General features: G+C 41.3%; 2 protein-coding genes across 3 annotated transcripts; one reads left to right on the top strand and one right to left on the bottom strand.

Annotated features, from left to right (window-relative positions):
- Positions 1-1151: 1151 nt before the first annotated feature.
- On the top strand, positions 1152-101728 carry LOC139161970 (alpha-2-macroglobulin-like protein 1). Of its 2 annotated transcripts, XM_070741845.1 has the most exons (37): positions 1152-1290; positions 2356-2539; positions 3338-3376; positions 3831-3975; positions 4291-4343; positions 4883-4903; positions 9549-9720; positions 16451-16535; positions 20068-20191; positions 23933-24047; positions 29229-29338; positions 37120-37284; positions 42123-42350; positions 45770-45833; positions 49564-49709; positions 50926-51072; positions 51590-51769; positions 54684-54786; positions 65057-65186; positions 79018-79243; positions 79729-79855; positions 81852-81973; positions 82774-82825; positions 86033-86116; positions 86480-86656; positions 89907-89988; positions 90309-90465; positions 90602-90676; positions 91296-91458; positions 91933-92087; positions 92754-92969; positions 93846-93967; positions 95229-95319; positions 97184-97252; positions 97937-98039; positions 99453-99494; positions 101616-101728. In XM_070741845.1, exons 1-37 carry the CDS (start codon positions 1208-1210, stop codon positions 101639-101641), a joined length of 4383 nt encoding a protein of 1460 aa, XP_070597946.1. In that variant the 5' UTR covers positions 1152-1207; the 3' UTR covers positions 101642-101728. The 2 variants fall into 2 exon arrangements, with proteins under 2 accessions (XP_070597946.1, XP_070597945.1); XM_070741844.1 differs by lacking the exon at positions 4883-4903 and having other exon boundaries at positions 1179-1290; positions 9522-9720.
- Positions 67290-71077, bottom strand: LOC139161974 (uncharacterized). The gene has a single exon (XM_070741854.1). The coding sequence runs from the start codon at positions 69692-69694 to the stop codon at positions 67898-67900; it is 1797 nt and encodes a 598-aa protein (XP_070597955.1). The 5' UTR covers positions 69695-71077; the 3' UTR covers positions 67290-67897.
- Positions 101729-115305: the final 13577 nt, after the last annotated feature.

Raw genomic sequence — 115305 nt, 5'->3', positions numbered from 1 at the left:
CTAACATATGTGCACAACGATCTACACGTACTAACTGAATTTCAGTCAATTTTTTTTTAAAAGAGCAAATTTTTCTCTATTGGTGCATTTTGTGAGAAGGGTCAACTGTGGTTACTGTGTTGAATTTTCCTAGCCCTTGCTGTTTTCTTTTCATCCCAAGCCAAACATTATCTTGATAACACAGTAAACAGTATCTCTAGATACTTTGGACTAGTCTTTTGCAAGTGGTCATGCAGTCTAGGGCTAGTAGGAGATTATTGGTATTTACTCTCAGGAATAACATTCACAAACCTTTTTTTTTACCAGGGTGGAGAAACTATTCTGAAGTTCTCACTAGTCCAAATTTTGCATACAGACAAAAAGAACAGCTACTGCAACCTTGAACCTGCCCATTAATGAATAGTACCTGAACAGTGCTGTTTAGGTATTATGTGTGCAGTTTTACTAATAAATTGACATTGAAAAAACTCTTCTGCAAAGCTGGCAATGTGCTATTTTACAGATATGGCTGGACTGCAAATTTCACAATTCCTTGAACAGAATTAATGGAGTTAAGATTCAGCAGTTTCTGTTATTCATTCTTGATTCTTCCAATATTTGAGAGCATGTCCCAAAGAAGTGGGAGAGAACATATTCTATAAAGACAAGAAGCAATGGATGAAAACTAATCAAGGAGAGAAGCAAGGAAGGAGAAATTTCCTAACAATGAAAACAATCAGTGGAACTGCTTGCCTCCAGAGTTTGTGGGTGATTATTACTGGAGGTTTTAAAGAAGAGATTGGAAAGTCATTTGTCCAGAATATTGGGTCTCCTGCTTTGGCCATCGGTTTGGTCTAGAGATCTCCAAGGTCACTTCCAACTCTGTCATTCTGTATTTATTTGATGTCCTGTTCCTCATTCTGCTGAAATATACCTCAAGTTCATGCTTCATTACATTCCTTAACTGTAGTGACAAAGAGTTTGATAGCAGTCAGGCTGTCTCTCTCTGAGTAATATCTCATGTCAGGGAATGATGAGAGTTGATTTGTGGATGCATATTGCTTAACTACTTACAGAAGGAAAAAAGTAAATATGGGGATCGCTGACCTTGGAAAGTGAAGTTCATTCAGTTCAGAGTACATATGCTTTGGAACAGGGTCTCTAGAAGAGTATTTAAATATCTGCAACCAGACATCAGTATTGGAATTGGATTTAACTTCTGCTGCCTATGATAGAACAAGTCATGCGGACAGCCATCCTACTTTGGATTCTGGGTTTGCTGTCACAATCAGCTTTGGTCATTTCAGATCCGTAAGATTTCAATTTCTTTTTTGTTTTTCTTTGTTCAATTAATTTAATAGAGAAAGATGAGTGCAGATGCATTAATAAAAGCAAGAATTTTTAATATAAGTGAATGATTTTAGTTCAGAATTTTCAAGGAAGTTTTAAAGGCAGACTAAATAATGTCTAGGGCCACATTTGTTTGATTCTTTGTTTTATCTGATTTATTAATTTCAGCTTAATATTCATTTTCAGAATGTCCTTATCTGCTCCAAAGTTTTGTCTATAAAATAAAAACAGCATCTGAATCTTCTGCAAGACTTAAGGGAAGCACAATGGACCAAGTGGTCAGAAGTGTTTGAGATGGCTTGAGAAAGAAAACAATATTTATGGAGTGGAGACTGGAAATGCAAGCAGGGACTGAATTTGAATTACCTAATTTCTGCACACAAGGAAAGAGAGAGAAAGTGCAGGTTTAGATTACTCAAATTTGCCACTTTTTAAAAGTGTCAGATTATTTCTGAAAGAACAGTGCTGTTAAATTAAATTGGCCAAAATAGGAGAAGAAATACTAGGGGGTTTTGTAGGCATCTATGCAGCTGCACTTTCTAACAAGCAGGACCAGCTGATAAGTGTATCACTATGCCTGATAGTCAGATTTGTACTGAATGAAATTGAGTTTTTCCACTGACACTGCTCAAAAAATACAGGGAACACTCAAATAACACATCCTAGATCTGACTGAATGAAATATTCTCATTGAATACTTTGTTCTGTACAAATTTGAATGTGCACAACAGCCTGTGAAATTGATTGTCAATCAGTGTTCCTTCCTAAGTGGACAGTTTGTTTTCACAGAAGTTTGATTTAATTGAAGTCATATTGTGTTGTTTAAGTGTTTCCTTTATTTTTTTGAGCAGTATATTTTAATGAATACTAAGATAAAAGTTTTAGTCAAAGACTAAGAATAAGTGAGAAAATAAGGAGAAAAGGATACAGCCTAATTTAAGTTGGCTGTAAATGTTACATTCTTGAACTCACCAAGCCTGAAATACTTCCAGGGCAATGAGATAAACCCTCTCTCTTATCTTTCAGTCATTACCTGGTGGTTTTCCCCGCCTTAATTGATCATCCCAATGTGGAAAAGTTCTGCATATTATTATGCTCCCTCCAAGAGACTAACTATCTGCTGGTGACCTTAGAGTTGAAGAATCAGAATCACACCTTAGCAGAGAAGGATGTGGAAGCACCGGGAACCTTTGAATGTATCCATTTCCAGGCAAGTTGCTCCATAGGAAGCGTTCAACTTATTCACCAGAAAAATAAAAGTTTGGAAGGGCTTAGGCAGGGCTTTCATTGTAGTCCTGAAGAACTGGATTTGTTTTAACCATCACCTCCCTACTTCTTTTATTTTCATTTCTGCCAGTCACTTCTGATGGCATGGGGATATCTTCAGGGAGTAATTTTTTAAAAAAAGTTTTCAAAATTAAAATTCTATGGTGCTGTGGTTGAAACTCTACCTATTATTTGTATGTGTCACATTGTCACAGGCAGGACAGTATTTCAGAACTTTGGTAACTTTAAAATGTGTGGATTGCATTTAAATACAAAAAAGAACAGCCACTGCAACCTTGCAACCTTGAAGCTTCTCAGAATTCCCCATCCAGTGTGCATCTTAAAGTTGCCAGGTTTGAGAAATAAGGCTCTAGAAGAAGATACCAATCTAATAGCTCTCTGAAGGTGTTTGGGAAGCCTTCAACAAGAACATCCCTCTGCTTGTATCTTTTTGCAATTGGTATTGAGAGGTGGTACCTGAAGCTGAATTTGTGTTTGGGAGGTGTTTGGGAATTTGTGTCTGAGGTGTTTGGGAATCTGCTCGGTAGATTTTGAGCTTGTACATTTGATGTATAAGCTCCAAGTCTACCGAGTCTAGCTGGTACATCAACTTTGATACTGAGTAAACGTTATCTTAGGAAGTAGCATATATGCAACAAAGAGCCTATTTATTTCGGTGGCATGTAGGTACATGGGGTACATTTTAAAACCTTTGCTAAATTGTGTTTTTTCCCCCCTTCAGGCCCCAAGCTTTGTTTCCACAACCAAGACTGATTATGGTGTAAGTTTTGTCCCACCTAACAATCCTCTTTTTTCTAATGCAGTTATTCATGTCATTAGAAGGTTCTTTTTTAATTCCAGTAATCTCCAACTGGCATCTCTCAGGTTATGGAAGGATTAGCATGATTGAAGAACATGAAAAAGTCCAAAGGGGGGGGGGAGAAAAATGGCACAAAGATATTCAGGAGAAAGGCCATTTTGGGTGTGCCCATGTATGTATGCAGAGACACCCCAGGGGTATCAAATGGTGATCCTGTGACATCAAATGAGTGTATGAAAGCTTGTGCCTTGAGGATATAAAGTTGTCATTTTATTTTATTCTAATGGCAGTGTTAGATCCTAGAGGGCTTGTGAGTGCCACATCTGTAGTATGTGACCCAGCTGGGGGAGGCAGATAGAGAACTCAGCACTTTTCTGTTCTTAGCCATCTCATAAAGTTTCTCTGTCTGATGTAGGAAGAAACAATAGCCAAAGTGCACATTCTAATCCGAGAGGGCAGCTCTGTGACCTTTGAGGCCCAGAAGAAAGTGCTGCTGAAGAAAGCTTTCCCCAGAAATATTATACAACCCAGCAAGGACTTTTATAAGCCTGGAGAGACAGGTAAGCACAAATTCTTTACTAGAATCTGGAATAGCTTCTTCACCTCCTGGCACGGGTTTCTGGTGAAGAGAGTAAGCATTGCAGGATTGGGTGGTTAAAACTGCCCTGAGTTCAGATTCTCTGCTGATAGCACACAGTTACTAATCTACCCTCAACAAGATTTTCTTAATAAAAGATAAATTTGTGAAAAATCAGATTGTCACTAATATGAAGTGAAAAAAATTTAAAAGAGAGAAAAGGAATAATGTTTAAATAATAATACATCATGATGTTAATTCATGACGTATTAATATTCATGAGGGGTTTTTTTTACAGTCAAGTGGCGCATTTTGAGGCTTGATGATGAATTTAAGGTCATTGATAAAACAGTGAGTAGTATTTTCTGTTATATGTGACTGTTACTCATGAACAACTCTACTAAAACATAGGTATTAGGGAAGTTGAAAAAAATAACCAATGACCATTTCCCACACAACGGTCCCCACGGGCATATGATCAAATTTCAGATACTTGGCAATTTACCCATATTTAGATATTTGCAGTATCCTGAGGTCATATGATCCTCTTTTGCATCTTCTGACAATAACAGCAATGGGAAGCCAAATTCACTTAACAGCCATGTTACTAATTTAATAACTGCAGTGGTTAAATTAACTGTGGCAAAATTCACTTAACAACTGTCTCGCTTAGCCACAGAAATTCAGAGCTCAGTTGTGGTCACCTGTACCTCTACCTGTATTTCTGTGAATTTGTGCAGAAACCCTGAAAGTCATTAAACAATTTATTGAAGCTACTAAGCTCACCAATCTTTATTATAGCAGTTCTTTGATTGCCTCTAAAGATAATTGAATGACTCCAAGGTTTTTCTGTTTCTTTGAAACATTTCTTTCTCTCTCCTGTCTTACAGATTCCTCTGATACAACTGAAGGTAAAATTAGATCTCTTGTTGAAATTCTTACAATAACCTCAGAAAGCTACTTAATGCATTTATTATATAGATTTAATAGCAGAAATTGAACGTTTTCAGATTATAAATTACAATTCAGCAGTCTCAAAATAAATGTTTAAGGAAGGTTTGGTCCAAGTTTGGTGGACCTGTTTAAAAGCAAGAAACTACTGGCAAAAAATTAAAAAATATTTAGAACAAATTGTAAACCAAACTATCCTCTCAAAACCCGAACTATTTCTCTTAGGAATCATCAGACAGAAATTTAGAAAGGAAGATAGGCATTTAATTCTCCATATCATTACAGTGTCCAGAATTCTTTATGCTTAGTATTGGAAAAAAGACACGACCCCTACTACCCTAAACTTTACAATTAAATTATTTAATTGCACAGAGCTGACAGGAATGACCTATGAACTTCAAGATTGAGACTAATCAAAGCTACACACATCTTGGGAAACATGGTACAAATGGCTCAAACAAAACAAATACCTAAAAAAACCTAAAAAAGAAACAATCCAAAATAGACTCCTCACCTTCCAATATGAAATGAAAATAAACTACAGCCTCAAATAACAAAAAACAAACCAATAAGATATCAACACATAAGTCATCAATCATTTGTAATGTGTTGTATATTTATATATATGTATACAGTGTTCCCTTGACTTTCACAGGGGATGCTTTCCAAGACCGCCCGTAAAAGTCAAATTTCCGCAAAGTAGAGATGCAGAAGTAAATACACTATTTTTGCCTATGAACAGTATCACAAGCCTTCCCTTAACACTTTAAATCTCTAAATTACAATTTCCCATTCCCTTAACAACCATTTAGATTATTACTCACCATATTTATTTATTAAAGTTTATTTAAAAAATATTTATTAAAGGCGGATGAAAGTTTGGCAATGACATATGGTGTCATCGGGCAGGAAAAGCTGTGGTATAAAAAAACCCCCGTGAAGTATTTTTTAATTAATAATTTTTGAAAAACCATGGTATAGACTTTTCACGAATGTCGGACCTACGAAAGTCAAGGCAATACTGTATACGTTTTTGTCTTTTTTTGTTTTTAATGTATATATTTAATAAAGGTCATTTTAAAAAAGGAAGCTACTAGGAAATTTTGGTTAAAAGCCAAAGACAGTAATAGAGAACTACATTTCTAATATTCCATAATTTGTGTTATTAAATAATCAAAGTTTTATTACAGGCTTTGAGCAGTTTGGGAAAATATGAACAGAGAAATAAAAAACAATAACACTAAAATCTTAATGTGTTATGAATTAAAAGTATTTTATAAGTAAAAACCGTTAAAAGGGGCGGCGGCATACAAATCTAATACATAGTTATTATTATCATGATTATTATTAAATGCAATATTAGACAAAAATAAAAGAATAAAGAATGGAAAGAATTTTAAGAACCAGATAGAATAAAAAAGAAAAAAAATTCTTGGCATGGCTAGTCTAGTGAAGAGAAGGACCATGATAGCAGTGTTTCAATATTTGAGGGGCTGCCATAGAGAAGAAGGAGTCAAGCTATTTTCCAAGGCACCTGAAGGCCAGACAAGGAATAATGGATGAAAAGATTCAACCTAGGAATAAGGAGAAATTTTCTGACAATGAGAACAATCAAGCAATGGAACAGCTTGCCTTTGGAAATTGTGAGAGCTTCATCACTGGAGGTTTTCAGGAAGAGATTGGGCTGCCATTTGTCAGAAATTGTGTAGGATCTCCTGGTTGAGTGGTGTGTGTGTGTGTTTGACTAGATGACCTACAAGGTCCCTTCTAACTCTGTTAATCTATATCTAATCTAATAATCCATGCAATCCAAATGTTTCACAATTTTTATTAAATTACTTACCTGAATAGCAGGCATTTAGAAAGATCACTATTAATAAAATAAACTTTTGTTAAAAGTTTTACATAGTCTAATTCCATAAAAATAAGGAGAATATTAAAAAGTATAGAAAATACATGATATAATCATAAACTATACTTTATGTTAGTAAACCAGTTCTTAAATTGCCAAGAGTAAGGAAGCAAACAGAAGAGAAAAATGTAACAAATTTGTACTGTTTATCTTTCCTTAATTATTCTGTATCTCAACTAAATGGTCCCATATTTTAAATCCCAGTAAAGCAAATTTAGCAGCCACTATATTCTTTTGAATCTTCATCCAATAGGAGCTTTCAAACTTGGATTGAGCAATAGCTTATGTAAAAGTTCAGATGAAGACTTTGTAAGGATTCTGTAAGAGCCTGTTTTGTGTAGTAGTTAATGCAACAGGCTAGAAACTGGGGGGAGGGGAGGCACAATTTTTATGTGCAGGGAACCTTCCTAAATTTTCCTTTGAGAATTATTGATGGAAGAACATTAAGTTGGAACAATAAAAAGCTCTTTCAATATTTCAAAATCATTAGCTGATTAAATATTTTACCAATTTGAAGAATCCATTGTTTCTTCTGGAGTTTTGGAAAATTAATTGACCCCCTTTTCTTTGTGAAAGCCCGTCAAATACTGGAATAACGATCTCATCTTTCCCCTAGTTCTTTTCTCCAGGCTGGCCATACCCAATTCCTGCAAGTTTTCTTCATATTTTTTCTCTGCAGGTCCTTAATCATCTTAGTTGCTCTTCTTTGCACTTTTTCCAAAGTCTCAACACTTTTTTTATAATGTGAAGACCAAAATAGGATGAGTATTCCAGGTGTGGTTTTAGTAAAGATCTATAAAGAAGTACTAATACTTCACGTGATTTTGATTTTATATCTCTGCTTATACAACCAAGGATTGTGTTAACCTTTTTGACTGCTGCCAAATACAGTTGGCTCATGTTTAAGTAATCGTGCACTAGGACTCCAAGGTCCCTCCCACTGTTACTGTTTTTGAACCACATTTCATCTAATCTGTTCTTGTACCCTTGGTTTTTCTTCCCTAGGTGTAAAACCTTGCTTTTGTCCATATTACATTTTATGCTGTTGGACAGGGCCTCTTATTCAAATCTGTTAAGATCTTTTTGCATCCTATGCTTGATCTTGGATCCTGAGACGCTGGGTATTCCAGCCAACTTAGCGAATTTGATTAGTTCTCCTTCTTTTCCCTCAGCTAAATTATTTTTGAATATATTGAAGAGTACTAGACCTAAAATGGAACCGATTGTACTCCACTGCTTATTTAATGCAATCTGGAATTAAGGAGAAACTTCTTAACAATGAGGACAATTAACCAGTGGAACAACTTACCTTCAGATGTTCTAGGTACCCTAAAAACCTCACTGGAAGTTTTTAAGAAAAGACTGAACAGCCACCTATCTGAAATGGTATAGAGCAGTCTTGGTGAACTTTTTTGGCACGCAGGAGCACCAGAAATTGGAAGAGAAGCTCCCTGATGCATGTGTGCAAGAGTGTTGGAAACTGGAAGAACAGCTCCCTTGTACACATGGATGCACCAGGAAGCCAAGCTTCTGGTTTCTGGCATGCATACACATGCATGCACCAGAAACCAGAAGCTTAAGTTTCCCAGTGTGTGCATACGTGCCCGGGAACTACTCTTCCAGTTTCCAGCACTCCCATATGCACGCTCCTGTTTCAACTCTTGGTGCTGAAAAGCCACCACTGCCCTACTCCAAGTCCATGGAGAGGGGCGGCATACAAATCTAATAAATAATAATAATATTAATAATAATAATAATAATAACAACAACAACAATAACAATAATAATAACAATCATAACCATTATTATTATTATTATTATTATTATTATTATTATTATTATTATTCATTTATAGCTTACAATCTTTTACCATAGTTTCACTAGACCTTTGGTTTTTTATTAGAGCCCATTTTTTCTATGATCTTTCTTAGTCAAGCCTGGCCGCAACATTATTTGTACAGCCTAGAAATTCACAGTCATCTCTCTATTGTTCTGTATCTTCAAGTAATCATCTCAGTACTCACTTCTGACTACTAGCAGTCTGGACTTGTCGTTGCTTTAGATCAGTGATGATGAACCTTTTCGGCACAGAGTGCCCAAACTGGAATGCACATGTACATGCGCACATGCCAGAGCCCTGGAACCTCAGAGACCAGCTGGCCAGTGCACATGTGCACAATGACCACCTGGCCTTCTGGTTTCTGGAGCTCAGCTGGCCAGTGCACATGCATATGCAGGAAACAAAAAGAGCAGCTGGCGATGGCACGCATACCCACAGAGAGGGCTCTATGTGCCACCTCTAGCATGTGTGCCATAGATTTGCCATCACGGGAATAGGGTAAGACCATAAGAGTAAAAATTTAAGAGAATTAGTTAAGAATAAATACTAGCGTAATTTAAAATTTTCTGAAATGAACAATACTGAAACATCAAATTTCAATGTAATATCTTTTATAAGCTTTTTGTAAAATTTTCAGTAGCAAAAAGCACTTGTCTGTAGGAAGTCTATCCCCTCTCTACCTAAGTCTTTCATCATACCTGAACTGACACAACAAAAGTTCTTAGGAGTTTCTTGTGATTAAAGTCCTAAAGTCACATGTGTTTTTAATGCAAGCTTTCTATTTGACATAGCTTGTTTTGTGATCCTGAGCACCACAGCATAACAGATTTCTTTTTGGTCTTCTTTTGTGCAGGATCCTGATGAAAATCGAATTGCCCAGTGGGTGGATGTGAAGCCTCTTCATGGCATTGTGGATCTGTTTTTCACTCTAGCCTCTGAAGTAGCCTTGGGCAGATACACTATTGAAATGGAAGACAAAGAACTGAGTTCTACAGCTACTGAAGCATTTGCAGTGGATGAATATGGTGATATTTCAAAGCGAGATCATATTAGCTGTTGGAGTTGGGGAAACTTTAGAACATGATATATTAAATTACTATTCACTCATACATGCACTCTGTTTTCTGCCTCTCTGAGTAATTGTGTGAACATTTAAATACTTTATTTAATAAATGCAAAGCCTCCTTTTGCTTCCTAGGAAATACTGTTTTCTAATTGTTTAAAAAATTCATCCTCCTATATCAGAAAGTCAAGGTGGTATTTAAATAATAATTTTAGAAATATATATTTGAACCTATGTTCCATTGAACAAATCACTATACATACATATGTATGTTTATGCATGCGTAGTTTAATATGGTTGAAAAATGCTGGGAGTTGGGAAACTTAAATTATAGTCCCCTTATAAGGTATAAAAACTAGCTGGGTGATTTTGGAGCATTCAATCTTTGCTAGGTGTGTAAACTGGAAAGCTGAAAAACATCCCAGAAGAAGGTAACAGAAAAGTTTCTGAAAATATTTTGAAGAAAACTTTATAGACTTGGCCACATAAACTTCAGCAATCAAAATGGACTCAAATGGTTGAACAATATCTTTCTCTTTCTAAACCAATAATTCAGAATAGGCCTGGAAGGGACCTTGAGGGCTTCTAGTCCAACCCCCTGCTCAATGATATAGGAGACCCTCTACCATTTCAGACAAGTGACTGTCCAGTCTGTTCTTAGAAACCTCCAGTGATGAAGCACCTACAACTTTTGATGGCAAGCTGTTCCATCATTTAATTGTTCTCACTATTAGGCAATTTCTCTTAATTAAAGGTTGCTTCTCTCCTTGATTAGTTTTTATCCATTGTTTCTTGTCCTGTCCTCTGGTGAGTTGGAAAATTCCTCTTTGTAGCAACCTCTCAAATACTGGAACACTGCTATCATGTCCCTACTAGTCTTTTTCTCTAGACTAGTCAAACCCAAATCCTGTAAACATTCTTCATATGTTTTAATCTCCAAGACTTTAATCATCTTGGTTGCTCTTTTTCCAAAGTCCTATTTGTAATGTGATGACCACAACTGGATGAGTATTGTAGGTGTGATCTTACTAAGGATCTATAAAACAGTACTAATCATTCATGTGATTTTGATTCTATGCCCTTGTTAATGAAATTTAACATTATATTGGCTTCTCGGCCACTTCTGCACTGTGCTGGCTCACGTTTAAGTGATTGTCCATTAGGACTCCAAGATCCCTTTCACAGTTAATGTTTTTAGACAGGTTTTGTCTAATATGTTCTTGTATCATTGGTGTGGGGTTTTTTTGTTGTCTAAATGTGAAACCTTGCTTTTTTCCACATTACATTTTATTTTGTTGGATAGGGCCCATTGTTCAAATCTGTCAATCCAATCTTTTTGGATCCTGAGCTTGTATTCTAGCGGAACTCGACTCCAATTGCATAGCAGTATCGGCTGACAATGAGTCAGTCGAGGTGACTGGGGCTAAACGTCTTTGTCCATCTGTCTGGGAGGAGTTTGACTTGGTGACACCTGATGAAGTGGACAAGGCCATTGGAGCTGTGAGTTCTGCCACCTGCTTACTGGATCCGTGTCCCTCTTGGTTGGTTTCGGCCAGTCGAGAGGTGACACGGAGCTGGGTCCAGGAGATTGTCACCGCCTCCTTGGGGAGGGGGGTCCTTCCCAGCTCCTTATAAGGAGGCACTTGTGCACCCCCTCCTCAAGAAGCCTTCCCTGGACCCAGCCGTGCTTAATAACTACCGTCCAGTCTCCAACCTTCCCTTTATGGGGAAGGTTGTTGAGAAGGTGGTGGCACTCCAGCTACAGTGGTCCTTGGAAGAAGCCAATTATCTAGGGCCTCAGCAGTCGGGTTTCAGGCCCGGTTACAGCACGGAAATTGCTTTGGTCGCGTTGATGGATGATCTCTGGCGGGCCCGGGACAGGGGCTTGTCCTCTGTCCTGGTGCTTCTTGACCTCTCAGCGGCTTTCGATACCATCGACCATGGTATCCTTCTGCGTCGACTGGAGGGGTTGGGAGTGGGAGGCACTGTTCTCCAGTGGTTCTCCTCCTACCTCTCCGGTCGGTCGCAGTCGGTGTTAGTGGGGGGTCAGAGGTCAACCTCTAGGTTTCTCCCTTATGGGGTGCCTCAGAGGTCGGTCCTCTCCCCCCTGCTATTTAATATCTACATGAAACCTCTGGGTGAGATCATCCAAGGGCATGGGGTGAGGTATCATCAATATGCGGATGATACCCAGTTGTACATCTCCACCCCATGTCCAGTCAACGAAGCAGTGGAAGTGATGTGCCGGTGCCTGGAGGCTGTTGGGGTCTGAATGGGTGTCAACAAACTCAAACTCAATCCAGACAAGACGGAGTGGCTGTGGGTATTGCCTCCCAAGGACAATTCCATCTGTCCGTCCATTACCCTGGGGGGGAATTATTGACCCCCTCAGAGAGGGTGCGCAACTTGGGCATCCTCCTCGATCCACAGCAGACATTGGAACATCATCTTTCGGCTGTGGCGAGGAGGGCGTTTGCCCAGGTTCGCCTAGTGCACCAGTTGCGGCCCTAATTGGACAGGGAGTCATTGCTCACAATCACTCATGCCCTTATCACCTCGAGGTTCGACTACTGCAATGCTCTCTACATGGGGTTACCTTTGAAAAGTGTTCAGAAACTTCAGATCGTGCAGAATGCAGCCGTGAGAGCCATCGTGGGGCTTCCCAGATTCGCCCATGTATCTACAACACTCTGTGGCCTGCATTGGCTGCCGATCAGTTTCCGGTCAAAATTCAAAGTGTTGGTCATGACCTTTAAAGCCCTACATGGCATTGGACCAGAATACCTACGGAACCCCCTGCTACCGCACGAATCCCAGCGGCTGATAAGGTCCCACAGAGTTGGCCTTCTCCGGGTCCCGTCGACTAAAAAATGTCGTCTGGCGGGCCCCAGGGGAAGAGCCTTCTCTGTGGCGGCCCCAGCCCTCTGGAATCAACTCCCCCCGGAGATTAGAACTGCTCCTACCCTCCTTGTCTTCCGTAAACTACTTAAGACCCACTTATACCGCCAGGCATGGGGGATTTGAGACACCTTTCCCCCAGGCTTATTATAATTTATGTTTGGTATGTATGTGCTGTTTGGTTTTTAATTATGATAGGGTTTTTAGTTTTTTTTCTTAACATTAGATTTGTTTGTTGTGAGCCGCCCCGAGTCTTCGGAGAGGGGCGGCATACAAATCTAATAAATTATTATTATAAATTATTATGTTGGCCATTCCTTCCAGCTTAGTGTCATCTGCAAATTTGATGAGCTCCCCTTCAATTCCCTCATCTAAATCATTTATGAAAGTATTGAAGAGTACTGGACCTAAGATGGAACTGTGTGGTACCCCACTGCCTGCTTGCCTCCATGTAGAGATAATACCATTAAGGATGACTCATTGAGTACAGTTAAAAATTCATCTGATAGTGATACTACCAATCCCTCATTTTTCTAGTTTACCAAGAAGAAGGTTGTGATCTTCTTTGTTGATTGTCTTCCTGAAGTGGTATGTCCACAGCATTTCATTGGTCTAATAATTAAGTCACTTTGTGAAAGAATGAAATAAGATTGGTTTGGCATGATCTGTTTTAACAAACCCATGCGAGCTTTGAGTTATAACTTTATTTGTTTGTAGATGTTCACATATTTGTTTGATTATTATTATATCAGTGTCTTCCCAGGTATTGATGTTAGGCTGATTAGTCTGTAGTTTCCTGGGTCTGTTTGCCCCCCCCCCCTTTTTGAAGACGGGAACCACATCAACTCTTTTCCAATTCTCTTGTAGTTCCCCAGTGCTGTAGGATTTTCTAAAGATATGATGCAGTCATCCTGAGATAACATCTGCCAGATCCTATTAATCAAGATCAAACAAGTGTTTTCTTAACCAATTTTTTTGGTATATTTTAGTTTTTATTTCTAGTCAGCCTTTTATAGTTATGTTTTTGGTAGTTTGGACTACAATTTCCTTTTGTGTGAAGACTGATGCAAAGAATGAAATAAGAAGTTATGGCCTTCTTTCTGCTGCCTGTTATTTCTTTGCCGTCTTCTCTCTTTAGTGGATCTACTATTTCCTTCATTTTTCCTTGTTATTAATATGTTGAAAGAAACTTTTAAAACTATCTTTGACTTTTATTGCAGGTCTTTATTTATTACGAGCCTTTGCTTTCCTGACTTGGTCTTAGCATGTTCTGGCTATCTGCTGATAATCAGTTATTATGACTCTCTTTCCATTTTTTTGGACTTGTCCTTTTTGTCCTTCAGTCTGTCAGAGAGATCTTTGTGGAACTGTATTGGTTTATTCTTGTATTTCTTGTTTTTCTTAAATAGTTAAGTTTAATAGTTAAATAATAGATAGATATAAAGCATATTATGGTACTCTATGAAGTCCAGATTATTTACTTATTTTTTAAAAATGGTGTCCTGTACAGGTAGTCCTTCACTTACAACAGTTCATTTAGTGACTTCAGTACTTTCTTTCTAGGGCTGAAAGAGATTGGGTTTTATGGCCCAGTGAGAATTAAAATTAATTCTTCTGTTTCCTATTCTAGCACAAAATGCAAAATTGAAAAATGAAGATTCCACAGCTAAGAAAACATTCTTATTCTTCGCATATATGTCATAACTCAGATTTTCCTCGGGTACTCTTTAACTTTGTACAAGAGGGAAAATAAGATTTAAAACAAAATGGAGAAAAGTAGGCAAATCCCTTTGAAAAAAATATTTTTAGGAATTATTTCTTGGTATAATTGGTTGAATCATTACAAATACTCCAAATAAAAATTAATTAAAATTGAAAAGCTCTCTTTCTCCTTTCTTAGAAATATTCCAAAAGAGACAAATTTGAAATATTATATACAAGAGAAATTGCGAACCTATCGATAGATAGCTATCCAAAAACCATTAGGAACATTATAAACTAAAATGGCTAGAAATAATTTGAACTAAATTAAAGTAGCAATTTAGCGATCAACATCTTCGGATGGTATCATTACAATTGTATGGAGTTTAAATTTGACTATATAAGTTTCAAATATAAGCAAAATAAGAATGAAAATGTAAATTGTGTTAATCTTAACTTATATATGTTATCCCTATTTAGTGATAAATTACTATATATTAACTTGATATATTCATGAAAATCACTTTTTATAGTCACAGCATTAAGTTTTTACCTTTGTGATGTGTACCACCTACAGTTCACACTTTGGAAATGCTCATTTACTGTTTTGTTATGTCCTATGTGTTATGTTTGTTTTTTCTTTTTTATAATCAATAAAAAATAATTTAAAAAAATGAATTATTCATATTGAACAGTAGAGAATGATGTAACTTTTAAAACTATAACAGTTTAGTGTGTGTTTGTATTGTTTGTCTGTCTCTCTTTCTTAATAGATACCATATTTTTTGAGTATAAGACCCACCGGAGTATAAGACCCACCTTAGTTTTTGTGGAGGAAAATAAGGAAAAAATAATCTGCCTACTAGGCATTCATCTGGCTAGTCTAGTCTGGTCAGATTCAGCACATTACTTTGCTAGTTTTGAGGATGCCTGCTTACTTTTTTTATCCCCAGATGGGGATATCCCCAAAACCAGTTTTTAAAGCACTTCACTCCTCCATCTTTAGAGAGACTAACAATGAGAAAAACAGGCAAAGGGAAGATAGCTTCACTCGTTAGCACCTCCTTAGGGCTGAAAAAAGGCTTCTAAAATTCAGGAGGTAAAGCAGGAAGATACTTCACTCTTTAGCTCCTCCTTAGGGCTGAAAAAAAGCTTAGTAAAAGCTACATTCATAAGGTGCACCCAAATTTCAGCCTCTTTGGGTTGGGGGTAGCTGCATCTTATAATCTGAAAAATATAGGATTTTTGCCTTATTCTATAACAGACTCTTATCTAATCTATCATTCTTCATTTGTATTCTTGTAAAAATTATAGGAGTTGAAGTTCAAAGTACACCAGCATTCAAATGACTGGTTTGGCCATATTTTACAGTGGTTACAATTTTTATACTAGTGAATTATAGCATCACTGAACCACTGAATCACCTCTGTGGCAAAATAAAATTGATGCCAATTAATGACAATTAATGCCATGTATAATTTGCCTCTTGTCATCTTTATTAGGCAAGGCCTACTAATTGCTGAGATAGATTTGTCTTAAATATGTTTCATTGTATATGAAACATATATATATTTCTCTTGATCTTGCTCCTAAGGGAGAAACAGCTCTGGAGAGCAGATGGAGCCATTAAAAGAAAAGGAATTCCAAGGGCTATGTTCCTTGGTCTGCAAAGATCTTAAGGATAATTTAATTAAAATATGTTAACTTAAGAAGACCCTGGAGGATTTGTTTAGTTCCTTCTTCTGGTTTTATAGGCATCAAATATCTGTCTCTGTTGTTAAGAAGAAAATACACTTGAATGTGTCTAATTTATAAGGTATCATGTTGACATTTATATAATAGTAAATTCTATAGGTCAACGCTGCTGGATAGGAAATATTTTTGTTTTTCCATCTTGACTTCTAGGACTATTAGAAACAGAGATAACTTCATATTGTTGTGACATTATCTCCTTTTCCTAAGTTAAAAACCCTTAACTTTCATGATGGGATTTGTGTTAACTCCAGGCCAATTCATTTGTGGTTTTGCATGATGGATTCATCATTATTGAACTAAAATTTCCATTTTCTTCTCTGTTTTATTGGATGTTGCAGAACTGCCTAGGTTTGAAATTTTCTTCAAGTACCCATCAATGATTACCATTTTAGATGAAGTATTTCAGCTAAGTGTCTGTGGAAAGTAAGTAAAACCTTTAACTTCCTTCCCTCCTCCCTCCCTCCCTCCTTCCTTTCTTTCTTTCTTCATTCATTCATTCATTTATATTTCTAGAATGCCTTTCTCTAGCAGACTCAGGGCAGCTTACAAGATAAAATCTAATACAAAATACAAAATTTATGAAACCCAAGATAAAACCTAAGTCTAAAATCCTAAACAATAAAAAAACATTCAACCAAATTAATCCAATCACAATCATATTGTCAGCTAGAGCAGAATGTCAGTGCTCAATGGCCCGAGCCCTGCCGGCAAAGGTGTGTTTTTAAAACCTTTCAAAAGGCCAGGAAGGCGGGGGAAGTATGAATCTCTGAGGGGAGTTGATTCCAAAGAATCGGAACCGCCATAGAGAAGGCCCTTCTCCCAGGTCCCGCCAGACAACATTATCTTTAGGAGCAAGAATGTCTCCGGGTTACAGGAAATCTTTTGAAATATAACCTGAAGTAGGTAACATAAAATAGGCTGGGGAGTAGTTTTATCAACTTTATTTTATTTATTTATTTATTTTTGGATTGATTGATTGATTGATTTATATGCTGCTCACTCCAAAGCGGACTCAGAGCGACCAACAAATGCGATAAATACAATAATATTAAAATACAATCACAAATACATAATAAAAATCAATAATAATGATAAATAATACCCTTAAAAGAATCATACACGCAAAGCAGTCAATCTAATTCCAGGCCTGCCAGAAAAGCCAGGTCCTAATGGCTTTCTGGAAGATCGGTAGGGAGGAGAAGGCTCTTCCCCGAGGTCCCGCCAAACAACATTGTTTGCAGACGAGACCTGGAGAAAGTCGTCTCTGTGGGCTCTTACTGCCTGCAATGAGGTATGAGGGAGGAGGCGGTCCTGTAAATAGTCTGGCCCTGACTATTTATTGCTTCTTATTATCTTATCTTATTATCTTTAGCTACTAAATGCCAATCATAATTTTAAACCATTATAACCATGATTCAAAATATTTGCCTTCCTGTGCTGTAAATGTGCTCCCACATATGGTGATATCAACCTTTTAAACCATTTTATTGCATTTCTGTTACTCTCAATTCCCCCCATCTCCTCCCTTCGTCTCTCCCCCCCCAAAATAGGGTGTATTTAAATGTCCATGAAAGAGGCAATAAACATTCTCACTGTTTCTATCTTCCACCTACAGTTCTTCCAATTTTTAGAAAGCAGAAATTAAAAGAATGTATTTTATTGACATTTACACTAATTTGATGATAATGTTATATGTATGTTTCTTGCTCCTTAATTGAAGAAATGCCATGTAGCTTGTACTAATCAAATGTGGAAAATTCTCTTATTTTCATTAATTACTAAACTACCAAATGTTTTTTTGTTCCAGACTTTCTTCCATGTCAGATTTTTGTGGCATGACATTTACAAAGATGGCCCATTATTTTCAGACAGGCATTTTCTTCTATGTCTTTCAAACTTTTAAAATTAAAAACAAAATCTAAAAAACAATAACTTATTGGACCCAAATCAGCATGGCTTTACTGAAGGCAAATCGTGTCAGACTAATCTCATTGAGTTCTTTGACTATGTCACAAAGGTGTTGGATCAAGGTGGTGCCGTGGATATTGCCTATCTGGACTTCAGCAAAGCCTTTGATACGGTTCCACATAAAGAGCTGATAGATAAATTAGTGAAGATTGGACTTAATCCCTGGATAGTTCAGTGGATTTCAAGCTGGCTGAAGCGTAGACATCAGAGAGTTATTGTTAAACACCTCCCCCTTGCCCATGTTGTTCTGTTGGTTGATTGATTGACTGTGTGCCTGTTTTTTATATATACTGTTTTTTATGAGATTATTAATTTCAATTGGAACTGGATGGGTGGGCATTGGATTTGGTATTGTGTACTGTACTGTTTTTTATTATTGTTGTGAGCCGCCCCGAGTTTGCGGAGAGGGGCGGCATATAAATCCAATAAACCTAACCTAACCTAATGGCGAGTTTTCTGAGCAGAGTCAGGTTACAAGCGGTGTGCCACAAGGGTCTGTTCTGGGTCCTATTCTTTTTAATATGTTTGTGAGTGACATAGGGGAAGGTTTGGTAGGGAAGGTTTGCCTATTTGCCGATGACTCTAAAGTGTGCAATAGGGTAGATATTCCTGGAGGGGTCTGTAATATGGTAAATGATTTAGCGTTACTAGATAAATGGTCAAAGCAATGGAAACTGCAGTTTAATGTTTCCAAATGTAAAATAATGCACTTGGGGAAAAGGAATCCTCAATCTGAGTATTGCATTGGCAGTTCTGTGTTAGCAAAAACTTCAGAAGAGAAGGATTTAGGGGTAGTGATTTCTGACAGTCTCAAAATGGGTGAGCAGTGTGGTCGGGCGGTAGGAAAGGCAAGTAGGATGCTTGGCTGCATAGCTAGAGGTATAACAAGCAGGAAGAGGGAGATTGTGATCCCCTTATATAGAGCGCTGGTGAGACCACATTTGGAGTACTGTGTTCAGTTCTGGAGACCTCACCTACAAAAAGATATTGACAAAATTGAACGGGTCCAAAGACGGGCTACAAGAATGGTGGAAGGTCTTAAGCATAAAACGTATCAGGAAAGACTTAATGAACTCAATCTGTATAGTCTGGAAGACAGAAGGAAAAGGGGGGGACATGATCGAAACATTTAAATATGTTAAAGGGTTAAATAGGGTCCAGGAGGGAAGTGTTTTTAACAGGAAAGTGAACACAAGAACAAGGGGACACAATCTGAAGTTAGTTGGGGGAAAGATCAAAGGCAACATGAGAAAAAATTATTTTACTGAAAGAGTAGTAGATCCTTGGAACAAACTTCCAGCAGACGTGGTTGGTAAATCCACAGTAACTGAATTTAAACATGCCTGGGATAAACATATATCCATTGTAAGATAAAATACAGGAAATAGTATAAGGGCAGACTAGATGGACCATGAGGTCTTTTTCTGCCGTCAGTCTTCTATGTTTCTATGTTTCTAAAATGTGATTTGATCTGTCCATTAAAGGCTTCTTCACCAGTGGTGGGTTGCTACTGGTACCAGATTGCACTGTTTGTGTACAACTGCTCTATCATCACTGCTTTCTTTGAAAAAAAATTGGTATTTTTTGCTTCCTGCTCATGTGCAGAAGCAAAATTTTATGTCTGGAAGCCAAACATTGCTGAAATCTCTCGCACACTTCCCCTCGCGTGAGTGGAAGCAAAATCATGCTGGGGACCCATGCTCATGCGAGACTCCTCATGCTGTGCGCGCGGCGCACTGGTAGCAGCAGGTAAGAGCAATCCGTCCCTGTCCTTCGCTATATGAGTTTTCTTTTGGACCTTCAGAAAACCACAAGAATTAGTCTAGGCTTGAGTTTACTAGATCCATCAGGGTCAGTTGAGTTGATTTGAGGGAATGTTTACAATTTAACCCCTGATACATTCAGGATTTCTCCTGATGCAGCACAAAACCATTACTTAATACTTAATACTTAATATTGTTTCCATTCTCCCATTTGTTTCTCACAGGTACACATTTGGAAAACCTGTCCAAGGAAATGTGTCTATCACCTTGACAAGGAATCCATCAGAAGCTTTTGAAATAGTTACCAACATAACTTTGCCTGATATTGTAAAAGAATACGGAGAGTGGGTAAGGTTGTTTTTGCACGAAGGGAGGTTTGGATAAATTACTCCTTTTCTTCGGTTTACAGACTGATGGTCTCATGTATAATCCCAAAAGACAAAGACAGAGGGTGGAAAGGAAGAGAACTACTTAGAGAGGGCCAGTTACTGTAGGTCAGCATGGAGGTTTACTTAGTATGTTTTATAATCTTTGGGATTAGCGGATATTGAATAAGAAAGAAGAGGAAAGCTTGCTAATTTTAAGGCAAGATATTTATTAGAAAATCATTGTGTTGAGAAGGAGTCTTCTTCAGAGGCCTTCTTCTTCTTCAAAGTATGTATAGAATAGAATTCTTTTTTGGCCAAGTGTGATTGGACACAAAAGGAATTTTTCTTTGGTACATATGCTCTCAGTGTACATAAAAAGACAAGATACATTCGTCAAGAATCATAAGGTACAACACTTAATGGTTGCCATAGGGTACAAATAAGCAATCAGGAATCAATCAATATTAATATAAATAATAAAGATACAAGCAACAAGTTACAGTCATACAGTCATAAGTGGGTGGAGATGGGTGATAGGAATGATGAGAAGTAATAGTAATGCAGCCTTAGTTAATGGTGACATTAGTGAAGGAATTATTTGTTTAGTAGAGTGATGACATTCGGAGGGGGGGGGGGAACTGTTCTTGTGTCTAGTTATCCTGTCCAGTGCTCTATAGTGTCATTTTGAGGGTAGTAGTTGAAACAATTTATGTCCTGGATGTGAGGGGTCTGTAAATATTTTCATGGCCCTCTTTTTGACTCATGCAGTATACAGGTCCTCAATGAAAGGCAGGTTGGCAGCAATTGTTTTTGCTGCAGTTCTGATTATCCTCTGAAGTTTATGTAAGTCTTGTTGGGTTGCAGAACCAAACCAGACAGTTATAAAGGTGCAGATGACAGACTCAATGATTCCTCTGTAGAACTGTAGAACTCCTTGGGCAGTTTGAGCTTCCTGAATTGACGCAGAAAGAACATTCCTTGTTGTGCTTTTTTAATGACATTTTTTATGTTAAGTGACCATTTTAGGTCTTCATATATAATAGAACCTAGAAATTTGAAGGGCTCTACTGTTGATACTATATTGTTAGATTTATATGCTTCTTCTTCATTGGAAGTTAATACATCTATACAGACAAGAACATGAAAATGCAAATGTATGCATGAGTGAATTATATAAAAAGGAACTACCGTATTTTTCGCTCTATAAGACGCACCTGCTGATAAGACGCACCTAGATTTTAGAGGAGGAAAATAGAAGAAAAATATTTTGAGCCAAAAAGTAGGCTAAAATATTTATTACAATAACACTGCCCTAGGGGAATTGGGAAAATATACAAACAAGCAACATCTCACTTGGATCATTTTGATGTTAAATATAATTGACTTTGTACTAAAGCTCAGATACAAGGGTAAATAATAACTTGTATGACAATGCCAGGCAGCATCTTACATAAAGTAGCTAGCAGCTATCACTGTTAAAAGAGAATTTAATGAGTTTCAATCTCCTGCTCCAAGTCGCGGCGCGCTCTTCCACGGAGGTGGCGCTCGAAACCCACCACCGGCCCCGGAACGGAATGTCTCCCCTGCAGCCCCGGCTGTCCAGGAGGGCGCCCGGTCGGACGCAGTGCGGGCCCACGCACCGTGCGGCAGCGGGAGCGAGCGAGCAGGCGGGCGGTCAGGCGGGGGGGGGGTTGTCCTGCAGTCCCAGAGGCGCTCGCGGGGCAGAGCATCATCCCGGGCGAGCCGCTCCGCCCGAGCCACACGGCAGCTGCTCGCCGCGCAGGAGAGAGCCAGCGGGGCGAGCAGGCAGCAACCGCCGCTCCCGATGCGCTCCGGAGCCCCGCCGGCGAGGAGGGCGGCTGGCACGGGTCATCCTCCGCCCGCCGCCGCCTGGAGTGCTGGTGGGAACAAAGAGGGACCGGTGGGTGGGGGCGGGTGGGCAGGAGTGAACCGTGGCGCCAGCGACCCCACTCGCTCAGCGCCACAACGGGATCGGAGGGGCGACTTCTCCGGCGCGGGGCGGGGGGCGCTTCTACTCGGCCTGCTCCTGCCACTCCACGGGCGAGGAAGAGGTCGGCGGCGGCTGCTCTCCGGGGCGAAGGCCCCGCCGGCGAGGAGGGCGGCTGGCACGGGTCATCCTCCGCCCGCCGCCGCCTGGAGTGCTGGTGGGAAAAAAGAGGGACCGGTGGGTGGGGGCGGGTGGGCAGGAGTGAACCGTGGCGCCAGCGACCCCACTCGCTCAGCACTGCAACGGGCCGCGGGTGGGCGAGCTTCGCTCTTGCCACATCTGCCCGGAACGTCGGGCTCGGAGGGGCGACTTCTCCGGCGCGGGGCGGGGGCGCTTCTGCTCGGCCTGCTCCCACCACTCCGCGGGCGAGGAAGAGGTCGGCGGCGGCTGCTCTCCGGGGCGAAGGCGCTTTTTGAGCTTGCGCCTCCCCCCCCCTGCCTGCCTCTTCGCTCCATAAGACGCGGCTGATTTTTCATCCTACTTTGGGAGGAAAAAAACTGCGTCTTATGGAGCGAAAAATACGGTAATAGAATAAATTGAAACCTGAAAACCTGTGAATCATTTACTCTATCCCTTCTTGAAATAAGTAATGCTATGCAAAATACTGGAAAAGAGTGAAATGTGATGAACAAAAGAAATTTAAAACCAGAAGTAAGATAAAATAAAATGAAAATACAATGGTCTTCCTTCTCTGGACACAACTCTGAAGAACACGATAGAGCTACAAGTCCCATGTAGGACACGCATCTCGCAGCTCTCCCCAGTGTGAGCTGCCTCTCCTAGACGCTTGTCCAGAGCTGCTGCTGCCCTGGCTGGGTTTGGAAGCCAAAAGAGCTGGAGTTTGGGGGAAAGAAAGAAAGACTTCTGCTGCTTTCCTTCCATGCAGACAAAAAGTGGAAGCTTTCTTTCCCCCAACTCCTGCTCTTCGGCTTCCAGACCCAACCACGGCAGCATCCGCTCTGGATGAGCGTCTAGGATGGGCAACTCACAGGAGAGGATTCCCTCGATTCTGGTCCTTGCGGGGGATCAGACGCCTTTGCCTTCCATGCGGTGTCTCTGCTGCTGCTTGCTGGGGCTTCCCCGCATGCAAAAGAATTGGGAGGCTGGTGTGTGTGTGTATGTGGAGGCGCACCTGGAGGGCGGCAGCAGCTGCGGCAGGGAAGCAGAAAAGTTTGCTCAACTTTTGACAGAGGAGGTGAGGAGGAGAGCCAGGTGCTGTGAGAGGGCAGGAGGGTGAGTCAGTGCCTTCTCTGCTTTGCAACATCCCTCCACGCACGCCTACACACACACACACACACACGCACACACGCCCATGCGCATGGCAGTCTCCCAATTCCTTTGCATGGGGAGAAGCCCCAGCAGCAGCAGCAGAGGTACCGTGTGGAGAGTGAAGGGGTCCCCCATGAGGAGGGACATTGCAAAGCGGAGAAGGCACAGACTCTCCCTCCTGCCCTCTCACAGTGCCCGGCTCCCCTGTGTGTGTCAAAGATAGATCAGGTGCTGAAACATTTTTGTTCCCATTATGTTGCTGGATAATTTAATGTATACTAATGGTACAACAACAGCATTGTATTTCAAAGAATATCTAAGCAGTTCTGAGTAACTGGTGTGACACAAAGTAATCACGAAGTGACACAAAGTAATCAAACCCACGCAGTGTGATAGAGTTAGAGCTGTTCTAATCACTATTTCTCTTTTGTTTTTATAATTTAGACAGATAAAAATGGTTGTGCCACTTTTACTATTAATGGGATTGATATTAATCTGTTTGGAAAAGGCTACAAGAACTGGATAACAATATCTGCAACACTGAAGGAAGAAGGAACAGGTACAAGGAAATGCAATGTTTAAGATTCACTTTTGTTTGTTTCTGAGTTTTTAGCCATATTTCTCCAGGCAAATCACTCATGGGATATAACCAGGCAAGGGTTCCCAGTCGCTGCTGCTACCAGTGCGGTTGCGTGTGCAGCTCTGTGTGACCGATGGGTGAGCACACCCACCTGCATGAGATTTGGCTTCTGTGAATGCACAGAAGCCAAATCTCATGCAAGCACCCGCCCCCACCCACTGGTCACACAGAGCTGCACGTGGAGCTCCATTTTCCCTACCAGACTATAGAGTGGTCCGTAGTGGTAAGAACCCAATACTGGATATAACAAAAGGTGAAATACCACTATTTATTTATTTTAAAGATTTGTGTGGTTGTCCATCTTAAAACAACTGTTTGTGGCTTGCAAATGTGATAACCACTGTAACCACTGTCTTTCAAAGGTTTGAATTCTCCCCTTTAACAAACATCAGAATAATGTTTGGAAGGGATCTTGGAGGTCTTCTCAAGCAGGAGATCCTATATCAGTGATGGCGAACCTTTTTTCCTTGGGTGCCGACAGAGCATAGGCATGTCCTATCGCACATGTGTGAGTGCCGCCATCCATAATTCAATGCCTGGAGAGGGCAAAAACAGCCCTCTGGAGGCTGGAAATCACCTGTTTCCTAGCTTCTTGTGAGCCTAGTAGGCTCATGTTTTGCCCTCCTCATGCTCCAAAGGCTTCCCTGAAGCTGAGGGAGGGTAAAAATGCCCTCCCCCACCCCCTAGAGGCTCTCTGGAAGTCAAAAATGCCCTCCCAGAACCTCTGTGTGAGCCAAAACTCAGCTGGCCAGCACACACATGCACGTTGGAGCTGAGTTAGGGCAACAGCTCGCATACCAGCAGATATGGCTCAGCGTGCCACCTGTGGCACCCGTACCATAGGTTCGCCATTAGTGTCCTATATAATTTTACATAAATGACTCTTCTTAAAAGTCTCAAGTGATGGACATCCACAACTTCTGGAGGCAAGCATTCCACTAATTAATTGTTCTCACTGTTGGGAAATTTCTCCTTAATTCTAGTTCTTTGTTCTTGATTCTCTCCTTAATTAGTTTTCATCCATTACTTCTTGTCTTTTTGATGCTTTGGAAAATAGGGTAACTCCCTCTTCTTCATGGTAGCCCCTCAAATATTGGAACACTGCTATCATGTCAACCTTAGTCCTTCTTTTCTCTAAACTAGCTATACCCAATTCCTGCAACTATACTTCATTTGTTTTAGCCTCTGGCCCCTTAATAATCTTTGTTGCTCCTCTCTGCATTCTTTCCATTTAAAGTCTTAACATCTTTATACTGTGGTAACCAAAACTGGATGCAGAAGTGTGGTCTGCCCACTTATAAAGTGATATTAACATTTCAGGTGATCTTGAGTCTATCTCTCTGTTAATGCAGCTTAGGATTGCAATGGCTTTTTTGGCACCTGCCACACACTGCTGGCTCATATTTAAGTGTCTGTTCACTAGGACTGTAATACCCCTCTCACAGTTACTGCCATTTCATCTAATCCAGGGGTCCTCAAACTTTTTAAACAGGGGGTTGATTCACAGTTCCTCAACCCTTTCCCACCAGCCCAGAAGCCCTGACTGCTTTGCTGCCACAGCCCTTCCCCCGCCAGCCCGGGGGCATGTGGCTGTATCAACAGCCTTCAGTATCAGCCAGCCCTCCCCAGGGCTGCCGATAGGCCGGTACTACTGGTACTGGTGTCAGGGGCCCGGCCAAATTGAAAAATGGGGGGCCACCGGTTTTGGCCTGCCACCGTGTGCCAGCCCCTTGGTGCCCGCAGCAGTCATTGTGCCACACCGTTTGCTGTAGGCTGCGCAGGCCTGCACCAGTGCACCCCAAAACGCCCCCCTTGTACCCTTTTCCATGGGCGCACACGAAGCCATGGCCGTCCCCTGCCCCCCGCGCCTCTAGCCCCCTCGTGCCCCTGGCTACTCGCCGCTGCCCCCCGCCCGCCCACCTGCCCGCCCTATCCGCTTCTATTTCTCCTCCGCTGCAAGAGAGGCGGGGCAGGCGTTCTCACAGCGGGGGCCGGCGAAGGTGATTTTCAATGTCAGGCGTGTGGGCTGGCATGCGCTCTCCCCATTCCCCTGCCAGTCCGCCCGAAACATTCAAAGTAAGAAAAACCTTCACCGAACATTACTTTGAATGTTCCGGGCTGGCTGGCAGGGGAGTGGGGAGAGCGCGCGCCGGCCCGCGCGCCCGACATTGAAAATCACTTTCGACAGCCTCCGGAGGACGAGAGAGAGTGAGAGCAACAGAGCAAGATAGAGAGAAAGTGAGAAAGAGAGAGAGAGAGAAAGAGGGGGGAGAGAAAGAGATAGCAAGAGAGAGAACGAGAGAGAGAAAGAGTGAGAGAAAGAAAACGAGAGAAAGAGTGAGAGAGAGAAAGCAAGAGAGTGAGAAAGAAAACAAGAGAGGCAAAGTGAGAAAAAGAGAGAGAGCGCAAGAGGGGGAGAGATAGAGAAAGAGATATGAGAGAGGAAGAAAGAGAGCGAGACAGAGGAAGAAAGCAAGAGAGAGAAAGAGAGAGAGAAAGAAAGAAAGAGATGAGAGAGGAAGGAAGAGAGTGAGAGAGAGGAAGAAAGCAAGATAGAGAAACAGAGAAAGAAAGAGAGATGAGAGAGGAAGGAAGAGAGTGAGAGAGGAAGAAAGAGAGAGAGAGAGAAGAGTGGAAGGAAGAGAGAGAGAGAGAAATGATAGAAAAAAGGGGAGAAAAAAAAGAGAAATGAGAAAATGATTGAGGCAGAGAATGACAGGAAAGAGAGAGAAACAGAGAGAGAAGTGACTCTTGATTTAAAGCATATGGTAAAAGGACTTAAATAATAACAGAGAAAAAAAACCAGCCCTCACCTGTTTTTATTAATAGTTTTGCTGGTTGTTTTAGTTTTAATAGTAATGGATTTTGGTTTTTGTAAATTATTAATTTCTTTTAATAAAAAAGAAGGTATTTATTTATTTATTTATTTATTTATTTCTATGCCGCCCAGTCCCAAGTTTTTCCTTATTTCCAGATTGCATTTCTTCTTGGTGAGGTTTCGCCCATTGCTTCTTGTACTACCTTCAGGTGGCATGAAGAATAAATAAATGCCATCTGCTCTGTGGCAGCCCTTTAAGGATTGGGAAACTACTATTATATTCCCCCTCAGTTTTCTATTTGTTGAGCTAAACATTCTCGTTCTCTTAGCCCTTGTTCATAGGATTTCGCTTCAGGCCAGGGGTGTCAAACTCAATTTCATTGAGGGCCACATCAGGGCTGTGTTTGACCTCAGAGGGCTGGGGGAGGGCTTGCCCAGGGTGTGTGGCCATGGTGGCATGGCACGGGATTTGGGGGGCAGTAGTTTTAAAATGGCAGGGGGGGCAGACACTTAGGCTGTATGGGGCCCTAAAATTCCTGATGGCGGCCCTGGCCCTCCCCCATGCCCTTTGGTCTTACCTTCGGCAGCAGCGGTATGATGAGAAGTGCTGTTCAATTGTTGCAGAAGTGCGGCTGGAATGGATGCTTGCTTGAATATAAGGCTGATGGTGAGGGATGGGGCAAGGGGCAAGGCTGAATCCCACCATTACACGGGCTGGATATTTTGCATTGGCCATAGTTTGAAGATCCCTGATTTAGTCTGTTCCTGTACATTTGATTTTTTCTCATCATTGAATTTCACTTTGCTGGATAGGGCCCAGTGTTCAAGTCTGTCTAGATCCATTTGTATCCTGACCCCATCTTCTGGGATGTTGACTATTCCTGCCAATTTGGTGTCATCTGCAAATGTGAGGAGTTTCCCTTCTACTCCCTCATCTAAATAATTTATGAAGATATTGAAAAGTGTTGTGCCTTAGACACATACTTGGGGTATCCCACTACTTACATCCCTCCAAGTAAATGTACTTCTATTAAAGAGTAAACTTTGAGTGTTTTGCCAGCCATTTATGAATCCATCTGATGGTGATATATCTATCCCACATTGTTCTAGCTTACCAAGAAGTAGGTTATGGTCTATTTTGTCAGATTCCTTGCTGAAATCCATATACACTGCTCAAAAAAATAAAGGGAACACTTAAAGAATACAATATAACTCCAAGTAAATCAAACTTCTGTGAAATCAAACTGTCCACTTAGGAAGCAATACTGATTTACAATCAATTTCACATGTTGTCAGCACATTCAACTTTGTACAGAACAAAGTATTCAATGAGAATATTTCATTCATTTAAATCTAGGATGTGTTCTTTGAGTGTTCCTTTTATTTTTTGAGCAGTGCATATTATATGCACAGCATTTTGGTGGCTCACTAATTTTATCACTTTGTTGAAGAGTGAAATAAGATTTGTTTCATCTGTTTTTGACAATCAAAAATTAAAGAAAACCTAAACCTATTTGCCTTCCTGAAAGAGCACACACAAACACACACACAGATGCACACGTACGCACACTTCTGATTTTATGCAAGAAGCACCATTAGGATCAAAAATATACTGGGCTTTACTGTAGTTCCATTATTTTCTCTTATTTTGTCTGTAAGTGGAGGTTGTGACATGGACAATCAAGAGCCAAACTGGATGTGTACAATTGGAACTCAACACCATTTCCCCCTGCCAAAGCCTGTTGGATGGAGAACACTCCTCCAAAGGGTATTGATGTTTGGCTTGTGATTGAACTTTCCAAAATCCAAAGCCAACCTTAAAACGTTAAGGTGAAAACGCTGCGGCAGTGAATAGTAGTTCACTAAAATAATTGGACTGAATGTGAGTGGGAAAGTGGCATGCAAATATAGTTTTTCTTCCAGAAAGAAATGTCCCTAGTACTTACCATTTGAAGGAACCTCTACAGCTGTTTTTTCTTACTTAACTGTGATATATGTTGGTGGAAATGAACAAGAAAATAGAAGTATTAATAGGAAGATCAGAATTTCAGCTATACCCTTTATGAAAGGTTATGAGTAAGGCAATATAATTGCACAATAAAACTCCTCTTTAGAAGCCTCTCTATTAAGTATCTCTACTTCATCCATTTTCAGACTTTAACACCCATAGACATTTTCATTAGTTAGTTCTATTATTTTTTCATGCTCATTTTTATTTATTTCCAGAATGTAACTTTCCCATCATGTTTTCCTGACATGTTTCATATCTTGTCTCCATGTAGGACTGGAGGCTACAAATACAGACAGCATTTCTATTGGTACCAGTGAAGTGAATTTGGAATTTGAAGGACTCAATCCTTTCTATAAGCAAGGTTTCCCTTATTCTGGAAAGGTAATACCCAACTGAATCCACTTTTCCACTTTAATAAGGAATTATTAACATTGCAAATGGGCACATTTAGATTTAGATTTAATTGGATTTGTATGCCGCCCCTCTCCGAGGACTCGGGGTGGCTCACAGCATGTACAGAAAACAGGAAACAATAATAACAATCCAATTTTTCTAGAGAATTAATTTTAACTAATTTATAGGGTTTTTTTTTAAGGATGGATGATTGGAATGGGTGGTGTAATTTTTATATGAATGAGTGGGTTGGATGGGATGGGGATAGTATGAATGTAGAGTCTAGCCTACCTGGCGGTAGAGAGATGGGAGGGATGGGGATATTGATCTCCGGGGTGACAGAGGGCCAGAATATTCCAGTTGTGCTGGGGAGAGGTAGATATGGCGGGAGTCACGGGGCGAGCCGTTCTGGAGGAAAAAGAGATTGCTACCTAAAAGCGATCCCTTGTTCTGGCCCCGTGAGCTCAACCCGAGACCCTGGTGACGAGTGTAATCCGGACCCTGGGCTCAAGCTGCTACTACTCAATGCCAGATCGGTCGTGAATAAAGCTCTCCTCATCCTGGATTTGATCCTGGATGAGGAGGCTGATCTGGCATGTGTTACTGAAACCTGGCTGGGCCCAGAGGGAGGGGTGCCTCTCTCGGAAATATGTCCAGCCGGGTTTCAGATATGGCACCAGCCTCGACCCAGGGAAGGGGGGGGGAGGAGTGGCTATTGTAGCCAGGGAGAGCCTCCATCTGTGTAGACTCATTGCTCCTGAGATCGCGGGTTGTGAGTCACTCCTTGTGAAGTTGGACTTAGGGGTTCAGGTGGGCTTGTTACTCATGTACCTGCCTCCCAGCTGCGTGTCAAAAGCCCTGCCTGTGCTGCTCGAAGAGGTGGCCGGGTTGGCGGTGGAGTTCCCCGGACTCATTGTCCTGGGGGACTTCAATCTGCCGTCGCTCGGCGGTTCCTCAGGATTAGCACAGGAGTTCATGGGGGTGGACACACACCCGACGGTATTTCTCTCGGAGCAATTGAATAGTGGTCTGAGACTAAGGGGCTTGGAAGAATTGCCTTTGTCATGGTCAGACCATTTTCTACTGCAGCTTAACTTCCTGGCTCCAATCCTCTCCCGCAGGGAGGCGGAACCGATTAGGAGGTTCCGCCCCAGACGCCTGATGGACCCTGAGGGCTTTCAGAAGGCGCTTGGGGTTTTACCAGATTCGCTCGTCCACAGCTCGGCAGAGTCTCTTGCTGAGGCCTGGAACAAGGCTGCAGCGGAGACTCTTGACTGAATTGTGCCACTGCGATCTCTCTGTGGCACTAGACCCCGTAGAGCCCCATGGTTCAACGAGGAGCTCCGGGAGTTGAAACGCCAGAAGAGATGTCTAGAGAAGCGATGGAGGAAGAGTAAGTCCGAATCCGATCGAACACTTGTAAGAGCTCACATTAAGACTTACAAAGTGGCGCTCAAGGCGACAAGATGCGCGTACCATGCTGCCTTGATTGAATCAGCGGAATCCCGCCCGGCCGCTCTGTTTAGGGTGACCCCCTCCCTTCTGAATCAGGGGGGAGTTGGGGAGCCCTTACAGAGCAGTGCTGAAGAGTTTAACTTGTTTTTCGCTGATAAAGTCGCTTGGATCCAGGCGGACCTCAACTCCAATTGGATAGCAGTGTCGGCTGACAATGAGTCAGTCGAGGTGACTGGGGCCCGTCCTTGTACATCTGTATGGGTGGAGTTTGACTTGGTGACACCTGATGAAGTGGACAAGGCCATTGGAGCTGTGAGTTCCACCACCTGCTTACTGGATCCCTGTCCCTCTTAGTTGGTTTCAGCCAGCCAAGAGATGACACAGAGCTGGGTCCATTAGATTGTCAATGCTTCCTTGTGGAGGGGGTCCTTCCTGGCTCCTTACAAGGAGGCACTTGTGTGCCCCCTCCTCAAGAAGCCTTCCCTAGACCCAGCCATGCTTAATAACTATCGGCCAGTCTCCAACCTTCCCTTTATGGGGAAGGTTGTTGAGAAGGTGGTGGCACTCCAACTCCAGCAGTCCTTGGAAGAAGCTGATTATCTAGGCCCTCAACAGTCAGGATTCAGGCCTGGCTACAGCACAGAAACTGCTTTGGTCGTGCTGATGGATGATCTCTGGTGGGCCCGGGACAGGGGCTTGTCCTCTGTCCTGGTGCTTCTCGACCTCTCAGCAGCTTTCAATACCATCAACTATGGTACCCTTCTGCGCCGGCTGGAGGGGTTGGGAGTGGGAGGCACTGTCCTTCAGTGGTTCTCCTCCTACCTCTCCGGCCAGTCGCAGTCAGTGTTAGTGGGGGGTCAGAGGTCGACCTCTAAATCTCTCCCTTGTGGGGTGCCTCAGAGGTCGGTCCTCTCCCCCCTGCTATTTAATATCTACATGAAACTGCTGGGCGAGATCATCCAGGGGTATGGGCTGAGGTATCATCAGTATGCTGATGATACCCAGCTGTACATCTTCACCCCATGTCCAGTCATCGAAGCAGTGGATGTGATGTGCTGATGCCTGGAGGCTGTTGGGGTCTGGATGGGTGCCAACAGGCTCAAACTCAACCCTGACCAGATGGAGTGGCTGTGGGTTTTGCCTCCCAAGGACAATTCCATCTGTCCATCCATTACTCGGGGAGGGGAATTATTGACCCCCTCAGAAAGGGTCCGCAACGTGGCCGTCCTCCTTGATCCACAGCTCACATTAGAGCAGTGTTTCCCAACTGGTGTGCCGTGGCACACTGGTGTGCCGCGAGACATGGTCAGGTGTGCCGCGAAGAAAGAAGCTCAGCTTCTGGTCTCGTAACTTTTTGCTGAGAGTGCGAAGAGCAAAAAGTTGTGAGACCGGAAGCTAAGCTTCCTTCTTTGTGCCTTCCAAGTTTTCTGGCAGCTACAGCGCCCCGCCCGGCTGGAGCTTCCTTGGCGGCGGCAGCAGGTGAGCTTTGGGGCCTGGTGGGAGGGTGGTGGCAGCGGGAGGGCGACAGCAGCAGCAGCGGGCAGTAGCCTTGGGGCAGTGGCAGGGTGGTCAGCTGTGAGGCGGAGCTCCGGAATGGAGGCACCGACCGGCGATGGCTGGACATGTTGCTGTAGCTGGGGGGGGGGGGTAGGGTGGTCAGCTGTGAGGCGGAGGTCCAGAACAGGCACCAACGGCTGCGGCTGGACATGCTGGAATTGCGTGGCTGGCACTTGCCTGCTGGCTGGGCCGGGATGGAGGCTCCAGCCCCACGTCCATGCCCAGCGCAACACCAGCATGTACAGCGTCTAGCAACACGTCCAGCCACCGGCTTCGGTGCCTCCGTTCCGGAGCTCCGCCTCACAGCTGACCACCCTGCCGCTGCCCCATGGCTACTGCCCAATGCCGTTGATGCGGCATAGTGTACAAGAAAGAGAGAGAGAAAGAAAGAGACAGATAGCAAGAGAGAGAAAGAGATAGCAAGAGAGGGAGAGAGAGAGAAAGAGAGAGGGAGAGAAAGAGATAGCAAGAGAGGGGGGAGAGAAAGAGAGAGAAAGCAAAAAGAGACAGAAAGAGAGAGAAAGAGAGCAAGAGAGAGAAAGAGGGAGGAGAAAGCAAAAGAGAGAGAGAGAGATAGCAAGAGAGAGAAAGAGATAGCAAGAGAGATGGAGAGAGAGGGGGGAGAGAGAAAGCAAAAAAAAGAAAGAGAGAGAGAAAGAGATAGCAAGAGAGAAAGAGAGAGGGAGAGAGGGGGGAGAGAGGGAGAGAGGGGGGGAGAGAGGGAGAGAAAGAGAAAGAGATAGCAAGAGAGGGGGGAGAGAAAGAGAGGGAAAGCAAAAAAGAGAGAGAGAAAGAGAGAGAAAGAGGGAGAGAGAAAGCAAAAAGAGAGAGATAGCAAGAGAGAAAAAGAGAGGGAGAGAGAGGGGGGAGAGAGAAAGCAAAAAAAAAGAGAGAAAGAGAGCAAGAGAGGGAGAGAGAAAGCAAAAGAGAGAGAGAGGGATAGCAAGAGAGAGAAAGAGATAGCAAGAGAGAAAGAGAGGGAGAGAGGGGGAGAGTGAAAGAGAGAAAGACAGCAAGAGAGAGAGAGAAAGAGGGGGAAGGAGGGTGAGGGAAAGACATAGAGGGAGGGAAGGAGGGAGAGAGAAGGAGAGTGAAAAAGAGGAAGGAAGGGGGATGGAGAGAGAGGGGGAAAGAAAGAGGAAGGAAGGGAGAGAGAGAAAGAGGGAGAGAGAGAGAAATAGAGCGAAAGGGAGGAAGAGAGAGGTTTTTTTGTCCAAACTTTTTTTTAGCTCCCCCCGCTCAATGTTCCCCAGGATTTTGTAAATGTGAATAATGTGCTGCGGCTCAAAAAAGGTTGGGAAACACTGCATTAGAGAACCATCTTTCAGCTGTGGTGAGGAGGGCATTTGGCTAGGTTCGCCTGGTGCACCAGTGGACCGGGAGTCATTGCTCACAGTCACTCATGCCCTCATCACCTCAAGGTTCAACTACTGAAATGCTCTCAACATGGGGCTACCTTTGAAAAGTATTCGGAAACTTCAGATCATGCAGAATGCAGCTGCGAGAGCAATCATGGGCATTCCCAGATATGCCCATGTTTCATCATCACTCCGCAGCCTGCACTGGCTGCCGATCAGTTTCCGGTCACAATTCAAAGTGTTGGTTATGACCTATAAAGCCCTACATGGTATTGGACCAGAATACCTCCGGGACCGCCTGCTGCCGCACAAATCCCAGTGACCGATTAGATCCCACAGAGTTGGCCTTCTCTGGGTCCCGTCAACTAAACAATGCCGTCTGGTGGGACCCAGGGGAAGAGCCTTCTCTGTGGCGGCCCCGGCCCTCTGGAATCAGCTCCCCCTGCAGATTAGGACTGCCCCCACCCTCCTTGCCTTTCGCAAACTTTTGAAAACTCATCTATGTCGCCAGGCATGGAGGGATTTATATATCCTTAGCTGCCTTTGATTTTATGGATGGTGTATTTGGGCTGTATGACTGTTTTTAATAGGGGTTTTTTAAATACTGTTTTAACATTGGATTTGTATATGATGTTTTATTGTTCTGAGCCGCTCTGAGTCCTCGGACAGGGGCGGCATACAAATCTAATAAATAATAATAATAATAATAATAATTATTATTATTATTATTATTATTATTATTATTATTATGCGGGTTCAGTTGTCAGTGCTAGCTATAAGTGATGTTACTAGCACTGATATGGTTACCTGGTTTGGCTATTGAAATGTCTGCAAGAAAACAACCAAGCTCAGAGAGCACTAAGGCTCCTACACTCTTGGAATTGATTGTCCTGATACTAAAGTACCGTATATACTCGAGTATAAGCCGACCCGAGTATAAGCCGAGGCACCAGTTTTGCCACAAAAAAACTGGGAAAACTTATTGACCCGAGTATAAGCCGAGGTTAGAAAATGCAGTGGCTACTGGTAACTTATAAAAATGGAAACCAATAAAATTACATTAATTGAAATATCAGAAGATTACATGTTTTAGAATATTTATTTTAAAGAAAACCAGTAAACCAGCTCTGTAAATTTAAAACAGGATTCCTTCTCATCATCTCATCATTAATTGGATTTACATTATTGTTCTGTTTTTATATATGCTGTGAGCCACCCTGAGTCCTTGGAGAGGGGCAGCATACAGATCCAGTTAATTAATTAACTAAATAAATAAATAAATAAATCTGTATATCCAAACAGAGCTTCAGCATTAGCTGCTGTGAGGTTATCAGCATAGAAAACCAGATAGGTAGGTAGATGATAGATAGATAGATAGATAGATAGATAGATAGATAGATAGATAGATAGATAGATAGATAGATGATAGACAGACAGACAGACAGACAGACAGACAGACAAACTAGTGAGACAAGCAAAACTTGCAAAACACAGACAGCTCTTGTGGTTTTGTATCCTAAATATGCAGGTCCTATTAAGAATCAAACTCATTTTTAAAATATGTAAAATGCTTCCCCTCATACTTGTTAATTGAAACTTGCTCTCAAACCCACTTTATAAAAGGCAACTTTTAAAGATCCACAAACACACTTTAGGAATTCCTGTCTAGCTCTTGCCTTATTAGTTCCTATCCAAGCAAGGATAGCAACTACCACAAAATACCATTTTTTAAACAGTTTAAATCCTTTCAAAGGAGGGGGAGGAGAATCTGACAGCAGGGGGCCTTTTTAATCCAACTAAGGGCAATGCAGAGAGAGCAAGGAATAGTTACTGTAAACCTGTTGACAAATACACACAGGGAGTAAAAAAAAAAAGCCTCCGGGTTTCAGCAAGAGGTAGCTGGCTTTTTTCATGGTGGGGGGGAGAGGGGGCATACACACACACACACACACACACACACACACGACCTCACCGGCTTTCCATTGCTTTTTCCCCCTCTCGGTTGAAGCACATGGCTGGCTCCTTTGCTTGAGCCAGGGAGAGGAAGAACCAGCCCCACCCCTCCCACAGCTCCTACGGCAAGCGAGAGGGGAAAAAAGCTGGTGCCTCCTCGCTCTGGCTCAGGCAATGGCGCCCCCTTGTGGTGAGTTTGTCAATGACCCGAGTATAAGCCGAGGTTGTGTTTTTCAGCCCATTTTTTGGACTGAAAAACTCAGCTTATACTCGAGTATATACGGTAGTTATACTCTTGCAAATAATTGATCGCAAACTGGATATAAGCCAACAGTGTTAAGTTGTTGCAAAAGGAATGAATGCATTTTTAACAACATCAGTGGAATTTTAGTTTCAAATAATAGAAAGAATAATGGTTCCATTTTATTCTTTGGCCTGTCTATTCCTGGCCACTCTACTTTTTAAACAGTTAAAGGGAAAGAGAGTCAAATAACAAGAGAGTTATGAACTGTGCATGTTTAGACTTGAGGGAAGATCAAAATCACTTCTCATGTAACTGACAGTAAAATTTAAGACCTGGTTTGTTTTCCAAGTCAAGAATAATGGATTCAAGTTCAGCCAGGTTCTGACTGAATGTTAAAAATAATGGCAATAATTTAGTATGAAAGCAATTTCCATCAGATGTGTTTTATTAGAAACCAGACAATTGTGCCAGGGATGCTTTAAGGCAGATTCCTGCACTGAGCAGGGTAGGACTTAATGGCCTAAAAACATTTTCAAACCCTCTAAATGAAGGAATGCATTGCTCTGGTTCAGTCCTTCTTAAGCATGGATGCTGTCAAAGTCCCCAGTGAAGACGATGTCCTCAAAAGGGGCTAAGTGCAACCCAGCTGTGTGTGGGGTCACCCACGAAAGCGAATCCTAGAAAGAAGAACCTGGACACATTCTCTCTCTGGGTGGAGTGACATGGTGTAGAGCCATGTACCCCTTTTTATTTAGGAACATAAGGAAATGGGGTATAATTACATATACATGTCAAATGATACATCCAACCATACAACTTCAAACATATCTTTTGAGTTCTTCCTTTCCCATAGATATCAAGAAACAATTTCCTTGGAACTTCCTAAGAGCAGATGTTTATTCACACCTAATTTCTCTGAAGTCTTATTCCTTATCTTGCTAATCTTCCTTAATTACCCTGCTGTTGTGTGCTCCAGGCAATGAAAATTCCCCCCTTTGATCCTATAATGTGGTGAAAACTTTGTTTATTGTGAGATGTTTTATTTGAGCCCTGTATTGATTGCCAGGAATGCAGATTAGTGTCCTCCTGTCCTGGTTTTATAGAATCAGGGTTTTTTTATGCTAGAGGTCCAGATTTTTTTAATACAATCCTATTCTAACATAATTTGCTATGCTGCAACAATTACATATTTATTCCTACAGATTAAAGTTTCGGTCATGGATTCACCAGTCCAAAACTACACTGTCTACCTCATTGTTGATGTTGATGATGTGCTGACCCACATTTCATATATCACAGACGAGAATGGTCTGGCCTACTTCTCTCTGGATACAAGTACCTGGAACAACACCTTGGTTTCTATAAAGGTGAGTTGACACAAAGAAATAGGGATTTGCCAAGCATGACAGTGTCCAGTCCCATATTAACAATGTCGTTTTATGCCACTGGCATGAAAATGTTCATATTCCCAATATCAAAAAATGGATGAAAAGATTTAAATTCTAAAGTTGCAATAGTTAAATTATAATAAAAATATGTGTGGGGCTTGCAGTACAACAAAGTCACGTGTGAATTATGCAAGAATTATGTGTCTAATCCTTGTGCGGAAATGAGTTCCATTTTGAAAACATTATACTTCTTTCACTTTTTTTAGAAACAAAAGGGACATCTTAGCCAATGTATGCACTCATTTATATATCTAAGTATTGTCACAGTTGGGCTTGTCAGTAACTGTAGTGATGCTTAGCAACTGCCTTAAGGAGTGACATTTCAAAGATACAGTGGTAGTGAAAAAGTAACTGCAACTATGCCCACATTTATGTCCTTCATAGCATCTGTCTCTCTGACGTGACTATGCCATTACAGTGGAACCCCGACATAAGAGCTGCTCTACTTAAGAGCAACTCGAGATAAGAGCTGGGAGGGGAGAGATATTTTTGTTCTACTTACAAGCCCAAATTCGAGATACAAGCGCCAAGGAGCTGTCTCCTGAAGCCAAACGCTAACTTCCGCGTTCGGCTTCAGGAGACAGCTGCGAAGCGGCGCGCGTGTTTTAAAAGGTTGCAGCCGGCCTGGGGGGCTCGGGGGGGGGGTGCTTGCAGCTTTCCTTCTTGCTCTTTTTCTTTCTCTCTTTTACCTTCCCTTCCTCTATTTCTTCTTTTCTTTCTCCTTCCCACCTTCTTCCCTCCCTCCCTCCCTTCACTCATTCCTCTCTTACTCTCCCCTTTCATAAGTTTCCTTGCTTCCTTCCTCTGTTCCTGTCCCTTCCCCCTTTCTTTCTTTCTTTCTTTCTTTCATTCTTTCTTGCTCTTTTTCTTTCTCTCTTTTACCTTCCCTTCCTCTATTTCTTCTTTTCTTTCTCCTTCCCACCTTCTTCCCTCCCTCCCTCCCTTCACTCATTCCTCTCTTACTCTCCCCTTTCATAAGTTTCCTTGCTTCCTTCCTCTGTTCCTGTCCCTTCCCTCTTTCCTTCCTTCCTTCCCACCCTCCGTCCATTCATTCACCCATTCCTCTCTTGATCGCTTAAAGCCGGTCCCTGGTGCAAAAAGGGTTGGGGACCTCTGTCCTACAGGATTGGGTGGCAGAGAAGTTGAACATATGTAAATTTAAAAGTTTAAGAAAGTTTACAAGTTAAGTGAAAGAAACTTCATTATTCATTTATATGTACATGTACATTTCTTCATTAAAAACATGTCTTTCTGCATAATTTAGACTAACTTTGTGAGTTTTTTGAGGGCTGGAACCAATTAAAATTATTTACATTAATTCCTATGGGGAAAAGTCGTTCGAGATAAGAGCTGCTCGACTTAAGAGCCCAGGTCCGGAACGAATTAAACTCGTATCTCGAGGTACCACTGTACAGTCAAATTAATATACAGTGCCTTGTGCCTGACATGTTTTTTCCTCCATGCCCCCCCAGAAAAGCTGAGTTTCTTCCTTTGAGTTGTTTTGCTGACACCAAATTAAGAACCTTAACTCTCTGACTTTAATTAGCCAGCTGGCAATTGGTGCCTGTAATTGACAAGACTAATCAGTTTCACATATTTGGCATTTGTTTGCCTTCTAAACAAGGAGTGGGAAGTTCTGGGTCTAGCTTATTTCCTTCTAAGTACCATATTTTTTGGACTATAAGGCACACCAAGATTTTGAAGCTGTAAGTAAGGGGGAAAAAGATATTCCCCTCCCCCAGCCTCCAGGAGCAGTCTGCAAGCCTCTCAAAACCTCTGTGCCCCGTGTTTTTTTGCCAGTTTTTCACAAAATGGGGGGTATTTGCCCCACAGCCCCCAGGAGTACTCTGCAAAGCCTCTGTGCACCCGTTTTGATACAAGGCAGAGCTTCAGGAGGCCAAAAATGGCTGTATTCAGTGTATAAGATGCACCAACATTTCCAATCTCTTTTGGGGGGGGGGAGGGTGTCTTACAGTATATTTCCCATTGTATGCCTGTTTATAATTCCTTTCTTTCCAATGAATGTAAATGCAAATATTAATTCTCTTGCTAATTATCCCAGCACTGGAGTGAGCATTCCAAAGGGCAAGCAAGTGTGGGGGAAAGGAAAGCTAAAATAAAATTTTGGTCACAGGCAGTTAGTGACCATGTCTTTTGGTGACTAAATTGAGAGTCCCAAGTGTACTTGCTAACCAAGGACTCCCTGTAAGAATCCTTAAGTTAAAACCCCTGTGTTCTGTCCAGGTCTATTTGACCCTAAACGAAGTTTGAGACCCTATACAAATTTTCCCTGCATATCTGAAACGTGAAATTACATGACTTTGCCTCATTTGAGGGGTTCTTTCTATGAGTATTTTTTTGGGTTGCTTAGTTTTTGCTGGGCACAATGACTATACACTTGTTCTTTTTTTCTTTTCTTTTTTTGCAAATCTTTTTATTGTTTTATAGATACATATATCACAATTTGTTTATACAGTTTACAGGTCTTATCCAATTTTTTTACCGGTTACAGTTGTTATATGGATAATATTAAGTTAATACTATGCAATGCAAAACAGGGTAAAAACATTCAAATGGTATGGAATGTTTGGAAGCCATAGTATATCCGAATTTAATAGACCCTACCAAGACCATAAAATATAAAGATATTTTACATCCAAATGGAGAACTTAAAACTAAACAAGAATTGGAAATACAAAATTATAGGATGGACGAGTGGACATATATACAAATAAAATCAAGATATAATAAGGCTAAACAAATACCAGGTATAGCAAATTCCACCCAAACTCTAGACAAGATCTTAACAGGAAACGCTGAAAAACAGATAACCAAACTATACCAGATTTTACTAGAACATGAGAAAGAAAAAGAGATGATTAAAAATCCAATGGTAGCCTGGGAGAAAAACCTACAAAGAAAAATCCATATAGCAGAATGGGAGAAAACATGGAATACAATAACCAAAATCACCCTATCATCAGCCTATAAAGAAAACTATTACAAACTATTTTACAGGTGGTATCTACCACCGGCAAGACTTGCCAAAATTTACCCAGCACTACAAAATGTATGTTGGAAATGCAATAAAGAAAAAGGAACTTTCTTCCATATGTGGTGGTCCTGCCCTAAAATCCAAAAAATTTGGGAAACAATTTACAAATGGTTAAAGGAAATCACGAAGGAGGAAATAGAGTACTCACCGGAGGGGATGCTCCTCGGAATTTGGAAAAAATCTTACTCGAAACAAACCCTTTTTTTAGTGACTCACATAAATACAGCTACAAGAATTGCAATTGCGCAAACATGGAAGAACAAACAGACCCCCAATGTAAATTTAATAATAGAAAAAATATATACATGTGCAGAAATGGATAAATTGACAAACCTACTTAAGGGAAACAGAATCAACGAAACTAAAAGCATGTGGAACAATTGGCACGAGTGGATTCAAAGGAAAAGATTTGTATAACCTTATACAAAATAGCAGTACAAACCTTAAAAAAAAAATGAAAAAGACTATACACTTGTTCTGTTCCCTGGTCTATTTGACCCAGACTAAGAAAAAGGTTGATTTTAGCTACTGTGATTTTGTTTTGAATACCTATTGCATTGGTATGCTATAGTATATTATACTTGATCATAAACAAATGAAAAATGAAATTAAAAATTAATGTTTATTTATTTATTTTGCTCAGAAAAGCCCTCCCCCCCAGCTGTTTGCTATTATGTTTGCTTTTTATATAGACCAGGTTGCAAATTCCAAATTACATCCTTGTTTTATAGTCTGGAGGACAGAAGGAAAAGGGGGGACATGATCGAAACATTTAAATATATTAAAGGGTTAAATAAGGTCCAGGAGGGAAGTGTTTTTAATAGGAAAGTGAACACAAGAACAAGGGGACACAATCTGAAGTTAGTTGGGGGAAAGATCAAAAGCAACATGAGAAAATATTATTTTACTGAAAGAGTAGTAGATCCTTGGAACAAACTTCCAGCAGATGTGGTAGATAAATCCACAGTAACTGAATTTAAACATGCCTGGGATAAACATATATCCATCCTAAGATAAAATACAGAAAATAGTATAAGAGCAGACTAGATGGACCATGAGGTCTTTTTCTGCCGTCAGACTTCTATGTTTCTATGTTTTTAGTACAATGGATTTCTTTCATAAAATTAGTTGTATGAGTATCATGTACTTACTTTTCTGTGTACTTCATCTCATTTTTCAACAGGGTGCATATTGTAAAGTAATTTTGGATTACTGTGACATGAAGCAGGCTAATGTGTGCGGTTGCACATATATCATCACATATCACATCACATATGATCACATATCATATCAGATATGATCACATATCACATCATCTATGCAATCAATAAATCAATATAACACTGCTGTGATATTTTGATTGCATGGATGAGCATTGAGTACAGATTTGAACAGGTTCTGTTTCAGGGCCCCATCACACATTTACAGATGCAGCCTACTAAAAAATTATAGTAGCTAAGATCAACATTTTTTTAGTCCAGGTCAAATAGACCCGGGAACAGAACAAGTGTATAGTAAATGTGAACAGAACACAGTGGTTAAGAAATAACTTAAATCAGTTTGAGAACTGGTTTAATATGATAGCATAGGCCTATTTTGACATAATAACCATCCAGTTTCCTCTTGTCAAACTGTTCTAAATATCACAGTAAAATATGCATGAACACTGATAATTCCCATTGTTGATACCATTTCCTTACAGGCAACATATACATTTGGGAATAAAACTGAAGAACAGATTGCTCGGATGTCGGGTTTAGAAGATTATAAGTGGCTGAAGCCCTTCTACTCAGAGAGTAATAGTTTTATTGAGATTCAACATGTGGAAGAGGAGCTGCCCTGTGGAAAGGATCAGGAAGTATTGGTAGATTATATCCTTGACCGGAAAGAGCTGGGCCCTGAGGCTGACCACGTAGATTTTTATTACATGGTGAGCATATAACAATTGTGGAAAGGTTAACAGTATGTCTATGACAAAAGAAATATTAATACAGGCAACATAGTTCTCAATTCCTGAAAAGAAGAAAGAAAAGAGAAATTCTAAACCAAGTAAGTTTAAAGAGTAAGACAGAAGAACAAAATTGAAAAATGTTTCCTGAGATAATGGCATTTTTATATCTTATATGTTGGCAGTTCATTCAGCAGTAACTATGACTCTCAGTACATAGGGAACTTCTCTATGAAGACTTTTGGAGGAAAATCATAAGGGAAAAATCAGACCTGCAGTTTTTGCTTCCATTTAAATTTTCAGAAGAAAAACCTATAGTTTCAGTTGTGAAGTACATTGTTTAATTTTTTTAAAATTTTATTTTTTAATATACATCAACATCAATACATGAACAGTGTGTTATCTGGATATCGCTCATTTTGATACAAATAATAATGATGCTAATAATATTTGTTACATTAGTCAAACTTTTGTAATCTTTGTGTTAATAGACTTTTGTATTAAGATATAAATCCTTCATTATTTAGTTGTTCAGTATTTCAATATGCCATTCTAATGCCAATCAGAATATTATTTGAGCATAAATAGTAATACCATCTTTCAACCTCTAATCTTTCTATCTGGTTATTGCTTTTCTTCTATTATATTATAAAAATTATGTTATAAAAATGTGTATACTAATATTTTCCCTATTTCTTATTTCTACCTCTATTCTAACTTTTAGTAAGCCACCATTACTAGTCCTAGGGTTAATATACATATTTGTATTGAGATATTATCATGGCCTGCCAGTGGCCAGTAGAGCTGGTGGCAGATTTGGACAGTGAGGAGGTTGGGGAGGAACATTGACCATTCCTGGAATCTGAGGAAGGCTCTGATATGTTTTCTGTGTCGGAGGAAGAGGTGGGACCAGGCTGTCTGACAGTTATCAGCTACCTTTGGAGTCAGAGATAAGTGGAGCAGAAGAACGTCTGGAGTCTGTTCCCAATGTACGCATGCACAGAGCTATCAAGAGAAGGGAACAATTAAGGAACAGGTCAACTCGAGAGTAAAGGCACATATGGATGCCATAGGGAATAAATAGGAGCAAAGGTGTTTCTAGGAGACCATTAGTTGATTTATTATTGTGAAGATTTACTTATCTGAGTTCATGCCTCACAAAGACTCCTTGTAAATTATTTCATTGTACAGCATTGCGCCTGGAAGCTATCAGGCTGGCAAATATCCAAGGACTGATAAGGTCTATTGTTGCAATTAGACCTCAAAAGACTTATTGACAGCACTTTTCTGGATGTGAATGCTAAGAATTCACATTAACAAAATAAAAAGGTTTTTTTTTTAGGTATGCACAGGTATGGTATATGTGGTACCAAGTTCCAATCACTGTTCATCTACACTGCTCCTGCACTTTGTTTATTGCCTTGGCTGCCCCAGCTTCTGGCTGCCTCTTCTCCTTGTCGTGGATGAGAGGGAAGAAAGCCCTGGGTCAAGTAGGAGAGTTGTGACTCACTGCATCTGCAGGGTGCTCCTCTTTTCTTTGTCATCGGCACAGTGTGGCTTTAACTTCTTTTAGAGCCCTCAAATTGGGAAAATGCAGGATAGGAGCATAGACACTCATTCCTCACATCCAATCTCACCATGATGTTAGCCAGAAGTCCAAATAGAAAGATTCTTTAGCAGAGACCAAAGAGCCAATGAGACATTGGGACATTGCTACCATGTCTCCCCAGTCCTTCTTTTCATTAAACTAGACATACCCAGTTCCTGCAACCATTTTTCATATGTTTTAGCCTCCAGTCCCCTAATCATCTTTGTTGCTCTTCTCTGCACACTTTCTAGAATCTCAACATTTTTTTTACATCATGGTGACCAAATCTGGATGCAGTATTCCAAGTGTGACCTTACCAAGACATTATAAAATGGTATTAACACTTTATGTGATCTTGATTCTATCCCTCTGTTTATACAGCTTAGAACTGTATTGGCTTTTTTGGCAGCTGCTGCACATTGCTGGCTCATATTTAAGTGACTCCAAGATCCCTTTCATAATTATTACTATTGAACAAGGTACCACATATACTATACCTGCACATTTTGTTTTTCTTGCCTAAATGTAGAACCTTACTTTTTTTTTTACCATTGAATTTCATTTTGTTAGATAGCACCCAATGTTCAGGTCTGTCAAGATCATTCTGTGTCTTAAACCTATCTTCTGGAGTGTTGGCTATTCCTGTTAACTTGGTGTCCTCTGCAAATTTGATGAGTTCCTTATCACCTTGTCCAAATCATTGCTGAAGTTGTTGAAGAGTACTGGACCTAAAACAGAGCCTTGGGTACTCCACTTCCCTCCATGTAGATGCAGTTCCATTAAGGACTACATGTTGAATGTGGCTCATCAGCCAATTACGAATTCATCTGGTGGTGGTGGTGTTGCTGTCTAACCCACATTGTTCTACTTTGTCTAGTAATAGGTTAGGGTCTACTTTATCAAATACCTTACTGAAATCTAAGTAAATTAGATTGACAGCATTTCTCCGGTCCACTAATTTTGCCACATAATACCTCTTAATATGGGAATTGTTAAACTAGAGACTACTAATAAGACATAGAAAGTAGAAATTGTAAAAACACTATTGATTCCGTGTCAAGTGGATCAATTTTAAAGATCATCCCCACCTTACCATCTCAGATTTTGATGAAATTTGGCACACAGTTTCTTTATGATATAAAACTATGTTGTGCAACATTTTAGTTCAAAAGACTAAAAATTGGAAGTTCTAGGAGACCTCAAGTAAAGGGTTGCAAAATGCTGAGCTGGCAAAAATGACATTTTGGGCCAGTTTCTAGAAGCTTTAGTAGTATGTTGGAGATATTTGGAGAACCTGTAAGGCTTTATAAACTGACAAAACCCCATATACCTAGTCCTCTCACTTTGGCCCAAAATGTCATTTTTGTCGACTCAGCATTTTGCAACTCTCTATTTGAAGTCTCCTAGAACTCCCAATTTTTAGTCTTTTGAACTAAAATTTTGCACACCATAAAGAAACTATGTGCCAAATTTCATCAAAATCTGAGATGGTGAGGTGGGGACCACTGGTCCACTTCACACGGAATGACCCTATTTTATATACAGCCACAAAATAAAATACATTATAATTCAATTTATATTTAAATCTGAGAAGTTGAACGAATATTAGTATGCATATTAATAAATATCATTATTGTTATCAGGATTTTATATTTTATTTTGTCTAAAATAAGTAAATAGACCTAGACAATATACTGTTCACTAAGTATCTTGAAGGAATATATACAACAGCATCTTTGATGCTGTTTCTCCTGTTTTTTTTCTGTGTGCAGTGTTTGTGTAGGTAATAATTTAGTATTTCTTTTACTACCAGCTTGTATCAAAAGGAAAGATTGTTTTCAGTGGACAGAAGCAAGTGCTTGTTGGCCAGGATGAGAGTAAGTGCACAATTACATTGTTATAATGAACCTAAAATCCTTTTATGTTATACACAATCCTGTTTTATCTAGTTAGTGTTTCTTTCAGGTATTATTTATTTTGTTTTCATTTCACAAAGTTAAATCTAGACAACATCTCAAATGGAATATATACAGTGACAACCACTGGAAACAAATGAGCCTGTATCAATTGTGATATTGAACTGTAGGGAGTGCTCTGAATTTTTCAATGTTTGTCCATTTCACAACGTTCCCCATAATTATTATTTATTTACATCCCACCTTTATCATTTTTATAAATAACTCAAGTCACACTTTCTTCCTCCTACTTTCCCAACAATGGCCCTGTGAGATGGGTTGGGTTAAGAGAATGTAAGTGGCCCAAAGTCAACTGGCTGGCTTTCATGGGTAACCTAGAACTTGAATTTATGACCTCCTGCTTTCTAGGCATTAACCACTAAACCAAACTGGCTCTTAAACTTTCCCATTAATAATGGGAAAGGGATTCTTTCAAAATTATTGGATTGCTAATTGAGCAGAGGACAATATTAGATGAAATTCCACACGTTGCTGAGTAGGACAACACATTCTCACCAATATTGAAATCTGAAGAAAACATGTTTCTTTGTGCACTCAGTCTGAAAAGACATATAGAAACATATACTTACCTTCTTATTCAGCTTCTGATATTGCCAAAGAGGAAAGCACTTCTTCATCAAAATGCATTGTGCAATTATTCAGCTTTTGTTCAGACTTTTTTAGAAGGAAAATTGTGGAAGAATTAATGAGGAGATTGAGGAAAACTAATAAAGCAGCAAAATAAATTTATATAAAATTTTATGAATGAGTCTGTTTATAGCTCTATAAAAGTCACTTTGGAAACAGCCTTCAGTTATATTATTGCTTTGACAACCTAAATTCTATGTTAACTACAAAAACTAAAGGTAAAAGGAAGAAAAAACTGCTATGTTTCAGTAATGATGTAAGGGCTATAGTCAATGAAAAAAAGCCTGCCTATAGGAGGTATAAAGAATCTGGAAGTATAGCTGACAGAGAGGTGTATAAAATGAGACAGAAGGAAGCAAAACAGATAATACATGCTGCTAAAGCCTCAAAAGAAGAAGAAATTGCCAAATCTGTTAAGAAGGGGGATAAAACCTTCTTCAGATATATTAGTGATAGGAAGAAGAAAAACTGCAGCATAACAAAGCTTAGTACTGGGGATAATACATTGATGTGAATAACTCAATCTATATAGTCTGGAGGACAGAAGGAAAAGGGGGGCATGATCGAAACATTTAAATATGTCAAAGGGTTAAATAAGGTTCAGGAGGGAAGTGTTTTTAATAGGAAAGTGAACACAAGAACAAGGGGACACAATCTGAAGTTAGTTGGGGGGGGGAATCAAAAGCAACATGAGAAAATATTATTTTACTGAAAGAGTAGTAGATCCTTGGAACAAACTTCCAGCAGACGTGGTTGTTAAATCCACAGTATCTAAATTTAAACATGCCTGGGATAAACATATATCCATCCTAAAATAAAATACAGAAAAATAGTATAAGGGCAGACTAGATGGATCATGAGATCTTTTTCTGCTGTCAGTCTTCTATGTTTAATAAGGAGGTTGCTGACCATTTGAATAGCTACTTCTGTTCAGTTTTCTCAGAAGACTGCTTACAGTATAATACTATGGATGGACATAGCAATGATTCCAGTTGTAGGGATTCAGCTTCAGTGATCTCAGAGGCTGATGTCTTAGAAGAACTTAAATGATTAAAGATAAATAAGGCAATGTGTCCAGATGGCATCCACCCCAGAGTTCTTAAAAGACTCAGATCTGTGATTGCTACCCCCTGACTGATTTGTTTAACCAATGCCTTATTTAACCCTTTAACCCTTGTTTAACCAATGCCTTTTAACAGATTTGCCTGATGATTGGAGAATTACAAGCTGTGTGCCACAAGGGTCTGTTCTGAGTCCTATTCTTTTTAATATGTTTGTGACTGGCATATGAGAAGGTTTGGTAGGGAAGGTTTGCCTATTTGACGATGACATAGAAACATAGAAGTCTCTAAAGTGCAATAGGGTTGATATTCCTGGAGGCCTCTGTAATATAGCAAATGATTTAGCTTTACTAGACAAGTAGTCAAAGCAATAGAAACTGCAGTTTAATGTTTCCAAATGTAAAATAATGCACACGGGGAAAAGGAATCCTCAATCTGAGTATTGTATTGGCAGTTCTCAGTTAGCAAAAACTTCAGAAGAGAAGGATTTAGGGGTAATGATTTCTGACAGTCTCAAAATGGGTGAACAGTGCAATCAGGCAGTAGGGAAAGCAAGTAGAATGCTTGGCTGCATAGCTACAGGTATAGCAAGCAGGAAGAGGGAGATTGTGATCCCACCTTCTACAAATCACTCTTACCACCATTAATAGATGCTGCAAATGCAATTCCAAGGCCATCTTTGCATCTCTCCACCAATTCAGTTGGATGCAGATATGAGTGCAGAGGGTCTGAATGACTCTTGAACACAGAAGAGAGTCCTGGTTCCACTTCAATATTAACAGATATTTCAAAGTGACAATATGTTAATTAGAATGTTAGAAAACCAACCCTACCCACTTGCCCCTCCAAAGTTTCATTGTAACTTCTGCTGAGTGCTCTTGAATGAGTGAACAGGCAGTAGGGAAAGCAAGTAGAATGCTTGGCTGCATTGCTAGAGGTATAACATGCGGGAAGAGGGAGATTGTGATCCCGCTATATAGACCACATTTGGAATGCTGTGTCCAGTTCTGGAGACCTCATCTACAAAAAGATATTGATAAAATTGAATGGGTCCAAAGACGGACTACAAAAATGGTGGAAGGTCTTAAGCATAAAACTTATCAGGAAAGACTTCATGAACTCAATCTGTATAGTCTGGAGGACAGAAGGGAAAGGGGTGGCATGATCAAAACATTTAAATATGTTAAAGGGTTAAATAAGGTTCAGGAGGGAAGTACTTCTAATAGGAAAGTGAACACAAGAACAAGGGGGCACAATCTGAGGTTAGTTGGGGGAAAGATCAGAAGCAACATGAGAAAATATTATTTTACTGAAAGAGTAGTAGATGCTTGGAATGAACTTCCAGCAGATGTGGTTGGTAAATCCACAGTAACTGAATTTAAACATGCCTGGGATAAACATATATCCATTGTAAGATAAAATGCAGGAAATAGTATAAGGGCAGACTAGATGGACCATGAGGTCTTTTTCTGCCATCAGTCTTCTATGTTTCTGTGTTTCTATGTTTAATTTAAAAAAATATGCTTTTCTAAATTACATCCAGTTTTAGAGAAAAAGAGCTGCAAACTGTGTTATCTTGCTTTTTATAAATGGATTTGGAAAAATGTTCCAAATCCAAACCTTGCACTTTGTGGTAAACAAAAATATAAAACTTGGGTTAAGTGTTGTATTAACTTAGTAGTGGTTTGCAAATTAAGACAAATTGCCAATAGTTTTTGGCATTGGCCATTGACTAAATGGACTTCAATAGATTTATCCTGAAGAAGACTCAGATTTATTTGGAAACACTTCAGAATTTGCAACAAATTGATTACATTGACAAAGCAGAGGCTGAGAAGTTTTATTAACTTTTCCTTCCTTGCATATTTCTGAATGTCATAGTGCAGACATAATTTTTATTTCTTTGGCTTTCTTTTTCCATGATCCTTTCCTCCCCTGATCAGCACTCAAAGGCACTTTCTCTCTTATCCTGACTCCCAGTTCTAAGCTGGCACCCATTGCCAAGCTTTTGCTGTTTGCAGTCTTCGCTGATGGTGAGGTGGCAGCTGATGTTGATGTGTTCACAATAAACATGTGCTTCGAACATAAGGTTTGTGAGAAAGAAAGAGGGGCAGAGCAAAGAACATGCAATCACACATCATACAAAGTCATAGAGTGTTAAAGCATGTATGCCGTCGTTTGTCCCTATTATACCTTCCTCATTATGCATAAAGTGAAGTAAGAGAGAAAATGGAAGTGATACATGTGCTTGTTATCCACAACTTACTTTATTTATTTATTTGTTTGTTTGTTTGTTTGTTTATTTGACTTATATGCCGCCCCTTTCCATGGACTCAGGGCAGCTCACAACAATTCAATAAAATATAATATATAAAACACTTCTAAATCCAATTAACAAAATAATTAATTTAAAATATTTTATAAAGCTAAACATTCAAAAGTCAAACATTCAAAAGTCAATACACAATACAGCATTCTACACATTCACTGGCCGGAGGCTGGGGACTAGTGACCCCAAGCCTGGCAGCATAAATACATTTTCAAATTCTTACGAAAGGCAAGGAAGGTGAGGGCAGTACGAATCTCTGGGGGGAGTTGATTCCAGAGGCCAGGGCCCCCACAGAGAAGGCTTTTCCCCTAGGACCCGCCAAGTAACATTGTCTAGTTGATGGGACCTGGCGAAGGCCTGCTCTGTGGGACCTAACCATAAACTGGGATTTGTGCGGCAGAAGGCGGTCCCATAAGTATTCTGGTCCCTATGCCATGTATCTTAGAATACAGTATTGTAGGCAGCAAAAAACCAAACCCAATGAAAACAGTAAAACAATCACCTTGCTTCCTTCCCTCAAGGCAATTCTATCTTCTTAATTTACTGTTATATTTCCCCCCCAACCACTTTGAACCAAAGTACTCTGTTTCATTCACCCATTATTTTTATCTTCTAAAATATGGGACCTTTGTGGAACATATATATAGTAAAGTGTAGCTTTTTACTTGGTGGAATTCCAGCTTCCAATTTAAAATGGTTATTTTAAATGAAGTTGGAGAGTACAGGAAATATGCAAGGGATCAAATGGAGTGTCTATATGCTTATTGGTAAATACAGACTCCCTTCTGGGAATCATAGGTAACATGTGAACACAGTCATTGTGTCCAATATTTTGACATACTTCCCGCTTTATTATCTTTTTTTCCTTCCCTATGATTATTTATGTTTCTAAAGTGTACTTTCTTTAGTCTACTCTCCACTGTCAACACGGATCTCCCTTGTAATAAAAATCTCCTTCTCTTCTTTTCCATCAAAGGTGAATTTGGGGTTCTCATCAGAGGAAGAGCTTCCAGGATCAAAGGTTAATCTGCAGATAGAAGCTGCCCCTGGTGCACTCTGTTCTGTCCAGGCTGTGGACAAGAGTGTCCTCTTGAAAAGTAATTCTACTCTGACACCATTAAAAGTGAGGAAAATATCTTCCTAAACCAAACCCCAAAATAACATACTTTTCCTCCTCCATGCTCTATTTCTAGCAATAATCTTGTTATCTTTTATGGCTGGTAGATGATAGGTTTCATAATTTATCTGTTTTCTCCATTTAAAGAATAGCAATATCATTGCAAAATAATCTTGATTAATGTGCTTCTTAGTATGAGTGCTTAAACTTTTTTAACATTATGATTTTATTAAGCTACATAGACTTATATTTATGTATACACAAGTTACACTAGAAATTTTCATAACTGACCCAGGTACAGTATTCTGCAATATTCTAAAGATTTTAATCTAAGTCATTTAGCATCATGATTTGGTTTGTATTTTCTTTCCTTAATTGCCTAGGTAGCTTACATATGTTGCAACAGTTTTTTTGTATGTAAACAGCAGAATATAAAAAATTATTTACACTAACTGTATGATTCTACTTTATTACTATTGAATACAGCTGTGTTGTTATTCATTGCAGCCATTTTTGTTCCTAGGTATATTCTGCTACTGCAGCCTTTTGGTTTGATTTAATACTAGAAGGATTTCACTATCGCATGGAAGATTTTGAACCTTATCCTTGTTTGCCCCTTCTGGATCCTAAACAAGGGAAAAATCAGCCTTCCAGGGTTGCTCCCTGGTATCAAAGAGAAGCTGATGTTTATAGCCTCTTCAAGGTGAGTGGCTTCTTCTCTTGAACCCAGTGAACCAGAAAACCGTGTTATTCATTTACATCAGCTATTAGCATTGGCAAATGTTTTAAAATTTCAGTGACAACAAATGACAAAGTGATTTCATGATGCAAACTCTGATAAATCCCAGTGTCAGCCACAGATATGAAACTCATAAGGATTTGTGTTGTAAAACTGCAATACACATTTTAACACTCATCCCCACCTCTTTTCAAGTGACTAAAGCTACTGGAGAAGCTATATAATTAATTAATAACTGCCCATACGGTATGCTTTTTCGTACCTTTTTTCTATCTTTCTAGATAAAATGAAATACCATATTTTTCAGAGTACAAGACACACCAGAGTATAAGACACATCTTAGTTTTGGAGGAGGAAAATAGGCGGGGGGGGGGGATCTGCCTATGAGGTATTTAATTAGCTAGCATCCTTAGTCTGGTCAGCTTCAGCACATTATTTTATCCCCTAGTTAGGGCTTTAAAAACCTATTCCTTGCAAGGAGCAATGAAAAAGAGCCTGCAAAGACTTAGGGCTGGAAAAAACCTTCTTCGGAGACAGTAGCAATTAAAAAAGCAGGGAAGATCATAGAACCTCATTAGGGTTGGAAAAAATCTTCTGAGCAAGAAGCAATGAAAAAAACCCTGCAAGCTGGTAGGAGTGGGAAGATTGTTAGTGCCTCACTAGGGCTGGGGGAAAAGCTTTGGAAAAGCTACATTCAGAGTATAAGATACACTCAAATTTTCAGCCTCTTTTTTTTGGGGGGAGGCATGACTTATACTCCTCGGGGGCTGTATCCATGGTTTTTTCTTGATAATGATATAGAACAGTGGCCCCCTTTCTTTGCAGCTTGACAGCCTGGCTTGGGAGAGAGGGGACCTAGGCCACATGAGTGGCGGGCCTATGCTTATGCATACAACCCTTGCACAAATAGTGAGCCAGTATGCAGTTCAACTTGCATGAGTGGCAGATTGGCACACACGAATGCCCGCCAGCTTGCCCCTTGCACAAATTGAATTATGTATGCAGTTACTCCAGCCAGCTACTCACAAGGCCCAAGCCCAAATAGGCCAGGGCTTGGTAGTGGACTGCCTCCTGGGGACTGGGAACCCCTACTATAAAAGCAGTTTACTGTTGCCTTTTTGATTCCCCTATGTTACTGGAATTTCAAAGGGATCTCCCATTCCAAGTTCTTCTGAGGCGAACTGTATTAATTACACAAACAGGTATATGACTTAACAACTGTTCATTTAGTGACTGTTCCAAGTAACAATGGCACTGAAAAAAGTCTCTTTTTTCACACTTATAATTATTGCTTCATCTCCATGGTCATGTGATCAAAATTCAGACATTTGGCAACTGACTCATATTTATAATGATTGCACTGCCCCCTAGGTCACCTTTTGCAACCTCTGACATGCAAAGTCAATGGGGAAGCCAGATTTGCCTAAAATTGGGTTACTAACTTAACAACTGCGCTGATTCACTTAACAACTATGGCAAGAAAGGTTGTAAAATGGGGCAAAATTCACTTAACAAAGATCTTGCTTGGTAAAACAAATTTTGGGTTTAATTGTATTTGAATGTTGAGGACTACCTATAATATATCAACAACCTATCTGTTTTTAACTGATATATCCTAGACATAATGATCTGCATACTTCTCTATCTCATTTGCAATACTTTTATTTTTTATTTATTTATTTATTTTGTCAAGTATGTATTGGTAGTATAGAAAGATATAACACATGATACCAGTAAGAGAGAAATATTAGGCATGCTGGTGCACTTAAGCACGCCTCTAATTGACCCATAATGTGAAAATAATTAGGCTGCCACATTATTCTGTGACTCAACAGCATCCTTTTCAAAGCATTTCAGAGTAATACAAGTGGTCCTTCCCTATTTGGACTTTGGATCTTATCTAGTCTCCATGGAACCTCAGAACTATGGCAGAATATTGAGTTGTGTAGCCCTCTAAACATTTTTGGTACCTAGCCTTCCTCCTCTTGGGTCTGTCAGCTCTTATGAAGGGTTTACACAAAGGCTTTGATTTTGCTTTCTTGGACACTCATCTGAAGAGCCATTCTAAACTTTAAGGGAGTGGGATTGGAGGGCTTGTGCAAGTCCCTGGCATGCCTGCTCCAGATTTCACTATGGTGATAGATGATCCCAATTGACCCTTCCCCTCCTATCCAGTTGGAAGTTGGAGAGTGTCTCAGTTGTGCATCTATACGGAGTCTAGACTGACAGCTGAAAAACAATCCACTCACCTCTGGTGTGAAATCTAAATATCTGTATCTCCTATCAACTATCCATAGAAATCAGTAAAAGCCTGCAACTTCTGTATGTGACAAATAATATTCAGGAATGGTTATGCTTTATGAGGGAAATGAGTAGTACTAAAAATCAGGTAAGCTGGTGTATATACAACTTAGGCAGGTAATGTGAACAGGCTGACAGACAAGGCTAACCAAGGTCATTACATTTTTCAAGGAAAACTCAAATATAATTTTTAATTTCTTTGCAGAGTTGGACAATGCTGGACAACAAAGTTTGGGGATCAAGACCATAGAGCTTCAGGCAGGTTTACTTTTAGTGAGAACTTCTATAGATATAGGCTGCTGTGTCAGATCTATGTGAACATATCCAATTTGATTCATGTTTGACTGAAAGAGAGGTGCATCCTTGCAAGTTATGTATGTCAATGTAGAGGCAAGACTGCAGAATGAGTAAACACAAAGGGAGGAATAGAACACACACACACACACCTTGTGTTTACTCATGTGACTGAAGTGCAGTGGAAAGGGACAATGTTGTCCCTGCTACCTGATTCTCCCTTCTAAATATTATGAGTATGTTTATTTCTGTTCACTCCTCACTTTCCTGCTCTTTCTCACAGCAATTGAAATTGAAAATTTTCACAAATACAGAAATGAAAAAGCCTGTTTCCTGTGATCTTCCACCTCGAGAGAGAATTGTTTTCAAAAGTGACAGGGCAAGAGGTAAGAATCATGGCTGATTAGATTTGCTGGAAATATTTGAATTTTGTTTCATTTTGCAAGTCTCTATGAATCTTAACTGTTTGAGGCTTCCGGTTTGGTGGAGATCGCGGCGAGACGTGTCTGGCAGGGCTCTGCCAGGCGAATCTCTTCTACCCCCTCCGAAGGTCGCAATTGCGATCGGATCGGGCCCGGATGGCCCGATCCATGAACAGGGGGCTCTCCTCTGCCCGAGGACCCATCGCCAGGACTCCAGAGGCAGCGGTTCGCCCCGCAGCTTCGGAGACGGGAGAACCGCTCCTCTTTGCTTAAGAGGACCGGCCAGCGCTTTCTCCCCTCACTCAGCGGGAAGAATAAAAGCAAAGAAGCGAAAGTAAAAATATCTACATCTACATAGAAAAAGAATATAGCAGAGAAAGGACTTAAGGTAAAAATCTCCATTCTGTTTCGTTTTTAAGTCAGAAGATCGTAAAACTTTTAAGTAAAAGTTTTTTCTTCCAGGGCGAAAGTGAAAGTTTTTTCTTGTTTAAACCCATCCGCAAATAACAGCCGGACCTAATTTTTTTTTCTTCACTTTTACTTTTCCATTTTGAACGTGAGCTTGGGAATCTACAAAATAATTTTCTGACTTTATGCTTTAACAAAATAGTTTAAATTTGATATGACTATTTAGAAAATTTTAACTGCTAAAGAAAATTTCTAGTGATGAACAGAATCTGTTCTTGATAGACTTTTAAAATCATAATCTTCTGGACTTAATTTCTGAAGCGGAGGAACACAGTCTTGCTGCCTTTTTTTTTCTTTCTTGCTGCCTATTTTCACAATATGAATAACTTAATAATCATGAATTAAATGGAACCTAGAAGAGATTGAAATTACTTTTTTCTTGGATTACTTATTGTTGGATTAACCTATTTGGAATACTTGCTGAGCCTTTTGGACTATTTGCTGACACCTTTTGGATTATTGCTGACACCTTTTGGATTATTTGCTGAGAACTCTTTGGTTTAACATCTGCCTGCTGCACGAAAATTAACTTGACTCCATCTTGGGATCTCTTTCTTTGTTCTTTGCTCCTGTCTTGAATTTGGAAAATAAACTGACTCCATCTTGAACACAAGCAAGCTTTGGAATTGCTTTACTCCTTGAATTTTGAATTGAAATCAAATATAACTTTACCCTTTGAGATTTGGATCTTCATTTCTACTTCCTAGCAAAATTACAGGATTTATAAGAAGAACTAAAGTATACAATACTGTTATCGTGTCTTTGAATAATTATCTGGTTTTTTCCCTGATTTTTCTTTGACTTTCTTCCTTACATTTTTATTACTAGAAGAAGTTTGGTTTGAACTATATGCATTGTTAAAACCTTGGGTTCCTGCTCTATTCTAAATAGTTGAACTAAAATACCACCCTCCTTCTTTTTCTTTTTGAACAATTCTTTTTACTTCACTTTTTCCCCTTTTCTTTTTTTCTTCCCTCCTCCTAAAGTCTTTTCTTCCAAAAAACTTTTTTTTTCTTCTCTTTCTTTTGTCTTCTATATACAGTTGATATTCCTTCTCTTCTTTCATTTTCTGTCCTCCTTTTACTTGAAAAGGCTAATACTTGTTTTTTCTTCCCTGTGGCACTAAACAATAATATTTCTTTTTTCTCTTCTTCTTTTGAACTTTGTTATGAATTGAATTGTTATTGAATTGGTATAGTCATATTATAAGGGAAACAAAATATATTGAATAGATTTGGAATTTATAGTAATTTCTTTTCCTTTTCACTATATATAAAATTGAAACTAACCTTAAAATTTGAAATAGTGGATTCTAATTTGATAATGTCCCACACCTCAACTTTTGTTAAAACAACAAAGAAACAAACAACACCAACTACTCTATCTCCACAAGTGTCACCGCATTCTTCTCCTTCGCATCAAGTGCTAACCATGTCTACCAAAGACAAAGACAAAGACAAAACAATGCAGTCCAATATTGCAACTATTCATGAGACTTTGAATGCTTTGAAGGACTTTATGGTCAAATCACAAGAAGATGCCACTCAACAAAGAGAGGCCATAAAGGAGGAGGCAACACAACAAAGAGAAGCCATAAAGGAGGAGGCAACACAACAAAGAGAAGCCATAAAAGCTGACTTGGCAGAATTTAAAGTGGAGATGGCTCAAATGAAAGCTGATATGGGCGAGATGAAAGATCAGATAAAGCAGATTCAACAAACTCTTCAAGAAAGTGATGACCGAGTTAAAAAAGTTGAAGAGCAAGCTGACAAAAATGAGAAAAGAATGGAGTATCTTGAAGGGAGAGCTGATGAAAGATACAAAAGATATGATGAATCTATCATCCAGCTGGAGATGCAACGAGCTTCGTACGGACTTCGATTTCAGAATATAAAAGAGGAAAAAGATGAAGACTTAAAAACGACTATGGCGGAAATCATTGGAGGTATACTTCAAGAGGACCCCATGGCTTTACAGAAAGAAATCGATGAAGTATACCGAATTTCGAATAGCTATATCCGTCGACACAATCTCCCAAGAGAGATACATATTAAATTCACAAGAAAGGCGTTGCGAGATGAGATACTTCATTACTCAAGAAACTCCCCGCCTCAACGACATGGAGTAGAAATAAAGATATTAAAACAAGTTCCAAGAAGTGTCAGAGAAAACAGAAGAGATTACCACTTTTTAACCAAAATCTTGATTAAAGAAAATATCACTTACCGTTGGCTTATTCCACAAGGACTTTCTCTGACATGGCGCTCTACAAGGTACAAACTGGAAAACGTAGATCAAGCTATGTTCTTTCTTGAACAGAGTGGTTTGGGCCACTCCGACCATGCAAGTAAGCAACTAGTGGTCCAATTACAACCAGCTCAACAGCAACTAGGGGAAAAATCACTAATTCAGCAAGAAGAAAACCTGGGGGCAACTGCCCAAGTAATAGAGCAGGACCAAGGCTCTAGAAGAGTTCAACCTCAGCGAGAAACCAAAAAACCTATTAAATGACAACGAATAAAGACTTGAAAATCCTTTCCGTAAATGTTAATGGACTTAACGAACCAAGAAAAAGGAAGCAAATTTTTTCCAAAATCAGAAACCAAAATGTTCAGATTGCAATACTACAAGAAGTTCATATTAAAAAAGATAACCAAAAATTACTGTTGAATCCCAAAATTGGAAAAATGTATGCTGCATTAGCAGACCAAAAAAAAAGAGGTGTAGTGATGTATGTCAAGAATTCTATAAATTCCAAACAAATATATAAGGATAAAGAGGGTAGGATATTGATTGTACAAGTAGACATTGAACCCAGACCTCTAGTGGTTGTTTCTATTTATGCCCCCAATGAAGACCAAATGACATTTTATAAAAATTTACACCAAATAATAACAGATTTAGCTATTGATAATCTATTGATAATAGGTGATTTTAATGCTATCGCGAATAGACAATTAGACCACTCAGGAGGGGGAGGTAATAAAAAAAGGGGAAAAGGCAAAAAAACAAGAAGAAACTTGCTACCCAGTACTTTTCAAAAAATGAAAGCGGAACTATTATTAAGTGATATTTGGAGGGAAAGACACCCTCTCAAAAGGCAATTTACCTTTTATTCCAATCCTCACAAAATTTGGACGAGAATTGACATGTTATGGGCACCAAAAACAGTGGCAGAACAAATAAGAGAAGTCGAGATAGACGTTAATACATGGGCCGATCATAATCCAATAGTGGTCTATATGACGATGAATAATAAACAGAACAATTGGCGGATGAACAGGTATATATTAAACGACAAGAAATATAAGGATTGGATTGAAAAGGAATTAAAAATATTTTTTGAAATTAATAAAACATCAGATACTACTCCACAGAACTTATGGGATACAGTTAAAGCGTACATAAGAGGTTTAACAATATCTTATACAGCAAAATACAATAAGGAAAAGAAATTAGAGTATTTACAATTAACAAACGAATTAAAACAATTAGAATCCTTATCGCAGCAACATACTAAGAATAGAGATCTAAAGACAGAAATAAACGTAATTAAACATAAAATTAGAGTTATAGAACAAAACCAACTAACTGAAAAGATTAAAAGAGCAAAGCAACAATACTTTGAATATGCAAATAAACCTGGCAGATGGCTAGCGTATAAACTTAGAAAACAGAGTCAATCAAAATTAATCCAAAAATTAGAAGATAAAGATGGTAAAATAAAATTCGATACAGAAGGTAAGGCAGACATTGTGTATAATTTTTACAAGGAATTATATGCTAAAGATCATGTCATTGAAGATGAAGTTTTTAATTATTTAGAGGCTTCAAATTTACCACAAATAACAGAAGATCAACAGGCTACCATGGATGGACCAATAACAATGGAGGAACTCCTAATAACAATTAAAAAACAGAAAAGCAACAAGGCCACAGGCCCAGATGCCATACCTGCAGAATGGTACAAGATAGATAATGAAACAATAAGAAATCATATGTTAGAAACTTTTAATTTCTGTAGACTTGATGGAAAAATTCCTAAATCTTGGTCAGAATCACTGACAACCTTAATACATAAACAGGGTACAGAACCAGAAAAAATTAAAAATTATAGGCCTATATCACTATTAAATGTAGACTATAAGATTTTTATTGCCATTTATGCAGAGAGACTCAAAGGAGTTATAAATGGAATAATACACCAAGACCAAAATGGGTTTCTTCCAGGGAGACAAATTAAAAATAATATTAGAACTGTAATAAATATACTAGAGTACTATGAACAACACCCAGATAAGATGGCATCTTTAATGTTTTTGGATGCTCAAAAAGCCTTCGACAACGTTAATTGGATATTTATAAAAATGCAATTAAATAAAATGAGATTTGGCCCAAAATTTGTTAATCTAATAGATACCATATATTCAAAACAAACAACGAATATAATATTGAATAACAGTCAATTACCAATACTTGATATAAATAAGGGAGTTCGCCAAGGATGTCCTATATCACCATTGTTATTTATTATGACCCTTGAAACCTTATTAATTAAAATAAGAGCGGACCCCAGAATAAAAGGTTTAACCGTAGGAGATGAAATCTATAAACTCCAGGCATTTGCAGATGATCTAATGTTTATAATTGAAGAACCGACTACAACAGTTCCTACTTTATTACAAACCATTGAACAATATGGAAACGTAGCAGGTTTAAAGATAAACAAAAACAAAACACATTACTTGACTAAAAATATGAACAAAACACTAGAAACTAAATTAGAAACTATTTCGGGAATAAAGACTGTAAAAAAGGTAAAATATTTAGGAATAAATTTAACAGCGAAAACAATAACATTAAAAAATGATAATTATATGAAATTGTTAGCAGAAATTTAAAAAGACTTAGCAACCTGGAACAATTTGAAAATATCTTTCTTAGGAAGAATTGCAACAATTAAGATGAATATTTTACCCAAGGTCTTATTTCTTTTTCAGACAATACCAATAAACCCAGGGGGTATCTTTTTAAAAACTTTAACCAACTTAGTTAAAAAATTTATATGGCAAGGTAAAAAAGCAAGGATAAAAATGAATTGCTTAGAAGATATCAAAGAAAGAGGAGGATTTGGCCTTCCAAATTGGAAATTATACTATCAGGCCGCCGCACTAACATGGCTTAGAGATTGGATAATCTTAGATAATAAAAGAACACTCGAACTAGAAGGACATGATTTAATGCTTGGATGGCACGCATTTTTATGGTATGATAAGGACAAAAACCATTCATACTTTAAAAGGCATACATTAAGGAAATACTTACTAGAAGTATGGAAAGATATAAAGAAGAATCATTTCTTAAGCATCCCAGATTGGTTAGCCCCCTTAGAAGCAATAACGCATCCAAAGTCTATAAAGGACAAGAAAATGACTCATAGATATAAAGAACTATTAAATGATCAGATGAAGCTTAAATCTAGAATTGAACTACAAGAAGAAGGGATAATAATAGATTGGTGGCACTATGCCCAGATCCGATCTAGATATCAGAAGGATAAAACTCTTTACATTTTTAATAAAAGTAAGAATTCTTTAACTACCTTAATAACCACTAACTCTACAAAAATGATAGGGAAAATATATAAACTACTTATTGCTCATAAAAATATAGAGTTGACTTTAAAAGATACTATGATAAGATGGTGTAGAAATATTGGTAAGGAAATAGATATAGACACATGGGAGAAAGTCTGGATTAATAATTGGAAAATGACTAAATCAGTTTCCTTAAAAGAAAACCAAATCAAAATGTTCTATAGATGGCATCTTCCACCAAATAGGATAGCAAAAATGTTTCCTAAAACATCCCCAATATGTTGGAAATGTAAGAAGGATATAGGAACTTACTATCATCAATGGTGGACATGTAGCAAAGCAAAACTATATTGGAAGATGATTGAAAAAATATTAAAAGAAATAATAAAACAAGATATAGATAATACCCCGGAATTTTATCTATTAGGTGTCACAACCCAGATCTATAAGAAAGAAATTTTTTATTTAATCATACATATATTAACCGCGGCTAGAATAATATATGCGCAAAACTGGAAAGGGGAGGAAATCCCCAAGGAAGAAGAGGTTATAGCTAAGATATTAGATTGCGCTGAAATGGATATGATGACAAGAAGATTAAACGATCAAGAGGATACTAAATTTTATGAAACATGGAATAACGTTTACAAATGGATAGATAAGAAAAAATAAGATATATTTTTAGTGGTTGTTTTTTCTTTCTCTTTATTCTGTATTAGTTTTTATCTAGATGATAACAATAGTAATATTAGTTTAAAAGGATTTTTTGATGATTATGATATAGCTATGTATGTATAAGTATAAACAATATATTAAGATTTTTGAAGTATAATAGTTGAATTTAGTCTTACTGTTTAGATTGAAGGTTTAACACTATTTTATTATAGTAATTAGGATTATATTAAAGGTATCTTTCCTTTCTGGTAACTATGTTATACTAACCTTAATACCCACATTAAGATTTGTAAACTTCAACCCAAATTTATTAATCTTTTCTTTTTTTTTTATAATAGTTAACACATATGTATTCTTTTTCTATATTTGAATTTATACTTTCATAAGAAGCGGGGGAAATACACCCCCACTTTATGTTCATTGTTTGTTTGTATTTGTTTGTCTTTTTATGAAAAATAATAAAAAAATTGGAAAAAAAAAAAAGAATCTTAACTGTTTTTATTCCTTGTGATGTTAGCATTTCTCACAATAATCTAATCCTCAGCCAAATAAAACTTGCTGTTCACATCACCACCTGTCATCAGAACCAAACTGCTAGATATTAGATTAGATTTTTATTATTAGATTTTATTTGCATTATTAGATTAGATTTTTATACCACCTTTACAGTACAGTGGTACCTCGAGATACGAGTTTAATTCGTTCCGGACCTGGGCCCTGCTGTTCTGTTTAAGAAAAGTAACAAATCTTCTGTTCCCGGGTCACCCTGACCCGGACCGAAAACTCTTCATTTGCAGTGCTTATGTTTGGTCTTTTTGAAAGCTTTTTTCACTTGGAAAGTAGTCTGAACATTTCTGCACACAATGATATGAAAATTGAAATGAAAAAAGTAAATCTTATTGGTTTATTTTGCGGATATAATGCACGCCCCCCCCCATTTTTGTGAAATTTTTTTCAATTTATGGATAGTTTTGCTTGCAAAATGCATTCTATTTTACTAAAGTTGGTATGGGATTGGTAGCTTGAACATTTCTGAACATAATGATATGAAAATTGAACTTGAAAAATTGATGCATATTGGTTTATTTTGTTGATGAAATGCATGCCCCCCCGTTTTTTTAAAATAGTCTTCACTTTATGGATAGTTTTGCTAGCAAAATACATTCTATTTTACTAAAGTTTGTGTGGGATTGGTAGCTTGAACATTTCTGAACATAATGATATGAAAATTGAACTGGAAAAATTGATGCATATTGGTTTATTTTGCACATAAATGTATGCCTCCCCCCGTGTTCAATTATTTCAATTTATATAAAAATTATGCTGTTAATTTCAAACTTACATACTTTTTTTTAGTAAAATGGATTTGTTTCATAAAATTAGTCCTCTGGCTACAATGTGGTTGATTTTCAAAAGGATATTCCAAATATTTCTAGACAAATATGTATAAACAGTGACAATAATGGCACATAGCAAGGCCGGGGGTGGGGGGTGGCCTTTTTGTGGCAAAAATAAACCAATAAGAACCATTTTTTTCAGTTCATTTATATTTTTCTTATATTCAGAAATGTTCAATTTAGTATATCAAACCTTTTGGGGGGAAATTCCTTAGGGATTTGTAGCCTTAAAAAAATAGAAATTGACACGAAATTAAAAAAGGATGGGGGGGGGAGGGGCTTTTTGATCAAAATAAAAATATAAGTCTCAATTTTTCCAGTTCAATTTTCATATCATTATGTTCATAAATGTTCAAACTAGTTTTCCAGTTGAAAAAGTTTTCAAAAAGATCAAATTCAAGTACCTAAAAAAATTATTTTTGGTCCGGTCATATACGAACAGAAACAGACTCGAAGTTATGATTTTTTTTTGCCCAGAAAACAATTAGCCACCACCCCAAAAATATTTTTTGATGATCAGCATTGTTAAATTGAGTAAATGAATGCCTAAGATTTTAAAGAATATTTCGGATTTGGAGGATAAAAAAATAAAAAGTGAAAATGGTTGCAAGCAGCCGAGGGGGGGGGGAGGCCTTATTTCTGATATTAAAAAACCAATAAGAATCATTTTTTTCAGTTCCTTTATATTTTTCTTATATTCAGAAATGTTCAAGCTACCAATCCCACACCAACTTTAGTAAAATAGAATGCATTTTGCAAGCAAAACTATCCATAAATTGAAAAAAAAATCACAAAAACGGGGGGGCGTGCATTATATCCGCAAAATAAACCAATAAGATTTACTTTTTTCATTTCAATTTTCATATCATTGTGTGCAGAAATGTTCAGACTACTTTCCAAGTGAAAAAAGTTTTCAAATTGACCAAACATAAGCACTTCAAATGAAGAGTTTTCGGTCCGGGTCGTATGTGACCCGAACAGAAGATTTGTAACTTTTTTTGCCCAGCAAAAACTAAGCCCCCCACCCCCCAAAAAAAATTCTCATAGAGAGAACCCCTGAAATGATGAAAAGTCATGAAATTTCAAGTTTCAGATATGCAGGGAAAATTTTTTACAGGGACTCAAACTTGGCTTCGGGTCGCATACGACCCGAACAGAACAGCAGGGTTAAGTCGAGCAGCTCTTATCTCGAACGACTTTTCCCCATAGGAATTAATGTAAATAATTTTAATTGGTTCCAGCCCTCAAAAAACTCACAAAGTTAGTCTAAATTATGCAGAAAGACATGTTTTTAATGAAGAAATGTACATGTACATATAAATGAATAATGAAGTTTCTTTCACTTAACTTGTAAACTTTCTTAAACTTTTAAATTTACATATGTTCAACTTCTCTGCCACCCAATCCTGTAGGACAGAGGTCCCCAACCCTTTTTGCACCAGGGACCGGCTTTAAGCAATCAAGAGAGGAATGGGTGAATGAATGGACGGAGGGTGGGAAGGAAGGAAGGAAAGAGGGAAGGGACAGGAACAGAGGAAGGAAGCAAGGAAACTTATGAAAGGGGAGAGTAAGAGAGGAATGAGTGAAGGGAGGGAGGGAGGGAAGAAGGTGGGAAGGAGAAAGAAAAGAAGAAATAGAGGAAGGGAAGGTAAAAGAGAGAAAGAAAAAGAGCAAGAAAAAGAAAGAAAGAAAGAAAGAAAGGGGGAAGGGACAGGAACAGAGGAAGGAAGCAAGGAAACTTATGAAAGGGGAGAGTAAGAGAGGAATGAGTGAAGGGAGGGAGGGAGGGAAGAAGGTGGGAAGGAGAAAGAAAAGAAGAAATAGAGGAAGGGAAGGTAAGAGCAGCTCTTATGTCGGGGTTCCACTGTATCACTTTATAAATAAGTCAAGGTTGCAAACATACATAATTCTCCCTCTTGTTTTCCCCACAACAATCCTTTGAGGTGGGTTGGGTTTAGAGAGAGTAATTAGCTCAAGGTCACCCAGCTGACCTAGCTTTCAGGAAGGCTATAATTGGTTCCAGCTGAGAAGCGTATCCATAACTGTTGCAGCACCATTTTTACTTACCTTATTTCTAACTTTGTGTTCATCTTCTAGGTACTTCAGTTACTGAACATGTTGAAAATACATTTCAAGAGACCACTGCCACAAAACCAAGGCAGGATGCAGAAACCAAACCCAGGACACACTTTCCAGAAAATTGGATTTGGGATTTAATACCTGTGGAGTAAGTGAATTCCAACCTTGTCCTTATTTGATGTCCATTCAGTGACCATTTGAAGTTACAGTGCCTCTGAGTGAATGGTACTTATAATGAGTCCTTATAGTTGTAGCCATCACAGCACCCCTGCAATCACATGATTACAGTTCAGTTGCTTGATAGCCAACTCACAATTTTGTGGCAGTGTCACACAGTCATATTGTTAAATCCTTGCAGAATGAAGGATTGCGTTCAATGGTAAATAACTGTTCTTTATTAACGAGGAGTAACGGTTACAGAACTATACAAAAGACAACATGGTCGTGTCTGGCAGCTATATATATGCCGGGCTGCCAACCAATCACATTATAGCATTTTCCCGTCCAAGGAATATGGGGCGGGTACAATGCCTAACTGTCCTCTGGACACAACACCCCTTCCCACCTGGTTGGTGCACACAAAATCCTCTAAATAAGCAGGACGCTTGTGTGTCCTTGATGAGTGGCGGGGTTCGGCCCCTGATGGGGGCAAGGATGATTCTGTCTCTATAGGCAATGGTTGTGGTTGATCTTCTGTGTGTATTTCCTGGTATAAAGGTTGCGGTATTGGTCTTTGATATTGATTGTCCGGGGAGGAAGTAATCTCTATATAATCGGATGGTGTGGTACAGGTTGGCGGAATGGATGGTGCTTGTGACACCGGCGTGGCAGCTTCTAAGGTTCGGCGTCGTAGTTGGTCTATGTGCCGACGCCATGTCCTTCCGTCACTTAGGAGGACCCTATAAGAGCAAGGGCCTGTTACTTCAGAAACCCAACCTGGCTCCCAACGGCGTTCTCCTCCCCCATAATTTTGTGCATACACCAGATCTCCCTGGACAAATGCTCTAGTGACAATTGGTGTCTCCTTGTCTGTATTAGGAGTATATGTGGGGTGAATCCTATCCAGCCTAGTACGCAGGCGTCGACCCATGAGTGCCTCTGCTGGGCTCCTGCCTGTGGTGGGGCAGGGAGTTGAATGCTGAGTTATTAAATAAAGATTTACTTTGCTCCTCCAGTCCAAACCTTTGAGACGGCCGAGGGCCTCTTTAGTAGATCTCATGGCCCGTTCTGCCCGGCTGTTGCTACTAGGGTGCCAGGGGGCTGTTAATGTTTGTCTAATTCCTAATGTGGCTAAAAATACCTGGAATTGTGAGGATGTGAACTGGGGTCCATTGTCGGTTACCAACTGGTCAGGTAACCCGTGCGTAGAAAAATGACGAGACAACACATTAATTACACTCTCTGATGTCGTGGCTTGTAATATGTCTACTTCTACCCAGCCTGAATAAGCGTCTACTAGTACCATAAACTGATGACCATGGAAAGGGCCGGCCAGGTCGAGGTGGATTCTGGACCATGGCCCTCTAGGTATTTCCCACTGTCTTGGAGGAGCTTCTGGTGGCATGGGCCTGGAGTTCTGACACTCTGGGCAGCGATCTACCCAGGTCTGGATGGCTTGGTCTAAACCCGGCCACCAGATATAGCTGCGAGCCAAGACCTTCATTCGAACAATCCCTGGGTGGCATTCATGGAGGAGGCGCAACACTACATCCTGTAGAGAAGGAGGAACGATGACTCGTGATCCCCACAGCAAACACCCTCTATGCGTAGATAACTCACTCTATCGGGTTTTAAATGGAGCAAATCCTCTGGGCAAAACTCCTGTGGGCCATCCGCGTTTAACCCAGTCTATGACTTGAGAAATGGTGTTATCGGAGAAGGAGTGGGCAGCTATGTCAGATGCGGACAAAGAGTTATGAAGTTCCTCTACAAGGAGGACCTGTGATGTAGGTGAGGGGTCTATAACTGGTACTGGTAGGGGACAGCGGCTAAGGGCATCTGCGTGTGCCATGTCTTTTCCCGGACGATATTGCAACTGGTATGTATAGGCCGCTAAAAATTCTGACCACCTGGTCATTCTGGGGGATGTGAATTGAGGGGACTCCTTAGTGCCCGCTATTATGCCCAATAGGGGTTTGTGGTCAGTTTGCAGAACAAAGGGTCTGCCATACAAATAGTCATGAAACTTCTTTACTGACGCGACAAGGGCTAAGGCCTCCTTGTCCGTCTGACTATAATTTCTCTCGGTGTTGGACAATGTTCGTGAGAAATATGCTATAGGGGCTTGGGAACCATTAGATAATTGGTGGCTAAGAACGGCACCTATGCCATACGGAGAAGCGTCTGCAGCCAGTACCAATGGCCATTGATCATTATATTGGATAAGGACTGCATCAGATGACAGCAAGTCCTTGACTGCCTTAAATGAAGCCTGTTCTACGTCTCCCCAAACCCATGGTCTGTCGTTTCCCAATAGTCTATGCAGGGGTTCAGCTATGGTTGCTTTGTGTGGTAAAAAGGTGTTGTAAAAATTGAGGAGGCCTAAAAAAGCCTGTAATTCAGACTTGTTCACAGGTGCAGGTGCCTGTTTGATAGCTGATATGTTAGCCTGTGTTGGATGAATGCCGGCAGCGTCTATGGTGTAACCTAGAAAATCAACACGGGGAACTCCTATATGACACTTGCTACGCTTTAATCGAAGGCCTGCCTTTCGGAAACGGGATAGGACACCCCTGACTCATGCGAGTAACTGTTGTTGTGAGGAGGCTGATATGAAAATATCATCAAAATATGGCGTTACGCCGGGCAGTCCGTATAACAGCCTCTCAATGATGTTCTGAAACAGGCCAGGAGCCACACTTACACCAAACTGGAGACGGCGACAACGGAATGCGCCCCGGTGGGTGACCAGAGTTTGAGCCTCCGTAGTGGCATCGTCCACTGGGAGTTGTTGGTACGCTTGCGCCATATCCAACTTGGCAAAAATTGACCCCTGGCCGAGGGATGTTGTACAACCGGTACCGGGTAGGGGTTGGAGCTAAGGGCATGATTGAGCGTCACCTTATAGTCTCCACATAGGCGGAGAGACCCATTGGGTTTGACAGGAATTACCAGTGGTGTCTCCCATTTGGAGTAATCAGTGGCCTCTAGAACCCCCTGCTGGATGAGTTTGTCTAACTCTGCATCCACTTTTTTCCTGAGTGCAAAAGGGACTCGTCTGGGTTTTAATCTAATAGGGGCCACTTTTGGATCTAGGTTAAGGGATATTGGTGTTCCCACATAACAACCCAAAGTGTTACTAAATACATCAGAAAACTCATCAAATATGCAAGAATATACATCAGGGGTCACTGAGTGAATTCCCGATACAGACAATCCTAGTTTGGTGAACCAATCCCGCCCTAAAAGAGATGGTAAGGGTTTAGCTACAATTATTAATGGGAGAATTCCAGAATATGCCCCTTTTTTAACATAAAAATTCCCTTCCCCCTTGGTTGAAATTAGGTTTCCTTGGTAGTCCCTTAGTTTTACACTCATCGGGCCCAATTTGGCTTGGGACGGGTCTGCAACAAGGTGCGAAAATGTGTCCCAGGAAACCAAACTCCTGGCGGACCCAGTGTCTACCTCCATTTCTAGGGGTGACCCCTCAATAGTTACAACCAAAGAAATTTTTTTGGTCCCACCTCCAGCTGCCAAAAATACTTCTTCTTCCCCATCAAATAGCTCTCGGTCAGGTTTTGTGGCGAAGCAGTCGCCACGGCGTTCTGGCAGGCGTTGGTGTGTATTGCGGGGTGGTGCGGCACGGTTGGCGGGTTGGTTGGGAGTTGAGCGGCAGACTCTTGCCAGGTGACCCGCCCTTCCGCAGCTGTAACAGGTTGCCGTGCGAAATTGGCAGGATGAGCGAGGGTGTTGATCTCCGCAGCTTGGGCACGGTGGGTAAGACGGTTGTGGTGTCGGTGTGGCCCTCTGATTGGTTCCATGGGTTGGTGTGTGGCGGCGGTTGGTGGTGGTACGAAGTCGAGCGACTGTTTCACTGTGGTTGGTGTTGTCGGTAGAAGAGCAGGTTGTCGCGTGAATACTCAGTTGTGGAGGAGATTTTACTGTTTCCAGAATACAGCATTGAATGTTAGCGGACGAGTGAAATGATGTCTCCGCGGCACAGGCGTCATCAATAGCTATGGCTAGGGTGAGCTTGGAGTGGGCTAGGAGGCGGAGCTGAAGCTGAAGGTCTCGCACCCCGCAAACCAGCTGTTCCAACAGAGAACGTTCTAAAATTTCAAAATCACAGTCCCTTGCGGCATCCCGAAGGGCAGCCACGTATTGGGTGATTGACTCCCCCTCCGCCTGGATGCGACGCCTGAAATGAAAATGGCATGAAATGAAAGATGGAGTGGGAGCATAATGTTTTTTAAGTTTGTCCATTAACTCGTCCCATGGAACCTCGTGAACCACCTGTGGTGCCACGAGGGCACGTGCCATGCGAAACATGGGTTTGCCACAGGCATTCAGGAAACAAGCGGTACGGCGAGCTTCAGGTAGTTCATTAAGATCTTGCGCCTTTAGGTAGCATTCAAAACGGTCCAAAAAACTCTCCCAGGTGTCATTGCTGGGGTCAAACGGGTCAAAGGAAGCCGGGAAGGCACTGTGGCTCGCCATGTTGGTGATCAATTGCAACCAGGCGTGGCCCTAGCAGATATGTGGTTCCCCAGCGTGGTGAGGAGGCAACATTTTTTTAAAAAATAAGGCAGCAGAAGAACAGAAGTCTTGTGGCCGCCCAGCGATGTCAGGGGTTTTCCCTGGATGTGGAGCTGCTGAGGACTTGGTGGCGTCTCCAGTGGTTTCTTGAGGCGGGAAACAGTCTGGCGGGGTCTCCCCGGCCACCAAGCAGTTGAGGTGCTCGGTGGCAGGTTCGGCGGTCGCGTGGGCGACTGGAAGAGCCCTGGGGTGATTCCCGGGCCGCCAAGCAGCTGATGGGCTCGGCGGCAACTTCGGCGGCTGCGATGACGCTGGGGAGGTTCCCGGGCCGCCAAGCAGCTGACGGCTCGGCGGCAACTTCAGCGGCCACTGGGGTGCTGGAAAAGCCCCGTGCGAAGTTCCTTGGGCCGCCGAACAGCTGATGGGCTCGGCGGCAAACTTGGGGGGGGGCCGCGGGGGCGCTGGAAAAGCCCCTCGCGGAGTTCCTCGGGCCGCCAAGCAGCTGACGGGCTTGGCGGCGGCGGCGGAGGTCGCGTGGGCTGTCGGGAGGTCCCGCAGCGATGTCCCTGGCCGCCGAGTGTGGCAGCAACGTTGCTAGTGCTCGTTGGGCAGCAAGTAGAGGGGTTTTTTGTTTTTGTTTTTCGGTGGCAGTAGCGTTAGTGGCGGTGTGGCAATGGGGAAGACCCGGGGGGGGGGGGTTCCCTCGGCTGCGGAGCGTTGAAGAGCTCGCGGTGGCAGCGTGGGCGGTGGAGGGGATTCCGGTGGCCCGAGCAGCAGGGAAAACTCAGCGGGGTTTTCCCTGGATTACCTTTTGTTTCCTCGTCGCCAGATGTTAAATCCTTGCAGAATGAAGGATTGCGTTCAATGGTAAATAACTGTTCTTTATTAACGAGGAGTAACGGTTACAGAACTATACAAAAGACAACATGGCCGTGCCCGGCAGCTATATATATGCCGGGCTGCCAACCAATCACATTATAGCATTTTCCCACCCAAGGAATATGGGGCGGGTACAATGCCTAACTGTCCTCTGGACACAACACATATGATTGCCATTTGCAGCATTGGGTTCAACTTATCTTCGCCATCAGTTTGCATTGCAACGTTTCACACGTGAGCATAGCTCACATGGACGCATGTGTCCCCTTGTGCAATTCTGCTTCCATGCATGCTCAGTAGCTATAATCAGCCCGCCACACAGCTGAGGAGCTGATCAGCTGTGCTTCAGGCAAAGGAATAAAGGTAAGTATAAACCAAGGGTTGGGCAGGAGGGCCCTTTTTCAAGCAGCAGCAGAGGAAAAAACTTCCCCAAAGTAAAAAAATCCCCCCTCCAAAAAAATAAAAAAAAAAGACGGTGGAGCCCATGGACCAGCACTGACCGAATTAGATCCATGATACCATTGTGACATCACCAGTGGATCGCTATCAGTTCAGGCAATTTGGTCCGAACAGGGAGGAACCCACTCCTGGCCATTTGTAATCCACACTGTCAGTTTCTTATAAGCAAAGGTCAGCAGATTGCAAATGAAAATCACGTGACTGGGAAGGTGCAACCATACTGGATTCATTTAGCAACAGCAGTTGGGCTTGCTGGAACTGCCACTGTAAATTAGTACAGTCGTGCTGCTGTGCCATAGGATTGCATTACTTTGTGATGGAATTTTCAGTTCCATTTATTGTTGACATGTGAGGACTACCTTTACTTATAGTGACATAACCTGCCATGTATTTCAGTGACTAAGGTGTTAATTACTGTCAGCATCCTGCACAATGTTCCCTCTAATTTTTTTCCGGTGTCGGCGGAAAAGTATAGTGTCTGAGCGGCAGTCCCTTTGGGACTGGACGGCATAGAAGTATGAATGAATGAATGAATGAAATTAATAATAAAACAAAACCAAAATCAATTACTATTAAAACTAAAACAACCAGCAAAACCAAAAACCCAACTATTAATAAAGCCATGCTTTAAAATCTTCATTTCTTAAATATTAATCATAGTATTATAGTAATCCCGTAATACTATGAAAATCTACCTGAACACCAATGCATCAATTAATATATTTCCATAAATTATACTTTTCTATAATTTCATTCAATATTTACAAGCTCAATTAATTTTCAGGCATTTAGCATTTACTATTATTAACTTTCATCAATCTTCTACATTTCCAAGTACCGTATTTTTCGCTCCATAAGACGCAGTTTTTCTCCTCCCAAAGTAGGATGAAAAATCAGCCCCGTCTTATGGAGCGAAGATGCAGGCAGGGAGGGGGGGAGGCTGCGAACTCGGAAGCGCCATCCCACCGGCTGGCTGGCTAGCTGCTGCCTGGCCCCCTCCCTCCCGGAGGAGGGTCTCCCTCCACACCGCCAGCCAGCCAGCCAAGCCCCGCGCCCACCGGAACTGGCTCCTCGCTCTTCCCCCGCCGCCCGCCGCGTTTGCAGGAGGTGGGGAGGGTCGGGCGGCCCGCCAAGGCCAGGAGGGATGCCGCTGCCCCCCCTTCCCTGTCTCCGCCCGCTGCTGCACCTCCTTGATGCCGAGAGGAAATGCCGGCAAAGGCTTTTCTCAGCGGAGGCCGTTGTCTGTTGCTCTCACTCACTCTCGTTCTCTCTCCGTTCTTCTCAGCAGTGACGCACGCACGCCCTGCCCGCCTCACCTTTGCCGAGAGCACTTTCGCGCTGGGCTCTCAGCAAGGGGGTTGTAGGAGAGGCGGGGCCGGCGGCAAAGGTGATATTCAATATCGGGGGCGCACGGGCGGTTGCGCGCGCTCCCTATCTCCCTGCTAGCCCACTCGGAATATTCAAAATAAGAAAAGCCCACGCCTGTGTTGGGGAGTGACAAGGAAAGTGCGGGAGGGGGGCAGGGAGGCCACAATCAAGAGGCTCAGCACCGGCCCATCCACGGCGGGTGAGGGTGGGGGCGGCTGCAGCTCCCTTTTCTTCTCCCACCGCCTATGTCAACTGCTGGCACCTCCCACCAAGCCGGCAGCCATCGCCGTGGGTTCCTCGGGCAGGAGCTGCCACTTCCCTCTGGGCAGCTCAGCCAGGTGGCCGTCAAAAGTGCAGAGATTATTGCCGCTGCTTCTGCCTCCAGTCAGGGAGCCACCGTGGTTGCCGTGCCTTTTCCTCTCACTCAGCTCAACCACAGTGGCTCCCTGAGTGGAAGCACAGGCAGCAGCAATAATCTCTGCACTTTCTATGGCTGCCTGGCTGGGCTGCCCGGAGGCGCCGGCTGCCAGCTTGGCGGGAAGCGCCAGCAGTAGACATAGGCAGTGGGAGAAGGAAAGGGAGCCATGGTCGCCCCCGTCCCCACCTGCAGCAGATGGGCCAGTGCCGAGCCTCTCGGTTGTGGCCTTCCCCTCGGCAAGCTTAAGAAGAAAAACCTTTGCGGGCCACCGCACTTTCCTTGTTGCTCCCCGCCCCCAACTCCAACATTCAGCTCCTTTCCGCAGCCTTGGAAAAGGCTGCACGAGGTGGTGTTTTTGCATGCGTGGCTATGCGGCCAAGCACCTTAGAGGGAACATTGATCCTGCAATTTGAGAAGCAAACAATTTCTCCAATATCCCAGTTTTATTTCTGACAATGTAAAAATTATAAATGAATTGCAGAAATAATTATAACCCCTTTGGGGGGGTGTTTGCTGAAAATAATAGGATAATTGGAAGAGGAGCAGAAATCTACATATAATGAAAAATGTGTCCCCAAATATACTGTAGTTCTGATAGGAATCTGTTCTTACCTCCCTTTCCTTGTTTTTAAGATTTTAGAAACTTGGTGGAAAGATACCCCCCCACCTTGTAAGGTCTTATTTCTATTTGTCTCTTGTCCGATTGTGCTTTATAGGCAGCCTTGGTTTCATTCAAGGCTTTGCAGACCATCTGTCAAAAGGTTTGCACATGGCTGACCCACTGCTTCAATGAGGAGATTTCTGGTTCATGTGAGGGTAACTGGGCATAGTATTAAATTCTTGCCCTGTGGCCACCCTGAATGGGATAAAACCTGTGCTAATATGAACTGCATTATTATAGGCGACTTCTGCAAAAGGCAATATCTTGGTCCAGTTGTCCTGCTGATAGTTAATAAAACAATGCAGGTACTGTTTCAGAATTGAGTTTGTTTACTCCAAGGCCCCATTTGTTTACAGATGGTGACTAGAGCTAAGTCCCTGTTCACTTCTGAGGAGGTCCAAAAAGGCATTCCAGGACTTGGATGTGAATTGTACCCCCCTGTCCAAAATACTATATTGTGGGGTCCCATGCAAGCAGTATATGTGGACCCAAAACAGTGTCAAGCTTCCAAGTAATACCGTGTTTCCCCGATAGTAAGGCAGTGTCTTACTATCTTTTTACCCCCAAAAGCTCCCCTATGTCTTACTTTCGGGGTATGTCTTACATTAGAAAAAATAAGACACACCCGGCCAACCCACCTACGCGAACCCGCAACACCCGTGTCCAGTAAAAAGTAGTAGCACCCTCCCCCCCCCACACAAACACACGGAGACACATCCGCATCCCCGCCTGCCCGCCCCGGACTTTTTTTCTGCAGTTCAATAGTTGGCTATAGAGAGGAGGAGAACCCCAAGTCGCCATTTCTAGTCAGAAGGTGGCTTTGCGCTTATCCTTTGACACCCCTCCAATCAAAGCCAGCGACGGCCCCAGTCAAAAACCTCAAAGGTAGCAGCAGCGCGAAGCCCTCAGCAAGAGGATACTTTTCCTGAGACGGAATTTACTTCTCCCTCGCGCCTCCTCTGGGTATTGACGGATGCCGCGGCCAATCCGAGAGGCCGTGGAAGAGTTCTGGCCGTCTCGAGGTAGCGTAAGACGGGACTTGGCCTCGAGGGCAGGAGAATTAACCCTTTCGACCCCCACGAGGAGGGAAAGAGGTGGGATGCGGCTGCCTCGCCCGCGTTTTGCTTTCTGCCCGGCAGTTGCCTTCCGTCTTCCTCCCCCTCTTCGTTGTGCCGCCGCCACCATGGCCCAACTCTGTGCCTCTTCTTCGCCGGCCGCCTCCTTTGACTACCTGGTGCTGGGAAGCGGCTCGGGGGGGTTGGCCAGCGCCCGACGCACCGCGCAATTGGGAGCCCGGGCTGACGTGGTTGAAAAAGGGCGACTTGGGGGCACTTGCGTGAGTCAAAAATGGATTGTGTGTGTGTGTGTGTGTGTGTGTGTAGGGGGGCGGGCGGAGGAAGAGCAAGGAAGGTGGGGAAGCGGCGGAGCAGTTCGTGGTGCTGGTGAGGGAGTTGCGCGCCCAGGAGAGTCTCCCTTACGCAGCGCACCACCGCCAGCTGGCACCAGGCTGCGTAAGGGAGATTCTCCTGGGCGCGCAACTCCCTCGCCAGCGCCGTGAACTGCTGCGCCGCTTCGCCCAGGCGGCGAGGCGAAGGGCGGCGAGGCGAAGGGTGCGCGGGGAGCTGCCGGAAAGGAGGCGGGCGAAGGAGGGCGCAGCTCCGGCCGCTCGCCTTGCCCGCCCACCTGGCGTCTCTGAAGCTTACCGGCTGGGACGGGCAACACGGCATCCGCTTGAGACGCCGGCGGGAGCAGCGGGAGCCTCTCCTGGGCGCGCAGCTCCCTCGCCAGCGCTGCAAACTCTTGGCGCAGCTCCCTCGCCAGCGCTGCCGAGCAGATCAGCTGCTGGGCGGCTGAAGAAACCTTCCCTGGGTCTTCCCGAGGTCATCGGGCTCCCCCCCCGCAATACCCCCGTGTTTCCCCGAAAGTAAGACATATGTCTTACTTTCGGGGTATGGCTTATATTAGCCGACCCCACTGAAACCCCCCATATGTCTTACAATCGGGGGTGTCTTACTATCGGGGAAACACGGTATGTCCCCAGAAAGAATAGTTCAAGGTAGTCAAAGTCTTTTTATCAGGAACACATCAAATTAACAAGATCTCGGTGTAATTCCAGCTCTGACCAAATCCCAGAATTACACCCAGTAAAAAGCAAAAGTTTGAAACTTCCCCCCAGAGTCATATTCTCCAATCAGCTCACAGTCCATCTGTCTAGTGACTCCAAACTCCACTTTCAACCATCTGTAGGCACATTATCTGTTCCCACGGGAAAAAATGTCACCTAGCCATAACAAACCCCCTTATTTCTACTACCCTCCTTCCTGCTACCAGAATGTGGCAAGCCTGAAACACCTTTAATCCCCTTACAGAATACTAAAGAAAGTTAAAGAATAATAATAAATAACTACAGTAAAATATGGCTACACATATATCAGCTTCAGGGTTGACATGCTGCCCACCCTCAAATAAAAAAGAATTTCCTGTAAAAGATGCAAACAGATGAATCAAAGTTTCAAGCCCCTCTACCACACCCAGGAACCCTTTTAGGTTTGTGAGGGTATTTCTCATGAAATCTCTGTACCAATCTATCTGCATTTACTTTCCAACGGTTTTTTTTACCCAGGTTGCTTCTAAAATAGGATACCATTTTCAGTGTATTAAATATTGCAACTGGCCCCTTCATATTCTAGAATCCAGTATACGTTTAACCTCATAGTGCTTATGACCAGCAATTATTAAAGGTTTAGGTGCTGCCCAGTCTACTGGTCTGAGGGAGGAACTGGCAGCTGATTTTAACAAGCTGATGTGAAAAAGCTTTCCTTACCAGGGGAAGGACCTTGAACCCAACTTCCTTGAGGGCAACTGCAGTTTTAAGTATTTAGTGAACAGGTAAACTTTATCTCCAAGCTAAAATTGTGATTGCTGGGAGCGGTTTTTGTCTGCCTGTGCTTTATATTTTTTTTGTGGCTTCCGCAAAAGTGTGCTTAGTGTTTTCCCATGATTTCTTCCAGGAATCCATCCATTCATTTACTCACTTGGATGAAGGAGATTCTCTTGGTAACTAAGACATAAGAATAAACTCCATCCCAGTATTTATTTGGAACAGAGTCAACTCCTGGCTACTATGTATGCATTATTGTAAGCTACCTCAGTGAATGGCAATAATTCAGCCCAATTCAACTGCTGGTAATTTACACAGAATCTTAAATATTGGCCAATCATTGCATTCATACATTCTGTCACCCTATTGGTACTCAGATGAAAAGCCGAACTTAAGCCCTGTGATGATCCAATCGTTTAATGAACTCCCTCTAGAACCTCACAGTGAATTGGACCCTCCACTCTCTAGAAGCTCCACTATAAAATCCATCCCTATCTCCTCCCAAGGTCATGAAGATTCTGCAGCACTTGGATTTGTAGGGTGTTGGGGATGTATAATTTAGACCCTTTCCATGTATTCCTCCTTCAGGGACAATGTGTCTTTGTTCTTCAGGTACCAAGTGTCAGTTGCTAGTTTGTTTTTAAGTTTTTGGGCCATTTCTTCTTTATTTGTGGGATTCTGCCAGTTGAACTGTGCTCGAGTGATGGTTTGTGACAGGTTTGGGAGGAGGAACAATTGCATGAGCTATTTCTTTCCATTTGCTGTTAAATTTTTGTGATCAGTCCAGACATTAAATGGCTACTGGCTACCTTCTTAAAATTGCCTCCAGGTGAGCAGTGCCCAGTGCACGGCGTAAGACTCCTTTTCTTATACTGCCCACCTCCTCTCGATATTGGTGAGTTTGTTGGAGTTATAGGCACCTGGCTGCAGGCCTCCATGGTCGTTCTTTTGGAGGAGAACAGCTGCCACGACCACGTTGCTTGCATCTGCCTTCACTACAGAAGGTTGCTCTGGATCTGGATGCTTTAGCACTGGTTCTTCAGTGAAACATCTTTTAACCCCTCCAATTTAGGGGTTGCCCTGGCAGGGGTTTTGCTGGCCCACCTCCTGTCTTTAACAATTCAGTAATGGGCAAGGCAATATCCACAAATGCAGGAATGAATCTCTGCAGTTGCTTAAGTGCACGAGGGTTGCCAATCTAAAACTGCTTTCTCTTTCCCTGGATCCATCTCTATTCCTTGATTTGATAATCCAGTGAATTTTTGTGAAATTAATATTTTGACAGATTTACCTATAGCTTGGCTGCAAAGTAATTTCTATAACACTTGTCGCACTAGTTTTACATGATCATCAATAGCAGTTAAATACAAAATACATCCATTCCCCTGGACCTTTCCCTCCCACTTTACACCAATCATGCCACAGCTGTTTCCTGCTTATAAAGTGGCCCAGCAAATATTTTTAAACAGTTCAAGAAAGATAAGAGATAACAGCAGCAACCCATGCATGACATAAATAACACTGGTTAATTTTCTTTTCCCTGTCACAACATACAATTTACAATCATTCAGTGAAACTAAATAAAAGGAGATTCAGGGCTGACAGAAGAAAATACTGTACTTCCCTACACAGTAAATGCAGATCATCCTTAATTCTGCCTAACTAGCCCAAATAAATTGCAGTAATTTTTAAAAATCACATCTTTGTGACATTGTTTTTCTCTCATGCCCAGACTATAGTTGAGGTAATTTAAAGTTATCTGTAATTGTACCAATTTTAATGTAAAGTTTTTCCTCTCTCCTGGAAGTTTTTGTCATAACGTACTGTATCAGCAGTTGCTGGCCTGAATCTACTTAGCTTCTTTTGGCCAGTTTTGGCTGTTCTAGCATACATTTCTACTGGTTTAAGAACACATAGATAGTACTTCAACTACAGTTATAATGGAGAAAAATGCTCTCTAAAAGCCAAAACAGGCAGAATAATAATTATTCATATCAATAATAATATATAACAAGGCTTCTGAAAGGGAGGAAGAAATCTACATTCACACTGCTGTCTAAGAATGGGAAATTCATCTTCCTCTCCATTCTAGTGGTGCAAAGAATTTGTCCCTCATCAGCTGCAGTTGACATTGGAAGGGAGCTCACTGCTAAGGAGCAGAGAGAACAGTTGCATGTATAAAGGCAAAACATTATTTTCTGCACTATTTACAAAATAAATTTCAAATTAATCCATTCTGTCTGAAATTGCAGTAGAATTAATAATTTGGAGGAAATCATGTTTCTTGCATCGTCCCTCTTACCAACTGTGAGGGTGGGGCGCTGATCTGCAATCTGATAGCTGCCATTCAGGCTAGCCTTACATCTGCATCACCGCCTTGGCCTCACCCTCTTGAGTGTACACATAAGAGGCAGTGAGCACATGAGGGCTGGCATCCTGGAAGCACTCAGAGCGCAGTCCCCAGGGATGCCAGGCCCCACACACTCACCAGACCTGTGGGTCTAAGGCTAGCCACGATCTAGCCTTAGCTACGATCTAGTGACGACAACAGCTGATTTTACTGACATAGCTTCCTGCTCTGGTTGCCCTGTTACTAAACTTCTCTTCCTGTTTTGCAGTGAGGAGGGGAAAGCAGTTCACTCAGTCACTATTCCAGACACTATCACCGAGTGGAACGCAAATGCATTCTGTTTGGCAGACATAGGCTTTGGCCTCTCTGAATTAACCACCGTCAGGGCTTTCCAGCCCTTCTTCGTTGAGCTGACTCTGCCGTATTCTGTGATTCGTGGAGAGACTTTCCAGATAAAGGTCACGGTCTTCAACTTCCTCAAGGACTGTATCCAGGTGAGAGCCCGTTTAGGACAATCAGAAATCTTACAAAATTTAGAAGGAGGAAATTCAGAATGAGTTTTAGAGTTGGAAACCAAGACTGTAAACAGAGGCATTGTATTCCTTTCTGTGCCTGACAGAGGATACACTCCAAGTTGCCCCAGTTTCTTCCCCACAAACCATGGGGAGGAGAAAAATAAAGTTGACGAAGTACTTTCAGAGGTTTGCAAAGGAAAATTCTCCAGAGAGTTCCTGCCAATCTGAGTTGGCAAAAAAATAGTTTTCTGACCCATGCACGGTCTTGAAATTCTACTGGACATAACTCCATATTAGCCCATCGTGCACATGTGATATCCCATCCCAAGGTCAGCAGACACAGGCACTGGCAGTCAGCCTGTATCCCTTCATGTGCTCACATTGTGCCTTTCCCTGAATAGTTGCCTTTTGCTAGGCCCAGATGCATAGCTCATCTTGTGTCTCATCCTTCGGGTCTCATTCAGGTGAGAACAACCCTGGCAGAATCCGAAGAAGTGGAGGTGAAACCCTGTCTTGACTGCCCGTTCACTGCTTGCCTATGTGCTGAGGAAGCCAAGGTTTTCTCCTGGAATCTGACAACTACTCAGCTAGGTAAGACTGAGTTAATGTGTAGGGGAATCCTTTAAGTTCTTCAGATGCATATCAATCATAGAAACAGAAAAAAATTGATGGCAGAAAAAGACCTCATGGTCCATTTAGTCTGTCCTTATACTATTTCCTGTATTTTATCTTAGGATGGATATATGTTTATCCCAGGCATGTTTAAATTCAGTTACTGTGGATTTACCAACCACGTATGCTGGAAGTTTATTCCAAGCATCTACAGTGTACTACTCTTTAAGTAAAATAATATTTTCTCATATTGCTTCTGATCATTCCCCCAACTAACCTCAGATTGTGCCCCCTTGTTTTTGTGTTCACTTTCCTATTAAAAACACTTCCCTCCTGAACCTTATTTAACATATTTAAATGTTTTGATCATGTCCCCTCTTTCCCTTCTGTCCTCCAGATTATACAGATTGAGTTATTTCCTGAGAACTTTTATGCTTAAGACCTTCCACTATTTTCGTAGCCCGTCTTTGGACCCATTCAATTTTATCAATATTTTTTTGTCGGTGAGGTCTCCAGAACTGGACACAGTATTCCAAATGTGGTTTCACCAGCGCTCTATACAGTGGGAGCACAATCTCCCTCTTCCTGCTTGTTATACCTCTAGCTATGCAGCCAAGCATTCTACTTGCTTTCCCTACTGCCTGTTCACTCATTCAAGAGCACTCAGCAGAAGTTACAATGAAACTTTAAAGGGGCAAGTGGGTGGGATTGGTTTTCTAATTAACATATTGTCACTTTGAAATATCTGTTAATATTGAAGTGGAACCAGGACTAGAGACAGATTTATGAACATAGCCCATATCTCTTCTGTGTTCAAGAGTCATTCAGACCCTCTGCACTCATATCAGCATCCAACTGAATTGGTAGAGAGATGCAAAAATGGCCTTGGAATTGCATTTGCAGCATCTATTAATGGTGGTAGGAATGACTTGTAGAAGGGACTTAGAACAAAAAGGAAAGAGCAGCCATTTTGTTCACACAAAACTATTGGGAGTTTGAGGCAATCCAACAAGTAAATAATTCAGCAGGATTCATTTTATAGAAGAAACATCTTTATAGATAACAGTATAAAACATGATACATGTATACAATACTCATGCAGCAGAAGCCAGAGCCAAAAGCACAGAAACAGAGAAGTAATATTGCAAGGACAAGGTAAAAAACAGGTCACCAAAATATTCCCCTTGACTGACTTGTTGTTATGGCTATCCCAGCTCATAATATCTTATACACTGTTCTGTCTGGGTGCCCCCAGACTTCAACACCAACTGGAAAAAGCAGCCAGACACGGTGGTAAAAGCAAAAGCAAAAGCACTTTATAGTTTGAAAAATAAACACAGAGAAAAACCTGTTCTTCCCAACAGGCAGGCTATGAGACTTCACAGCAGAGTCCTGATGGCCAGACAATACAGCAGACTTCTTGCTGGCACACCCACCACTGTAGAGAATAAGACCCACACCTTTTCCCCCCAAGGTTTCAGTATTCAAAGTCACAAACCAGAATTCCAAGACGCCAAAGATCACAGCCAGGTCCCAGGACTCCCAAAGATAATACTCCACAAGCCAGGAAGGGTGGGTCTGCCTTTTCAGCCTTTCCAGAGAGCACCACACCCAAACCCAGCTGTTGCCTCTTTAGTGCTGAAAGTACCTGGCTAATTGTCCCCTTCGTTGTGTTGCTCTTCTCTGCCGGAGATCGATTATTGCTTGTGCATTTTCATCTAAGGAATCCAGGCTGCTTGCTGGGGAGAGCTCCCTCTCGGGGGACTCTGGCTGTCCTCCCTCTCCCTCAGCCTGAGATTCCTCCTCCCCATCTGCCTGAACCTCCTGTTCCTCATCCTCCCCCTCTGAGCAGGAAGCCCGCAGAGGATCAGCCGTTCCCTGAGGGGCCTCAGACGGAATCACAACATACACTGGCATCAACTGATGGCTGAAAGTCTGGAACTCACTGTTCTCTATTGCTTTTGCTGCCTTGTAGGGCATGTGAACATCTCAGTGAGAAGTGAGGCTGAGGAGACCCAAGCATTGTGTGGCAACAAGATCTCTGTCACTCCCACGCATGGCCGGTCAGACACAGTTATCAAATCCTTACTTGTCAAGGTCAGTAAAGACATCGGTCAAACTCTAGTTCAAGCACTAACCAACATCCTAAAGGTGGAGGATGATAGATGAGAACCATAAGTGAAGTTTCAGTTAAACAAATTTGTTACTAAACATGTCTATGCACAGGAATCAACTTAATTAATGTGTAACATTATCTTTGTGCTGCATTAGAGTCAGCGGAATTCAAGACAGGTTGGACTTAAATCAGTTTGTGCCTATGTAAAGACTCTTGGCTAGTATGGACAATTAATTGGGACTGCTATGCTCTACCCATTCACTCACAAGGTTCCACTTTGTCTGAGGAGATGGTGGGTGGCCAAGCCCAGGTCCCCTCATATGTTGATCACCACCACCTCCTCAGGCTGCTCCAGGTGAGGGCTGAGCACTGGGCAGATGCAGAAAAGTATTTTCTCTTCTCATCCTCCCATGGCCACCAGCTGACTGATGGAGCACACAGAGATTCCACAGAGCTGAACCAAATTGGACTTTTTCTCCTACTCTCTGAGATAGACTTATTTACAGATGTGGCCTGAGGTCTGCTCTAGGCTGATTCCTCTTCACTTCATCCCCAGATTCTTCTTCTCTTTCTCCTACAGAATCCAGAAATTGTTTCTAGAAGGGCTTGATATTGGGATTATTTTCTTTAGGGTCAATAGCTTCTGAATATTGCAGTAGCCTTTTCAAAGCTATGTCCAGGGGGATGGCTGCTCTTCTTTGCCCAGTGAAATGCTTGACATTAAGAAAGTCCTCCAAAAACATACCATCAAATAACCCATAACTCGTTTTTCTTTCCGCAGCCAGAAGGTGTCCTTGAAGAAAAAGCCCAGAACACTTTCCTATGCTCTTCAGGTAAGGCTGAGTTGCGCCGGATGCGGAGTAAGAACAGGGACAACAAATAGCTGGAATTAAATGGGGTCACTTAGTTGAATAAACTAGAAACATTTAACTATTATTTACAAATGACCTGGACCTGCAGAGGCCACTAAAAATTTTTGGGGCGGAAAATATTCTCCACAATATTCCTGGGCAACTCTGGGCATAACTCCTTGCTGTAACAGGCGAAGGGGCCAATGCCTTCAGCTGTTACCTGGCCATGCTAAGCATGTGGGAGGGCTCACCATCCAATCCCCATCCGGTTATTGGGTTAGGTGAGTCCCAAGGGCATCCCCCCTCCAATTGCCACAGCCACAAGGTACCTTGAGTTCCTGGCGAGAGGCTGCCCTTCATCTTTGAAAGATACCCAAAGGAGAACATGCCAAAAAATCCCAGTGACCAAAGGGAAAGCCAAATTGACCAATATATACACTAAAAGAGAGACACCCCCTAACCAACCATCCTTGCTCCGCAATGAGGAATAGACGAAAAAACAGCCTCAGCTAAAACGCCAGGGCTGCAAAAAATTCCTATTCAGGCCTTGAAGGGAGACCACCGCAGGCACACTGAAAGATAGGGAGGGTGGGCGGGTGTTCGCACTCCAGCTGAGGTCCGGGGCAAAAAGGAATGGCTGTGTGGCCTGGTCGCTTAAATAGGGTCTACCAGGTGCTGCCCACCAGACCCGGAAGTCCCATGGTCCCTGCCCATCCCCGGCCGGCGATTTCGCGCTTCTCGTAAGATCGCCAGACGGAAGCGCATCACCGACATGCGCTCGCCTTCATGAAATGTCCACTATCTGTCCATTCCCCACCACTGGCCCATAGGAGCTGTGTGGCGTGGAACCAGAGGTCCAGAATAATGACATCCCAGGGCAAGGCCCTCTCAAATGCGACCCTCATGCGGAAGGCCTCATTGCACTTCAACCACAAAGTGCCCTCATACTCATAATGAGCCCTTGCTATAAGATCAATGTATTTCAACATAGAAGCAGCCCTAGCAAGTTCTCGTTCGATAACCACAGACATGTAAGTCAAGAAGGCATACAGCCACGAACTAAAATATCTCTCAACTTTAACCTTCTTAACCCTCTCAGCTTGCGCTTCCTCATCTTTTTCCTTCTTAGGAACCTCCTTGTTCAAGAGGGAGAATATATCCATGTATTCCCCCTTCCAGATTCTTTCTTTAATGGACGGGTATAAGTGAAAACCCAGTGAAGTGGATGGCAAACCCCAGGGTATCGCTCCCGGCCTCACAGCTGCTAATTGATCTACCTCACTAGGCACTGTTGTCTGGCTCCCTGTCGCCGCATCTGAAGTTGGCGTATGTGCCGAGCCCACGGGCGTAGCAGCCGGATTAACAGCAGCAATTGTGTGCAAGTGGCTGCCAGTCCTAAGCCTTGTGTGGGGGGACCCAAGCTCATAGTGTTCATGAGCTGTGTGACTGACTAGGTGTTGTGTTAGCAGCTTGTGCCGTGACATGTGGTGCAACATGCTCACCTGCTGAAGTCTGTTAGCTCCCTGAAGGTCCTGCCGGTACAACAACTGTGCTCCCGGCTGAGTTGGCAGCAACCGCAGTGCTATGTCCAGGTTGAGACACTGGTTCACCTGGGGGGTGCCAATGAGGCTGAGGGAGCGGAAGACCAACTCTCTGATGCCTACGGGACCCTCTCTAGGCCCACGTTCGATCCTAGAGGCCTGTTCCTGTGCTGCGCTCTTGGCCTGCCTAGCCCTGGAAGAAGGACGTGTGACCCTCTTTGGGCAGGCGTTGAGAACAGGGGCCCCTGATGGAGACTTATGCTTCCTGGGCACCATACAACACCACTTTAAGCAAAATAAAACCAGCACCAATTTCCTTTTTCAGTTCACGTCTATTCTTGTTAAGCCTCCCTCTGAGAAAACAAGGCTACAACCCAATTAACAATTACTCTAAACCAATTAAAAACAAGTAAGAAGCTTATCCTGCTATGGGCCTAAGCACCCTGGGAAACCTTTTTGGGTTGCCCTTAAGTAAGATGGTGGGGGAGGGGGGATTATGGTGTGGCACTTGGCTGGCTACTAAAAAGCAGGCCAAGCCAGACCAGCCGGGCCTACCCCTTGCCACTTATGTACCCCTCCCAAAAGCTGATGAAGCAGAAAAGGAGTCCCCTAGGGGAGCACCCCGCAAAACGGTTGCCTGAGGCTACAATAGGCCACCCACTTAGGAATGAAAGTTGGGGGGGTTGTCGGGGGGGCAACCGGTGTCCGTGGGTCCCCCGGGGCCTACCCTCTCACCACCTTTCCCCTTAGTAGCAAAGTCCTTAATAGCAAAGCCCCAACGCCCTCCCCATGCTAGGAAAAACCTCCTCCACAGCCTGCTGGAGGCCTGTGGTAATCGGCTCCCTGCAGGGGGCTCCTGGGGATCTGGGCGCTCCTGGAGGCGGTTGCAGTTGCTGTTCCTGCTGCCGAGTGGTTTGTGCATGCGGCCTGCCGAAGGCCCACGCAGCTTCGATCTGGAGGGGGCACCAAGCGAACAAGCAAACATGCTGTTCGCGCTCCACCTGAGGTTTGGGGCGAAAAGGAAGCGGACGCGTGGTCCGGGCCCTTAAATAGGGCCTGCCAGGCGCCACCTACCAGACCTGGAAGTCGCACAGTCCCTGCATGATCCTGGCCGGCAATCTTGCGTTTCTCACGAGATCACTGGCCGGAAGCGCATTACTGATGCGCGCCGAGTTGTTCTGGCGCAACTTCTCGCTGGCTGCCAAACTGGCCGGTGATGCAATTGTGTCTTTTGCTTAGCATTACTGTATTTGTGGTGAGTCCACCAAGAAGATCAGCCTCTTTCTCTGCTTACATCTTCTCTGAGAACTAGCTCTGCTAGAAGGCAATGCATTAATGTGTCTGCCTGCTAAGGGACAGATGGAAGGAACCACGGGTAAAACGGCAGTGTGTTCTTTAGCTGGGAGATCTTCAGAAATGTGGGTTCTTCCTGCTCCAGTTTTTATGCAGGGCAGCTATAGGTGCTACCTCTCATGCTCAGGTCCCCATTGGAAAAATGAGATGATTCCATCCTGCACAGCCCCTTATTTGATAGAAAAGGAATATTCTGGGTGCTTGCAGAAATGTAGTATGCAGTGAAAGCTATCACAACTAAATTTTTGTAGCTATTCTAATTCTGCATTTTTATTCACACATGTACTTCCTCCAGGAGAACCAACATCTGAAGAAGTTTTCCTAACAATGCCAGAAGCAGTTGTACAGGATTCTGAGCGGGCCATTGTATCTGTCATCGGTGAGAAAGTTGTCTTCTTTAGCAAAGTGAATGCAGACATGGTAGGCTTAATGCTTGACTACTGCATGTTTTGTAAAATATTTGAAAGAAGGGGCATGGAAAACAGAATGTTGCATCATGCACTGCACTCCCCTATGCAGCTGCCAGAGAAAGACAGGTTTTAAAAACATCCTAGCCATAGGTTGCCCTATGCATCTCAGCAGCTGTTCCATGATGTCATGTATTGGGTCAGTATTTGCCTGGCCTTTTTTCCCCCCAATTCAGTTTGCAAGAACTTTCCTGAATGTAATGTTGCAGTTTCTGAGAGGAAGAAAAAGGTTTTCTGGATTTGAAGGAAGGCTTTCATATTTTGTTAATATTTAGGAGATGTTTTGGGAGTTGCGCTAGAAAATATAGAACATCTAATTCAGATGCCCCTTGGCTGTGGTGAGCAGAATATGGTCAACTTTGTTCCCAACATCGTTGTACTCCGTTACTTGGAAGAAACCAACCAGGTGACTCCAGAATTAAGGAATAGGGCAATAGAGCACATGAAGAGTGGTGAGTTGGGTCTTTTTCTATCTCTCTCTTATTTGGAAGGTTTTCTGGGGGAGGTCAGACCTTGCAAGTACCAGGTGGCATCCAGGGACCAGATTAAGTTGGGACCTAGTCTGCCATCCAGTGGTGGGTTGCTCGTGGTTCGGCCCAGTTTGACAAACTGGTAGCAGTGGCTGCGGGAGGCTCTGCCCACCCACCCGGGATGCTTCTGCTCATGCGCAGAAGGATCGTGCAAGCACGCATGCAAGTCAGTAGCATGATGAAGTGGACAAGGCCATTGGAGCTGTGAGTTCCGCCACCTGTTTACTGTATCCGTGTCCCTCTTGGTTGGTTTCGGCCAGCCGAGAGGTGACACGGAACTGGGTCCAGGAGATTGTCAATGCCTCCTTGGGGAGGGGGTCCTTTCTGGCTCCTTATAAGGAGGCACTTGTGCGCCCCCTCCTCAAGAAGCCTTCCCTGGACCCAGCCGTGCTTAATAACTACCGTCCAGTCTCCAACCTTCCCTTTATGGGGATGGTTGTTGAGAAGGTGGTGGCACTCCAACTCCAGTGGTCCTTGGAAGAAGCCGATTATCTAGGCCTTCAGCAGTCCGAATTCAGGTCTGGTACAGCACGGAAACTGCTTTGGTCACATTGATGGATGATCTCTGGCGGGCCCGGGACAGGGGCTTGTCCTCTGTCCTGGTGCTTCTTGACCTCTCAGCGGCTTTCGATACCATCGACCATGGTATCCTTCTGCGCCGGCTGGAGGGGTTGGGAGTGGGAGGCACTGTTCTCCAGTGGGTCTCCTCCTACCTCTCCAGTCGGTCGCAGTTGGTGTTAGTGGGGGGTCAGAGGTCGACCTCTAGGTCTCTCCCTTGTGGGGTGTCTCAAGGGTCGGTCCTCTTCCCCCTGCTATTTAATATCTACATGAAACCGCTCGGTGAGATCATCCAAGGGCATGATGTGAGGTATGCCGATGATACCCAGTTATACATCTCCACCCCATGTCCAGTCAATGAAGCAGTGGAAGTGATGTGCCAGTGCCTGGAGGCTGTTGGGGTCTGGATGGGTGTCAACAAGCTCAAACTCAACCCTGACAAGACGGAGTGGCTGTGGGTTTTGCCTCCCAAGGACAATTCCATCTGTCCATCCATTACCCTGGGGGGGATTATTGACCCCCTCAGAGAGGGTTCGCAACTTGGGTGTCCTCCTCGATCCACAGCTAACATTGGAACACCTTCTTTCGGCTGTGGCGAGGAGGGCGTTTGCCCAGGTTCGCCTGGTGCACCAGTTGCAGCCCTACTTGAACAGGGAGTCATTGCTCACAGTCGCTCATGCCCTCATCACCTCGAGGTTTGATTACTGCAACACTCTCTACATGGAGCTACCTTTGAAAAGTGTTGAGAAACTTCAGATAGTGCAGAATGCGGTTGCGAGAGCTATCATGGGGCTTCCGAGATTCGCCCACGTTTCTACAACACTCCGTGGCCTGCATTGGCTGCCAATCAGTTTCAAATTCAAAGTGTTGGTAATGACCTTTAAACTCTACATGGCATTGGACCAGAATACCACCGGAACTGCCTTCTACCGCAAGAATCCCAGCAGCCGATAAGGCCCCACAGAGTTGGCCTTCTCTGGGTCCCATCGACTAAACAATGTCGTTTGGCAGGCCCCAGGGGAAGAGCCTTCTCTGTGGCATCCCCGGCCCTCTGGAATCAACTCCCCCCCGAGATTAGAACGGCCCCCACCCTCCTTGTCTTTTGCAAATTACTCAAGACCCACCTATATCGCCAGGCATGTGGGAACTGAGATACCTCCCCCAGGCTTTTATATTTTATGTTTGGTATGTATGTGTTGTATGGTTTTAAATGATGGGGTTTTATATGTCTTCTCTCTTTTAATATTAGATTTCTTCCATTGTTATATTGTTTTTTATTATTGTTGTGAGCCGCCTCGAGTCTTCGGAGAGGGGCGGCATACAAATCTAATTATTATTATTATTATTGTTGTTGTTGTTGTTGTTATTGTTGTTGTTGTTGTTGTTATTAATGGTTTTTAGAACCCACTACTGCTACCATCCTATGACCATCCTTCCTTATACCAGTCCCTTTTAGTGGGAGGTTATTTTATGTCTGAAGATGTTTATGTTTATGTTTGTTTATGTTTATTTAGATTTGTATGCCGCCCCTCTCCGCAGACTCGGGGCGGCTCACAACAAAGTGCAAAAGACAATTTACAACAAATCTAAATTTCTACTAAAAACATTTAAAAAACCCCATTTCTAAACACACATACATACATACATACATACATACATACATACATACATACCATTCATAAATTGTATATGCCTGGGGGAGATGTCTCAGTTCCCCCATGCCTGACGACACAGGTGGGTCTTAAGAAGCTTGCGAAAGGCAAGGAGAGTAGGGGCAGTTCTAATCTCCGGGGGGAGTTGGTTCCAGAGGGTCGGGGCCGCCACAGAGAAGGCTCTTCCCCTGGGGCCCGCCAACCGACATTGTTTAGTTGACGGGACCCGGAGAAGGCCCACTCTGTGGGACCTAATTGGTCGCTGGGATTCGTGCGGCAGGAGGCGGTCTTGGAGGTATTCTGGTCCAATGCCATGAAGGGCTTTAAAGGTCATAACCAACACTTTGAATTGTGACCGGAAATTGATCGGCAACCAATGCAGACTGCGGAGTGATGGTGAAACATGGGCATACCTAGGTAAGCCCATGACTGATCTCGCAGCTGCATTCTGCACGATCTGAAGTTTCCGAACACTTTTCAAAGGTAGCCCCATGTAGAGAGCGTTACAGTAGTCGAACCTCGAGGTGATGAGGGCATGAGTGACTGTGAGCAATGAGTCCTGGTCCAGATAGGGCCGCAACTGGTGCACCAGGCGAACCTGGGCAAACGCCCCCCTCGCCACAGCTGAGAGATGGTTTTCTAATGTAAGCTGTGGATCGAGGAGGACGCCCAAGTTGCGGACCCTCTCCGAGGGGCTCAATAATTCCCCCCCAGGGTAATGGACGGACAGATGGAATTGTCCTTGGGAGGCAGAACCCACAGCCACTCCATCTTATCCGGGTTGAGCTTGAGTCTGTTGACACCCATCCAGGCCCCAACAGCCTCCAGACACTGGCACATCACTTCCACTGCTTCGTTGACTGGACATGATGATGCTTGTTTAGTGAAATTGAAGAGCACCAACTAAGAGTCACATAGGATCAAGATAAATGTGAGAGCGTTGTTTTCTCCTTGTTCTGCAGGATATCAACGGCAGCTGCTTTATAAACATGACGATGGTTCCTATAGTGCCTTTGGGAAACGTGACGAAGAGGGAAACACTTGGTAAGGGACTTCAGCAGAACAGCCATTTTTCTCAGAATGTTCTCTCTCATATATTCACCAAATGATAGGAGGAAATACTATTGGAATTGCCAGCAGAGCTGTTATGCCTGTCTCAAACAGAACATATCCCCCCCCCCAACCCCAAATATTATTAGGAAGACATTTTCTGGGCCAACCCTTTCATCCATCTATTTTTCTCTGGCTATTTCTCACAACTCCCAGCTCACCAGATGGCAGCTGCGAGAGCATGATCAGGTGACTATGGAGAAGCTGACCATGTTGCTACTTCTTCAGTATTTTCTTTCTTTTCTGCTGCTCAGGCTAACTGCATTTGTGGCCAAGGCTTTTGGCCAGGCAAAGCGCTACATCTATGTGGATGAAAAGCATATTCAGAATGCCGTGGACTGGCTGAGGAAACACCAACTTCCCAGTGGCTGCTTTGAAAGTGTGGGGAGGCTCTTTAACAATGCCCTGAAGGTAGGAACCATGTGATCTGAGACAATAGCATAACAGATACCCATATAATAAAGGAAGCTGGACAGTCATGTGAATCAAGATATCAGGAAAAGGGCCCTTGTGACTTCTCTTGCTGCCTTCTTCTCTATGTCCGCAGGGTGGTGTAGATGATGACCTCTCTCTGACAGCCTATGTCACTGCTTCTTTGTTGGAGCTGCACCTTGAGAATAATGTAAGTCTTTGGAGACTTTAATTTTCATGCAGATTCATGCGATCTTCAATTACCCTCAATGTGTAATTCTTAATGGAGGGAAGCAGGCAGTGGAGTATCCCAAGATTCTGTCTTAGGCCCAGTACTCTTCATTATCTTCATAAATGTTTCAGATGAGGGGATGGAATGGGAACTCATCAAATTTGCAGAATGCCAATTATCTGGTGGGAATAGCCAATACCATAGTAAATAGTTCCAGAAGAACCTTAATAGATTTGAATACTGGGCCTACCCAACAAAATGCAATTCAGTAATTAGAAAAATTTGGTCTTATACTTGGCAAAAATAAACAAATGCATGGATTCCTCCAGAAGCAACTATCAAGATTTTTAAGGTAGGAAATCAGTCTGTGAGTCCAAAGATAGCGAATGTAAGAAAGAGGGTTGGAAGTAATCCATTTACGAACTTTGGGCAGATGTGGTACAAAGAGCAGCCAACCTCAGGGATGTGGTAAAGAACCCAAATCCCGACTGACATGTTTTCTGCCAATCATTTAGCTCTGCATCGATCACACAGAATGGGATATACTTGTCAGGTTATTCTCCTGTTTGAAGCTTTGTTGGTTATTTTGGAATTATAGAGAAGCCTGGTAGATGATGCCTTACTCTGCCTGAAAAGAAACCTGAACTCTGTGAACAATACCTACTCCAAAGCTTTGCTGGCTTACGTGTTTACGTTGGCTGGGGACTCAGAGATCCGGCAACAGCTCCTCAAAGAATTAGAAGAGGAGATTCTCAGAACAGGTAGGAGGTGCTATGTAGTTTTTTTCTATGCTTTGCTTATGAAAATCCCTTTCTGTGAATCTTGATGCATTCTGTGAACCTGGTTTTCTTCTGTCTGTAATTTCTATGTTGCTAATAGAAATACTGTATGTGATAAACATGAGGCTATTCTTGATAATGCATGTTTGTTGGAGGTTTGATTCTGATACTTTCCTCTGTCTGAGGTTGTTCACTGTCTCCAGATGTGAACAACAAATGTATGTGTACATGCAAAATAATATGTCTGAATGAAATTAAATTCTTGAATGATGCTGTATAGTGTTACCTCATGTAGCTGCCCCCCCCCAACAATAATCAAACAAAAACCAAAACAATGGGGAATGGGGAAGCAATGTTTTCTGCTTCAAAAATTAGTTTGGAAGAATGTGGTAGGACTCAAATCCTCAGTAGTGTGTTTTAAAATTTTAATTGCAGTCTTTATTTTGATGTTTGCAGAAGATGGTGCTCCAAATATTGAAACAATATCCTATGTGCTGTTGGCTCACCTTTCTTTGAGGGAAGTATCCACAGAAGATATCAACTATGCTTCTCAGCTGATAGTCAACCTTATTAAACAACAGAATTCCCATGGAGGATTTAGTTCCACCCAGGTAACACTGATTCTCATAGTTCCCATTCATAGAGATGACTCCAGAAAAACAAGTTGGGGAGCAAAAGCTTTGCAGCTTTGCTTTTGAATTATGTAAAATCTGAATACACTGAATCTAAAAACTGAGGACGTTGGACATATTTGGAAGTAAAATCACCTCTTCCGCTCATGGGACTTGAGTCACACTCTGGCACTGTGTGGTAATATTAAAAATGTCAGCCATTCAAAATTTGTCACATGAAACCCTTTGGTAGGATTAGGAAATATGGGATAAGAGTGTATGTTTTCATTGTTGATTAATAACAGTAGCATTTTACTTGACTTAATAAGTAAAAAGAATGGTGTTATGGCACAACAGGTTCCCAGAAATTGGGACTTTGTAGATATAAACCAAGCTTTGAAAATTAGTAAAAATATAAGAGGAGAAGTAGAGTTTTGTAAAGAAGTTATTTCAGCAAACCATAAGTTGCAACATTGTCTTCTCTTTCACAGTTTAGCTATGCAGGCTAGACAAAAGAAACTGGAATTCACAACATTGAGAGAGTTACCTATCGTCCAATCAGAATCAGTTGCATTTAGTGACAGGATCCTTAATTATAGACGTTTACCTTGTAATTCCAAAGATACATTGTCTTATAATCCTTCAAAACTGTTTTCTTGTCACCAGGATACTGTGATTGGCCTGCAGAGCTTTGCCAGATATGCAACCTTGACATACGTTGAGATAGAAAATCTAAACTTGGTAGTGAAATCCAGTAAAGGCTTCCAACATAAATTCCATGTGAACAAGCAGAATCAACTGGTGCTGCAGCAGGCTTTCCTTCCGGAGATTCCTGGTCAGTACAAGATGGATCTCTCAGGACATGGCTGTGTTTATGTGCAGGTGAGCCTGGGGATAACTTTAGCTTTTGCTCCTTGAATCAGCATGAGATGTTTAGTCCATGATCATTTTAGAGACAGTCATGCACACAGGAAGTTAGGTGTGATGTTTTAAACTGTGGAGTCCTGAGAAATAAATAATGATTGCATGGGTGGTCTTGTCCAACAACAGATAATCGGCTAATAGCTAATTAAAAATTGGCTCTAGCATTTTTTAAAAAGTAACCCTAACTTTTCTTGTGATAAAGCATATCATATTTTGGTGTCACTAAAAAACCATAACCTTAAATAAATGAAGTGTAATTGTTCAGGAGTCACTAAGATCTAGTACTGATGTTGAATGATCAGAGTATATTGCTCAATTATCTGATTAACTCCAATTCATTCATTCGCATATGAACTCAAAACTTGCTGTGATGCTGGGGTCATAGTAACCACACAGAGGTAGTTTGCTATTACTTTCTTCTGCAATAAATGTATTTTTGATTTTCTGATCTGAACTGCATTCCTGGAATTTCTTAATGAGTAACTGATAACTGGGACGGACTTCAAAGAAAATGAAATAGGGATGATTCTGCAAGATGATATGGACTGGGCCACTCTTTCTTGTATCATGTTTCAGGTACCATTTGTGATTCAGGCATTATAAATACATTTGATGAAATTCAGTACCTTGGCTCCAGAAGATGGCATAGGTTTTTGCTTGCCTATATTGTATGCAGTAGTTTTATGAAACTTGGTGTTTCAAGATATGTAATCAAATGATGGAAGACGATTAAATAGTTGGGCAATATAGAATTCCTGTGCAATTTTCAGTTTTGGAATAGCCATTTTTTTAATACAGCAACTTAGAATACAATAGCATGATCTTTTCCCTTAGACTAATCTTCGATATAACTGGATGCCTCCAGAGTCTGATGCTTTTGCTTTGAGAGTGGAAACATCACCAAACAACTGCACCCAGAGTTCCAGGAAATCTTTTGAGATCCGACTTGAAGTGAGGTACTGTGCTTTTTATAAACCACAAGTTCCTAGTGAATCACAGTCGACATTCTTATTAGACAGGATGAAATAATGAACCATAAAGATACTATTACATTGTTCTTCACAATATAAGCCTCTGAGAACTAGAGTTCTTTTATTAGATGTAAGATTGTCAGTGGCATTCATAGACCTTACTTGTAGCTGAATTAAAGATTTAGATGAGGGGATAGAAGAGGATTTTTTTCAGATTTGCAGACAACACCAAAGGGGAACATTTTAGAAGATAGGCTCAAGATTCTTGTACACTGGACTCCATCCAACAGAATGCAGTTCAGTGGTGGGAAAAGTAAGGTTTTACACAGGAAAGAAAAAACAAATGCACAGATATAGAATAGGTGGTACAAGGCTCAATAGCAGTAACTGAGAGGGATCTAAGAGTCCTAGCAGACAACCACTTAAATATGAGCCAGCAGTATGCGGCAACTGCCAAAAAAGCCAATGAAATTCTAGGCTGCATCAACAGAGGGGCAGAATCAAGATCATGTGAAGAAATTGATTAGGGTACTAGAGGCTAAAATTTGAAGAATGATTGCGAGAACTGGGTATGCCTCATCTAACAAAGAGAAGGACCAGAGGTGACATAGCAAGAAGAGGGTGTCAACCTATTCTCTGAAGCACTTGAAGGCAGGACAAGAATTCAAATTTATCAAGAGAGCCAACCTAAACCTAAGGAGAAATTTCTTGACAGTGATAACAATTAATCAGGGTCTCCTGCTTGAGCAGGGGATTGGACTAGAAAGCCTCCCAAGTCCCTTCAAACTCTGTTATTCTGTCACTCAAGACCTCACATTGTACCAGCATTTGTTTCATAATTTTGCACTTGCTTAGTTCTTCCTACTTTCTCTAACACACCCCAGCTATATGATTCCCTCCATTCTTGAGGTGGGAAGAGCACATTGCTTTGAGGAGTAGTTGTCACCATTGTGGTGTTCTTGCTGTGCCTCCAATATGAGGCAAAAATTAGGGTGTGGTTACAACTGTTGAAGTCTGCTTTAAGAGAATCCTAGAGTTTCTGTGTTTGCTGGAGATAAAAATAACCACTTTTCTCCACCATGGCAAAGCTCTACACTTGCTGCAGAACATGTATATGTTCTATTTATGTCTGAGAGGACTTTCAAACTCCAAGTGAGGAATCTTATCCAACCCTCAAAATTAATGAAGCTAATAGGATTCCTGACAATTCCTTGCTTTTTAAAATTTCCTTCCTTTTCCTCCACAGTTACACAGGCCAACGAGAGACAAGCAATATGGTTCTATTGGAGGTGCATATGATATCTGGATATATTCCTGTAAAGAAATCTGTAAGAAAGGTAATATATTTTGGATTGTTTTTAAACATTTGACAATTTCATCTCATTACATTATTATGTAGAATCTGAAGACAGACTTACGATACTCAAGCAATGGATCCGTGAATATCTAGAACCAAGTAAAGTTATTACTGAAAGCCAATATGGATTTGTCAAAAACAGATCATGGCAAACAAACATTATTGAATGCTATGACAAAGTGACTAAATTAGTGGTACAGCAAAATGTAAGGCATTTGACAAAGTAGACCACAACCTGCTTCTTGGTAAGATAGAACAATGTGAGATAGACAGCATCACCAACATATAGATTCATAACTGACAAACCACACTCAGCATGTAGTTCTCAATTGGAACTGCATCTACATGGAGGGATGTATGCCCCAAGGTTCTGTATGAGACCCAAAAGGAGAGCACATAAGATTTGCAAATGACACTAAACTCATGGGAATAGCACTTTAAAAATTAGGCTAAAGATCTTTTGACAGACTTGAACTACTGGACTCTATCTAAAATGTATTTCAGTGATGGCAAGAAAAAAATATGCATAGATAAAGAATAGGTGGCACCTGGCTCAACAGCAGTAACTGGTCTATGAATCCTAGTGGACATCCACTTAAGTTTGTGCCAGCAATGTGTTGCAGCTACCAGAAAAACAATGCAGTCCTAGGCATCAACAGAAGGATAGTATCAAGATCACTTAGTATCATTTCATTAGTATCATTAGTATTAGTATCATTTCACATTAGAATGCTGCATCGAGTTATGGTATAAAAAAGATGTTGAAACTCTACTCTAAAAAGAGTAAAGAGAAGAGGAACAATTATGTTTAGGGGCTGGAGGCTAAAACATATGGTAAACAGTTGCAGTAACTAGATATGTCTAGTCTAATGAAGAAAAGAACGAGGGGTGACATGATAGCTATCTTCCAATATTTGAGGAACTGCCACAAACAAGAGGGGGATCAACCTATTTTCCAAAACACTTGAGGACAGGACAAGAAATATCGAATGGAAACTTATCAAACAGAGATTGAACTTGGAACTAAGGAGCAATTTCCCGAGAGAACAATTAGTCAATGGAATGGCTTGCTTCTAGAAATTGTGGGTGATCAGTGGAGTTTTTAAATAAGAGACTGGACTGCCATTTGTCCAGAATGGTATAAGGTCTCCTGCTTAAGCTGATGGTTGGACTAGAAGACCTCCCAGGTCTCTCCAAACTCTGTTGTTCTGTATCTGAAAAATCAGTGATAAGTGCAATTTTGCAGCCATTACAGCTAAAGCCAGAAGTACATAGAGCAAACATGGGGAATCTTTGCTTCTTAAGAAAGAAACAGATTCAGTAGCATCGCTTCTTAAGTGATGCTACTGAAGTATAATTTGCAGTTAATGTTGATTAGATCAATAGGGATTTGTTTGTTTGTTTGTCTGTCTGTCTGTCTGTCTGTCTATCTATCTATCTATCTATCTATCTATCTATCTATCTATCTATCTATCTATCTATCTATCTATTTATTAGGTTTGTATGCCGCCCCTCTTCGTAGACTTTGGGATTTTGGGATGCCAAAGCTGAGACTCAGAAGCAACATTTAAGATGTATTATGTCCCTTCAAAAGTTGTTGATGTACTACTCTAATGTTTAATAAGGCAAATTAATTCAAAGGATAATGATATCAATTTAATTTAATCAAATCATTATTAGCTTTGTCCCTACCTATCCAATTCTTTGGTCCTATTCACCTGTTGAAGAATGCCCACTCAAAACCCAAAACTGGTTCTTGGCCTGGAAATATTACATAACCTGAATTGAGGCTGTCTCAGTGTTCATTAACAGCAATATTTTTTTTCTTTTCTGCATTGTGATAGCTGCTAGAGCAACCATTGATTAAAAAGGTGGAGTTTGATCCTGGGAAGATAAACGTTTACCTGGATCAGGTGAGAGCTAAAGTTGCTAAACAAAACACTGTCAAATTACCTAGAAAGGCAATATTACCATTCTTATTCTCATCTTTCCTGTTACCGATCTCCTTATAACTATAATTTTGTTGCTTGTATCTTACAATTTATATTTTTTACTTAGTATCCTAGTATGATTTATGTTGTTTAGTATCCATGACTATTACTAGTGTTGTAACTAATGTTTTATGATGAATGCATTTTTACAATGACTACGATAATGATCTATCACTATTATTGTATGTATACTGAGAGCTTATGCACTGGAGACAAATTTCTTGTTTATCTAATCACACTTGGCCAATAAAGAGCGCTAATTGTAATAATTCTAATTCTATGAAGATCACTATTCACTTGCTGTAAATCAGAAAGAAACGGAGAAAGCATTCTGGAGTATTCATTCAACCAATAGCCCATGTGGGAATGAAGGAAAGCTGGTATGGATCTAGGGTACTATGTATAGTATAAATGGCTAAGGAGGAGATGAATTTAACTGGAGGCCTTTGCTCATTTTTACTTAATATTTAACTAAAATTAGAACTTTGAGGAGCTCAGAAATTGTCTACTATGTTTAGTGTTTCTAATGCAAACATTATGATACTAATACATTGTTTTTATTGGATCAAAATAATTTTTTTATTGTTTTCTCCATTTCCATTCCAGTTAGATAATAATGTTCAAAAGTATAGCTTTATTGTGGAGCAGGAAACAGAAGTGTGGGATCTGAAGGCAGCCATAGTGAAAGTTTATGATTACTATTATCCAGGTAAGTGTTTCAGTGGTAAAAGAAATAGGTTTAATTTATCAACAAAAGTTAATAAGCAGTGCCACAATTCTGATTATGCCACAGATTGTATTCCAGCCATTTTCTACCTCTCCTTATTGACTATGTGAACACTATATTCTGGTGAACATAAATTTGTAAACTATATGTTAAATTATCCATCCCCTTCTGAATGGAGATTAATTTGTGAGTTTTTAATGGTATTACATTTAACAGTAATGAGACTAAATTGGCATCCTTTCAGCAAAGGAGCTACTGAAAGAAACATAGTGGAAACTGTAGTTTTTATATAGCTGGAAAGGACTGGAAATGTAACAATGGACATTCATTTGGAAATAAATAATAGGCTCTACAAATGTTTTGATAGGATTATGTTTCTGAGATAATTATTTAAGCTACTTAAGTGATGGTCTACTCATAAGAATTAATAAAATATATTTAGCCAAGGCGTACTAATATGACTAAGAGAAGTTTAAGTCATCTCTACCTTTCCAGACATTGTATAATTTCTGCAGGAGACTGCAGGAAGACAAAGGAGAAACAGCTTTCTTTAATTTGATATCAATTAATAGGGAGAAGAATATGGGGTAAAGTGGATATGCAGGGGTGAGCTGTTGCCCGGACCGGGGGTGGGGGGACACAGTGGGGTAGCAAAAATGGAGCTCCACCCAAGATGTTGAAAGAAAATGCAGGGCATCCTTCATTAGCCACACCCAGTGTGGTAGTAAAAATTTTGGTAGCCCTTCACTGTGGATATGTAATAAGTACTATAACTTTTCCTAAAGATGGGAAGAGAGACACACCACCAAATGCAACTAAAGGCTGTATTCTAGTGCAGTATTTCTACAGCAAAAAGTGAGTTGCTATAGGCTTTGCGAGGAAAAAACAACGAAAGGGGCTTTAAAATAAGAATAGCAACATTAATCACTCATCTAGAGCAATGCTTAAACAGTCACATTGGGCAATTCCTATTTTATCTTAGCCTTCTTAATAGATTCATTAGGCAACTGATGAATGAAGTTGAAAGACAGGAGAAAAGCTTGAGACTGATAGAAACCTCCTCAGGAATATCTGTTTGATATAAGTTTTGGTCCTCACAAACTGATAAAATATATCTGTGGGAAAGAAAGGAACTTGCTGATGATCCTTTATGTGATATATTTGAGAAATCTGGGATGAATAAAATGCTAGTTAGAATCAAAGATTTGGCTGGGCCACTTGGACACTTAAGCCCAACTGCTGCTCAGTGTGGGAATCCAAATTAATTATAGCTGATATCTGCAGTTTTTGAGAATGTACCTGAAGAATGTGTGACCCACCAAGTACTGAAGAGCTTCAAATTCCTGCAGGGGGCTTATTCACATATTATTTTCTCTTTCTTTCACACGAACATAGGAGACAAATTAATTGCTGAATACAATGCTCCTTGCAGTGCAGGTAAGGAAGATATAAGTTGCTCTTGGGCCCTTTTCTACACAGCAAAAGAGGAGTTGAACTTACAACAATAATTTTAAAATGCTATTAGCTAGTATACTTTGATTTCTTTCTAAATAGATGAGGGAATAGAAGGGGAACTCATCAAATTTGTAGATGACACTAGACTGGCAGGAATAGTCAACACCCCAGAAGACAAGCCTGGGATCCAAAAAGAGCTTGACAAACTTGAACAATGGGCCCCATCCATTAAAGTTTTACAATTAGGCAAGAAAAATAAATGGTATAAGTACAGATTAGGTGAGATCTGGCTCAAAAACAGTAACTGTGAGAGGGACCTTGGAGTCCTGGTGAACGATCACTTGAATATGAGTCAGCAGTGTGCAGCAACAGCCATAAAAGCTAATACAATCCTTGGTTCTATAAACAGAGGAATAGAGTCAAGATCACATGGTGTGTTAGTGCCATTTTGTAAAACCTTAGTAAGATCACACCTTGAATACTGCAACCAATTTTGGTCACCATACTACAAAAAAGATGTTGAAGTCTTGGAAAAGGTTCAGAGAAGAGCAACTCAGTGATGGCGAACCTTTTTTTCCTCAGGTGCAAAATAGTGCACATCTGCACTATCGCACATGTGCGCATGCCCACATCCATATTCAATACCCCCCTCCACACACACACTCCCTCATTTTCTGACTTCTGTTGAGCCCAGTAGGCCAATTTTTTGCTCTCCCCAGCTCCAGAGACTTTCTTGGAAGTTGGAGAGCACAAAAACACCCTATCTTGCCCCCCTGGAGGCTCCCCGGAGGGCGAAAATGCCCTCCCAGAGTTTCCATACACCTCCATGTGAGCCAAAAATCAGTTGGTATGCATTGGAGCTGAAATAGGGCAATGGCTCACATGTCAGCAGGAACTAGGATGATCAAGCCTGGAGACTAAAACATGAAAAATGGCTGCAGGATTTAGATTTGGCTAGTCTAAAAAAAAGAAAATTACCTGATAGCAGTATTCCCATATTTGTGGTGCTGCCACAAAGAAGAGGGGGTCAAGTTATTCTGCAAAGCACAAAGGGGGCAGGACAAGAAACAATGGTTGGAAATCAACCAAAGAGAGAAGCAACCTGGAATTAAGGAGAAACTTCCTAACAGGGAGGACAATCAACCAATGGAATAGGTTGCCATCAGAAATAATCTGAAATAGCATAGGTTTTCCTGTTTGAGCAGGGGGCAGGATTAGAAGACCTCCAAGGTCCCTTCCAGCTCTTATCCTATCCTATCCTATCCCATTCCATTTCTATCCTATTACTATTCTGTTCTGTTTTTGTTCTCATTCCCATTCCATTCTATTCTATTCATTATTTGCTCAGAAGGTTTTTTCTTCCTATATAATGAGAAATGTGTATAAAAAGCAGTGCCATTTTTGTACTACTATATTAAAAGTCCTTTCAGTCTGTTTCTTATGTTTTTAATCACTGTTATAAATGTGAGAGAAACTCCATAGCACAGGGATGCTTTGGGAGTATGCATGCATGAACATCTTTCAGGTGTTGCTGCTCTGACAGGTCTTGGAGTAACAATTTGTATTTGTGAAAATATTTGCAGTGGGGGGTCAATGACCAACACACCATAGGACAACTTGCTGTGGCACAAGGGTTACATTAATATTAAAGAAATGGTATAATAGAATAATTTTTAAAAGGGTGCAAAAGGTGGGACAGAATAAAATGTGAATGTCAAAAATTAAAATATTTTTAAATTTTATTTTAATTAATTAAATTGAATTGTTAAATTGTCCTGCAGTGACTTGGCCATGGCGAGATGTCTCACAGCAAGTTAGCCATGATGAGTTGGTGGTGGTGAGTTGGCTGTAGTGAGTTGGCCGCAGGAAATTGTCCCATTCCGCACAGCTAGGATTCAGGAACAAGGATGCCAGTGGTTCATTTTTAACTGTTATTTTGTTTGGTACAAAGGAACAGTTGTGATTAAAAAAGAGAGTGTGTGTATACTTTGTGATTGCTTGATTTGATCCAAAGCTATTGCAGATATAGTAATAAGTATCTTTGGGGAGATTGTTCTGCACACCCTTGCTTATTGTGTCTTATTTTCTTTCTATGTCTCACAGAAACAACAAAAGAAGATCACAATTAATTGTTAAGGGAACACTGGAAGTTCTGAAGCACATCTTCCATCTTTATAATTGTTGCTTTTGAAATAAACCAATGGATCTGAACCATGTATTTTTTTCCCCTGTATATTTGAACTACAGTTCTCCAAATACAGCTGGAGATCACCAATTTCCCCTCCTGTCTCTGATCCCCACCCAATTCACTCCCTGCATTATCACCTGTTACTCCAGAAATTTCCCCAACTTCTGGGCTTGAAGGGTTGAAATAATAGAGGAAATTAGAAACAAACAATATCATGTACCTTCCAATCATGTACAGGAGATATGGAGATGCTGTCATTTCTCCAAACATATGACTTTTTAAAATCCTAGTTTTATTCTTTACAAACACCAAGATACAATTTTTGATAACATTTATGAAAGCACGTTTGGAAAATAATTTAATATGTGAAAGAATAGGGAAAGTAGCTAGCTCAGATTCCACACTTGTCTCCTTCACCCCAAGAGTGCATCACCCAGTTCCAGCAGCACAGAGCTTCCTTGCCTATTTTTTTCTGGAAAGAACAGGAATGGAAATGGGAGCAAGGGATTTCCCAGAGGCTTTCTACTTTCTTGGCCCTTCCCAAATGCAACAACTGTGAATAGAAGAAAGACTCAATTTAAAATAGGCATTCAGAAAATTATTTAATCTGAGAAAGAAGCTACTTTCAGGATTGCTTTAAAATTTAAATAAATATGCAAATATGCTTTTTCTCTTTATATGAATTTCAAGGATGGCTATTTTCTTGAATAGGATGACTTTAGTAGGGGAGAGGCATCTGCTCTGCAGAAACCATGTCACTGAAGAATTGGCAGAATGGAATACTTTCCTGTTAAACTACTAGTAATGTAGAACCCTACACAGTATGATTAAAACATCGTATTGCTTATTGAAGAAGGATGAGTGATTCCATGCATACTGCAACAGATGCTCAGTCAGCTTAAAAGGAAATGTGGGGAGCAACTGTATGCTATAAGCAAGAGCTTTAGACACAGCAGTCTATTTCCCAAAATATTCACACATAATAAATTGGAGGCGGTAGTTTCCTCATGCTATGCTGTAGCTACATCTTTCATGGCAGTTTCCACATTGTCACAATGCACACAATTTTGAGATAACCGAGGAGCAAAATACAGTAAACAGATAGTGGTTTATCTACAAGGAATATACAGTGATCCCTCGATTTTCGCGATCTCGTTCTTCGCGAAACGCTATATCGCGATTTTTCCCACCCGATGACGTCACTCTCTTCCTTCCTTTCTCATCTTTCTTTCTCTCTCTCTTTCTCTATCTTGCTTCTTCCTCTCTCACACTCTCTTCCTCCCTCTCTCATCTCTTTCTTTCCTTCTCTCTCTTTCTCTATCTCTCCCCCTCTTGCTGGCGGGCGGCGGACGGCGGGCGGGTGGCGGGCGGGCGGGTGGGCGGGCGAGCGGGGGCATCAGCGAGGAAGACCCAGGGAAGTTTTCTTCGGCCGCCCAGCAGCTGATCTGCTCGGCAGCGCAGCAGCAGCGAGCAGACGAAGATTGGGGTTTCCCCTTTGCGTGGGCGGCGGGGAAACCCCGATCTTCGTCTGCTCGCTGCTGCTGCGCTGCCGAGCAGATCAGCTGCTGGGCGGCTGCAGCAACAGCGAGCAGACGAAGAAGTAGCCTGCAGTACTGCACTCTAACCACTGTGCCACCTTGGCTCTTATTTTTGCTCCTTTTGTGGCTTATTGATTGTCTCTTTTGTACAGTATATAGGTATTGTTTATGCCTATGTTTCAACTAATGGCTAATATGTATGTCAGTCATCTAGAAAGTCTCTGTTAAATTAAACAGTTTTTGTCATGTCTGAATGCTACTTCATGTTCATAGATACATTCTACCAGTCTTTTGCTTGTTTGTTCCACAGAGTGCTGTTGCCGTTATTATACTGTATGTTGTCGGATGACTCCTGCTTTTTCTTCTGGGGCTGCTGTGTTTTGCTGTCTATGTAGGATGTTTTGGAGGGCGCCAGTTGGCTTTTGTGCTACCCTAATTTCATGTGGTTGATGGTTTCTGAAATGTTTTGATATAAGATGGTGTTACTCTATTTTTCAGTGCATAAGACACACTTTTTAACCTCAAAAAGGTGTGTCCCAAAATGGGTGCGTCTTATACACCAGATGTGGGGTGGGGGTCAGCAGCCGCGGGGGCTATCCCCAAAGCCGCACAGCAGTCATTGGCTGGAGGCCGGCGGCCCGGCCCCAAGGATGAGTAGGGCGCGTGGCAGCAGCTTTGGAGAAGCGAGTGGGCATCACCTCAATGCATCCAGCCGGCGGAGGAACCCGTGGGACGGCTTCGATCATCCAATGGGATGGGGCTCAGCTCCATCAGCCCCCACCCCAATCAATCCAAGGATTGACTAAATGGTGGCAAAATGAAATACAAGTAGAGGTGTAAGAGATGGAAAATATAGTAGAGAATATAAGGAAAATCAAGAATACAAGAGTTAGGGAAATGAGAAGGAAAATATTACATAAGTGGTATTACACACCCGTTCAACTTGCACACTTTCAGCAGAATGTTAAAGGTATCTGTTGGCATGGGTGCCAAGATAAAGGAGTGTTTATGCATATGCTCTGGGAATGCCCAGTGGTGCAGAACTTTTGGCAAAAAGTGCAAGAGGATATTAATACGATATTAAATATAAGATGGACGATTATTAAGGAAATGGCAGTATTAGTTAAAAATAGTGAGATGGGAGAATACACAGAAATAAAACAAGCAGTGATAGAAAGCGCTCAGGCGGTAATAGTCTTGGGGTGGAAAGAGGCGACAAAATTGACAACGCAAAATTGGTATAGGTATATGGTAGACCACATTCAATTCGAGATTATGGATAAAAGGATGAATTCGATTAATGAAACTGATTTGCAACAGCTGATGGGGCGATGGGACAAGGTAAGACGATATATGGCGAGTAGGATCCGAGACCAAGCTATAAGAAACAAGTTGGAATCACTCTATAATATGTAAAGAAATATTTAACTCTTGGGTTTAAATGATTTATATAAGAAATACTCCCAACTGGTGGTGAAGTATGATTGATTGTCTGGTGGTGGCACAATCACTGAGCACATGTTATATGTCATATGTTGTGTGTGTGTTTTATATAATAAAAATCAATTAAAAATATATATAAAAATTTTTTAAAACCCCCACCCCAATCTCCCACCTTTGGGGGTGCCTTTGGGAGGGTGCAGTGGTCGGTGAATATGCTCTGAGCAAAGCTGCCTCAGCTCGAGAATTCTGCAGCTGGCGCCCTCTGCTCGGAACGCCTTTGCCGACCGCTCCTCTGCTGGCTGGATACGTTGAGGGGACATTTGCCTGCTTCTCGGAAGCTGCTGCTGTGTGCCCCGCCCCAACTGCTTGGTGGCAGGCATTCCAGGTGTTCCTTTTGGGGTCCCTGCCGGCACTGGCCCAGCAGTCATTGGCTGGAGGCCTGCAGCTCGGCCCCAGGGATGAGTGGGGCATGTGGCATCCAGCTGGTGGAGGAGTCCTTGGGGCAGTTTCGATCATCTGGCAGACTGGGCTTGGCTTCATCAGCCACCACCCCAATCTGCCTTCAGGGATGCCTTTGGGAGGGCGCAGCAATCAGCGAAGATGTTCTGAGCAAAGCTGCCTCAGCTCGGGAATTCTGCATGTGGCGCCCTCTGCTTGGAGCGCATTCGCCGACCTCTGTGCCTTCCCAAAGGTGCTCCCGAAGGCAGGAAATTAGGGTGGAAGCTGATGGAGCCAAGCCCCATCCACCGGATGATCAAAGCTGCCCCATGTGCTCCTCCGCCAGCTGGATGGCACGCACCCCACTCATCCCCGGAGAAGTAGGCTGCTGGCTCATCCCCAGAGAGACAGAGATGGCGGGAAAGAGAGGGGGGAGGGAAGTGAGAGAGGGAGGGAATGTGAGAGAAAAGGAGAAAGAGAAAAATGAGAAACTGATGGAGGGAAGGAACGGGAGAGAGGAAGAACAAACAAATGAGAGAGAGAGAGAAGGGATGAAAAGGAAAAAGAGAGGGAGAGAGAAGAGAAAAACAGAAATGAAAGGGAGAGAGTGAGAGAAAAATGAGGGAATAATTGAGAGAGAGAATGAGAGATGGAGAAGAGGGAAACAAATGAGAGAGAGAAGGAGAGAGAGAAAAGAGAAAGAAGAAAGAAAAACAGAAATGAAAATGAGAGAAATGAGAGCAAAAAGGTGGGGAGAGAAACAAATGAGAGCAAAAGAGAGAGGGGGAGAGGTACACAGAAATGCGGGAGAGGGGAAAAGAAAGAGAGAAGTGGAGAGAAAGAAAGAAAAGGGAAAGAGAGAGGGAGGGAAAGAGAGGAAGGAGGAAGGAAGGGAAGGAAGGAAAGAAGGAAGGGAGACATTTCCAACAGAAAAAAAACGGAGCCACAAACCCACCTCCTCGTGGCTGGAGAGGTTACTATTACACTGCGCACCAAGACAACCAGACACAAGAACAGTTTTTTCCCGAACGCCATCACTCTACTAAACAAATAATTCCTCTCAACACTGTCAAATGTTTTACTAAGTCTGCACTACTATTACTACTAGTTTTTTTCTCATCATTCCTATCATCCATTTCCTACCAATTACTGTATGACTGTAATTTGTTGTTTTATCCTAAGATTTTTATTAATATTGATTGTTTCTTCATTGCTTATTTGACCCTATGACAATTGTTAAGTGTTGTACCACATGATTCTTGACAAATCTATATTTTCTTTTATGTACACTGAGAGCATCTGCACCAAGACAATGTGTGTCCAATCACACTTGGCCAATAAAGAATTCTATTCTGTTCTGTTCTATTTTATTCTTTAAAATTGTTTTTAATATTGGATTTGTACATTATATATTCCTTGTTGTGAGCCACTCCGAGTCCTCGGAGGGGGCGGCATACAAATCTAATAAATTATTATTATTATTATTATTATTATTATTATTATTATTATTATTTAATACTACACCATTTGGTTCAGTATACTTTTTTCCTTGTTTTCCTCCTCTAAAATCTAGGTGCGTCCTATACGCCGGTGCGTCCTATACACCAAAAATACGGTTGTTGTTTTTTTTTACAGTTTGTGACAGAAGATACAATGAAAAACTCTTTAATTTCTTGATATCCATAAAGCCTTTGAAATCTTATATTGGAATTATTTAAAAACACAATTGGAGATAATGCAATTAAGAGATAAATGTATAAAACTGATTAAATCAATATATACCAACCAAACCACCAAAATACTAATAAATGATGACGTCACTACCAAAATAAACATTGAAAAAAGAGTACATCAAGGATGTCCGTTGGCACCCTTAATCTTTATATTAATTCTAGAAGCATCCTTGATAAAAAAAATAGAAATACCAGAGAAATTAGAGGGTTAAAAATGTAAAAAGAAGTATATAAATCTCAAGTGTTTGCCAATGATATGACCTTTAGCAGAGAGGGGCGCCATACAAATCTAATTAATAATAATAATAATAATAATAATAATAATAATAATAATAATAATAATAATAATAATCTTAAAAAATCCCTTGGAAATCGGACCAGTTTTGATTCGCAAAATCAAAACCAAAACGATAGTAAAGAATATGATAGTAAAGAACATGACACACAAACAAGAATCTAAACTAAAAACACTGTTGAATATAAAAATAGTGCCAAAAACCAAACATTTAGGTCTCTGGATATCAGCAAAATGCAGCACAATAAAAAATGATAATTATCAAAAATTTATACAAGTTATAGATAAAGATATAGAGAAATGGTCTCATCTTCAGCGGAGAGGGGCGGCATACAAGTCTGAATAATAAATAAATAAATAAATAAATAAAATAAATCATTTATGGGTATAATAGGGGTGATTAAAAGCAAGAATATTGTTCCTTTTCCAGGTAGCTCCAATTAAATTAAATAAAACATTCTTTACCCACATTGACAAGAAATTTCGTCAATTTATTTGGACCGAAAGGAAAGCCAGGATTAAATTGAAACCACTCCAGGACCACAGTGTAAGGGGAAGCTTTGGTTTACCAAATTTAGAGGTTTATTATAAAACTAAAGCTCTTAAATAGATTAAAGAATGGATAACTCTTAAAAACGCAAGGCTGCTAACACTAAAAGGATTTCATCTGCAACTGGATTGGCATGCCTTTTAGGCCGTGAAAGCAAAATTCCTAAATATTTTAAACAACATTATATGAGGAAAAGTTTGGTTGATGTATGGTTACAAATTAGAAAAAATTATTACAACTCGGTACCAAAATGGTTATCCCCAGTAGAAGCAGTAATATACCCAAACGTGTTTAGACCCAGAGAAAATAGTATTCCATGAACAAATACTTGATGAACAAAACAAACTAATTTCAAAACAAACCTTCATTGAAAAAGATATCAATTTGGATTGGTGGTCCTTTTTACAAATTACATCGAAATATAAAACAGACAAAACCAAATATGGTTTTCAAAATATTAACAATCTAGATAAAATTTTCCTGGGCCCAGATAAGAAAATAATATCTGTTATATACTGGATAAGTTCCGAGGTAGAAAAGTTCTCACTTTATTGTAGCAATAAATAAATAAAAACAAACCCAATGCATACAAGCTAAAACAAGAAGTAAGTCTAAAACCCTCCTACAACTCCTTTTATAACAGGCTGTCATTACTCAGCAACCAACCAACCCTTGGCAAGTGCAGATAAACTCATCTAATTACGATGGATGCCTATGCTGCCTGGTTGATCGACGAAGAATCGTTGGCTCCTCCCGCATGGCCAGAGTGCTGATATCTGCCAACTCAGTTTCAGGTGGAAGACTGGAAATTCTAATAGGTTCCGGCATGACAACCATACTACCTGAAGCATTGGGCATGGAGTCTATTGATGGTGTCACTCCTGGAGTTTGAAGGAATTGAGGGCTTCTGGGTGGTAACAATACCCTCTAGTCGAGCATCAGATGCAGAATCAATTGGTGGTGCCATTACTGGTGTTTGAAACAATTGTGGGCCTTTGATGGTGACAATGCCCTCTGGTCGAGCCAAGTATGCCCCTCGGCGGCAAACTCAAAGCTGGTCCGCATGTCTGTACCAACACCTCCTATCCTCTAACTGGACCCTGTAAGAGACAGGGCCCGTTATTTCAGGAATAAGCCCTGGTAGCCAATGAGGAGTGCCTCCATGATTCTCAGTAAAGACCCAGTCCCCCACCTGGAACTCTCTACGGTTAGATAACTTCTCCCCAACAGAATCGAGGCAAATGAGGGATGCAATCTATCCAAGCGCGTTCTGAGTCTATGCCTCATCATTATTTCGGCTGAGCTACAGTTGGACGTGGGACACGGAGTGGTATGTTGACAAAACAAATATTGAGTCACCTTATCATGCCAATTTCCATTACTCAAACGTGCCAGGGCCTCCTTAGCTGATCTCACAGCCCTCTTAGCCCTCCCATTAGTAGTGGGATGCCATGGTGCTGCCCTGGCATGGTGCATGCCCATGGCTGCCAAGTACAATTGAAAGGCAGTGGCAATAAATTGAGGGCCATTATCAGGGCCGCCGATAGGGCGGTACTACTGGGAGTGGTGTCACGGGCCCGGCCAAATTGAAAAATGGGGGGGGGGGGGGGCGGCACCCGCCAAAAACTCTCCAAACCCAATTGCAACGAACTCTGCCTCTGCGGAGCTTCTCCGACTGTGGCCCGCACCTTCTTCCCACCCCCGCGAGGAAAGAAGGCAGGGAGGCTGGCAAACAGGCAGGGAGCCCCGATGGCAGGGCCCTCCGGAAGCCAAGCCGCGCTGCTTGGGAAGCGGAATCGGGGAAGCCGGAAGAGGGCTGAGCCCGGCCGGTTTCTCCGCCGGCCTTGTGTCCTCCCGAGGATTGCGAGGGCAAGAGAGCCGCGCCTTTCGGCCTCCGGAGGTGCTGGGCCGGGGGTTGGGGGGGCCGTGAACACTGCCCGCCGCCCGGAGCCAATGGCTTCTTTTGGGCTTACTCACTCAAATTCCTGCTGCTGGCGCTGGGAGCAGATAAGTGCTGCTGGGTGGGAAGGGCGAGGCGCGAGGGGGAGGCAAGTGGAGATCTCGGACCCTCTTTTCATGCTCAGTGAGCCTTTCTTTGGAGTTGCCTTTCTTTTTTTCTTTCTTTCTTTCTTGCTCTCTTGCTCTTTCATTCTTTTTTCTTTCTTTCTTTCTTTCTTTTTTTTAAATATACTTTATTTACAAATATAATAAAAAGGAAAAAGGAAATAAGGGAAGGAAAGGCGAGAGAGGAAATCTGGGGTAGGGCGGAAGAAGGGAAAGGGAGGGGGTACAAAGTCAAACAATTATGGTAATACATTGTAGTACATATAGGTTATAATGCATATATTTCTTAGAAGGAATATTATATTTCTTAGTTTCTTAATCATTATATGTATACATTAAGTCGTGTTTTTAACAAAAATATTATATTTCCTAATGACTATAGACGTACGGTGAGTAGCAAGTAGATAAGGAAAATGAAAAGTTTTTTAAAGTTATAGTAGTAAGGGGAGGGGAGGGAAAAGGAAAGAGAAGGGGAGAAAAGAAAAATCTGCGTTTAGCGCAGACGTTTTTAGGGACGACTTTTGTCTGGAAGTAGTATGGGGAGTACAGTGGAACCCCGACATAAGAGCTGCTCTACTTAAGAGCAACTCGAGATAAGAGCTGGGAGGGGAGAGATATTTTTGTTCTACTTACAAGCCCAAATTCGAGATACAAGCGCCAAGGAGCTGTCTCCTGAAGCCAAACGCTAACTTCCGCGTTCGGCTTCAGGAGACAGCTGCGAAGCGGCGCGCGTGTTTTAAAAGGTTGCAGCCGGCCTGGGGGGCTCGGGGGGTGCTTGCAGCTTTCTTTCTTGCTCTTTTTCTTTCTCTCTTTTACCTTCCCTTCCTCTATTTCTTCTTTTCTTTCTCCTTCCCACCTTCTTCCCTCCCTCCCTCCCTTCACTCATTCCTCTCTTACTCTCCCCTTTCATAAGTTTCCTTGCTTCCTTCCTCTGTTCCTGTCCCTTCCCCCTTTCTTTCTTTCTTTCTTTCTTTCTTTCTTTCTTTCTTTCTTGCTCTTTTTCTTTCTCTCTTTTACCTTCCCTTCCTCTATTTCTTCTTTTCTTTCTCCTTCCCACCTTCTTCCCTCCCTCCCTCCCTTCACTCATTCCTCTCTTACTCTCCCCTTTCATAAGTTTCCTTGCTTCCTTCCTCTGTTCCTGTCCCTTCCCTCTTTCCTTCCTTCCTTCCCACCCTCCGTCCATTCATTCACCCATTCCTCTCTTGATCGCTTAAAGCCGGTCCCTGGTGCAAAAAGGGTTGGGGACCTCTGTCCTACAGGATTGGGTGGCAGAGAAGTTGAACATATGTAAATTTAAAAGTTTAAGAAAGTTTACAAGTTAAGTGAAAGAAACTTCATTATTCATTTATATGTACATGTACATTTCTTCATTAAAAACATGTCTTTCTGCATAATTTAGACTAACTTTGTGAGTTTTTTGAGGGCTGGAACCAATTAAAATTATTTACATTAATTCCTATGGGGAAAAGTCGTTCGAGATAAGAGCTGCTCGACTTAAGAGCCCAGGTCCGGAACGAATTAAACTCGTATCTCGAGGTACCACTGTATATGAATAGTATGATAAGTAGGTATAGAAGTTAGTTATGTTGATGGAAGTTGTTAGTGTTATAATGTGTATTGAGTTGGTTGAAAAACAGATAAAAAGAGATATGGTGTGAATTTTATTGCAAATTTAATTGGTTTTTGGTGTTCAGTTTTTAAATTGGTTTGAAGTTGATTTAAGTGCTCGAAGGTACATTTAGTAATTTGGTGGAATAGAGATTTTACAATAAGTAATTTTGATATTTTTTTTGAGAAACCCATTTATACCAATTTTCCCATATTTCATAGTATTCTGAATCTTTTTTATTTTGTGCTTCCATTGCTGTTTTAGACATTTCAGCGCACTCTATGATTTTTGTAATTATTGCGAAAAAAGAAGGTATTTGATCACATTTCCAAAAGGAGGCATACGATATTCTAGCTGCTGTTATGATTTGTAGGATGAGATATTTTTGTGCTTTAGTAAGGTTTTGCCTAAATATACCTAAAAGGTAAAGCTCAGGTTTAAGTGGCAATTTAATTGACATGACTTGGTCAATTAGATTTTGGATTGTTGTCCAATATTTTTGTGCAAGTGGGCATGTCCACCATGTGTGGTAATATGTTCCCGGTTTAGTTTTGCATTTCCAACAGGTCGGTGAAAAGTTGGGGAACATTTTGGATATTCTTGCTGGGGGCAAATGCCATCGATAAAACATTTTCATTTGGTTCTCTTTGTAGGACATTGCGGTTGTCATTTTGTAGTTTAATGTCCATGTTTTCTCCCACTCGATTAAGTTAATCGTATACCCAAAAGTCTGAGCCCAGGCTATCATGCAACATTTCACTTGTTCTTCGGGATTTTCTTGTATTAGTAAGTAATTATATAGTTTTGAAATCATTTTTGTAGAGGGGCCGAAAAGAATCATGTCTATTACATTGTCATTTTGGAATCCAAATTGTTTTTTGTGTTGCTCGTATTTTAATTTAATTTGTAAGTATGTTAGCCAATCTATGTTAATTCCTTGGTCGTTCAATTGTTGTTTGGATATAAGAGCATCTGATTTGTCGAGTAACTGTTGGTATCTCAAAATTTTGGAGTGGGAGAAAAGGTTAGGAAAAATTAGTAATTCATTGGGAGATATCCATTTTGATATTGAAGTATAGTAATTTTTTTTTATAGTAAACCAAATTGTTATTAGAGTTTTACGCAAATAATGATTTTTAAAGTATTTGGGTATTTTGTGATAATCTGTTGTTAAAAAAGCGTGCCACCCAGCAAGAAGATCGAAACCTTCTAGAGTTAGGAGTCTTGTGTTTTTAAGAGTGATCCAATCTTTTATCATTGTTAGGATTGTGGCTTGGTAGTAAATATAGAAATCCGGAAGTCCAAGTCCGCCCCTGGACCTATGATCTTGAAGGTTTTTCAGTTTTATTCTGGCCTTTTTCTTTGTCCAAATAAATTTCTTTATTTGTTTGTGCAGAGTGTTAAAGAAAGATTTCTTCAAATTTATTGGGGCAACTTGAAATAGATAGAGAAACCTTGGAAGGATGTTTGATTTTATAGCAAATATTTTTCCCATAATGGATAAATTTAGTTTCGACCATCTATTGAAATCTTGTTGTATTTCTTTAAGAAGTCGTTCATAATTATCCTTTTTAATCGTAGCATAATTTGAGGTCATCCAAATTCCTAAATATTTAATTTTTTTTGTAGTTTTAATTCTAATTAGTTCTTCCAAGGAAAGTATATCTTTTGGTATCATATTTTTTGTCAAAATTTGAGTTTTGTTCCTGTTAATTTGCAGACCAGATATTTCACCAAATTTATGTATTTCATCAAATAGAATGGGTGCTGTTTGTATGGGATCTTGTAAGATAAATACAATGTCGTCCGCAAAGGCCTGTAATTTGTAATGTTCTTTCTTAATCGTGATACCCTGAATTTGTGGATTGTTTCTTATAGTTTTCAGGAATGTTTCTATAGCCAGAATAAAAATGAGTGGGGCCAGAGGGCATCCTTGGCGCACACCTTTGGTTATAGAGATTGTGTCTGTAATATCGTTATTGAAAAGGATTTTGACCGATTGAGTTGTATAAATGGTTTTAATTAGATTGAGAAATTTGGAGCTGAAATTCATGTATTCAATTTGATTTATAAGGTAGTGCCATTGAAGACTGTCGAAAGCTTTTTTTAGATCCATGAATATTAGTGCAATTGTTTTGTCATAGTTTTTATCGTAATATTCCATGGTATTCAGTATGATTCTTGTATTTGTAGAGATGTTTCTTCCCGGTAGGCATCCGTTTTGGTCGGGATGAATAATTTTGTTTAATATATTTTTTAGCCTGTCCGCAATTATAGATGTAAATATTTTATAGTCGGTATTGAGTAATGCGATTGGTCTATAATTCTCCAGAAGGTGTCTATTTTGGGTATCCTTGGGGATAAGAGTTATGTAGGTTTCAGACCAGGACGTAGGTAATTTTGCATGTAAGAGTGCGTTATTATAAATGTCTAGAAGTATAGGTGCCATTGTGTCAATGTGGTATTTGTAAAATTCGGATGGGATTCCGTCTGGTCCTGGCGTTTTATTGTTTTTTTGTTTATTTATTGCAGCCTCAATATCTGAGATGGAGATTGACTTGTTTAGGAGTGTTCTTTGATCATCTGTTATCATGGTTTTTTGTTCATTTGTTTGTAAGTATTTCAATAGTAAATCGGCATCCAGATTTGAGGCTTTATAAAGTTGTTGGTAAAAATTTTGGATAACTTGTTTTTTGTCGGGGTTTGTAGTTTTTAAGTGTCCGGAGGAGTCAGCTAAGGCATCTATATTTCTATCAGATTTTTGGTGAGCTAGCTTGAGTGATAGCCAGCGGCCTGGTTTATTAACGAATTCGAAGTATGTTTGTTTTGCATTCTTAATTTTTTGGGCAATGTGTTGTTGTGTTATTAGATTTATTTCATGTTTAATCGTTTTTGTTTCTAGTAGAATTATATTATTTTTAGGGTCGTTGTGGAGTGCTTTTTCGGCTTCTTGGAGAGATATATTTAATTTGTGAAGTTGAGCATGTTTTTCTTTATTCTTGTTTGCAGTGTATGAAATGTAGATGCCGCGTATATAGGCTTTAGTGGCATCCCACGCTATTTCGTTAGGTGTCTCGTCATTGAAGTTGATTTTAATAAAAGGGGGAATATCATTTTGTATTTTATGTTGGAATTGTTTTTGATTAATAACCGTTGGATACATCGACCATCTATGGGGAGTGTTGTGAGTATTGTCTTTTATCGTCAGTAGTAGGGGATTGTGGTCTGCCCAAGTTGCGTTAAGTATTTGAATATCAATAATTTGATTTATGGTTTCTATGTTAGACCAAGCCATGTCAATACGTGAACAGGTTCGATGGGGAGGAGAAAAAAAAGTATAATGTGTGGATTCAGGGTAAAAATATCTCCAGATATCTTTTAAAGCGAATTCATAAATTATTTGTTTGAAGGTTGAAGGGATAATATTACGAGTACGGTGTTTAGAATTGCCTTTGTAGTCTTTGTTTGCGTCTACTATTGCGTTAAAGTCTCCAATTATTACAAAATTACTTAAATCTAATTCTAATATTTTTTTGTGCAGATTCTTAAAGTAAGTAGATTGCTTAACGGATGGTGCATATATTGTTATTATATTTATTGTTTTCCTGTTTTGTAGGGTTATTTGAACAATTAGTAGTTGGCCGTTGTCGTCAGTATGTATTAATTTTGGAGAGTAGGTTTTTTTAACGTATAAGACTATGCCTCTCTTTTTTTCCGCAGCGGAAGCACAAAAGAATTCAAATTTGGGGATGGCTAATAGAGTAATCTCTTCGCTTTTAATATGGGTTTCTTGCAATGAAATTATGTCATAATTATTTTCAAACAGTTTGTGAAATATTTTTGGTCTCTTTTTATATGAATTCAGACCATTTATGTTGGTTGAGAATAATGTAATTTTAGTTTGTTTATTATTGCAGTGTAGGTTCCTTGGGTTT

The sequence above is a fragment of the Erythrolamprus reginae genome, chromosome 2 (genome assembly GCF_031021105.1).
Source record: "Erythrolamprus reginae isolate rEryReg1 chromosome 2, rEryReg1.hap1, whole genome shotgun sequence".
NCBI classification, from domain to species: Eukaryota; Metazoa; Chordata; class Lepidosauria; order Squamata; family Dipsadidae; genus Erythrolamprus; species Erythrolamprus reginae.
The sequence above is the reverse complement of the archived record's forward strand: the minus strand, read 5'-3'. Positions and strand labels throughout refer to the sequence as shown.

Coding starts and splice junctions, on each gene's coding strand:
- LOC139161970 (XM_070741844.1), top strand. CDS start 1,208: ATGATAGAACAAGTCATGCGGACAGCCATCCTACTTTGGATTCTGGGT. Junction 45,834..49,563: donor GCTTGTTGGCCAGGATGAGA/GTAAGTGCACAA, acceptor TCCCCTGATCAG/CACTCAAAGGCACTTTCTCT. Junction 98,040..99,452: donor TTATGATTACTATTATCCAG/GTAAGTGTTTCA, acceptor ACACGAACATAG/GAGACAAATTAATTGCTGAA.
- LOC139161974 (XM_070741854.1), bottom strand. CDS start 69,694: ATGGCGAGCCACAGTGCCTTCCCGGCTTCCTTTGACCCGTTTGACCCC.